The 122,869-nt window shown below is 35.3% G+C and overlaps 4 protein-coding genes across 15 annotated transcripts; 3 read left to right on the forward strand and 1 right to left on the reverse strand.

Annotated features, from left to right (window-relative positions):
- Positions 1 to 266: 266 nt before the first annotated feature.
- Positions 267 to 27,833, forward strand: LOC103499373 (CLP protease regulatory subunit CLPX2, mitochondrial). 6 transcript variants are annotated; one of them, XM_008462365.3, is made up of 15 exons: positions 267 to 1,179; positions 8,794 to 8,855; positions 9,060 to 9,160; positions 11,217 to 11,267; positions 18,194 to 18,255; positions 23,905 to 23,979; positions 24,066 to 24,143; positions 24,371 to 24,427; positions 25,055 to 25,125; positions 25,218 to 25,317; positions 25,474 to 25,578; positions 25,683 to 25,745; positions 26,624 to 26,746; positions 26,879 to 27,025; positions 27,540 to 27,833. In XM_008462365.3, the coding sequence occupies exons 1-15, from the start codon at positions 511 to 513 to the stop codon at positions 27,609 to 27,611; spliced, it is 1,836 nt and encodes a 611-aa protein (XP_008460587.1). In that variant the 5' UTR covers positions 267 to 510; the 3' UTR covers positions 27,612 to 27,833. The 6 variants fall into 6 exon arrangements, with proteins under 6 accessions (XP_008460587.1, XP_050947342.1, XP_050947341.1 ...); XM_051091383.1 differs by lacking the exon at positions 18,194 to 18,255 and adding an exon at positions 9,258 to 9,341 and having other exon boundaries at positions 269 to 1,179; positions 11,221 to 11,267; XM_051091385.1 differs by lacking the exon at positions 9,060 to 9,160 and having other exon boundaries at positions 8,794 to 8,863.
- Positions 27,834 to 38,250: 10,417 nt separating this feature from the next.
- On the reverse strand, positions 38,251 to 107,767 carry LOC103499374 (uncharacterized). 3 transcript variants are annotated; one of them, XM_051090778.1, is made up of 9 exons: positions 107,754 to 107,767; positions 61,802 to 61,949; positions 61,164 to 61,232; positions 60,414 to 60,536; positions 41,327 to 41,409; positions 40,325 to 40,400; positions 39,397 to 39,579; positions 39,113 to 39,241; positions 38,251 to 38,685 (listed from the first exon to the last, which is right to left on the reverse strand). In XM_051090778.1, the coding sequence occupies exons 2-9, from the start codon at positions 61,874 to 61,876 to the stop codon at positions 38,524 to 38,526; spliced, it is 900 nt and encodes a 299-aa protein (XP_050946735.1). In that variant the 5' UTR covers positions 61,877 to 61,949; positions 107,754 to 107,767; the 3' UTR covers positions 38,251 to 38,523. The 3 variants fall into 3 exon arrangements, with proteins under 3 accessions (XP_050946735.1, XP_008460593.2, XP_008460591.1); XM_008462371.3 differs by lacking the exon at positions 107,754 to 107,767 and having other exon boundaries at positions 61,802 to 62,066; XM_008462369.3 differs by lacking the exon at positions 107,754 to 107,767 and having other exon boundaries at positions 60,414 to 60,728; positions 61,802 to 61,883.
- On the forward strand, positions 72,472 to 76,665 carry LOC103503130 (proteasome subunit beta type-7-A). Of its 2 annotated transcripts, none has more exons than XM_008467288.3 (9): positions 72,472 to 72,585; positions 72,900 to 73,064; positions 75,124 to 75,265; positions 75,357 to 75,453; positions 75,537 to 75,606; positions 75,683 to 75,787; positions 75,901 to 75,999; positions 76,103 to 76,190; positions 76,304 to 76,665. In XM_008467288.3, the coding sequence occupies exons 2-9, from the start codon at positions 72,921 to 72,923 to the stop codon at positions 76,378 to 76,380; spliced, it is 822 nt and encodes a 273-aa protein (XP_008465510.1). In that variant the 5' UTR covers positions 72,472 to 72,585; positions 72,900 to 72,920; the 3' UTR covers positions 76,381 to 76,665. The 2 variants fall into 2 exon arrangements, with proteins under 2 accessions (XP_008465510.1, XP_008465511.1); XM_008467289.3 differs by having other exon boundaries at positions 72,509 to 72,654.
- Positions 72,481 to 103,614, forward strand: LOC127143782 (proteasome subunit beta type-7-A). Of its 4 annotated transcripts, none has more exons than XM_051090781.1 (9): positions 72,481 to 72,585; positions 99,849 to 100,013; positions 102,073 to 102,214; positions 102,306 to 102,402; positions 102,486 to 102,555; positions 102,632 to 102,736; positions 102,850 to 102,948; positions 103,052 to 103,139; positions 103,253 to 103,614. In XM_051090781.1, exons 2-9 carry the CDS (start codon positions 99,870 to 99,872, stop codon positions 103,327 to 103,329), a joined length of 822 nt encoding a protein of 273 aa, XP_050946738.1. In that variant the 5' UTR covers positions 72,481 to 72,585; positions 99,849 to 99,869; the 3' UTR covers positions 103,330 to 103,614. The 4 variants fall into 4 exon arrangements, with proteins under 4 accessions (XP_050946738.1, XP_050946739.1, XP_050946737.1 ...); XM_051090782.1 differs by lacking the exon at positions 72,481 to 72,585 and adding an exon at positions 72,636 to 72,654; XM_051090780.1 differs by lacking the exon at positions 72,481 to 72,585 and adding an exon at positions 99,325 to 99,534.
- Positions 107,768 to 122,869: the final 15,102 nt, after the last annotated feature.

Genomic DNA, 122,869 nt, shown 5'->3' on the forward strand with positions numbered 1-122,869 from the left:
TATCGTTAACAATCGATTTAAAAAAACGACGACCAACAAATAACATTGAAACAAAATGAAATAAGAGAAACAAATATATATCTTTTTTTACAAATTCGGTTGAACAGTGAACGTCAATTACATGGCATAACTCTATTTTGAAATATAGTATTAAAATAATAATAATAGCAAACTAAAGAAAAAAGAGAGAAGGATGGAGGAGAAGAAAGAAAGGGAAGGAGAGAAAGAATAATGGAATTAAACCTATTTCTTAATTCTTTCCACTCTTTATTTCTTACCCCCAAACATGAAAACCACGTAAAACAGTATTGAAGCGGCAACCGCACACCTTTTCATTTCAGTCCCAACTACAACTGCCATGAGAAAATGTGATCACACAGTGTCAGTCAGAGCTCATAAGTTTCTTCCACTTCAACTTTCGCCGGCGCTGCTCATTCCTTCCGTCTTCCCAATTTCCCGAAACTTCGAAACCCATACAATCATCCCATCAGATTACTCCCAAAAATCACTATGATTCCACGATTCAGATTCAACAACACCCATTTCATCAAGCTTTTCACATCAATCAGAACTATCACCACCACCGACTCCCTGTTCCACCACCGCTTCTTAACTCCAGTTCCGTCTAAACCCCATGCCGCCCCCCGCTCCGCCGTATTCACCCTTTGGCTTTCCCAGAAACGCCATAGTTGGAAAGGTGCCTCCGACTACGATTACATTAGGGCTGATGTCAACTGTCCAAGGTGCTCCAAGCAAATGCCTGTCATCTTCTCCAATCGTCCCTTGTCCATTACCGGTCGGGAGACTGGCGTCTATCAAGCTCTCAATCTCTGCCCTAATTGCAAAACTGCTTTCTATTTTAGACCCTTGAAGTTGGTTCCTTTGCACGGAACTTTTATTGAGATTGGTAGGGTTAAGGGCGCTAGGGACTTAGATCATGATGCCGATAATGAATCAAATCAACCTACCAGAGGAGATATTGGCGCCAATTGTGCTGATGATTTTGCCTTGCCACCACGGCAGAATGGTAGCTGTGGCGGTGGCGATGATAACCTGGGTTCGGTGGAGAGTAACGGTGTTCATAAGGATGAGGCCAGTTTAGGAATGCAGTTGCTAACTCCTAAGGAAATTTCTCTGGCGCTGGATAAGTTCGTCGTTGGACAAGAAAAGGCCAAGAAGGTTGGTTTTGGGTCATATGCTAATATACTGTGCTTCTTATACTTCTTTTTAAAAGTATATATTTTGTGCACATTCTACACTATATTTTGTGGCGTATTTTTCATAATCGAGGAGGTGTACTCTTCTTTTTTCTGTTTTGGTTAGAAACTAAAAGTTTACTTGATAGAACCACACTGCGATTAAAGGACTGCTATCTCTATATAAGCATGGAGTTGCAAAAAAACTCCAAATTGATATTGATGAAGAAAAGAGTGATTGTTGAAAAAATTATTCTACTGGAAGAATGTTCCATGAGGAAGTTGGAGAACAGCACCCTCAAAAAGGAACACTGAAAATTTCCGTGAGAACAACAGAGTTAAGGAAAAGGAGTCCCTTGATGAAGGTAGAAGGAATGCAATAGAAATACAGAAGCAGATTTGTAGGATGCTGGAGAATATAGACGGTAATGGGAGATGAATAAAGGACTCACATAACCAAAAATCGTCCCAGAAAATGAGCACATAAACCATCCCCAGTTAAGAATTTCACCTTTAGAAAAAAAAGAATTAAACTAGAAAAGATGATCTTCCAAGGATTCATGCCTTTGTCCTTAGCCCCACAAAATGAGATCCATTAAGAGGGAAGAAACACCATATTTGCTTGCAATGATATGATGGTATGAAAGGGCGATAGGGAAAAACACTACAACCACTAAGCTAGGATGACCTCATTATGAACTATCGAATTACAAATTCCCAAACTGCCTAACTCTTATCATTTTCAAAACAATTTCCCATCTGACCAAGTTAGAAGCCTGGTGTTTCTCCAGTCTCTCCTAAAGAAAGTTCCTCATGATCTTCTTGCGGCCTATTATGTTTTGTAATGAAGACCATAACCAATGACTGCTTTTGTTCTACTCAACCACTGGGTTATGGAAAAACAGAGTGTGGCTTTTGAACCTAATAATGTTGATAAGGGAATTCTGGAGCTGCCACTTGCTGCCTGTTCAGGATTTGCAAAACCACCCATTACTATCAGCTTTCAGCTTTATACTTGCCAGTATAACTTAAAAGGTCTATTCTGTAGCCTCCTTTCCCTATGATGTTGTGGCAACCTCTTTCCATAGGCAAGATAATGTTGGACATCCTATGTCTTCTTGGGATTGTTTCTTAATCTTGGGCAGTTCCTGACTTTTTTGTAATTCTTGTTCAGATTCTTGTTTTATGGTCCTTTTCTTGTAAACCATAACAGGAGCAAATGAATCTTGATGGTCTATACTGTATGTTTAAGTGAAGCCTTTAGCTACTTGTCTGACTTTATATCTCTCAGTTTACAACCTAATGGTTTCTTATCCTTTGGTAACTTTACGTCCCATTTACCATAAACAATATTGTATGGCTTCTTTGTATTCCGAGCACTAGCCTCCTTTTATTATATCCATGAAAGCTCAGTTCTGTTTTAAAAAGCCCATGTACAACCTACCCGTTTCTTATCTTTTGTAACTCTATTATTTCTCCTCCATAAATGCTAATTTCCAGTTTGGATTTTCTAAAGCCTCATGTATATTCCTTGAAACAACCAAGTATTTATCCTAATTACTAGACGTGAACTTTGCCAATTTTTGATATGGGATATAGTTTGCAATTGGGTATTTGGTACAACTTCGATTGCCTTTTCTGATGACTATACGTTAGGATCAGACAGAATGAACATAATATTTCGGGGGAGATAAATAACGAAGTCTTTGGAAGTGTTGAGAAGGACCCTAATGATGCTTGCACTTGGTGAAGTTCCATGTTTCTCTTTGGACCTTGATTTTGAAGACTTCTGCAATCCCTCTGCAGGGAACATTTTATTTTGTTGCAAGCCCTTTCTTTAGTGAGGTTTTTGAGGGTTGGGTTTTTTCTATGCCCTTGTATTTTTTTAGTTTTTGTTTTTTTTCATTGAAATTAGTTGTTTCTACAATTTTTTTCATCTGTAATTTATTCTTTACTTGACAGTTATCCCAAGAAAATGCATTTAATACATATGATTAAGTTTGGGTGGAAAGTGGTTGGGCATGTGGACATGACTTTTACACATTGGCACCAAAAATTTTTTTGAGAGGTAAATCAAAATATATGTGAGATGCTGGAAAAGCATTTTTAAGACAATTAATGAGAGTTCTAAAATTCAAGATATGACGTAGGTAGTTGTGAGAATTGCTTCCTCCCCAGAGTAACTGAATTTGGGTTCGTTCTTTTCTCCTTGTTTAACTGAATATGTTTTAACAGAATTTTATCAGTGAAGGCAAACCATTAACTTTTCCAAACAGACCCCAAAAGTTAACTATTTTTCCACATTCTACTGGTCAAAGAATATATAATATTTAGGTTTTGGAAGTTTGGGTAGATGGTTTATTTTCCGGTAATTTTTCTTCTTTTTGTTGAAACATATCTCATCCTTATCTCTTACAATTACTCTTTTCACCTAGGAAGCACAAATACCGAAATGCGACACAGCGACATTGACACGATGACATGCCATTTTTCAAAAAAGTAGGACATGACACGTCGGGGACACGTCAATTTTTTAGTAAAATAAATTAAATATATATCATGCATATAAACATACCGATAAGTATTCTAATTTAAAACATCACAAAATGCAAGTTTAGAGCCATAAGACATAACAAGTTAGCAAAAAGGGTTGACAGCGAGAATTTGGAGAAAATCGGCTTGAAAATTTTTTGAAAAGATAAAATTAAAAAAATATGACCTAATAATTGTTGGGCCAGGCTAAAGGGCTTTTCTAACCTTTTCTTTTGTGTAAATATAACCTAATAATCTTATTCTTGAAGCTGGAAATTGTTTCGTAGTCTCGTTTCTTGTTCTAAAAAAAGAAGAAACAAGGAACGAGAAACAAGGAACAGGAAACTGGAAACGGGAATGTTGTCAAACTGGCCCTTAATAACTAACTTTGTATGAAATTTATGTCAATAAATAAAACTCTCCTCTCATGTTGAGAGAGAGAGAATTCATTCAAACAAAAATAGACATGCATTAGATGAATGGATGACTGCCTTCAAGACAAATGAAGGGTTATTTGAGTGGCTAGTGATGCCCTTCTGCCTTTCTAGTGCCCCAAGCACTTTCATGCATCTAATTCATCCAATGCTTCATTCTTTCTTAAATAAGTTTGTTGTTGTCTTCTTTGATGACATCTTGGTGTACAATAGAAATGAAGAGGAACATTTACGGTACCCAAAGCTAGTCTTTGAAGCCCTAAAGGTGAACGAACTTTATATCAATTTGAAGAAATGTACTTTTTGCACAAGAAGGATCTCATTCCTAGGTTTTATCATTTGTGAAAATCAAATAAGAATGGATGAAGCCTAAGTAGAAGTTGTGACAAATTGGCCAATTCCTAATTCAGTGAAGGAAGTCCAAGCCTTTAGGGGGCTAGCATCATTCTATAGAAAATTTATTAGAAACTTCGGCTCCATAACAACCCCAATAACTGATTGCCTAAAGAAAGGTGGGTTTTCATGGGAGAAGAATCAACAAAGAAGCTTTGACTTAATAAAAAAGAAGCTTAACAACCAACCAGTGCCTAAACTACCAGAACTCAGTAATCCCTTTGAAGTGGTAGTAGATGCTAGTGGAGCTGGCATTGGGACAGTCTTATCTTAAGGAGGACATCCAGTGGAGTTCTTTAGTGAGAAGCCAAGCTCTTCTAGACAAGCTTGGAGTACATATGAACTAGAGTTATATGCTCTTGTAAGGGCCTTAAAGCAGTGGGAGCATTACCTTTTATTCAAGGAGCTCATTCTCCTCACTGACCATTTTTCCTTGAAATATCTACAAGCACAGGAAAGCATCAACAAGATTCATGCTCATTGGGTTCCTACATCCAGCGTTTTGACTTCACCATCAAACATCAAGCTGGGAAAGAGAATAAGGTTGTCGATGCACCAAATAGAAAAGGAACCTTATTGGCTATCCTTCCAGCCGAGATTGTAGCTTTCAACCATCTCCCAAGATTGTATGAAAATGCTGAAGATTTGGAGCAATTGCTCTAACCATATCTGATAAGAAGACTATCACCTAGTTAAAGGTTTCCTTTTTAAAGGAGACCTATTGTGTCCCTCATACTTCCTTAAGGGAAGCCTTGATAATAGAAGCTCACTCGGGAGGATTGGCTGGCCATTTTGGTCGAGACAAGACTTCATGTTTTTAACAAAAGGTTCTTTTGGCCAAAAGGTAGGAGAGACACCAACAATTTCGTTAAAAGATGTGTAGCCTGTCAAGGGGCAAAAGGGACTTCAAGGAATGCTAACCTTCATACACCTCTGCCAATTCCTAAAAACATATGAGAAGATTTATCAATTGACTTTGTTGTAGGCCTACTTAAGACTCAAAGAGGCTACGATGCAGTAGTGGTGGTTGTTGATAGATTTATTAAAATGACCCACTTTCTAGCTTGCAAGAAAACTATTGATGCAGTTTATGTGGCTACCCTCTCCTGTAGGGAGGTAGTAAGGCTTCATGGGATTCCTAAGACAATAGTATCCAATAGAGATGTCAAATTTCTAAGCCACTTATGGAAGACTCTTTGGAAGAAATTCGATACCACCTAAAATTCAGCACTACTACACATCCCTAAACAGATGGCCAGACAGAGGTGACTAACCAGTCATTAGGGAACTTGATTCGATGCCTAAGTGGGACTCATCCTAAATAATGGGATATGAACCTTGCACAAGCCGAATTTGCCTTTAATAACATGAGGAATAGAACTATAGGCAAGTGTCCTTTCAAGGTCATCTATACAAAAGCATCGAGGCTTACCTTTGATTCAACTAATCTACCTAAGGAAGTAGAACTTCAAGATGAAGCTGAAGTCATGGCCGAACGCATCCATAAACTCCACAAAGAAGTCCTAGAGCATCTAACCAAAACTACAAAATCTTACAAAGAGGAGAAAGAAAAGAAGAGAAGGGAAGTCAACTTTCAAACTGGTGACCTAGCGATGGCCCATTTAAGGAAGAAAAGGTTCCCAGCTGGAACCTACGGAAAGCTAATGGACAGATAGATCGGTCCTTGTAAAATCCTAGCTAAATACGAGCCAAATGCCTACAAGCTTGAGCTGCTAGAAGGAATCAACATTTCAACATCGTAGTCTTGGAAAGGTACCACGCTCTTGATGGATTCTAACTTACTGACCCAACTTGTGGACGAGTTTAAAGCTAGGAGGTGGAATGATGTAATACAAACTACTTAAACAACTAAAGCCTACTTTTTTCTGTTTTACTGTTTTAGTTTGTTAGAACTAATTAGTTAGTTATTTAATAACTAACTTTGTATGGAAGTTACGTCAATAAACTCTCCTCTCACATTGAGAGAGAGAATTCATTCAAACAAAAATTGACCTTGGTATTACACTAGGTTTCGTCTTTACCTTGCTTTGATACCATATTAAAAGAGGTAAAAGAAAATAGACATTGAGTTACGTGGAAATTCGAGTATCGGGAGAAAAACCACGATTTTCCTTTTCTTATTATTTTCTCATATGAACAAAAGATATAAAGGGAAAAATAAATAGACCACAAGCTTACGATAAAAAAGGAAAGGAAATTAGGGTAAGTCTTTTCTTGGGCAAGCACACTAATTCCAACAAAAAGAATTACTTGTTCCCTTGACAGTGTAGTCTTTGTTGGTCTTTGATAATGTAATTTTAGGTAGTGCGGAATGATCCGAGAAAACAGGGGACAATGAATTGCTGCTGACGAGATTTGATTGGACGGGATGGGCCCACTTGCCTTTTGGGCTTCCTTCTTGGGTGAAACACCGAGAATTAATTTTAAATCCTGAATAACTACCTTGTTAAGACTTGAATTCTCATTGGGCGGAATAGAGGACATAGCTGTATTTTTCTCTATCATCATTGAAGGCAACTTTTCGACTTCCTCAACAGAATTCACGACTGGTTTGCTGCTCCTGTTCGGTTTTTTCCACCAAAGTGATTTTTCCAAAGAGAAGAAGATGAAGACTCACCTGACCCTCCGTGATCATCCTTTGTTTTTCAAGGCCTTGAAGGGATTCCTTGAGAATCAAGGTTTGGAAAGTGAGGAAGAAAGGAAGGCCCATTCTGATTTCAAAATATTCAAATCTTCCTCTTCATCTAAAAGAACTCAATTTAGTCTCACTAAATCAATCAGATTAGTGAAGTCTTTTAAGAATAATGCTCCTTCAGTGACCTTCGGGTCTTCCAGCTCTTTGAAGTCCCCGAAATTGAGAAAAATATTGCCCCGATTTTCATCTCTTAACTTGACCGTTGTTGGCAAGAAACCACACAGGTTTTGACTAACCTTGATTTTAGCCTCCAAACAGTTGGTCGTATTTGAAGTATCTAAAGGAATATTTACATGTCCACCAAATGTGCTCCAATAACATTAAACACATAAATACTTCAATAATCCAACGGTAAGTTTTTAATAGACATCCAGCCTCCATAACCCGTAACCGTTAACTACTTCTGGTTGACTGTGCTTGAAGCTATTGCATTTTTCAAGAAGGAGATGATATGACCAAAACCTCTGCTATTTACCTGGATTCTCTACCCACTCTTCAAAGTTGCATAGTGGAGCTCTGATTAAAGCTTTATCCGTAATAATGGATTGATGCAAATTTTTTAATGAGAATGTTCCTCCAAGATTTTTGCGATGTCCTTCCAATCATTAAAAGATTTTTGCGATGTCCTTCCAATCATTAAAAGGGAACAAATGGGTAATGACCCACTGGCTGCTGAAGTCTTCTCTGAACACTTAACTGTTCTTATGAATCCAATAAGATTGAAGACCTTGATTTTTTGTAGTACTCTGTTTTATTGGTGCTTGAGATAGGGGTTTGCTGAGTTGTAGCATTGTTGTCCTCTTTCTAATAATCCATCAAATTGGTTGTGACGACTTTCGTAGGCAGAGCCGGCAATTCTGTCATCCCAGAACTCTTCGTCTTCAAATCTTCTTTGCTTGCTGATCTGAGGGAAAAACCTTTTAACATTTCAACAAATGAAACCCACCCCTGCAATTTCAGACCATTGGGATATGTATGAAAAAACGTCCTATGGTTTCAGGCCAAATGATACATCTCATCACCCATCCTGAAGTGCCTAAAAATTTAGAAATCTTGACGACCCCAGCATCATCCTTAGCCCTCTGTATGAAGAAAGAAGAACTCTATCCTTCAAGGAGCTCTGAAATTTGATCCACGAATTAGTTGACTAATGGCAAGGGTATTTTTGTATTCCACATCTACCACGAAGAACTTACCCTCATCAAACCAGATGCAGAAATAGGAGTCGCTAATTTGTATTTTATTTGACTATTCATTTTGTTTGTTTGTCCTTTTTTGTTTATGGTTTTATTGTACGTTAGCATTTTTTTCATTACTTCAATAAAAAGTTTCATCTCCTTTAAAGAAAAGAAAAATTGACCTTCCTGATAGTCCCAGCTTATTCCACCTCTGTGTACACTGGGATGAAAGGATGGGTCTTAATCCAGTAAGAAGTTTAGTGTTATTTAGAATTGTTAAACTTTTGGTCCCTTTATTTTACTGTGAATCTATCATTTTGATTAATATAATGTTAATATTTCAGGTGCTTTCTGTGGCAGTATACAACCACTATAAGAGGATATATCATTCTTCATTGCAGAAAACGTTAGTTTGTAAGAGTTGTCTAGTTGTGTCACTTTGCAGTCCTGAAATATAATTTAAACATGCTTAATATTACTTATCAATGTTTATGGAGTTCACTGTAATAGCCATATTTAAAGAAAAAAAGTATTTCTTCTGAGGGAAAAATATTTCTGTGATGTTAATGATTGTGCTTGGCTTTGAGTTTGTGTCTCCATTTGTATTTAGATCAGGGCAAGGATCGCTGGGTACTGAATTGGAGAATGATGATAATGAAACTGTGGAATTGGAAAAAAGTAATCTGTTGCTAATGGGTCCTACAGGCTCAGGTTCGATTGATTTTCTTCTTTCTTTGTTTTTTGTGTCCAAAGAGCCTTAATTTGTTAGAGGTTTTTCCTTAACCATTCATGGAATCTCTAAGGATAGGGAAGACATTACTCGCAAAAACCCTTGCTCGTGTGGTGAATGTGCCCTTCACCATAGCTGATGCTACTGCCTTAACTCAGGCAAGTGCATTTTCAGGATAGTTTTCTTTTCTTTTCTTGTTAGTGTCAGTGTTATGTTTCTCATTTTCTTCTCTTTTTAAATTATATATAAACAGAACACTTCATCAAGAAAACCAAAACAGCATACATGAAAAGGGGATATGTATGAGAAACATCTCCATCCTAATCAAGTTAATCAAGAAAATGACAAAATTACAAAATCGCCTCCCCTTTGAAGAGCACACCCGGCAGGGGCTGTATACTGTACGATTTACCAGAAATTACAAAAGGATTTATAGAAATTTGTAAAAAGTCTGATTATATATTTCAATCCTGAGCAACGCAAGTAAAGTCTTTCTGCCATTTTCCCAGAGGACCCTAATTTTTCCTAGAAGTCGTGGACGAGAGAATTTGAGGGAGCAAAGAGGAAGTATCCTTTGGTTTACAGCTTTACACCAAGCCATATAAAAAGTTCAAACTAACAAAAAAGGAATAAAGTTTAAAGAATAACCTTCCAGCTCTTAGTTGCAAGATCATGGTAAAGAAAGAGATGGCACTAAAGATGGTGCTGCACCAATAATTAGCCCTAAGTAAGCATGAGTCCTAATGATGGTACTGATGGTGGTAGGCGGTAGACGTTGACTCAATGATAACGGCAACTAGGTTTTACTCGTGGAGTTAAGTCTCGTTCTCCTTGGGGCTCCATCGGTCTTTATCCAATTGGGAAGCGTCAGAGGTGACTTCTTTTCTTTCCTTGATTGAGAATTTGACTTTAGACAGGAGAGGAAGGATGTTCGGGTGTGGATTCCTTTTTTGGAGGGCTTATCTTGTAGTCTTTTCTTTCAGTTTTTAATTGACCCTCTCTCGTTGTTGAGCTAGTTTTTGATGCTTTATGGAGGATAAAGATTCCAAATAAAATTAAGTTCTTTTTTGGCAAGTTTTATGGAGGATAAAGATTCCAAAAACAAAGTATAGGCTTTAGAGAAAGATGCCTTATCTTCGGGTCCTTGGTGTTGTATCCTTGTCGGAAGGCGGAGGAAACCTTGAGCATCTTCTCTGGGAGTGTCAGTTTTCTAGTTTTGTGCACAATGATTTCTTATGGAGTTCAGTTTTGCACGCACTTGGTAGAGGAATGTTTGTTTAATGATTGATCAGAGTTCCTCCATCCATCTTTCAAAGAGAAAGGGCGTTTTCTTTGGGATGCTGGGCTGTGTGCTTTGTGCGGCCTTTGGGGAAGAGAAACAATTGAGCGTTTCATGTTTCTCTTTGAATTTTGGTCTCAATTTTTATTTTTTTTAATTATTCTCTACGTAATATTTTACTTAGATAGAAACCTTGTATCTAAGGGGTTTGTGGGCTCGGTTTTTTTAATGCCCTTGCATGCTTTCATTTTATTTAATCAATTAAAGCAGTTGTTTCTATAAAAAGATTTTTTTTTAATTTCTTTTTTATTTTATAGATAGAAACAGGTAAAACATATTCATAAAACCAGCAAAAGAGCCAAAAGGACAACCAAAGGGCAGGGTGGAGGAATTATTGTGTTCTATTTGGATTGAGAGGAATTCTTGTATCTTAAAAAACAAGGAACACTACTTCTAAGCTCTCCTCTTGTCAATAATGTGTCTTTTTCTGTCTTGGTGTAATTTGAACCCTTTTTATTATTTTGGTTTCTCCTCTGTCATAGCTAATTGAATGATTTTTTGAAAGTTATCGATAAGAAGTACCAATCAAGTGATATGTTTCCTGAAAAAGTCAGGATCTGAATGGATATAATTATTAGTTCGGAGGAATCGAGCCTCAATCATCTCAACATATTGTATTGATCAAAATTAGTCATATTCTTTTTACCAAGCAGCACCTTTTCAGTTGGCTCTAGATTTTAATTCACTCTCCTTTGCAGGCAGGTTATGTCGGAGAAGATGTGGAATCGATATTATACAAGCTCCTTCTGGTATTCATTTATTTGTTTTCCCTCCTGTCTTAGTTACTTTCTAAGTCTTTTTTGCTTTCAGAAAAAGAAACATTTCATTGTTAAATGAACTAAAGAGCACCAATTAGTGACTAGTAAGTACTGACTGAGAAAGATAAGCTAGAATGAATAAAAAGGTTCTTAATTTTGCGCCAAGAGAAAGAACAAACCTTCTCCATATAGGTAGTAAAGGAGTAATAAGTGACAATAAACCAAGAAAAAATCTAAGTTTTGATTCAAATCATTCAACCACCTTCTATAAATCTCAAGGGTCCTGGGTAGATAGACTCTGAGGTTTAAAAAAGGGCACAACTGTGGTACAGTTTGTCTATTTAATTTTATATTCTAGAACTACTAAGTTTTTGAAGTGTTAAAAAATAAGAGCCCTTTTTTCTTTTTAAGTAATAGAATTTATGATTTTTTTTTTTTTTTTTGAAAAGGAAATGAGCCTCTTCATTGTTATAAATGAAATGAGATTAATGCTCAAAGTTGATACAAATGAAATTGAATCTCCAAGGGACAAAGAATTCAAAATTCAAATACACGGACTAACAAAACGAGGGCCAAGAGTTTAACAAACTCCCAACAAGGCAGAAAAACAATCAAAACAGCAACTGAAAAAACAGTCGATACAAATGAAATGTTGGGAAAGGAAACAAAAGTACTTCAAAGAACCATAACCGGAAGAGAAGTAATCTTTGAAGTGCTTGAAGAAGATGCATCTCAAGAGGACAAAAATGAAAAAGTTGAGCTATTTTGAAACCAACGAAAGAACATATGATCCATTAACTACACGAGCTGACAAGTTGCTATGATGACTTCTGAAACACAACTAAATAATCAATCTTGAGGAGAATATATCTTAGCCTTAGTTGAAAGGGGAAGCCATTTGACGTAACATCTTCTGATGACAAAACTTCCCGGAATAGTTTACCGAAGTCTCGCTCAAGGATGACCAGCGGAACGACTTCTTCTTGTTAAAAACCCCTAAAGATTCTAGCTCTTCATTGCTTACACTAATATTAAGCACACCCATCATGGTTTTTTATAACTCTTATTCCAAAATTATCTTCAATAAGCTTCTCCAAACACTTTCCAATCTCTCATGACTTTCTCCTCTCTCCTCCCTTCCTTCCTTTCATCCCTAACCACACTTCGGCCCCCTTTTCTCCTTCAGCGTTCCTCATCCTTCTTCTCTGGTAAGTCCCTTAGAGCTTGTTTCTTCTTGTCAATCCCTATTTCAGTGGCAGTTTGGTTTTTGTGAAAATGGAAGTAGGAAGATGTAAAGTAGTGAACGCCCTTTAATGTATTTGGTTCAACAAAGAATGCTTCCATATAGAAGAAGTTGAAGCTCGAAACATCTTGTCATTATCAGACACGCATTTCAGATGGTTCTTGAAGGAGATTTCTAAATTCTTGTGTGGCCTTGGGAATAATTTTCTTTTTCGAAATGGTTTTTATGATTTTGGAAGTAGAAGTTTCTTAAAATTTAGGTCAAAAGTAGGTTGGATTATGAGGTGTATAGCTTGGAAGAAGAACAAGAATCTATCCTTCTGTAAGACCCCCTATCATACATACTTACAAACGTAGGGGAAGAAAACCCAATACCCGTATAGACAGCTCAGCCCAAGAAAAAAACGAATAATGAATATACTGAGGGAGGGGGACCCAGTGGAGGAAAGGGTAATATTTAAGGAATGTTTAGGGATTGCTGAGGGAATGTTTTTTGGTAGAGAAAAGGCTGTTATGGAGGCTGTAAGGAGACACCGCATCTCAAATTGCTGGAATTCGGTTGCTGGTTATTTTGTTGCTTTTCTTTCCTTAGCTAGCTATCTTCTTGTGTTGTCTAAGCTTTCATTGTGAACTTTCTCCCTTTACATAAATAAAGATTCCACAAAGTGCTGCCTCTGTTTCTTGCATTTTGTTGGGTTTTTCTGAGTGCAGGGAAGGGTCCTTAACAAAGTGGTATCAGAGCCACAAACATCCTGGGGAAGACACGAGCTTATGGCTCAGAAGGAGTGGGAGGATAGATTGGACATGAATGAAAAGGAAATCAGAGAGTTGAAGGAAATGATGTTGAGTCTACTTAAAAGCATGGAGAATCTGAAGGAGGAAGTTAAGGAATGCAGTCGGGTGAAACTCAGGGAGGAATCGTGTGCCTCCGATGGGTCTGGACTGAAAGGGAAAGAAAAAATAAGGGAGACAGAAATGACACCGGGCTTCGTCGTGGGGTCGTCGGACAGGAGTAAGTACAAGAAACTGGAGATACCAGTATTCAATGGAGAAAACCCAGAAACTTGGATCTATCGAGCCGAACATTATTTTGACATCAATGAGTTGGCGGATGAGGAGAAAGTGAAGGTAGCCGTAGTCGGTTTTGGGTCGGACGAGGTGAACTGGTTTTGTTGGAGTAATAATCGGAAGAAGGTGAAGTCGTGGGAGGACCTCAAAAGAAGAATGTTCGAACATTTTAAGACACCAGGAGAAGGAAGTTTAGGAGCGCGTCTCATACGAATTAAACAGGACGGCGGGTACGGTGATTATTTGAAGAAGTTTTTGGAGTACTCGGCACCGTTGCCGGGAATGGCAGAGAGTGTTCTGATCGACGCATTCATCACCGGGTTGGAAACCAACTTGCAGGCGGAAGTTAAAAGCCGTCATCCGGTGACGTTGGAAGAGTGTATACGGGAAGCCCAAATGGTAAGTGATCGAGACCTGGCCATTAAGTTAGCCCTAAATGATTGAAGAGGTAATAGGCCAACTGTGGTGGGGGCCCAAGCCCATAAGGGAAAACAGGTCCTAACAAATTTAGAAAATAAAGATGGTAAACGGGCCGATTTCGCAATGAAACAGGTTGCGATACCGATCAAGGGAAATTTTGTAAAAAGGGAACCACAGCCGCCGGTGAAAAGACTATCAGATAGCGAGTTCTGAGCAAGGCTGGACAAGGGGTTGTGTTTCCGTTGTAACGACAAATACTCGTCGGGACATCGGTGCAAGGGTAAAACGAACCAGGAGTTGATGTTTTTTATCACGAATGAAGACGAAGAACTGGGAACTGAAGAGGAGAAGGAAGATGACGTAGCTAAAGGGGTGGAGCTGGGATCTCTGGAAATCGAAGGTGGGTTCGAAATATCACTTCGAACCATTCTGGGGTTCACTTCGAAAGGAACGACGAATTGCGAGGCACGGTTTGAGGTAGAGAGGTAATTATTCTTATCGACTGTGGGGCGACACACAATTTCATTCATAGAGGGGTAGTGGAGGAGTTAGCTTTGCCACTTGAAATAAAGAATAAATTTGGAGTGACTATCGGCGATGGAACAACGTTGGAAGGAAATAGGATCTGCAAAACGGTTGAGGTCAAATTACCTGAATTAACAATAGTGGCTGACTTTTTAGTGATTGAATTGGGAGGAGTTGACTTGGTTCTGGGAATGCAATGGCTGAGCACTACAGGATTTATGGAAATCCATTGGCCGTCTATGACCATGGCTGGAACGTCGCAAGTCATATTAAAAGGTGACCCGTCACTGACAAAGGCGGAGTGTTCTCTGAAAACGATTTCCAAAACATGGGAAGAAGAGGATCAGGGATTTTTAATAGAGTTTCAAAAGATTGAGATTGAAGTAGACTCGGGAGTGGAAAGTGAAAAAGAAGAGGAAGGGGAGGAATCCAGACAGAAATCTGCTGGCAAGAAACAGAGCCATATTTGAGTTGCCCAAGGGATTACCTCCGAAGAGAGCAGTGGATCATCGAATAATGATTCCAGAAGGACAAAACCCAATCAACGTACGGTCCTACAAATATGGATATATACAGAAAGGGGAGATAGAAAGATTGGTATCGGAAAGGCTTCAAGCGGGTATTATCAGACCCAGTCGAAGCCCATACTTCAGCCCAGTGTTATTGGTAAAAAAACGAGACGGAGGATGGCTCTTCTGTGTTGATTATCGCAAGTTGGATCAGGTTACTGTCGCCGATAAGTTCCCCATTCCCGTCATCGAAGAACTTCTGGATGAGCTGCACGGAGCGGAAGTTCTTTCAAAACTAGATTTACGCTCCGGTTACCATCAAATTTGGATGAAGGAAGAAGACATTGAGAAAAACGGCGTTTCGCACTACGAGGGACATTATGAGTTTTTGGTAATGCCATTCGGGTTGACCAACGCGCCAGCAACCTTCCAATCCTTAATGAATCAGATTTTTCGGCCATTCTTGCGGAGATTTGTACTAGTATTTTCGACGACATACTGATTTACAGTAAGGATATTACGGAACATGAGAAGCATCTAGGAGTAGTTTTTAATGTGATGAAGGACAATCGTTTATTTGCCAACGAGAAGAAGTGCTTGATCGGGCATTCAAGAGTTAATTATTTGGGCCATTGGATATCAAAAACAGGGGGTAGAAGCCGATGGTGAGAAGGTGAAAACCATGGTGAATTGGCCTCAACCCACTAACGTTTCGGAACTGAGAGGGTTCCTTGGGTTGACGGGCTACTACCGGAGGTTCGTCAAAAATTATGGAAACATTGCGGCACCACTGACCAAATTACTACAGAAGAATGGGTTCCATTGGGGTGATGACGCTACGACAACTTTCGAATCGTTAAAACAGGCGATGATATCAGTACCGGTGTTGGCACTTCCAGACTTTTCCTTACCATTCATCATTGAAACCGATGCTTCAGGGACAGGTTTGGGAGCTGTTCTTTCTCAAAACAACAGACCGATAGCCTACTTTAGTCAGAAATTATCTCCCCGAGCCCAAGCGAAATCCATTTATGAAAGGGAGTTAATGGCGGTAGTGATGGCTATACAGAAGTGACGTCATTACGTGCTAGGCGGAAAATTCACGATTCTTTCAGATCAGAAGGCCTTGAAATTTTTAGTGGAACAAAGGGAGGTGCAGCCACAGTTCCAAAGATGGTTAACAAAACTGTTGGAATATGATTTCGAAATCTTGTATCAACCCGGATTACAAAATAAAGCTGCCGACGCCTTATCCCGAGTGAAGCTGCCAGCCGAACTTAGCTCTTTAAGAGCCCACGGGCTGTTTGATATCGAAATAGTGACAGCGGAAGTTGAAAAGGATGAGGAATTGCAAGGCATCATTAACATATTGAAGGAAAACCCGGAAGGTAAAGCAAACTACCAATGGAAATCGGGTAACTTACTCTACAAGGGAAGATTAGTTCTGTCCAGAAATTCCACTCTTATTCCATCACTGCTTCACACCTTCCATGACTCGGTGTTAGGGGGTCATTCGGGGTTTCTCAGAACGTATAAGAGGATGAACAGAGAGATACACTGGATGGGCATGAAAAATGACGTTAAGAAGTATGTAGAACAATGTGAAATCTGTCAAAGGAATAAAACGGAAGCACTAGCTCCAGCGGGATTGTTGCAGCCATTGCCATTACCCAATCTGATTCTTGCAGCCAGTATCATGGTTGTAGTGGACCGATCGAGTAAGATGGCCCATTTCATCACCTTGAAACACCCCTTTACAGCGAAGCAAGTGGCAGAAAAAATCGTAGAGGAGATCATTAGTAAACATGGAATACCGAATTCAATCGTAATTGATCGAGATAAGATTTTCTTAAGCTATTTATGGAAAGAACTGTTTACAGCCATGGGGACATCTTTAAAAAGAAGTACGGCCTTCCACCCGCAGACCGACGGACAAACGGAAAGGGTAGATCGTTGCCTAGAAACCTACTTACGTTCTTTTTGTAACGAACAGCCCACGAAATGGCATAAATGTATCCCTTGGGCAGAGTTGTGGTATAACACCACTTTCCATGCATCGACGAAGACAACACCATTCCAGGTAGTATATGGCCGACCACCCACCGCTAGTGCGCTACGGAGACAGAAAGTCTAACAACAACAGTGTCGAACAGCTGCTGAAGGAAAGAGATTTAGTTATCAGCGCCTTGAAGGAGAATCTAATGATGGCGCAAAATAGAATGAAAAAACAGGCGGATTTACATCGTAGAGAACTGAAATTCCGGGTAGGAGATGAGGTTTATCTGAAGTTGCGACCCTATAGACAGCGGTCATTAGCACGGAAACGTTGTGAAAAATTAGCCCCAAAGTTCTACGGGCCGTACCGAATCATTGAGGAGATTGGAGAAGTAGCTTACCGTCTAAATCTTCCTCCCGGGGCCATAATCCACAATGTATTCCATGTATCGCAACTTAAATTGAAGCTGGGGAATTCACACCAAGTGCAGCATGTACCACCAGCGTTGACCGAAGAATTTGAGTTACAAGTCGAACCTGAAGCAGTTTTGGGAATCCGTTGGAATACAGAAATTGGAGCCAACGAATGGCTAATAAAGTGGAAGGGGTTGCCTGACAGTGAAGCGACGTGGGAATCCGTTTATGCGATGAACCAACAATATCCTTCTTTTCACCTTGAGGACAAGGTGAATTTCGAACCTACCGGTATTGTAAGACCCCCTATCGTACATACTTACAAACGTAGGGGAAGAAAACCCAATACCCATATAGACAGCCCGGCCCAAGAAAAAAACGAATAACGAATATACTGAGGGAGGGGGACCCCCTGGAGGAAAGGGATTAATTTAAGGAATGTTTAGGGATTGCTGAGGGCATGTTTTTTGGTAGAGAAAAAGCTGCTGTGGATGTGGAGGCTGCAGGGAGACACCAGCATCTCAAATTGCTGGAATTTGGTTGCTGGTTATTATGTTGCTTTTCTTTTCTTAGTTAGCTATCTTCTTGTGTTGTCTAAGCTTTCATTGTGAACTTTCTCCCTTTACATAAATAAAGATTCCACAGAGTGCTGCCTCTGTTTCTTGCATTTTGTTGGGTTTTTCTGAGTGCAGGGAAGGGTCCTTTAACACCTTCATCCATATTTGTTATGGTGTCTCTTGACAGGGTTGCAAATCCTTTCACAAAATGTTGGAAAGATTCTTGATGAAGCACGATTATTCGATTTGGTACGTAAAACATCTTCAGACCTCCTTGCAGCTTCTTTCCAAGTCATTAGGGGCATGTTATGCTGAGAAGGTGATGTTCAAGAATTGGTAAAACATAGCACTACTTCCCCTGTTCTAACCTCAAAATTTCAGAGTGCAACTCAGCACTAGGTGATTCAACATTTGGAAGTTTTAAAAGAAACCTTCGATAATTTATGGAGTATTTGCGTTTGATGATTGGAAGGAAATTAGAGAAACCTTTGAGGATCTTTTTCAATAAAAAATAATCATTAATCCATTGTTTGGAGAGAATGCTTTGATTAAATTATTTGAAGGATCTCTAGAAGAGTTTGTTGAAAAAGAAGAGTTATGGCAAGTAATGGGTCTTCTTCATTTAAAGTTTGAGAAATGGAGCAAAAGAAAACCTAGTCGACCATCTGTTATTGGAGGATGAATTAAAATAAAAGACCCGCTCTTGGTTATTGGAGCAATCAGACGTTCAAAGTTATAGGAGATCACTTTGGAGGTCTTGAAAATATTGCTTTCGAAATGCTTAACCTTCTAAATGTTTCCGAAGCAAAGAATCTAGTAAAAAGAAACAAATGTGGTTTTGTACCAGCTATAGTAGAAATAATAGACTTCAACCGAGGTAAATTTTTCTTACACTTTGGTGATTTTGAATAGATTTAGCCTCTTCATTAACCAAGGGCCTTATCATTTGAGATTTTTCAAACCCATTTGACTTGCAGCGATTAAACTAAAATTTAAAAGACGAAGGAGTTGTTGATGATTCACTCTTCCCAAGAGGGGTGGAATATATAAGATCAATCCAAAAATTTCCTTCATATACAAAGAATCCTTTTAAAGCTTTGAAACAAGGAGCTCGCCAGAATTTAGCCTCGTCAGCCCCAATTACCTCCCCTAAAGCGACAGTGGTTTTAAATTTGGACTTCAATGAAAGCAGTGCGAACATGGTTGGATTCAAAGAGCCACACTTAATGGCACACCCCCTCCTGGATCACCTAATCTCGACCCGAGAGACGGCGTGAAGTCAACCAATATTGCTCCCCATTTGAACAACACCAATTGACCCTGACCAGTAAACCTTTTGCAAAACTAAACAATTTAACACTTAAGCAGCGGATCAACATAATAATAAATGATTAAACAAACTTCAATACATAATTTTTCAAAATTGATTAAGGCTAAATGCCAATGATTACCGAAATACTTCAAACCAATCGGAACTTAACATCTTGACTACCTTCATCCTAAACTTAGGTACATGACATGACTTAACTTTAAGTACTAACCAAAAGTAACAAAACTATCAACAAAATTGCACAACAGATTGGAGACAACGGTTAGGTTTTCGGATCATGATCTATTCCTGAAAAGTGGAAAATCATTTGGAAAAGGTGAGTTAAATAGCCCCGTGAGTGACCGTTTAGTAAAACATGGCTCTTAAAACATTAAATCTTTAAGCTTAAATTTTTAACATAATAAATACCAACTTAAACAGTTTAACCTAACTTTCTCATTCAATTGCTATATCACAAAAATCACGAGGATGTTAACTATGTACTTCCTGTGATACGATACTTACGATACGGACTTATAGGCATCAGTAGTGCCCTCGCTCGTTGTAATTGTAAATAATGAATGAACCTATAGCATTCATACAGACCCTCACTCACTATGGTGGAACAATAGATATCTGTAGAAGCCTCATCTCACTAATAGGTACCAGTTATGGACATAGGTACACTCGTCAAAGGAACCTCTGTGCACTGGCAATATTTTCCGAAGGGTTGCTATACATCTTAGAACCATGTGGGTATAGTCTAATGCATGTTAAAATCATTCTTCATCTCAAATACTTTGGAAACTTAACTTAAACATGCTTACTTGTAAATCTCCTTAGTAAACTCATTAACAAACTCATTAACAAATACATGCTTTGTCAAAACATTACTAAACCCATGCTTTGAAAATACTCTGTAAATCAGTACTCAAGCATTCATTCATCAAAACATGCTTTAGTTCATTTTATAACAAATCATGCATAGAAAATCAACTTAAAATCATTGTCACTCACAACAATAGTAGCCTAGACCCTCCGTTTATAGGCTTGTCTAATCTCCTCTTGGCCTGAAAAAGGGAAAATAAATCCATTTAATCCCTCTTTGATCAAGAAATAAACCAAAATCATACTTACAATTCCAAAAATCAACTGAGATAGCTCAACCACCTTTAAACCTTAACCTTTTCTTCTTCCTCAAGCTCAAACTCTGCCTCTTCAGCTCTTCTTCATCCAGCAACTTCTTCTGTGCAAACTAAACTCTTTGATAAAACTTTTCCAATTGTAATGGAAATACCACTCTTTTAAAATTTACTTAATTAATCTGTTTTCAACATGCTTAACCCTTTTGACACCTCTCTCCGGTCGAAAATTGATTTCTTGCATGCTTAACACCTCCAACTTGTTGAAATTTAATTTAAACATGCAAAGAGCACGTGGATTTTCGGTCCAAACACTACCTGAGAACTTTAAATTTATTTTTCTTTTTGCCTACAACCTCCTATGTGATCGTTTAACTTTCTATATGATCTTCAACCTCTTGCAGAATTGTTTAACCGTCTATACGATCATTCAACCTCTTACTCGATCATTTAGCTTTTAACATGATCACTCAGCTTCAACCTTCAAACGATCACTTACCTTCCTAACCGGTCACTTACCTTTAACCCGATCGCTTATCTTCAATTCACTGGCACTTTGTTAAACTTCCTCTTTTCCAATAATCATGACATACCTTCGATGACACTTTTTAACCCCTTTCTATTTTTAACTCTAAACAACACTTTATCTTCCAAGTTCTTAAAAAAGGCTTAAGTTTTTTTAGGGTTCAGGTTTACACTTAAGGAGGAGAGAGAATAAGAATTTTAGTTTTGAAAGGAACAAGACAGAGAAAGTTGAAGAGACCAATGAAGAAAGAGAAAATTCCGGCTGTGTCTTCTTTTACAGCTAGAAAGTCTCCTCAACCAGACAGCAGCCCACGTTTTGGTTAGCCTCTTTCCTCCAATCCTTCAAACAAAAAGCTAAAATCTGAAATTATTTCATCTGCTATTTTTCCTAAAGAAAGACAATGTGGTTCCCATTTCAACGAACACTCCTCCTTCAATCCTTCAACCCTTCATCTTCAGTTTCCATTTCTTCTTCTTCTCTTTATTCCTAAACAAAGTTAGGCTCTAAAGGAAATTTAAAAAGAAAGAAATATGCTAAGATCTTACCACATACCTCAAGCCATTTCCAAAGCATTTTATCTGATAGAAAAAATCAAAGAAGTTTATGGCAAAACGTTCCTTAAAAGCCGAGTTTTTAGAAGATCAAGTACCCGTTTTGCTTAAGGAAAATAGTGCCCATTTTCTTTCATTCGCTTAATCCAGCAACTCCAAGCTGTTTCGAGAGGCTAATTCTGATTTATTGGAAGTTAGTTGCACCTGAATTCAAGCCCCAACCCATTCTTCTAAGTCAATTTCTAATCATCCTCACTCTACCTAGTTTAAGTACTTTGAGTTCAAGGTAAAATTTCTGAAGGGCTCTCCAAGCAAAACCCCTCTCAATCAATCCAAAAAAGGGTGAGCCCTTTTTCGACTCCCCTTTCAGCGTTAGTACTGAGGAATTGGAGCATTTGGATAGGTCAACCAAGCTTGAAAGTCATAAACATTTTGAGCCGCTAGAAATAGATCTCAATGCCTTGTTTCAATGTGAAGAAGAGCCAAGGTCTGCAAATTTGCCTTCTGCTACTCGTTCTTGGCCTGTCTTGTGAAATACTAGGTCATTTAAAATCAATAGTATCTAGTCGTGGAATTGTTCTAATTTGATTCTTCAGCAATTTAATGTGTTTCTCCTCAATGTTAGACAAACTTCAGTCAGTAAATCCTTCATGCCGATGCTGAAATAGTTGAAGACTTTTTTGAGATTCCTCTAGATTCTAGAGTAATTTTGCTAGGCAGTTTCGAGGCAACTGGTTGCATCTTCTTGCAAGTTTTTAGTTTCAAATTAGTTCTTTATGAGAGAATTTTGCATTATGCTTTGTATTTAGATTTCTTCGGTTATGGTTTTGTTTAGTTTGATCTCTTCCGTTTGGAATTTGTTTTTTAGCTGTTGTTGTAGCTGGAAAATGGCTTCATATCTGGTCAACTTAGGATCATCTTTGATGGTTCTTTCAAAAATCACGTGCTCCATAACACAATTTACATTCTCAAATAATCTTCACGCTAGCAAAGAATGCTGCTCGATATTAGCCTAAAATCAGATTGCAATCGGCTACCAATGACTTCAGATGGGCTGGAACTTCACAAAGCTGAACTTGAGATAAAAATCCAAAGCTTGTTGTTCAAATAGAATTTATGATTAAAAGTCAAGTAACTCTAAAGGGGAAAACAAGACCATAAAATGAATAACAAAACATTAACTAAGAACATCTAGTCTTAAATAAGAGAAACATAAAAGCATTTCAATTTCCAATTGAGACGATATCCTGAATTGGGTGGCCCGTGAAACCTTTAGAAAGGGAGCAGATGAAAATACCTTTAGACAAGTTGAAATAAAATGGTAATCCTATAGAAGAGACCTGTTGTGGTCGATCTTCTATTCAGGGAAAGCTTTACAAAGATATTAAAATAAGACAGACAACCCGTTTAAAATAATAACCCAACTTCTGTCCAATCATGAAACATTTAGGTTGGGTTGGTTTTGGGTTATTTGGGTCATTTAGTCATTTATTTTTTATTTTTAAAGAAGTGAAATGCCAATCTCCAAAACATCTATTTATTTATTTTCAAATATAGAATAAAGATTATTAACTCCATTTATATTTGTATTTTGAAATATTAAATTCCGAATATGTGAGAAGCTATTTTTAAGAATTGTTTTAAATAATCTAAAAAGAACTATAAGTATATGTATTTCATAAACTAAGGAAATATCTTTACACTAAATAATATATTCGCTTCTGTTTTGTTCAAGTTAAACTAATTTTTGGTGAACTCATGAACCAACTCAACCCAACCCATACAATTGGTGAGGTTTTTTATTTATTTTTTATTTTTTGAGTTGTGGTTTCGAAGACTATTTGTGATGACTCTCTAGATAACATTTTACTTAATTGGAACACACTTAATGAGTTTTTTTTGGGCCCAGATTTTTATATGCTTTTTATTCTTTCATTTTTTCTTGTGCTTGATTGTTTCTTGAAAAAAGTAAGCCCATCCAACCCATACAGTTTTGGTTTAATTGATCTCTAAAGAAAATGACTTAATTAATAATGAAGGTTGGGTGCTTCAGTGGTGATGTGCTTTCGTAGATTACTCCAAGTCACAAGTTCAACCCATAAAGAAAATGACTTAATTGAACCCAAACCAATCTATACAGGCTGAGTTGTTAAGTTTTCAAGTTCATCGGGTTTTTTGAACTGCGCCTAATAATTTATTTATTTATTTATTTATTTATTTATTTATTTATTTATTTATTTATACCTTTCGAGGAACTATGTGAAATCTCAGGTACATTTTTTTCAATATTTTTGTTGAATACTATCATGCTTTGGTTAATTTATCCTTTTACCTTTGTTCATTCCATACACGGTGCTTTTAATTGTACAGGATGCAGAGTTCAATGTAGAAGCAGCTCAACGTGGGATAGTATATATTGATGAAGTTGATAAGATAACTAAGAAGGTATTGCATTGTGAATTGTCTAAGTTCTACAGGCTGTCGTTGTCAAATTTATCAAATTTGTCCTAACTTGCTTTATTTCTTATTAGAGTGAGAGCATAAACTCTGGCAGAGATGTATCTGGAGAGGGTGTCCAGCAGGCACTGCTGAAAATGCTTGAAGGAACCGTGGGTATTCAATTTCACAGTGATATTTTTCATTTTCTGTTGTAGAAAGTAGTTCATTTGTAATACCTTGTATTTTTCTTGGATCTTGCGAGGTATTTGTTTTATTGTCATCCACTGTATTTTTTTCTTTTAATATTGGCTGGCTTCCTTCTTCCAGAAAGAAAAAAGAGAAACAAAAATCATTCCGAATTTCTCATTTTACTTCAAAACTGTTTACTTTCTTTCAGGTAGTGGATGTTCCAGATACAGGTGCTCGAAGGCATCCTCGAGGTGATACAATTCAGGTGGAGTTGAACTGCAATTTATTATTGTTTTTCTTGGTTTTCTTCCTTGATATAATTATAACATGCAATCACATTTGAATGCTACCTTCACATTCACCGGCAAACTCTGAAGGGCTGGTGACGACAATGGAGGAGGACGGCGGCGGCGGTGGCAGAACTAGGGTTTTTTTGTTTTTAAGAAAATTAGTGTTTTTAGGGTTTTAATGTTATTTCTGCTCGGATACCAACTTAAAAATGGGAAGTAAAAATAATGTAATATTATTCCTCTACATTAATGTACCTAAGGGAAAGACCAACACAAATAAGAAAAAAAATATAGACATAAATAAAAAAATAATAATACAAGAGAAAAGGAAATTCAACACCTTAGTGAAAAATCTTGTATTCTTTTCAAAAAAACTAAAAATTAAAAAAAAAATAAAGAAAGAAAGAAGGAAAAAGAAAGAAAAAAGGAAAAAAACATGCATATATAACTTCTTTAAAAGTCGGGATTAATAAATATTTTATTTTATTTTTGTGAGGCAGGGATTAGTGTATTAACAGAGAGACTGAAATTACATCGGACAACACTGTTTTAAAATTGTTAATGCATAATCTTTAATGTGAATCATTTTTCATCTTCGGCAGATGGATACAAAAAATATTCTCTTCATATGTGGTGGTGCATTTGTTGGCTTGGAGAAGTGCATCTCTGACAGGTACAGAACTGCTTTGTTACAACCAATGAATTTTTGTTTTTTCCCCTTTATAATCCATCGATGGAAATTGAATATCAACTCTCGTTCTGCAGGCAGCATGATTCCTCAATTGGATTTGGGGCTCCAGTTCGTGCTAGCATGAGAACTGCTAGACTGACTGAAGATTTAGTGACATCTTCGATGCTCGAAAATGTGAGACCTTAAACCAAAAGTTAAATTGTTGCACTATGAATTACTTTTGTTATCTTACCTTTGGCATTTCCTGAACGGTTTCATTTACTTCATTTGTTCCCCTCCATTCTACAGTTTGTTTTCATTCAACTACTGAAATGGACTTTTAACTTTTAGGTAGAAAGTAGCGATCTTGTTACTTATGGTCTCATACCTGAATTTGTTGGACGATGTCCAATTCTAGTGAGCTTGTCAGCTTTGGATGAGGATCAACTTGTCCAGGTTTGTCTAGACTTTTGGGTCATCTTTACTTATTTCTTTGCTCTGTTTTGTTACTAACTGTGGAAGATATAACAAATTTCTTCATCGTTATTTCTCTTTAATAGGTTCTTACAAAACCAAAAAATGCACTTGGGAAACAGTACAAGAAGATGTTTAGAATGAATGATGTAAGTATTTTAGAATGAATGTGATAGAACACCAAGTAATTGTGTTCTAATTTGATTGAAAATGCTTCAAAGTTTACAAAGAAGAATTGTTGAACAAAACAATTCAGAATTCAATCATACAAACACCTAAGTAAAAAAAACATAACCTTCTCTGCCTTTCCTGTCTCTCAAGGAAGAGTGCAGAAACCAAAAACTACCCAAAAACTGAACAACCTTATCTTTCCCACTCCCTTCCTATTTAACTGCTATCTTCTAACCGGCTGTAACTTCCCCTTACTAACACTTAATGTGCCCTCACCCTCAATAACTTGGGACAATCTCTGGGTGGAATAATGTAATTGCTCGGGACAATCACAAGGTGAACTGCCCCTATCTTCTAACCGGGACAATCTAAGGGTTGAATAATGTAAATGCTCAGAACAATCTCGGGGTGAACTGCTGCTATCTTCTAACGGGCTGTCACCCTCAATAAACACGTGCATTTTCTTTCTTCTTTCTTCTGCTATATTGAAACACAATTGGATGCCTAATAGAATGATGTTAGTACAAAAATATTATTAATGAACCAAGCATTTATTACATATATGAAATGTTAACCCAAGTTTCTTCTGAGTACATAAAAGGTAAAATTACAAAGATGTTTCATATGGTGTGTAGAAAGTTAGAATTTAATCAAAATGGTTTTACAAGTTAGAATTTAGTCCCTATGGTATGATAAAACCTCATGAATAGTCCCTAACTTTCTCCAAACCATAGGGACCAAATTCTTACTTGTAAAACCATAGGGACCAAATTTGCAATTTCAAAAATAAAAACAAAGAATAGGTTTCTAAGAACTTGTTGTAAATCCAGTAGTGTTTACTCCAAGTTTTTTGCAGGTTGAATTACATTTCACCGAGAATGCTTTAAGGATGATTGCGAGGAAAGCAATGAAAAAGAACACAGGTGCTAGGGGATTAAGATCCATTTTAGAAAATATTCTGACAGAAGCTATGTTTGAGGTATCACATTTACGGTTGCAATGTGTTTGTTTATTCTCCATTGAATTTCTATCTTTCTAATTTCAAAATCATGAGTTCCTGAACATGTGCTTTTTCTTTTTAAAAATATTTATAAAATGTCATTATGCTCAGGTTCCAGAAAGTAACAGCATAAAGGCTGTTTTGGTTGATGGAGAATCTGTTGGATCAGTGGATGCTCCAGGCTGTGGAGCGAAAATTCTTTGTGATGTTGATGAATTAACGAAGTGTTCAAAATCTGAAATTATTAGAAATCTGAAGGTATTTTCCAATGATCCTCACTTGAACTCTTTGTCGTGTTGATCCTTTGCTTCTGTTTGAATGTTATGGATGTGTACAACATTGACAAGGATAATGCGCTTACCATTTTGTTCCATTATTTCTAAAGTCCTAATCTCATGCAACTCATTTCCTTACCTAGTAAACAAATCAAAAATTTAAAAAAAAAAATCCAATGTTTTTATTTAAATTTGTGGCATGACAGACTTTCATTGGTGTGCAGTAGACCCAGGCTGCATCTAAAGTTCTTTTCCCTTTTTTTTTTTTTCTTATTTGTCCAGCATGTTCCTAAACATGTCCATGTTAGAAAGCAATATTTTGTTAGAAAACGTTGTTCTCGTGGTGGTACTGAATGAATGATGTAAATTTTGTGAGACTGAGGTGAATAATGCAGCTTAGATTGTACAAAGGTTTTTTCATCGTCATTGAATTCTCCTCGTCAAATTCAAATTAGTTTTAGTGGGTATGTACATACTACCTTTGCTTTGATGTACAGGGAAATGATATGGTTGCCGACGATGAGGGTCGGTTCTCAAATGGAGTCGAGTTTCCATCTGTAGCTATGTGAGATTGTAAATGGCTTCTGCAGTTCATGATGTAAATTTATTGAACAAATTAGTATCAACAATAATGGTAGGTAAGCCTTCACTTTTGCATTGATTTTTTTTACTTGTAGAAAAAGGAGAAACAAACTAGAGATGAAAAAGCCATAATATATTATAAAGACAGAATTAGGAGTGTAAAGTACGTGATCTTAGTGAATAAAACTCGAGAATAATGTTTTGCCAAACTTATGAATTTGGGTTAGAAACGCTGATTTTAGGAGATCCTTCGAATCTATGTCAATTTAATTTGTGAAGTATTTTCCTAGCTAATTGGATCATAAGATTTTAAACGGTCGGCTAGTCGAAGAAATATACTAAAAGATAGGTTAATTTTTATAATTATAAAAAACTACTAAAGTATTTACGGCTCGTGTAACAAAACCCATGAAATTATCCATTTTTTAAATATTTTAAGTTTTGTCCTTCTTCTTTTTCTTCTCTTTGTTGTGATTTCTTTATATTTTTTAAAAGGCCTCTAAAAGATACTAAATTGAGAATCGAGATGGAGAATGTCGTTATCAAAAAAGACATTTCCTTCGAGAATGATTAAAGCCATCAAACCAATTCATAGTCCAACCTCATTACTTCATCAGTGACTAATCTACACCACTCATCTCATTTATTCTACTTAGGTCTTTCTCGGTTTTTGTTTTTTCTTATTTTTCATTTGAAAACAAGAAACAATAACTATCACGATTCTTTTTGATAGTATAATACAAAAAATTGTCAAATTCAATTTAAATTAGTTATATAATTATAAATATTGTGATTGTAAAATATTAAAGCTAAGCTAAATGAATGTATTAGTCTAACAAAAAGAAAAGTTGATAAATTTAGATGTTAGAGAATTTTAAAATTCTAAATTAAAATAAAATATAAACATAGCAAAATTATATTGCAAATAACGAATCTCCTACCATCTTTCATATTGCATACACAACCTTCGAACAACCTTCGACCATCATCATTGACCATGTCTAACCTCTAACATCAGCTATGACCATCTTCATCCTGTTGCTAGCCAATTCTAATGATCACCATCAACTTTGGTGACCTATAAAATTCAAAATTTAAAATTAATAAAAATATATTGCAAACATATCAATAAAAAAATGAATGATGAAAATATTGTTTAAAAAACAAAAACTACAGCATTTTTAGACTTGAATCTATGACCTGCCAAATTGCAATAAAGTTAGAGGAATGTTTTGGTGAAAAGAATTACTTTATTATCATAAATATTATACTAAATAGATGCTTATTTATCTAATCAAGCTTAGTGTCTAAGCTACATGCTACCTATCTAATCATCTAAAATCCTTGACATGTGCTTTGAACACATCATCTCTTAGTAACTAAGTCACCATCTGCTCGTTATTTTTCATTTAAATAGAAGGCTTTGGTGGATTTGTAGAGATACTAATACAAGAAAGAATTCCAAAGAATTTGGAGAAAGTGGAGAAATTTGAAAATTTTCTAAATATCTAATTTTCTTATTTATTTGTTCGTATATTATATTTTATTATTTTAATATTATATTTTCTTGATATCCGTGTTCCAAATGTGTCTTATTTTGCAACATTATCAGCATGATGTCATGTCCCGTGAAACGACCCCAAAATCACCCCCAAATTCTTGCGAAAATGTGCCTACGGCTCCTTTAGAATGGGCAAGGAGGAGCCCTAACGTGGCCCCAAGACTGCCTACGGGTGGCCACAACACACTCCTACAACACTTGCGTGTGCCTCTCGAGGACAGATCACAAGCCACGTACGTGCGCCACGTTGAATGCCTACGATAGCCCATGCACAACCCCATTGCACACCCACATGCCCACTGGCACGGCCATAGTGCCCAACAAAAACGCCCAACACAAGGCCCATGTGCATGCCCACCAGACAGTCGACCATGCTCGCCCAAGCATGGCACACCCAGTGTCACAATCGTAGCCTTTCAAACACAATTGTGCGACATTTGTTCTGCTCAGCCGACAAGCCAGCAGTATAAAATTCAAAAATCGCGGGTAAACTTACAGTATGATGTAGCCTCCCTTCACGTTCTTGAGAAAACTGTTTTATAAAACGTGAAAGAGAAAGGAAATCATTGAAAACATTATAAATGAAAGTATTTAAGATCGTTGATTGCAAAGAAAGCTTAGTGTCATGCCCAAAAATAGACCCATAAAAATTTTCGAAATCAAGGTTTCTTAGCATTGCCCAAAGGGAGCCAAACGAGTTCCACACAATCCAAAGATCCAAGGAAATAAGGCAAGGACACGCCAAGGTCGTGACATGATCATTGGAGCCCACAGACGCACAGAACAAGCCAAGCTCGTGCGACCCTGGCATGGCATGGGTGCCCGCATACGTGTGACACAGGCAGACACGCGCGTGCGCAGGAGACATGCGAACGCGTGTGGCACTCACACGTGCATAACAGACAGTGCGCATGACGGACACGCGTACGTCATATGGTGCGCACCTTGAAGACCCGAGACACCTTTGAAAATTTCTAAAAGCTATGATGATGGACGGCAAGCACGACGTTGAGCGGGAAGCGCGGGCGCTTGATGGATGTTACGGGAAGCCTCGCACGTGCTCCAGGTCCCTCCAGACGCACCCAAACGTCTCTAGAAGCTTCTATGACGGTTGGGAAGGCTACGATGTTGGTCATGGTCTGTTATGAAAACTCGAAAAGTGTTTAGATGAATTTTTGTCAACCTTTTAGGTTGGTTAAGGGGTCCAATGTCGATCGTAAACTTGTATAAATACCCCTAAGGGATCCCATTTGTAACCATCTTTGGGAAGTCTCAATAAAGCACTTGTATTCCCAATTCTCTTAAACTCTCTTAACACTTTGCCTACTTTTTACCTTCTTTCAAGCCCCTTTCACATCTAGCAAGTCTTCAAAACTTCTTAAAGCTTACATTGGTGTTTCTTAACACCTTTGTGTCGCACGTTGGTTGAGTGAGAAAAATAACTGTGACATGTGGTTACAAATGGGACCCCTTAGAGGTATTTATACAAGTTTATGACCAACATTGAATCCCTTAACCGACCTAAAAGGTCGGCAAAAATTCATGTAGACACTTCTCGAGTTTTCATGACCGACATAGTAGCCTTCCCGACCATCATAGAAGCTTTTAGAGTCATTTGGGTGCGTTTGGAGGGCCCTAGAGCATGTGCGAGGCTTCCCGTAACGTCCGTCAGGCGCACGCGCTTCCCACTCTTGTTGTTCTTGTCGTCCATCAACGTAGCTTTTAGAAACTTCCAAAGACGTCTCGAGTCTTCCAAGCGCGTGTCAGATAGCTCGTGTAAGTCAATCATGCGCATTCTTTATTGCATGCGTGTCTTCCTAGCTTTCGTGCACTCAAGTGCGAATGCCGCGCACGCCTGCCTATGTCACGCGTGCGTGCACGCCCATGCCATGCTGGGGCCGTAAGGACTTGGCCTGTGATGTGCGTCTGTGGGTTCCAATGATCTTGTCACGACCTTAGCGTGTCCTTGCCTTGTTTCCTTGGGTCTTTGGACTGTGTGGGACTCGTTGTTATAGTTATTATATACACTGTAGGTGTGGAGTGAGAGGGGAATGGATGTGAAAGTGATGTATGTTGTTGAACTAATTCTGCTGAAGACAAAGGATATTGAAGGAAAGCTCTTTACATTACTATGTGATACAAGGAACGATTATAATTCCACGAGGTGATATAAATTATGTAACTAATTTTAAATTAAGGGGAGCAACCTCTCGGTGCTTTCACCGTACTTGCTCGCCTTTCGGGATGCAGATACTAAAATTATTACGTGATTCATATATAAACCTTTTAGGCATAATGTCTATGTTTCATCCTTTAATTTGCAAGCAGCTTCTCAACATCTTGATGTCACACACATTCGTATTTTTTATATGTATGTTAAAGAGAAATCTATAAAATTGATTTTATCTCTAAAATCTTCTATACACTTTGTTTAGTGAGGTCTTAGTTACTTACTCTCTTGAGTAGTTAACTCTTAATGCCTAATTCATTCTCTAGAATAGAATTAGGCATTGAATTTCAAGGAACTAACTACTTCTAGATATTTCAAGGAACTAACCACTTATTTGTTTCATTCATAATGTAAAGAACTATAGTATGCGATAAGTAAAGAGATGAGAGAATGGAACTGAAATGCTATTGCATTCATAACAAAATCTTTAGGCCTTTCGACCATGGAGTTCATACTATCAATACAACAAAAATAAAAATTACAAATGGTACAGAAAAGAAGTGCGCCAAGCCGCAAAATACAAGTTCTCATATTCTTTGGCTCCGTTGATGTCTATTACAGAATAAGGAGAATGCTAATTGGTGTTTCTTTACAACTCTCACTCTAAGCTCTCACCTAAAGTATAGAGAAGAAAGGTTAGGGATGAAGTTAAAGTTCTTTCATGGAGTATGACACACATCTTTAAGAACGAATTGCTATCTTATTTATAGGCGTTTCTTTGATGGAATTGCACATGGCTCAAATGTGCCATTAATTCCTCTGACTTCTGAACACTGCCATGCGGCGCTAAAGATGTCACTTCGTCCTTTTCCCAAACAATTTCACTGACTTGCTTGTCTTCTAGCAATTCATATTGTCAAGTATCTTTTTGTATGTCTCCTAGTTGGTTGACGCAAGCAATGGTTGCCTAAGATAGCTTCTTCATTTTGCTTTCCACCTCATTTTGCTACAATCATGCATTCAAACAAAAAAAAATCATGATAAACAAGTGTTTTGTCTTTTGCAACTTGTAGATCGCATAGTTTTTGTTTTTACATGCTTTACTACGCGTTATTCTCCTTTATATCACAGTATTACTTCATTATTCTACTTAAAAAGCTATACAAGTTATCACTTACATGAGAATAGGTTGGTTTTGAGAGAAAGTCATTTTGATCTTAGTTTATAGACTTTAACATATTGTTAATGTTAATTAAATCTATGTATTGATCAAAATAACCCTAATGAATTGAAGTTTGTAATGAAATCAACAACCTATAACATTTTTTACTCTTAATTTGGTTGTTGTTTATCAAGCTTACTTTGCTTTGACATTGTACAACATTCCGTTTAATTTCCTTAGCTAAGATAAACACAGTTTTGGAATAGATAAATAAAACTTGTTGATTGATCCTTGAGGACAATTCTCAACCTGGCTAGCTGTTTTACTATATTATAACTTGATCATGTGTGCATGCACGTTTGAATACATCAACTTATAACCTTTATAAAAAGACAAAATGACAAAAATGTGTGCTCAATGTTGCTCCAAACTCAATTTCTTTGATTCATTGTTGCATTGAATCCAATTTTTATTGTAGTGGATGTGCAACTAGAACTTACTCAGGTCTTCAAGAAAAAGATCTAATTAGATGTATTAGGCATGACCAAAGATCTAAAAGTGATTTTAGAGTAACCAAGTTTGATATGGCTATACATGCAATAACAAGGTTTGTATGTCATAAAATAAGATCAGAAAGTGCCTAAAGAAGGAACAAGACTTCATGTTATACTTTCAAGTTACGTAAAAAGGCCCAACTTACAAACAGTCGGTTCACGATGTACCAACTTTGAATCGGTGACTTACTTATGTTGTAAGTGAATTTGGACCAGAGAACATAATTGATTTTGTAGAGTTCAAAAACAATCCAATAAAAATTATGGTGAAACTCAAGGTAGAAAACTATACCCTATATAAACCAATATTTAAGCATGGCAAGAGGGGGAGTTTGGGCCTATACCCAAACTAACCTACTCAACCCAACCAAGGATGAGATGGATGTCGACCCTCTCTATTTGATGAATGAACTGTACTCCAACCATTTGAGCATTGGAAAAATGGTAGTTTTTGTCAAAAACCCAAATTGATCACCTCTTTGACCTCAATCTCAACTAAGAATGAGGAGGCGCGTAAGCTTCCAAATTTGGTGGACATGCTAAATGTATGTCCTAACCTATTTAGTTCAAGAATAAATTCAATATAACTTTTAAACTCTGATATGGACGTCTTAGATCAAAATTTTACTATAAATAATACATCATTATGATTTCGGAAGAAGTGAATTCATTCTAATTCGCAAACTTCACATATACACTTTGTCACAGCTTAAGCATGTGTGCATGTGTAGGAAGTACCATATCAATGTGCAAATCATTCTAGGTTATACATTCTTCTCTAAATTACAAATTTATAATTGTTGTCACACAAAGGTAACATGCATCCTCTACTCTCTCAAATTTGACATGAATATTAGTAGGGAGAAGTGTGCAAATTAACAAACGAAATTAGTATTTTAAATACCTTTTTAACACGACTTAAGTATAAGTAAAATTAAAATAAGAAAGAAACAAAGGTAAGATACGATAATTATATATAAGTTGGTTTTAAAAATCATATCAATATTTTTTTGAGAGAGCTAGAGATGATAAAATAGTTGTAATTTTAGAAGTTGGGGAATCATTGTACGTTGGGAAACAATTGGTAACAGCATGGAAAACAGACATTATTAGTTATTAAACTATTATAAGAAAAGGTTAGAACCTTAATATAGGGAAGAAAAAAACTTTATAACAGAATACTACATTAATTTAATTACAACTACTTAAGATAAGATAATCCATAAAATTAGCTAAAAGAGAGAGATTAGTGTGTGTGTGTGTGTGTATAAAAGCAAAAGGTTAGAGAATTAAGAATGCAATTTAGATAGAGAGAAAAGTTCTGATTAAAGAAGGAAAAAGGAAAAAGGAAAAAAAAAAGGTTATCATTAATATTTGAAAAGAATGGCTCAAAAAGAAGGAACTGCTGTTTCATGCAAAGGACTGCCTAAACTATTTACATTCCTATTCATTTTCTTTCTCGTAATCACTGTTCCAGGTACCAAATCAAGTATTTGTTTCTTTGATATATTTGATTTACGTACCCAATTGATTAATTATGTGTATGTATATAGGTTCTTCGGCTGCAACAAAGTTTCTAAAACAGAGATGTAGAAGGGTGGAGAACTGGGTTGCTGGAAACAAATTAAGCAGGAAGGGAAGAATCAATGACGGATCCAATGACCGATCGATGCACGGAGATTACGAGGATACCACAAATATGTCACCTATACACCATAATTGAAATCTGATCGAAATTTCTAAATTCACTTTTGTCATTTTTAAACACTCTAAATTATATCATTTTTAATTTATATATTTGTAAGCTGTTGAGTGCGTATTAATTTGGAATAATCTCAATGGATGGATGGGAGTGTGAAAATAAAATAAAATAAAATAAAATAAAATGATATATGATGGTCCATTTTAGAAGAAGAAGTTGGCTAATCCGATTGCAATTCAATTATTGGGAATCAAATTTATGTAAACTATTAATAGACATTCACCCACACCATCAACTTACTCACCAGAACGCCAACTTATTAATAATACATGTTTTAAAAAAAAGAAAAAAGAAAAAAAAGAAAAAACAAATGTGAATCCAAATGCACACTACCCCTCAGCTCTAAGCATTAATTATGAATGATGTTAGAGTTTAATCCTAAATTATATTTTTTATACAAATTAAATATGAGACAACCTAAATGGGCTTCAAACTATGTAATATTATTGGATTTTGTTTCCTTTCTTTCTTTCTTTCTTTCTTTCTTTCTTTCTTTCTTTTTCTTTTTAGCCAAAATTGATATAATTTGGGAGATAATTAATTGTTTTCAATTTATTTAATAAAAGATTTGAAATTTTTAAATTTAAATTGACAAAAGATTTGATAGTGTAATTATTGCTATTTACGTGAATATCTCTATCAAAGAAAATATGACATCATGGTCCATTAAGCTTAACAAGTATTGTCGGTCCAATAAAATAAATTTGAGATTCGTGAACTGAAAAGGCGCCATCTTAATGGAATATGTAGAGACGTTTAGAATCTCACACTAGAAAAACTAAGAAAACTCACACTATTTATAATATAGATGAGCTACTCTTCTAGAGTACGAGAGTAAGTGGGCTCACTCTTTTTGCAAACATTTTAAGTTGGTTTTAGGTATGAAAGAAACACTTAGGCATTTGTAAGTCGTTTTGAGAGTTTAAGTGTTACTTAGACACTTTTTAGATATTTTTTAGTTGGTTTTGAGTTTGGAAGTCGACACTTAGGCTTTTCACAGGTCGTTTTAAGGTTTGGTTTGACAGTGGAAATTGCACTTGAGTATTTCTAGGTCGTTGAAACCTTTACTTTTTGGAAGATTTTAGTGTACATATTAATGATAACTTTTTGAGTCTTTTGATGGTTCAAAAAATTATGGAATGATGTCTATTTTAGGCCGGTACATTTGTCACTTTTTACTTTGATTGTTTTCTCTAGAACATGCAGTTCAACATGCACCTTCTGGACTATTTTGATAGGTGTCGGGTGTATATAGCTTATGGGACTTGAATCTTATGCATGTGAATTTGAAACAAGTATGATTAATTTGGCGTGTTGTTCTTATTTATTTTAATATACTTTTTTCAAGTTTATGTAATTTCTAAAGATCGAGATTGACTTTTTTATGAAGAAAGTTGACTGAACTTTTTTTTCTTTTTTTTTTTCTTTTTTTCTTTTTTTTTTTTTTTTGCATTTTGGTACCAAGTACTAAAGAATTATAGTTTGGAATCTTTTTGGAAGTATTAATGATTATAACTATTTCTTCTTCTTTTTAATTTGTTGTTGTAATATTCCATATATTTTGTTCCAAGAAATTCGATTATATATTTAAAAACTGATCTAGAAACATGTAATACTAACAACAAAGGCGCATTTTCAAAAATAGTAAAATATTAAAATTATTTTCAAAATTTTAGCAGAATTCATCAACTCTCTATAGCCAATTTAATATTTTGTAAATGGTTTCATTTTTTGTGCTATCCCTAACAATTCCCCAAAAATAAATGTTGAACAAATTAAAATAGTTTTTACCAATATTTTTTTTTCTGTCGACAGAAATATGTTAGCAATTATATAGCTCTGACGACATTTTGTGTATAGGCAAAAATAAAACAAACATTATCTAAAAATGTACCATTGGTAATTGTTGTGGCCAAAAGTGTAATTTTTGTCCAAGAAATTATTTTGTGTAGGCAAATATTATTTCTACCAACGAATTTAGCGTGAAAAGAAGTTTCATTTTACCGATGAAAAAATTTTCACTAATAGAAACCATTCTTGCCTATGAAAAAACATGGGTAGAAATGCAAGTTTAGTCAACGAGGAGATATTTGTGAGTAATAAGTTTTTTCTAGTGACGTATTTTGTGTCGGCAGAAAAAGCATTTTAGTCCACGTGTTTACTTGTGTGCACATTTTTGTTGACGTAATGTCAACAAATGTACGTAGAGGAAAAGATAATGGGATTTTAGCCTTGATGCATGTCCATACAAAAGTAACGTCAGTAGAAGCTTCGCCTAGGTTTTTGTTAAGACATGCCCTTTTTTTCTTAGTCGACAGAGATGAAAATTCATGCAATGTCTCATTACCAATTAGTTTTCATTGGTTCTAAGATGGAACTCCCTACTATCAAATATTTGTTGTGTTACACTATTTGCATAGCATGCAGCATAATTCATGTATTGGGTAATTTTGTAGAGCATGCTATGTAACTCATACATTGGTTTACATTGCATGATGTGGTGCGTTAGCATGTTAGTGTATGTATTTAACGTGTTAGTTTATGTTTATTGTTGAAATCCCATGAGAACCGTGTATGTACAATTGTTGTGGTTAGCACTGTCCATTTGTATGTTGTTTTGAGGCTCTTTAGGTGTGAGCTACTTAGCGGTATGTGTTGTATACTAACTCCAACAGATTTTGCAGGTGATGACGAGTGTTTGGTCTTGTTGATGCTGAGGATGAGGATGAGGCTTGAGAAAGATTGAGCATTAGTGATGTCATGTTGTTTTTGTTTCCTTTTCTTTTCTGAATTATTTTACTTACAACTTTTAGAAGTTGCCACATTATTTTAAGTTTAGGATGGTTTATTATGTTTAAAATAGGCATTAGCTCGTGTTGGTTGATTATGGAACAGTTTAAATGAATTGGATTAGAAACTGTTTGAATATTGTTTTTTATTGGACTTAAAATTGAATTGACTCTCAAGTGCTTTGTTTTTATGGTTGGAACCAAAATTTTGTAAATTAAAATTAGTTAAGCATAATTTTGGGTAATTTTGAAATGGATTAGACCAACACATTATTTTTGTTTGTTTAAAATCCTATCTTACCACCGTATTATTAGTTAAAAGAGTTATTGATCCTAAAGAATACTTATTAAGTTTATCTAATGATGCAGCATATTGAAAATGATGACAAAAATGATTGAACAAATATGTTGAACCTAACAAACAAATTTTAGGTCACGCCTCCTGGTTTATTAGAAATCGAGAACACAAATGAATCCATGGAACTAGTCTTGTTCAGGTAAGTTCATCGGTCATACCCTTATCGTACAACATCAATAAATGCGACATTACAAAGTAAGCTCCCTCAGACAACCTAGGATCATCTCTAAAGAAAGGTGGGAGTGGGAGTGGAAGTTTAAACACAATTGATTGGGTTTTTCATGTAAATGTGCATATCCCATTAACTATAAGGTAATAGAACAAGTAAACATAAAAATGTCAAAGGAAAAGAGAGACCCTGTCATGGTAGGCTTTGTAACCATTCTCATAAGAAAACACTATGTTACTTGGAGGGAATCCCCCCGCCTAAACTTTCAGCACGTTTATATGAATCTAACCACGGAGATCGCATAAACTGGATTGTGGATACTAAATGAAGATACATACAAAGAAACCACCAACCTACAAACTCTAATCTCACTTTTACTCATCCATCTCCACCGTTGCACCCTTGAGATGCAGGTGTTTTTCCCTCTTCTGAAACTCAGTCAAACCCTTTCCACTTCCTGTCACACCAACCTTCCCATTCGGGTCGTCCGGAGACTTGAAAATGCTCTCCCTCTTCCGTCCAGAGAAGAAACCAATCTGCAAATTTGTATGTATAAATCATCATCAGACAAAAGGACTCCCAGTTGGGAAAATATTAATTAGACATTAAGTTCGCTACATCCTTTGGGTTATAGAAAGTAGGTGAGCGTGGTGTTGGAGACTTTGGTGAGCGTTTGGCTCATGAGAGAGGATACTAAGCCCTCTAGAATGTGCTGTGAAGTGCTGGTGCTCTATTTCTATAGCTAGTAATGAGTTGTTGTTTTTCCCTGAATTAACACAAGAGTGTTCACCATGTGATTTATTGGATGCTTGTTGGGAAGAAAAATATTCTAGCTATTAATATTCTGTTTTGATTAATGTCAATTGAAATACTTTTCAAAAACATCCTTTTGCCTTTGGGGTTTTTATACCTGTTGGGCCTCAATATAAAACAAACCAAAATGCTAGATTTCACAACATTTACCTTCTTAGATTTCCCTTTTGCTGATTGAAACTGCTGCCAAGCATTCTGCCGTTTATTTTGGGTAACTTCAAGCTGTTCTATGCGCATCTTTGACTTGAAGGCATGTATTTTCTTGCGTTTGGTGGCTTTCTATACAAAACAAATTAACATCAGTCTATATATATCTGTATTTCAAGCACCACAGGTACAAAACAAATGTACTACTACATTTGTCTTAAATAACAAACTAATTACTGGACTAATAAATTAGTTGCCACAAAATATTACAATTATCAACTACTTACTACATCCTCAGGATCATCAGGTTCAATTCGAAGTTTTGATGGTAAATTTCGGGATTGAAAGTCAACAGAAGCAGCTTGAGCAATCTTGCGTTTGATAGCCTGCTTTGTAGCTTCAGCCATTCTTTCTGCTTCAAGCAAAGCATTAACTTCCAGTTGGATTGTTCTTACATTTGCAGGGTCCACCTAAAATTAGTAGATACCATAAGTGTTGACAATTAGTGCACTACTGAACCAATTTTAGTTAAAAGGACAATAATTACATTTAACAGGTATGTCTATATGTATGTGAGTACATGCATATGTTTGTGTAGTTATATATAGAACTCCTAAACCTCAAAAATATATATATTATGATTTGTACTCCTAAACTTCATTGCGCTCTCCCTCGTGCTAACTCTTCTTGTATTTTGCAGTTGTTTCTCCCATGTATCAATCGATAATGTATGCATTTTTTTCTTTTAAAAAAGAAAGGATACCTTATTAGTTATTGGCCTAGTAATTATTAGGGTAACATAAATAGGAGAGGGTCTGAGAGAATGAGTTCAAGATACCTTTGAGTTATCTAGGAAAACCAGAGTAAACCAAAATGCAAGAATTTAATGTTCAATCAAGTCTTGCAATGAGAGACCATGGTATTTATACCAGCTAATCCAACAAACAAAGGAACTAAAACCAACCAAGAATCAAGATGGCCTTCCAAGAATTCTTACATATGCTTTTAGTCCTAACGCCTATGGATTGCACCCATCCAAAGGGAAATGCGTCCCGTACAGACTCACCATGAATCCATTCCTCACATTTCTAGTTAATTTAGAGAGACGGACCCAGATCATTTTGAAGAAATACTAATACTCATTTTTTGCTGATAAAAGATAACGCTCTTAAAAATAATCAAAAGTCCTGCAAATAGCAGATGTAGAAACCTTACCTCTTCTTTGTTTCCCCAACCATCATAACTAACATAGAAACCATTTACAGTGTGAGCTTCAATTGTAGCATCGTACCTGAATATTCAAACAATTGAACACAATCAAGGGAAAATTTCTGTTTCTATTAAAAAAATAGTTGAAGGAAAAGTAGTTAAACAAAAAGGGAGAAATAAAAAAGCTTCAAAAGGGGGCAGGAAATATTGGAGCTGAGAGAAGTAAAAAATGCGTACATCAACAAAATCGGTGTATATGCTTGGAAGCCTAGAAACTAAAGTCAGCTTCAAAGATAGACTTATCATTCACTTCGATAAGAGACCAAGTGTAGATGCTATTTCAAATGCTCAAAACAAGATAACTGAACAGAAAATCTTTTTAAAATAAAATGGTTAAATTGTTTAAAGAACAAGAGGGGGCATACAAAAAATAGCCTGAGAAAGGTAACCTCAAGAACTAGCTATGCACAAAAGGGCTCTAATCTAAAAAGTAAGACTTAGCGAGAACTGGAGGGGGAGATGAAGACGAGTTTAGGTTCATAATACTCACAAAGGGGAGTAGCCGTGGCAGTATTAAATTGGTTTAACCAAACTCTTAATTTAACATGGTTTTTCATCCTCTTTCTTTCTGGGAAGACACTAAGGTTACTCTTTAAGATAAATTAAAGATATAAATTTACAAAATTCGTCCAATTTTGAGATAGCCAAGCCGCTGTTATAGTAGAACAATAACCTGATCTTCATTAACATCCATTTTGCAAAACTAACTTTATAGAAATGTCGCAGCTTCTTATATTGGATAGGGTAAAAATCTTTAAAAAATAAATAAATAGATTTAAAATTTAAAACCCCTCCATGCAGACACTTATTATTTTCGTACTTGGGTCCTTGGAAAACTTTAAGCACGCATCTTCAACGTCTCTTTTCTAACTAAAAAGAGAATAAGTTGGAGAACAAACTTCCTTTTTAGAAAGTAAGATGATAAATTTCTCCTTTTGTTTTACTCACCACTCCCCGTCCTCACTCCAAACAGCTTGAACTTTTGTTCCGATAGGAAATTTCTCATGATAATCAGACATGCTTCCAGCTTCCTGCATACCAAGAACATAGAATGTTAGATCACTGACCATCTCTAGTAATGAGATATTAGGATTATTAGGAGAATACTAGTATGGTTAGTAGAAGGGGAAAATAGTAATCAGATGGTTAGTTTGTTAGGGTTTTTTGCTATAAATAGAAGGTGTGGGTTGAGAAGAAGTGCGTAAAGAGTTTTATCTGGAATTTCCTAATTGGGAAATTTGGGAGAGGATTCTTTGCCTTTTTTTTCTTTTATTTTATTTTATTTTTTTCCTATTATTATATAGAAACAACTTTCATTGAGAAAGAAGGAAAGAATACAATGATATAAAAAAAACCCAGCCAAACAAAGCACTCCACCTATAAAAAGTAGCTAATTAAAATGTTTACAAAAGGTCTTCGAAACTAAAGCCCAAATGGACACATGAAATCTATCAAATCCAAACCTCATTATGGTCCCTCTCTACCATGCAGTGTTTTAAAAGGCACACTTGAGCACACACCTAGGCCCAAGGCACAACATTGGCACCTTGCCTTAGATAGAGGCATTGAGGAAGGTGCGTGCCTTCCGCAAAGCGCCTCTTTGGGCTTTTTTTTTCTTTACAAATCCCTTAAAACACAAATTTGGCTACCATTTAATACAAAATATAATATAATTATATTTTTCTTAACCTAATTGGAAATAAAGCATCATTATACAATTTATACCTATGGCTAAGATTGATTTAAAGTACGAGCTGAACCTCTATTTCTCCTCCTCCTCTTCTTCTTCTCCTTCTCCTTCTTCTTCAAGAAAAGAAATAACAAAACACCTTCCCGGCTCTTTAAAAAAACTGAATGCTCATCAACTTCTCCTTCTCTTTCTTCTTCTTCAACAAAAAAAAAAAAAAAAAAAAAAAAAAAAAAGACAACACCTCCTCGGCTCCTTTTTTGAAGTTCATTCTTTGAGTTTTGTCTTCAAAGAACAGAAAAGAGTAAAATAAAGCAACCTTTAAGGCTTCAACTTCATCTCTTCTTGCTGGAAACTCCCAAAAACAGTAGCGTTCAAAGTTCCGTCTTCATTAAATTTTTTGAATGTCCCAACTCCTAACTTTTGTGGTCAATTTCTTACATTAGTTTCTAATGAGTTTAGTTTTCTAAATAATTAGATGGCTGAGGACAGTTTAAGAGAAGATCCAGCAGCATGGACATATGCTTGATTGCAAAATGAGAAAGAAGTTAATACATTAGTGTGGAATTTTGTCAGACCTCCGATTATACATCAATATAGTAGGAGAAAGAAGAATAAAGAAAAGAATGTAGAGCATTGTCAAGTTGGTTAGGAAGTAGGTCGGTTAGGAGTGGGGACCACTGTTGAGTATTATAAATAGAAGAATGAGAGAGAAAGGGAGTTGGTTAGAATTTTTGTCGAAGTCGTTCACTGTAAACTCTTGAAAGATACGGTTACGGGAGAGAGAGAGAGAGTTACTATCAAATTGTATTTTACAATTCGAAATTCTACATTGTAATTGTTTCTTGAATTCAAATAAAGATTTCGCAATTCCCTTCTTGAGAATTTATGTGTTGGATTTGTGATCTAACATATTGGTATCAGAGGCAAAATTCTAAGAAAACCAAAGAAAATGGCCAAAAAGAAGAAAGAGAGGTTCGATGCACTGGAACAAGAAGTATCAAAGATGAAGTCTGACTTACAGAATTACCGGTGATGGAAGAGAAATTAGCGACGATCATGAAAAATATCGAATGTTTAAGTGCACAGAACGAAAAGCAACAACAACATCAACAAGCGTTGATGAAGAACCTGGATCGGTTGAGTTTGAAAGCCGATAATCAACAGCAGCAGCACCAGGTACTTATGAAATACATTGAAAGCATAGTTAACGAAAAATCAGTACAACTTCCAATATGGAAGGATCGTCCAGTACATCGAAGGAAAATGAAGGAAAAAAAGTGGAAGGAATAACAATAAGCAATAATGTGAGAAGAAATAAAAGCGAACTCAAAGGAAGAGGAAGATAAAACTGTTGAACGAAATAAATTTAGAAAGCTGAGATGCCTGTGTTTAACAGAACCGATCCTGATTCCTGGTTGTTTAGAGTCGATCCATGTTTCCAGATCCATAAATTGACTGAATCAAATAAAATGATTGTATTTGTTATTAGCTTTGATGGACCAGCACTTGACTGGTACCGATCCCAAGAAGAGCGGGAAAAATGTACCGGTTGGGCAGATAAAAATGAAGGTTGTTAGAGCAGTTTAGATCTATCCAAGTGGAAGATTCTTTGCGATTAAACAGACTTCTACAGTAGATGAATATAGAAATTTATTCGATCGATTAGTAGCACCTTTAACTAATCTTTCGAATAAAGTTCTAAAGGAAACATTCATGAACGGATTGTTTCCTTGTATTCGAGCTGAGGTTGAATATTCTGAACCAGTTGGTTTGCCTCAAATGATGTGTTTGGCTCAAAAGGCAGAAGTCAGAGAATTAATCAGGAGGGAAGCAAATCTTTATGGTTATTCAGGAGGGAAGTACTTATATAACCCAGCCAATTATAACAAACCGAGGGAAGTACTTATATAACCCAGCCAATTATAACAAACCGAATAGTGGCGCAAACGCAAATGAAGGAAAGGCAGAAGTATCTACACCTATGCTAGCTGATGCTGAGTTTAAGGCGAAAAGAGAGAAGGGTTTATGTTTTAAATGTGATGAGAAGTATTATTCAGGGCATAAATCCAAGGAACCTGAATTGAGGGAGATAAGGATGTTTGTTGTTAATGCTGATAATGTGGAGGAGGAGATCATTGAGGAAGAGTATTATGAGCAGAAGGAGTTGAGTATGAAATGGAAGGTGGAATGAATGTTGTCGTAGAATTGTCAATCAATTCAGTGGTTGGTCTTACTAACCCTGGAACTATGAAGGTGAGGGAAAAAATATTTGGAGAAGAAGTGGTTGTCTTGATAGATTGTGGCGCCACGCACAACTTCATATCCAATAAATTGGTGACTGAACTGAAACTATCGACCAAGAAAACCTCTCATTATGGGGTTATTCTAGGGTCAGGCACTGCGATTAAAGGGAAGGGTGCATGTGAAAATGTGGAGTTGCTGTTGAATGACTGGAAGGTTACGGCCGAATTTTTACCACTAGAATTGGGGGGAGTTGATGCAATATTGGGTATGCAATGGCTTTATTCCCTGGGGGTGACCAAAATGGACTGGAAGAATTTGACAATGACCTTCCATGGAGAAAATAAGGCGGTGATAAAGGGCGATCCTAGTTTAACCAAAACTCAAGTAGGGCTGAAAACATTAATGAAGACTTGGAGTGACTCTGATCAGGGGTATCAGGTGAAGTGTAGAGCATTGGAAGCAGAAGTGTTATTACCAGAAGAAGCAACTATTGAAGAAAATACTAGTGCACCTGAAGAAGTGCAGAAGATACTGACCATGTACAATGAAGTTTTTGAATGGCCAGAGACATTACCACCAAAAAGAACTATAGAGCATCAAATACAATTGAAGACAGGGACTGACCCAGTGAATGTAAGGCCCTACAGGTATGCATTTCAACAAAAAGCATAAATGGAAAAACTTGTAGATATGTTGTCTTCAGAAGTAATACGGCCCAGTAACAATCCATACTCCAATCCAGTGTTGTTGGTGAAGAAAAAAGATGGAAGCAGGAGATTTTGTGTGGACTATCGTGCCCTCAATAATGCAACTGTGCCAGATAAGTTTCCTATTCCTGTTATTGAGGAATTGTTTGATTAGTTGAATGGCGCTAATCTGTTTTCTAAGATAGATTTAAAGGCTGGTTACCACCAAATTAGGAAGCATAAGGACATTGAAAAGACAGCCTTTAGAACCCACGAGGGACACTATGAGTTCCTTGTTGTGAAGCCCTTTGGGTTAACAAATGTGCCAACCACATTTTAGTCTCTCATGAACTCTGTTTTTCGATCTTACTTGAGAAAGTTTGTTCTAGTCTTTTTCAATGATATATAGATATACAGTAGGGGAATGGAGGAGCATGTATATCATTTGGAATTAGTGTTTGAAGTATTGCGTGAGCATAAACTTTATGCAAACAAGAAAAAATGCAACTTTGCTTGTCAGAAAGTTGAATATTTGGGCCATATTGTTTCAGGAAATGATGTGGAGGTTGATACTAAAAAGATAAGGTCCATTAAACAATGGCCTGTGCATAAAAATGTGCGGGAAGTTTGTGGATTCTTAGGACTCACTAGTTATTGTAGAAGATTTGTGCAAAACTATGGATCCATTGCAGCTCCTTTGACTCAGTTGTAGAAATTAGGAGCATTTAAGTGGAATGGGGAAGCACAAATGGCTTTTTAGCGGCTGCAAGAGGCTGTGATGAGACTTCCCGTATTAGCATTGCCCGATTTTGATGTGCCCTTGAAATAGAGACGGATGCTTCGGGATATGGTATTGGGTTGTGTTAATGCAAAACAAGAGACCAATTGCCTGTTTCAGTCACACACTAGCCTTAAGAGATCGTGCCAAGCCTGTTTACGAGAGAGAACTTATGGCAGTGGTGCTAGCAGTACAACGCTGGAGGCCTTACTCGTTGGGGAGAAAGTTTGTAGTGAAAACAGATCAAAAATCCCTTAAGTTTCTGCTAGAACAGAGAGTTATTCAACCACAGTATCAAAAGTGGATCGCAGAACTCTTGGGATATTCGTTTGAGGTGGTTTACAAGCTGGGCTTAGAGAATAAAGCAGCGGATGCACTGTCTGGAGTGCCTTCTTCTGTTTATCTGAATCAGTTGACAGCACCGACATTAATTGATCTTAAAATCATTAAAGAGGAAGTTGAAAAAGATGAACAGTTTAAAGAGATTTTGATGAAGCTACAAAGTGGTGAAGAGGTCCAGAATTATGCCTTGCAACAGGAAATGCTACAATATAAGGGAAGATTGATAATAGCCAACAAAACAACTCTAATACCAGCCATTCTACATACCTATCACAATTCCGTTTTTGGTGGGCATTCTGGGTCCTTCGAACATATAAAAGACTGACTGGAGAGTTATTTTGGCGTGGGATGAAGAGAGGTGTGCAAAATCATTGTGAAGAATGCACTGTTTGTCAAAGAAACAAGACTTTGTCACTGTCACCAGCTGGGTTATTAACGCCTCTGGGCATTCCAACTAGAATATGGGATGACATTTCGTTGGATTTTATTGAAGGACTTCCTAAAGCGGCAGGTTTCAAAGTGATTTTTGTAGTTGTGGACCACTTTAGTATGCCCATTTCTTAGCTCTTAAACATCCTTTTAATGCCAAGATCGTGGCTGAACTATTTGTTAAGAAAGTGGTTAGATTATATGGTTTCCCACAATCGATTGTCTCAGATAGGGACAAAATATTTTTAAGTAACTTCTAAAAAGAACTGTTTAGACTGGCTAGAACAAAGTTGAACAGAAGAACAGCATACCATCCTCAAACGGATGGGCAGACTGAAGTTGTTAACCGTTCAGTAGAGGCTTATTTGCGTTGCTTCTATGGTGAGCGACCGAGGGAATGGATCAAGGGGATTCGTTGGGCTGAGTATTGGTATAATACCACATACCAGCGTTGATTAGGAGTTTCTCCTATCCAGGCAGTCTATGGAAGAACACCCCCCCCCCCCCCCAATTTGTTATGGAGAACATGAAACATTCAATTCAACACTGGACGAGCAGCTTAAACAAAGAGATGTAGCTTTAGGTGCCTTAAAGGAGTAATTAAGGGTTGTTTAAGAAGATGAAGACTTATGCTGACTTAAAATGAAGACATGTGGAATTTGAGGAGGGAGATATGGTTTATCTGAAGTTGAGACCGTATAGACAGGTATCTATGAGGAGAAGAAGAAATGAGAAGCTTTCCCTGAAATATTTTGGGCCTAATAAAGTGATTAAGAGAATTGGGTCAGTAGCTTATAAGTTGGAGTTACCAACTGCTACAATTCATCCAGTTTTTTATGTATCACAGCTTAAACGAGCTTTTAGAGAGTGTCAAAATCCTTAAGAGCTAGCTCCATACATAACTAAAAACCATGAATGGTTGGCAGTACCGGATGAAGCGTACGGTTATCAGAAGAATGATCAAGGCTGCTGGGAAGTGATGATGAGTTAGAAAGGACTGCTTAGTCATGAGGCTACGTGTGAGAAGTATGATGATTTTCATCAATCCTTTTCGGATTTTCACCTTGAGGACAAGGTGAAACTCGAGCAGGAATGTACTGTTAGACCTCCGATTATACATTAGTATAGTATGAGAAAGAAGAGTAAAGGAAAGAATGTAGAGAATTGTCAAGTTGGTTAGGAAGTAGGTCGGTTAGGAGTGGGGGCCACTGTTGAGTATTATAAATAGGAGAATGAGAGAAAAAGGGAGTTAGAATTTCTGTTGAAGTCTTCACTGTAAACTCTTGAGAGATAGGGTTACGGTAGAGAGAGAGAGAGTTACGATCTAATTGTATTTTACAATGTGATTTCCATTCTACATTGTAATTGTTTCTTGAATTCAAATAAAGATTTCTCAATTCTCTTCTTGAGAATTTCTCTGTTGGATTTGTGATCCAACAATTTTATTCAAAAGCAACTAAAGGAGAAGTTCAGAGAACGAAAAAACACCTAGATGGTGGTGGTAGAAATGTCACTGCTTGTAGAAAATTCCTTGATCACGTGAAGGAAGAAATTAAAGCTCAAGAAAAAGGAGATTAAAGAGTAAAGAAATTTAATTGTTAATATTCATGTGGACACTTATGGTATTGAGGATGAAGAAGAAGATGAAGAAGAAGAAGATGAAGATAAAGTGTGTGCAAGTAACTCGAATAAAAGAGTGGCAACGGGTTCAAAGAAGCCAAGGCAAAAGGGTCCAATAGATGTATATTTTACACCTAACCTGGAAGTTGTGGTTTAAAATCGAAAGAATGACAAAGGAAAGGGAAAACAAGCATAATCAATGAAGCATACAAAAAAGAGACGAGGGAGCAAACCCTCCAAAAAATTTCTCATTGGTTTTATGATGCTGGAGTGCCTCTAAATACTTGCACTTATGATAGCTTTGCCCCTATGATTGAGGTAATAGGAGGATCGACCCATATGATTGAGACAATAGGACAATTCGATCTTGGAATGAAACCACCATCGTATCATGAATTGAGAGTGTCGTGTTTGAAAAATGAATTAGAATCCACAAATGAGTTGATGAAGGGCTATAGGGCCGAGTGGGCGAAGGTTGGTGCACCATTATGGCTGATGGATGGACTGTAGATGAAAAAGAACATTAATTAACTTTTTAGTTAATAGTCTTAAAGGCACCATATTCATTGAGTCTACCAATGCATCAGCTTATGTAAAAGGATGGAAAGAAAATGATTGAGTTGATCGGCAATTTCATAGAGCGCATTGGAGAAGTCAATGTCATACAAGTTGTTACTGGTAGTGCCTCAGCAAATGTTATGGTAGGTAAGAAAGAACGCAAAGTACCAACTCTTTATTAAATTTGTTAGTCTTATGCTTACACATTTAGGAAGCCAAAATATGATCTTATTTTACTTCGTTGGATTGTTAGAAGCAAAATGACAACAATTAATTTGGTCTCCATGTGCCGCTCCTTGCTTAGATTTAATGTTGGAGGATATACAAGATCCCTCATATTCACAAAACATTAAAAAGAGGCATGGATGTTAGAAATTCCATTTATGTTCGTCCATAATTGTTAAACATGATGCGATGGTTTACAAATCAAAGGAGTTAGTTAAAGCAGATAAAACTTAATCTGCTACAGCTTGCATAACATTATCAAGTTTATATTGCCAGAAAAATAATTTGAGAAAGATGTTTACTCCAAAGATGTTTACTCCAGATGAATAGAAAAATAACAAATACAGCAAAGAACAACAAGGAAAGCAGGTTACTCAAACAATTTGGTCATAACTTTTAGGAATACCATTGTGTTTGCTCTTAAAGTATCTAGCCCTTTAGTGTGAGTACTTAGGTTGGTGGATGGTGAGAAGAAGCCTCCTATGGGATACATTTATAAGACTACGGATAGAGCTAAGGAGGCCATTGCCAAATCCTTTGATGGTAAAAATGAAAAGTACAAAGACATTTTTACAATAATTGATCGATGATGGGATCTTTAGTTGCATCATCCTTTGCATGCAACCGGATATTATCTAAACCCAAAAATCTATTACTCAAATCCAAATATTCAAGTTGATGATGAAATTGTCAATAGGTTGTATAAGTGCATAACAAAGATGGTGGACACTCAAAGATAAGATACTTAAGATACTTGGAGAGCTAACCAATTACAAGAAAGCTGAAGGACTATTTGGAGGAACAAAATATCTTAAACTTTAAGTCTTTGATTTTTTTTGAAAAGGAAACAACTCTCGTTATTCATATATATGTACAATGAAAGAGACTAATGCTCTAAGTACACGAGGGTTATACAAAAAACATAAAGCATAAAGTATAGCTAGGATCAGCAAGCGCACCTAAACATGATGCTGACACCTCCTTAGTGTCACAATCGTAACTTCTCAACAAGATTGTGCGGCACTTGCTTAGCTCAATCAGCAAGTCAACCGTTCGATAATCGGAATCCGCGGACAAACTCGCAGTATGACGTAGCCTCCCTCCCCGTTCTTGGAAAAATGTTTTTATAAAACGGGAGAGAGAAAGTAAATAGTTGAAAACGTCATAAAGAAAGCATTGAAGACTGTCAATTGCAAGGAAAATAACTCAGCATGCAAAGAGTGCGACAAGGCTTGGGCGGGGGTCGGACTGTTCATGTACCCCCTATAGTACATATTGAGAATTTTGGCCTTGGCAGGCTTGCATATGAAAAAGCCGAAATGTCACACTGTGACTCGGCGACACCTAAACGAAAGAATTAACCTAAACTACTTTCAAGACATAAAGATAAAGTGATTTGGGGGTATTCGGGCATACGGCCAACGGTAAATAATACGTTGGACAATTATGTCCCTGACATTCTCCCCCACTTAAACGGTTGACGTCCTCGTCAACTTGCGAAGCTGGAGCTCTTCGGTCTTCTGCATCCACGCTTCAAAATCTTCGACAGGTCTTCCACTGGTTACCTCCACGAGGGGCTTCTTCCGCTGCACCAGGAATTTATGTACCTCCCTCGTGGGCCTTCTAACAACCCTTACTCTGTCAGCAAGGGCTTGCTCGACTTCTCTGTCTTCCTCCAGGTCCAGGTTGACAGATGATCGTACGACATTGCTGCACCGTTAAATGGGAGCTTGGTCTTCCACTCGGCTCAAGAGGGCATCGCTCTCGATCTACCCCCCTCCTCCATCGGCCTTGAAGCTTCTTCTAGGCACACTCGAGCGATGTCGGCCATCTGTTCCCATTCCTCCTCAACTCTGTGAACTTGAGGGCGGTCCCCTACGTAAGGACCATCAGCGAGAGGCGGCAATACAGGATGCCTCTTACCTTTAATCTCAAACGAACTTCTCTTGCTCGGCGAGTCTGTCTGAGCACTATGACCGAATTGGGTTACCTTCAGCAGTTGAACCCAATTCTTTTGTCTGCCATCAACACAATGATGCAGGTATTCTTCGAGCACACAGCTGAGTTGCTCGGCTTCTACTTTAGGAGTCTTGGTCGCATCGGCGACCCCAAGACTTGGCCCCTCGATCATGGCTTGCTTCGAACCATTGAAGGTGACCCGACACTCGAGGTTCTCGCTCCACTGAGTGTCTTCTTCTCTCGACGACCCACCTTGGTGGCACTCCCCCACATGAATCGGCACGCTCACCTGGCCCTGCACAGAACAACACTTTCCTCCCTTGGCATCAGTAAGACCCAGCGGCGCCACGGGGAACTCGTATGCTTCATGCCTAGTGACACAATTTTTCTCGAGTCCCTTTGCCTTCGTTGTTCTTACTCGACATTGCCTCGATCGGTCGTCTAACTTTGGGAGATGCTTCACTCCACGTGGGCGGCCATCAACACACTGTTGTGGGCTTCTGTCCTTCTTCTTCAGGGAAAGGACGCAGGCTCCATACGGAGCTTGTACGGGTATACTACACCCGGTATTCGACAACATCTCTGATGGTTCCCGAAGTTTGGTCAACTCCGGCGGCACCATGCGATAAGCATTCTTCGCATGCGCGTTTGCCTCTGATGGCGACTCTACCCCATGGTCGGTTCTCCTCCGCATCGACGAGGACTTGGGCCATCTACTTGGCATCACACCATGGCACTTCTCTGGGACACACAGAGTGTCCTTGGGGACTGTCTCCCCCGGCTTTTCCAACGCCCCAAGCAGGATCTCCACAGATGGTGGTTCCTCTTGGGCGCGACTCTTGTCTAGTTGCATGGCCGATATCGTTTTAAACCCGTTGGGCTGACGAATCTCTGCTGGCACTACCGTGGGAAAAGATCCGGCGATCGCTAGACATTTGGCTGAAGGCATTGGGATGACTTGATGTTCAAGGAGGAACTCCATTCCCAGTACTACATCAAAGTCGTCCATCTTTACAACTACAACGTCTACGGGGCCTTTCCATCCTCCCAATTTTATCGTCGTTTGCTTCACCAACCCGACGATAGGTAGAGCAATGGAATTCACGGCCTTCATCCTTCCTGAGTCCTTCTCCCAACGGAGCCTTAGACGTCTAGCTTCCGCCTCAGTTATAAAGTTGTGGGTTGCACCATAATCAACCATAGTGCTCTTAGTCTGCTTTTGGTTGATCCAGGTGTCAACATACAGTAAGCCCCCTTTCGATGGCACGTGGCTCTCCCATGACTTTTTCTGGAGAGATGACATGTATTTTATGGCCCCTATTCGGGTCTTTTCGCCCCCATCTATCAGGCCCGCTTCATCCTCGACTTGATTTGACTTATCGTCTGAATCCGCAATTAAGGAGGCCTGAAACGCATGGAAGTCGACTTTGTTCGGGCATTCCCTTGCCAAATGGGGCCCCTGACATATGAAACAACTGAGGGGACGCTTGGTTGGGCTTCGATCATTCGGCCTCCGCCATGTATTTTCGGTGGTTGACTGGTAAGGTTTGCGGTCCTTACCAGAACGTTTGTCTCCCCCGACAGCTTTGGGAGAGCTCGGGCGACTATCCCTGTTCCTTCTTGGTGAGGAACTTTGGTTACGTCTCGCATCTTGAGAGTCACTTGTCAGATCGAACAACCGTTCGGCTGCTGCATATGCTGACGTGAGGTCTTGGACCCTTTGTTCATACAACTTGGCCCTCGCCCACGGTTTCAGCCCTTCGACAAAATAGAAAACTTTGTCTTTCTCTGACATATCCCGGATGTCTAGCATTAACCCTGCGAACTGCTTCACGTACTCCCAAATCTCGCCAGTGTGTCTTAGATTGCGCAATTTTTCCCGAGCCAGGATTTCCACATTCTCGGGGAAAAATTGCGAGCGGAGTTCTCTCTTCAGGGCGTCCCAAGTATCTACAGTGCAACGTCCTTCCTGTATGTCTACGTATCGGGACCTCCACCACAACTTTGCATCTTCAGACAGATGCATCGTTGCCAATGTCATTTTGGCTTCTTCGGTGACGGTGTTTGTAGCCTTGAAGTACTGTTCAAGGTCGAAAATGTAGTTCTCCAGGGCCTTTGCATCCCTTACCCCACAGAAGGGCTTTGGTTCTGGGACTTTTACTTTGCTAACCGAAATTGCTCCTCCAGCTGGAGCTTGGCTTGCCATTGCTCGCATTGTGAGACTCAGTCTTGCGTTCACGTCTGCGATTTCATTCCTAACGACATCGAGGGTGACTCTAAAATCCTCCGACATGCCGTTTATCATCTCTAATAGTGTCTTCTGAGCGTTATCAAGCTCGCCGACACGTTCTTCCATGTGGGCAGCAAAGCCTGAGGAACTCTCCCCACGCTCGTTGTTAATAGTTCTTCTGGCGTTGGTGTTTTCTTCTAGGGCGTCAACCCTTGCCAAAACTCTTGTATTGGCAACCCTTCGACACGGCCAGCTACCGCATTGATCATGTTAGCTTTCTCAGAAATTTCGTCGACACGAGACTCCAAGTAGCGGATGGAGTCAGGAACTTCAACTAGGTAGAGCATCTGCTCTTCTATCTCTACTAGTCGGTCTCTCTGGGCTTTGCCCGATGGATTCGACGACGACATGCTTCGGTGTAATCGTCAATTAGCCAATTTGGCTCTGATACCACTTGTCACAATCGTAACTTCTCAACACGATTGTGCGGCACTTGCTTAGCTCAATCAGCAAGTCAGCCGTTCGATAATCGGAATCCGCGGACAAACTCGCAGTATGACGTTGCCTCCCTCCCCGTTCTTGGGAAAATGTTTTTATAAAACGGGAGAGAGAAAGTAAATAGTTGAAAACGTCATAAAGAAAGCATTGAAGACTGTCAATTGCAAGGAAAATAACTCAGCATGCAAAGAGTGCGACAAGGCTTGGGCGGGGGTCGGACTGTTCATGTACCCCCTATAGTACATATTGAGAATTTTGGCCTTGGCAGGCTTGCATATGAAAAAGCCGAAATGTCACACTGTGGCTCGGCGACACCTAAACGAAAGAATTAACCTAAACTACTTTCAAGACATAAAGATAAAGTGATTTGGAGGTATTCGGGCATACGGCCAACGGTAAATAATACGTTGGACAATTATGCCCCTGACACTTAGCACCCTCATCATATCGTTAAAACATAACATCAAAAATCGATTGAGGCTTATTAATTCTAGTTATGTCTTTGATTTAACATTGAATTACATTCCAATTGAAAGCTACTAATATACTTTTGATCTATAGTGAAATGGTGGGATGATTTCAAACAATCAACTCCCAACTTGCAAAAGTTCGCTGTGAGAATTTAAGGTCTCATTTGTCGTACCTTGGGATGTTAAGGTAATTAGAGCGCTTTTGAACAGGTTAGTTATCTACTATTACTTGTAGTGCCTTTAGATGTGAATGTAATTGAACTGAAAAATAAAACTTTTGTTCTATAATTGCAGCATCATAGCAAGAAAAGGAATAGACTTGTTCAAAGTTGACTAAATGATTTAGTCTTCATAAAATATAATAGTGCACTAAAGCTCGATATAATATTCGAGACATCATCCACCCCATCTTTATGTAAGAAACCAATGATAGTAATGAATGGTTGCTTGAAGAATGGATGATAATTCAGAGGAGGATGATGATCTTGTTTTCGACGAGTATTCTTTAACATATGGTGATGTTTCAAGAGCTGGTAGAGCAAAGAACCTACCTATTATTCTAAAGTTGGTTCCTCAAGAACTACGTCTAACACTAAAGCTTCATGTCCATCTTCAGCTTCCACACAATTATCGCCCCAACCCATCCCCACACCAATTAATTTGGATGACTCTGAGACGAATGAAGAAGATATAGATGGTTATAAGTCAAATGATGGAGAGAATGAAGATGAAGACCTATTTAGTGAAAATGACTTGGATCTTAGGATTTTAGAATTGTATCTGTGATTGTTTTCGTGTCATTTCACTTAACTTAGTGTTGATGACTAATTTTAACTCTTATATTTCTTTTTTTTACAAGTCTTATTTCTATCCATCTATGTTTTGGTTGTGTAAATAAATGTGTGTTTATGTATTGAGCCTCACGAGAAAAGCCTACACTTAGGCTCCAAAGGGGTATTGCGCCTTGGGGATTTTAAAACATTGCTATCACGAAGCACTTGATCTTTCCTTCCCCCCCCCCCCCCCAAACATCCCAAACCACAGCGTACACCCAGCGAGTAGTATTTTCAAGATAACCCTAGGCACGCGCCTCAGGCGAGAGGCAAGGCAACCTCCGATTCTTGCACCATGAAGGCAACTTCAACCAAGCGCTCGCCTAGTAGTGCCTCTTATCGCCATGTTAAGCCTTCATTGTTTAAGCGAGCCGCTTGTCATTTTTTTTCTTTTTCCTGTTTTTCTTTTTAATATTTCATAACTGAGAAATAAAGGAGTTGGGACTTAGGAGTACAAAAATGATCAAACGAAAGAGAAGATTTAGAGGATCAGGAAGACAGAAAATGGTGAAGTATAAGAAAGAAGATACAAAGCAAGAGAAGTAGAAGAAAAGAAGAAAAGTGAAAAAATAATAGAATAATAGTAGGAAGAAGAAAAATAAGAAGAATTGGAAAAGTTGAGAGAAAAATGAAGAAGATGAAAAGTCCAAACTTGTGAAAATAAGAGTAAGAAGAAGATGTAAAGTTTAATGTTATGAAATTAAGAGGAAAAAATAGAAGTTAAAATGTCCGAAGTTATGAAAATGCACCTTCATTAATGTTCAAAGCATGACACTAAAAAATGTTCTTGCATGCTACATGTTGCAGTCTCTCTCCTCCTTTACTGACAAATGGCCATTATTTCTCTTTTCCGGTCAATGTCTTGGTAGTATCATTTGTTAATCAATTTTTTTATCTTTGTGGTTAAAGAATAAAAATCTATTACGAAACAATTCCATTATTTAAAGCATGTCCTTTTTAATTGTCATAGGCTCAATCTTATAAGCTTTTCTGATGGTGTAAGTCCAAGTTTACTTAAGTATTACATAGTCTAGATCTATTTTTGTATTTTGAGTATTAAATACTCCTTTTCTTTTACCTTTAATAGTTTAAGGTAATGATAATTTATTATTAAGTGCACCTTGCTTTACTCAGGCGACACCTTTTGGTCGCCTCTCTCCTTGAGGCAATTAGGAGACTTATCACCTTAAGGTACACCTTGTGCTTTGAAAACACTGCCCGCAAACCACAAAAAACACCCTTTTGCTCTAAAGGGCGAATGAAGGAACTCCTCGACCGTAGCACGAACACTCCTTTCGCCAAAAAAGTCAAAGCCGAACTCCTGCAAAAAAGAACTTCACACAGCACGCACATACCGGCAATCCCAAAAGAGATGATCAAGGTCTTCCTCCACCTTTCCACAAAGCAAACAGCAAAAAGGTCCAATAAGAAGAGTCCTCCTCCGAACAAAGCCTATCAACAATGTTAACTCAACCAAGTAAGACTCGCCAAATAAATAACTTTAACTTTCGTCTCCCAACTAACCAGATGGGTACCTAAACCTCCGTCCATCCCTTCCCAAAGAAAATATCTCATATACTTCTTGATAATCTTGCAAACCAAGCTAGGGACCCTGAACAGGAAAGATAATACACGGGGATACCACTCAACACAAATCTAATCACAAATCTAATCAAGGTCAGCCTACCAGCTTTTGAGAAAAAACCTTTTTTCCACACCACCAATCTCTTAAAGATCTTTTTTTTCGAAACGGAGACAAGCTTCTTTATTAACATAAAACTTAAAGTACAAGAGAATTATACAACAAGAACAATAAATAAGCCTATAGAGGGGATCAGGCCAAAGAATAATTATGTTTCAACTAATTATAAATCAAGAAAACCTCAAGAAATTCCTTCTCAAGTTCAGGTGTGATTGCAACAATAGATTCTACATACTTCTTGGCAGCTGAAAGTTGCTGTCAATAGTCCTCAACTTCCTTCTTGCAGTACTCAAATTGCACCGATGCTTGTAGAGCAATCTTTTCATGCTGCTTTAGATTAACCTTCAATTTTCTGATTTTTGCTTCAATTTCTATGGAAGAAATATGATTCTTAGTCAAGCTCTTAATTTCAATTGCACAATGAAACCTCTGAATGTTAAAATTTGCAGCTTGGTCGACAAGCTTCGCCACAACACTATCCAAGTCATCTTCCCGCTCTATAGATTCTAATTTCTTTTTCTTTTTTCTAAACCCTAAATTTCACGACAAAAAAAAACCCTAAAACAAGCCAAATTAAACAAAAGCAAGAACCTAGGATTCGAATAAGGGAAAACGAAGGGAGAGGGGGAAGAGGGGGAGTGGTGAACAATAATCGGAAGGGTTGGGGGGGAGTTGTGAACAGAGCATCTCTTGCAGCTCTTTACACAAACAATATCCCAAAAACCTCTCGACCAAGGTAAGAGAAGGGAAAAGAGCCTATCTAGCAATCAAACATCTCTGTCCACCTCTTAAGCTTGTCCTGATCACTATTAATTCCAAATATAGTGCATTTGTCCCTATTGATTATAAGCCAAGGCATATCTTCAAAGAAGGAAGCAATATGGCCAAGGATCAAGAAAGACTCTTCTCTACAAAATAATATTGTATCATCCACAAACTGAAGGTGCGATAAGACCACTGCATTCCCGCCAATCCTAAAGGGCTCAATGATATTTCCTTCCACCCCCTTGAAAATGAGCTGACTTAAGACATCCGCGAGAAGTAAGAAAAGAAAATCTTTGATAGTGCTTCCATTTCAAACCATTCTAATTGTTTTTTGTAGTATCAGTATGTTTTAAGAGTTAAAAAGAGAGGTACAAAGAGGTAAGGGAGAATTAGGAAAAGAGGTTATCCAATTGGCTGGGAACAAAATCAAAGGTTAGTTATGAAAAGCTTTAAGGAAAAGTGAGTCGGTCTTGTCTTAGGTTTGGAGGATTAAGGTCCCTAGAAAGGTGAAGTTCTTTTCTTGGCAGGTTCTCCATGGCCGCCTCAATACATTGGATAGGTTGTCCAGAATTTTGCCTTTGTTTTTCTCTAGAAATACAAAATTTTTGCCTCGATTAGTTGGTCCTTCATGTTGCATTCTGTGTCGAAAAGCGAAGGAAGACTTGGATTGCCTTCTTTGGCATTGTGAACTAGCAAGCGCATTTGAGATGATTTTCTCCGGACTTTTGGCTTGTTGTATACTTCTCATAGAGATGTTAGAAGGAATGATCGAGGAGTTCCTCCTCAATCTGCCTTGTGGGAAAAAGGTTGGTTTCTTAGGCGTGCTTCTGTTTGTGCCATCTTGTGGGTTTTGTGGAGAGGAATAAGAGGGTGTTTAGGGGAGTTGAAAGGGGGAGTGGGGAGATTCAATCGATTCTTTGGTATCATGTTTCTCTTTTGGCTTCAATTTCGAAGACTTTTTGTAATTATCCTCTTGACATGATTTTGTAAAGCTGGCCCCCTTCGGGATCCCCTGTTTTTTGTGGGCTTGATTTTTTGTCCACCTGTGTATTCTTTCATTTTTCTCAATGGAAGCTGTTCATTTCTATCAATACACACACACATAGTTTATCCTCAACATATTTGTATCCTAGTTTAGAAATTGATGCATCATCATGTCATGTTGTATCTATGTCCCTTATCCATATTTGTGTTTGTGTTTCTAAGATCACAATTTAAAAAGATGGATCTTTCTTAGCATGGGAGTGATAAGATCCAGAATGGCAATTTCATAATGAAAATCCATTATAGAGTTCTTAACTTCTTTTTGAAACAAGAAACAAGAATTTTCATTGAAGCTCCAGTGAAGGAATACAAAAAAATCAATAATAATCCTAATAATACTAAAACCTCCTCAACAAGGTACCATTTTTGTGAGCACTCAAAGGCACAATTGTACAACTGGTAGAAGTAGAACAAATTTGATTCAGGTTGTTTTGACAATGAACCAAAATTAAAAATCTAACCAAAACGTTAAAATAAAGGTCACGATTGCTGAGCTCCGAGCAAGAGAGGCCTAAGAAGAGAGGAGCTAGGGAAAACTGAAAAGCATTTGACTTAGAAACTAAAAAAAAACACAAAAACCAACAACTCTATACTAACCAAAAGCATAATCAAATTCCAAAAAAGGGAGCCAACTAAAAGATGCACAACCGCATTAAATTCCAAGCCAAATTAAAAACCTTGTAATATTTCAAAAAAGGCATCATTATACCAACCGAAAACCTTCAAAATGAACATCTAAAAGGAAAAAGATCTTCAAAGCAACAACCCAAAAGGCCTATAGAATACCAAGAGGTGTTTCTAGTTGCAGGACAAACATAACGAAACAAGTAAAAAACGCCTGCTGATTTATATTTTGTCCAACACTGGAGTAAAAAGGTTACTCCAATTGACAATGACGTGTATCAAAGACTTGTAGAAAGATAATCCACATATCACATTCTAGATTGGATATTGCATTATATGACAAGCTTTGTTGGTCAATATATGGATGGTCTAAATGGGCATCATCCTGGGGTTATAATAGGACTTTAAAATACTTAGAAGGCCCTCCAAGTCACGAATGGTTGTTTCAATAAGTCATCAAAGAGACTAACTCTATATAAATGTTGGAGGAATTGGCCCAGAGAATTAGTTGATCAAAAATCTATAACCATTATTTTTTAAAAGATCATGGCACAATAAAGCACAATAGTCATTAGTTTAAGCATTTGGGTCAACAAGTGATTTAACATGGTATCAGGGCCCCTAAAGCCCAAATGGGTATTTAGTCGATCCAAGCATGGCGAATCCAAAGAGTCACCATCTTGAAAAGGCATGTTGAGAATCCCACATTGAAAGAGTGGGGAGAAATCACAACCTTTACAAGATACATGGACTACTCATTACCAATTGATTTTGAGATGAAACCTCATGTTAGCTAATATGAAACCTTATAATGACCCATGCATCACTAGGGACACTACATGACCCTCTAAAACTATGTTCCTTTCCCCCAAAGATTCACATGATAGCACACACCCCTACCAACTATAAGAAACGGCACTTCCCATATTAGGGCGGATGGAGAATTGATTCTCGAATTGTTAGTAATGGTTGAAATCAAAAATATAAATCACTTTTGAAGTAGAAGCTTACATAGAGGAAAATAATTGAATACCAGCCCAAACACATGCACCGCAGAGTATTATTAAATTAGCACATCAGAATAAACCACATGTGAGTTAATGCTTATGGAGGATGCTCCCATATAATGCAAAGATATTAATCCTTCAAAGCACAGACAGACACAAATGTGTTTGCAGTTGCACATGTGAGCACGTACACAAAACAGTTCTAACATACACAACGAACAACACTAAGATCCAAGCAGTGCGCTTTAAATCTAAGGCTATAACCATCTATAACATTATGGTGCTTCCAGCAGAAAAAAGCATGCGCAAATGAGGACAAATGTGAACTTACCATTTCATTTTCTTTAGGCTGCTGGAAACCAATTGATGCACTGTCATCACCCGTTTCTACATTTGATCCAGAAACCTCATTTTGCTTTGCTGTTGAAAGAAGTTCTTCCGTCAAAGCGATAACCTGCATTACTGCAACTTTAGCCCAAGTCCAATGTTTCAGTAAAAATATATCTCCAACCGTAGATTTCATAAAGAGCAGGTATTTATCCCCAAAAAAAAAAAAAGAAAAAAACACAAGAACTTAAATCTCAGGATCAGCATCTGAAAGGAGGTCAGGGGAAGAGCAGACTGGCCATCACGAATATTAGCACACCTGCAAGGGAACCAAGGTAGAAGTGATGTGCATCTTGATGAAGTTTCAAATTTTTTACACATATCCAATAATGATCACTTATGACCAGAGATTAAAGCTCTGGAGCACACAAATGAAAGACACAACCCCCTCACCTTTTCCTCCCAAAAATGAAAATGACAATCTCCACAGGGGCCATAACTCTTTCTTATTTCAACAACATGTTTCCTTTAAAATGAAAAAGGAAGACAAACAAACAAAATAAAGCAAATATGTCTGGAAACCCACATAATAAAAATAATAGTTCTGAGCGTTCTCTGATCGTTAGTGTTACAGCAGAAGCTGAACCTAAAAATACATTCGGCGGGAATATGAGGAGTGCTAAACCATATATACACATATGACGAGTTCACAATGAAGGATAGACATACTAGGAGGAAAAAAAAAACAAACTACCTCTTCAAGCTCTTTTTCCATATCAATGTATTCAGAGTTGCCAGGATCATCATCTAACAGCTGTCTGACCTGGATCAGAATAGAAAAAAGTTATTTTACCCAATAGAAAAGAAAACATACATACAAAATGAAACAAAGTGAGGAAGCCAAGAATTCATGTAATTAGGTGGAGGAAGTGACTGATTGATAATTAAAAAATCCACATACAAATATAAAAACCATTCAGATGCTTTTAAACCCTGCTCAAGATTTTTAGTATCTTAAGTAATAAAAGGTTGTATAATAAAGAATCAGGACAACAGATAAAAAACTGAAAAGTCCTAAAAGAATCTTGACACTAATTTATGTGGATTAAGTTCAAAATTTCTAGGCTTGATGCAATTATCCAGAATACAGTTTCCATCCCCTTCGGGTTCGCTGCAACAGTCCAAGGCGGTAAGCAAACCCCTAATTCAGATACAAAGTACTACGAAGAAGTCAAGAATGACAGCGGAAAAGGTTTAAAAGATCATAAAAATCAAATTTTGTTTAGAATAAGTCTAAAAAAAAGAGAGCCCCAGTAAGTGAAACAAAATCATTTTCAACAAAAAAAAAATGAAGGGGATTATTAGGAAGAAAGAAATGGAGAAGAGGAACACCTGGTGAAGCTGGTCTTTGTAGGTAGACAGATTATTAGCCAACTCTTCAATGCTAACATCTTCTCCTCCTTGCATTATTTTGGTAGAATTGGATGAACAGAGGAGGAGGAGAAGGGGAAAAAAAGCGCAAAATTGGAAAAGTTTTTAGAAGGAGAATCAGAGGATGGTGAAGAACGCACACACAAACGCTAACTCCCCCCGTCCAGATTAAGAACACAGCCCTTTTGATGCTCAGTGTTTGGGCTATGAAATCCGGGTCGGCCCAAACTATTTCCTAACATTCTAATTTCCTAATTATTTTAAATAGCAAAATCTTTTATAAATATTTTCAAAATATTACAAAACGGCAAACTAGCAATATATAAATCAGACATTTTTATATATAACAAAGAAAGAATCTAAATTTTTTTTTTATATATATTTCGTAAATAGTTTCATTTTTTATTATCTATAATAAGTTTTCTAATAATAATTAAAAAAATCCTCGAAAAGAAATAAATAAATAAGAGTGAGAGTGTATTTTAAGATATACTATTATAATTTAGCTAAGAGCCGACTTAGAATTACAGAGAAATTCGTTTTTCAAAAATTCATTTTTATTTAAATATTTTTTTATAAAAACTTCTTAAAATGCACAAATGTGTTTTAAAACCTTTTTGAAAAAATGTATTTGTTTACCTAAGTTTTATATATGCTAAAAACGTTTTTATTAAAAAATTTCAAGGTTGATCGGTGGTGACTAGAGGTTGGTTGGTTGGTGGCGGTCGCTGAAGTTGATCATCAAAAGGTTGTAAGTGGAGTTACCAAAGGTGGCGATTAGAGATTGGTCAACGATGATCATCGAAAGTGGTGTGTGAAAGTTGGTCAATCAACTTTCCAACCCTTCAAACAAGGTTGCAATTAGTAAGTTGGTTATTTTAAATTCTATTACTAATTTCCAACTAAAACTAAACATTGTCCCAAACAAGAGGTAGACTATTATAACACACTCCACTCCACTCTTAGTCTCGAACATGTCCTCAGATTTTATTTTTTGGAAATTATTATGATCTTAAAAACATGAATGGTAGATTATTGTTGAATTTTTTTTTATGCATTTCACTTGAATATAAGATTTTCTTTTTATTTTGGAATTTTCTTTTTATATATATATATTTAATGTGAATTCAAATTAGATAAAAAAAAATTTCAAAACACTACTAGAAAATTGGCAATACTTGACGCCTGTAGAATTAATAAACCTGACAATTCTAATAAAAACGGTCAAGTAACATGAAAAACGTCAAGAATAACAAAGAGTGGAAAAAATGCATAATCTTTTATTTTTATTTTAAATACTTGACAGATTAAAATTAAGATTAATTTTAATTACTTGACATTTTTTAATGTAAAATAATATATATTTTCACCATTTCTAAAAAATAAAATTTTTCCTCTTTTAATTTTCCCAAATTTCCTTTTTTTCTCCGATTTCTAAAAAGAACTCTAACTCCCCCCCCCCCCAAATATTCTCCCTTCTTCCCCAATTTTCTCCAATCACTCGTCTGCTCCAATCTTCCATCCGTGCGCCACTCCAATCGTTTCATTTGTGTGCCACTCTAATTGTTTCATTCGTACGTCGCTCCAATCGTCAGGTTGTTTCCTCCACAGGCTCGGCCACGGTTGAGGGCAATCACCATCTCATGCTCACTCTGCTCTAACCGTCAAATTGTCCCACACTCTGCTCCAGTCCACTCATTGACACGAAGCCTCACTTTAGTCACCTTTCGAATCGACCTGATTCTTCTTTGAAGTGGACGACCAGACCCACGCGAAGCCTTCACACACAGGCACCGCGACAGACATTCAAGCACAAGCCACTACTGAGGTATGGTTGATTTTCTTATTCAAGTTTTAGTCTTCTATTTTGTCTAATTCAAATTGGTTTGGTTTTATCAATAAATGAATACATAGGTGCACCTTACAAGGATGCTTTCCCTAAATTTTTTGGTCAAAAAATCTTGTGGAAGCTACATGGATATAGTAGATATCTTTTAGAAATCTTGGTCAACAAATCTGGTTTAGAAATCTTTTTTAGACTGTGATTTTTTTCAGTGATATTCAAGTTATTATAGTCTTCTATTAGCTGTTATTTTTTTAAACTCTCATTGTGTGGATTGGTTGATTGTTCTCAATCATTGCTAGACTATTTTAGATTTTAATGTTCATACAAAATTTTAAAAAATTCATATTTCTATGATAGTTTTGAAGTATTTTATAAAATGTCAAGAGCTTTAAAATAATAAAGTTACTTTCAAGAAAACCAGAAAAGGTTGAATAATATTTTATATGATAAATTTTCATAAATGTAACAAAACACCAAATTATTTACGGTCCGTGTAACAAAGCTCATGAAAGTAGTCATTTTTAAAATATTTTAGGTTTGCTCTTTCGCCTTTCTTTTTTTTCTCGCTGCGATTCTTTCATCATCTTCCTTCTCGCTGCGATTCATCGTCTTTCTTCTTTTCCTCTTCTTTTTTCTGCTACTACTACTTTTCATCGTCTTTCTTCTTTTTCTTTTCTTTTTTTTTTTCGCTACGATTTCTTTTTATTATCTTTCTTCTTTTCTGATTCTTTTTTTACGTCATTTAAATTTGGGTAACCAAATCTAAAAGATCGTGTATAAAGAATCTTGAAAAAAATCATTTAGATTAGAGTAGCCAAATGTAAACGTGTAAAAAAAATAAATCATAGAGTAGACAAATCTAAACGATCGTGTACCAAAATAATTAAAAAAACCATTTAGCCAAAAATAAACGATCGTGTAGCAAAAGAATTTAAAAAACTCGTTTAGCCAAACCTAAACGACCATGTAATCAAATTTTGAAAGAAAAAAAAAATCGTTTAGATTTGGGACCCAAATCTAAACATTCATGTGATAAAATTAAACGATAGAATTGAAAAAATAAATTGTAGTCATATCTAAACAATCTTGCACCAAACAATAGACAAATTTAAATGATCGTGTAGCAAATATACTATGTGCATGTTGTTGATGGCGTGGTTGACGGGATATTTTTTGTATTTTACACGGTGGGCTCTAGGCTTTTTCCGTTTTCGGGATTAGTCTATATAGTCTAAATACTTTGCCGCTTTGTTATAGTTTTGAAAAGACCACATATTATATATATATATATATATATATATATATATATATATATATATATATATATATATATATATATATATATATATATATATATATATATATATATATATATATATATATATATATAATTTTACTCAAAATATTTTTTCTGTAATAATGAATTATTATGATACTACACACACCTCATATTTTTCACATTCGTAGGACGCTTTCTAACATTTATAACAACCAAATTATAAAAATCAAATGTAGCCGTGACATTTTACCATAAGTTCTTTGGAAATGAAATTCTTTTTGTATCGCTTAGATTTACAAATATAATCTTTTCCTAACAATTTAGGACTTAAACTTTCACAATTAAAAATAAATAATTTTATTTTTATGTATCTTGGTATTTTTTTTCATATTATAATTGAAATCGATAACCATTACTCAATAAATTATCTTAAGATTTACACTTATAGATAGATCATGGATTCACAAGAGTAGGTTATCCAAATATTATGAATTGGGTGTAGAAAACTTCATCAATTTTGAATTTTCTAATACAAACGATGTCTCTATTCGTTGTCCTTATTTAAAATGTAGGAATTGTGAAAAACAAAGTTGCATTACTATTAGAGACCACTTATATGCCAATGGAATTGATGAAAGTTATAAATTTTGGTTTTGGCATGGTGAACAACTACCTATATGTGTTTAGGCTATTCTTAGAAGTTTGGGTTGCACGTGTAAATGTTGTAATTAAGTATGTAATGAACAATTTATATATATATATATGGTCCACTGATATATATATGCAATTTCTTTGATGAAAAGTTTGAGTTGATTTCAATTGTTCGATTAATGTGTAGTTTAATGTTGTTGGACTTCAAAACAGGTGTAGGATAAATTATATGGATATTTTAAAATACATAATTTTTTATTTGAAAAAAAAAACTTGACATGCAAAGCGTGTCAAGAGTAAACAAATTCTTGACATGTAGAAAATATCAACAAGCCTTATATACTTGATATTCATAACCGTCAAGTATAATTTCACTTGACGCGTAAAAACTGTAAAAAAAAAATCTCTTATTCTTGATACCGGATTCTTGATACATAAAAGTTGTTAAGAAATCTTATATACTTGACAGTTTATACCTATCAAGTATAATTATACTTGACGCTTAAAAACTGTCAAGTCAATCTCCCTTATTCTTGACACTAGATTACTAGACGCATTGAAAAACATCAACTAAACAAACACTTGATTGGTAAAAAGCGTCGAGTAAACCCAGTTGTGTAGTAGTGAAAAAAAAAAACTACTTACACTCCATGGAAAAGAAATCACTAAAGACAAAATTTATTACACTAGATTTTTTTACGAAGTGTAAATATTTTGTTAATTTTCTACATTTGACAATATCCCTAAAATAAGATTCTTTTAGATTTTTGTTAGATTTTTTTTTATGAGAGATAAAATTTGATTGTTTTTAATGTGAATTAAAGAATATTAGGAATAAAATTGTTATAAAATAAAGAACAATGAAACAACCAAAGAGAAGAAGAGAGAAGTAGAGAAGACAATTGAACTAATGAATTGTGGTGTGTATACAAATGATCTCTACAACCTCTATTTATAGGACTGTGAGAATAATAGTTACAAAACCATATATAAATAGGGACAAAAAAGTTATAAAATTGATGGGAAAGATTAGTGGATGAATTTGTAACCTAGGTTGACATCTAATAATAATTAACTTTAATTTAGAATATTTATAATAAAAATGTATTATTTTTTCTTCTCTTATTTTCTAAAAATGGAAATCTAAAAGAAGGGGAGAAATTCTTTTACTCCATTTAACGTGAATGTCAATTTGTTTCAATTATTTAAATGTGAAATTACATCCTATATAACCCTATGATCATTAATTAAAATGGACAAAAAAGGAAAGCATGTTTTCTCCTACAGCACTCTTTTAAATAGTATAAATTAAAAACAGTTGTGAAAACGAAAGTCTAGAAATTATAATATTAAAACAATAAAATAATAAAAAGAGTATTTTCAAATATAACAAAATAAACTAAAATATTTATAACATATAGCAAAAATTTGAATTCCATTAATGATAGACACTAATAGACTTCTATCATTGTCTATCAATGTCGTTGATAGAAACATATCAATGTCTATCGATGTCTATCATTGATAGAATCTGAAATTTTGTTATATTTTGTAAGGGGTTGTTTGGTCCTCAAATTACGAAGGAGTGGAGTGAGCTATTTTAGCCCATTTCATGTTTGGCCCAATGGTTATTATAACTCGAGGATTAGAATTATGACTATTATACTCATTTCCCTATTTCTCTTCTGTCGCTATTCCCCACTCCTCCATTTTCTTCTCTGACACTATTTCTCACTCCCTCATTTCTCCTTTTATCACTGTTCCTCATTCCTCAAAGAGTTATTATTTCACAAATTTTAATTATGCCACAAAAAAATTTCATCAAATGAATTTTGTTAGGAAAAATAAATTAGAAAAAATATACTTTGCAAAAATAACTTAGGAATATGGCTTGTTAGGAAAAATAAATTACAAAAAATATATTTGCAAAAATAACGTAGTAAAAATTACTTAGGAAAAATTAATTTAGAAAAATATCTTAGAAAAATTTTCTTTGCAAAAATTTAGAAAAACTGTGTTAAACGGTTAATGCCTAAACATAATATGAAAAATCAATTGTGTTAAACTTAGGAAAAATAATAATTCATAGTTTTATCAAATTAATTCAAGTTTTCAAAAACGAAAAAAACAAACCAGACAATCAACAACTTTTGACAATGTTTGCCTAGAAAAAAGTAAGTATAATAAAAATAAATATTGGTAATTAGGTGGGGAAAATGAAGGGTTTTTTTTTTTACAAATAGAACAAAGTGGCAAAATATTTGTATAGAACAATTCCGAAAACGAAAAAAGCTCAGTCATTACCTGTCTCATTCAAATCTTCATTCCATTAAACTTATATGTTGTTAAAGATCGACCTAGTTATGTTTTACGTTTTAAAACTCGTGTTTTGTAAACAATAATCACTTTCTATTGTTAATAAAGTTATTGAAATTTATATAAAAATATGTTATTGAAAATGTGAATCGCACATTATATAATCATAAATTCAATACACTAAAAACACAAGACTATAGCATAATATTTGAATTATATGGGAAAGGTAGTAATAATTAGATACCAACCAAAGAAGAATAGAGGCAATAGAATGGTAATTAGAAGACAAACATATGGTTATTAGTTAGACAAAATAACTTCTTTTAGAAAAATGACAAAATCATAAACAACTAATAATGTGCCAACAATATTACAAACTACTAACTGATTCACAAAAAAATTCAAAAGACAACAATTAGAAGACAATCTGATGATTATTAGAAATAAATTAACTAATAAACAAAAAAAAAAGTTACCAAATGGTAATCAAATCTTACATAACAATCAAATTTCACATGAAAATCAGGACTTTTTCACTTTTCAGTTCCAACGTACATTTAAGCTCGGTTAAATTGATCAATTTTACTATTTTTGTAAAATTTTATGTTGTTGGGCTATGAGCCTAATTTTTCTCGAGAAATTTAGAAGAATGATCTAATTTTGTTACATTATTTCATAATGTCTTAAATTCTCAATTATTTACATTAATAAGATTTAATCAACTTTTAGAATGAGTTTGACTTTATTATTAATTAAAAATAAAAGATTTATACGAAATTCATTATATTTATCTACCATAATTATATTATACTCATTTATTATTATACTAAAACTGATATATTTGAACTATTAATTATATAATTTTTTTGTTCATTTATTTGATTGCATTTGTTATTGATGCTACGTATTATGATACATATGAGATACAATTAGGAAAATTATTAGTTGAATTTAATTAGCAAATATATCTACAATATCTTTATGCTCCACTCCTTTACACCGTCCATTTTTTGTTTTTCTTTTGCCAATCAAATCTTACTTCTTTTACCGTTCATTTCCTTCGTTTTTTCCGGTGAGTTTATAATGTTTTTATGTTATATATTATGCCTAATTTTCATTTTATATATGTCGTTTTGAAATGATTATTATTATGAATTTTTAGGTTTTTCAATTGATCTTTTGTTACATTAGTAAATAATAATTTTCGTTTGTTTTGAAAGGAATATATTTTCAATTTATAACAATTATATTACATCCAATTTTTAATATTATTCATATATTTAGTGGGCCAACAACACATAACCCACTAACCATTAGTGGGCTTAATGTCTTCATAGTTTCTTAACACCCAGGTCACTATAGTTAGTAGGTTTATCCAACAAAATGTTGGATTTTCTCATTGACTTTGGTCAAAGGGTAAAATTGTCATTTGGTCAAAGTCAAACTTTGACTTTTCAAACTAAAAAGTCAACATTTTGACTTTTTATAATTTTGTCCGTCTTGACTAATTTTGACATTCCAAGCATGAATCTGCATTTATTTTCTTAAGATTCAAATCACATTTGAATATATTACTAGTCAAAGTTTGACTTTTCAATAGTCAAAGGTCAACATTTTGACTTTTTACAACTTTGACTAGTTCCATCTTTTCTGAGCTTTCGAGTATGAATCCACCTTCATATCTTTAATATTTAAATCTCATTTAAGCATAAAGCTCTATTAGTAATCTAAAAATCGACGACTATATCACATATACTTGTTGGTTTCTCTCTCATATTTTAAATAATTCGACTCATTCCATTATACTGTTCTAAGTTTATTCCATATGATGAGCTAGCAGGGAAACCTAATGGACCTATAGATCATGGGCTTCAACTATCCAAGATTAACAGGTTAAACTCTTTTATACCGAGCTAATCAACATTCGTTAACTAATAGGTCATTTCACTAAAGTCCCGTAGTTGCACTCCTGTAACACCCCAAATTTAAGGTAGTTTAGTTGTAATTATCCTAAGTTTAATTTTTGAATTTTTGAGTGTTATTTTAATTGTTGAAATATTTGATTGGTAGAAATTAAAACTTATTAGATATTTTGGAAAATATCTAATTGTTATATTTGTGGAAATTTGATTAAATGTACATTTGATTGTATAATTAATTGATTGTGAAGTTAAAATAATTATATTATAAAATATAATTATTTAAGGGTATATGTTATTCTTAGAAAGAATTTTAATTAATTATATGTTTGGGTATATAATTAATTAAAATAAGGATAAAATAATTATATTATAAAGATAATGTAATTATTTAAGGATATTATATTTTTTTGAGAAGTTAAAGTGTTGTGATTGATTGGAGAGAGAGGGAGATTTGAGTTTTTTTAAAAAAGAGAGAAGATCTGGTGGATTTTAAGGAAGAGAGAGTAGGAGATTTTTTTTTTGGGAAAACGATTTGGAGAAAATAAAATATAATAATAATAATGTATTATTAAGGCATTAAATAGGCTCATTGGGAAGAGCAGTATTCATCATCTTCCCTAAACAAACCCTAATCCACCACCAAGAACCCTAGTTGTCGCCGCCACCTTCTCATCATTCGACAGCCAATCGCCGTCGTCACTGTGGTTTTCGTCGCAAGTTGAGCCGCTCGTCTCAAGCCGTCCATGCATCACATTCTGCTGCTTCTCCTCAGTCAGTCGTCGTTCAAAGCCCAGTTGTGTCAGCTGTTTGCTGCATACTCCCCGTCGCGCTCCGTCAACGATCATTTGTAAGCTAGTCGATTTGTCCGACCTGAGTCATCCACGTCTGTCGAGTCACTTCTTCGTCCACCGTTTATCGTTCCGCCGCGTCGTCTACCAAGTAGCCACCATCGTCGAGCCATCTTCATCGTTCGATTGTTGATCCGTGTAGACCGAGTCAGTTTGCCCTCAACTCGAGTCGTGCCCCAGCTGTTCGAGCCGTGTCTCCCAGCTACCGAGCTGCTCTTCCCCTTCGGCCGCACGCGAGCCATCTGAGCCGCGAGCCGCGAGTTGCCTAGCCAGTTCCCTTCAGCCAAGCCATTTTGAGCCACCTAGTTTATTTTTGACTTTTTTTCACCTATTTTGATCAATTGGGAGTTGCACCATAGAATTTTCCTAAACCAAGGATAAATTTGGATTCATTTTCAACTTTGGGTAAGTTGAAATAATTGGAATTTGATCCTTAAGTTATTGTTAACAAATTTTTTAATTTTAGTTATTGGGTTCCCTTGTGTTTAGGACTAGGCTGTTTCGAAAGCTTGACCGTGACTATTAGAATAATTTTGTTAAGCTAATTTCCAGGTAAGAGATTCTACTACTAGATCTTTGAACTAAATTTAAGATGCCGCATGTATTCATGGTTATGCATTAATGATAGCTAAAATGCATAACTTGATGCTATTGATAATAATTGTCATTATATGGGTGATTGATGACAATGACTGATAATATGTTTATTAATGGCAGAATTTTAATGATGACGACTGTGTTATGTCTTTGATGACAATGTTTGATTAAAAATGATATGATCGATACTTATGCCATGTTTATGATGATGTATGTTATGTTACATGGTATTGTTAGGTTGTGTTGTTAGCTTTAGCTATTAGAGTCGTACCCGCATGGGTGTCCCTCGGGATCACCACCTTTTATGATTGTGTAGTCCGACGGGATCATCAATCCAGTATGACATAGACATAGACATAGACATGATTATGAGTGATTCAACGAAGTCACTCACAACTCGATTGTCTTAGTGTTTCATTCGGGTACACTAAATACCATTTTGTGCTAGGTGTTCCTTTGGGTTCACCGAAAACTAGATATGCTTCTAGAGGATCACAAATTGCACGTGTTCGAGAACGTACCAGTTTAAGGGTACCACTTTACATAACTCTAATAGGAAGTTAATAAGCACTTAGTGGGACTAGTAGTGGGTCCCTTACTGAGTATATTTTTTTTATATGCTCACTCTTTCTTGTTTAATTTTATGGGCAGAGGTAGAGGTAAGAGCCAACGCTAATGAGTTGCCCCCACATATGCAGATCTAAGGATAATCTCGTGTGAGCAGAAGTTCACAGTTAGCTCAGGATTAAGATTAGGTTACCTTGATCATCAATAATCGAGATAGTCAGTTTTAAACAATAAACGGTGTTATAACGTAAAAGTGATTATTTCACGGTTCTGTCTTATGTAAACCTTTTACATAGGATGCCCCCACTTTCATGTCTATACATGAACAAATAAATATGGGCTTCTTAAACAATTATTAAAAATAAAAAAGAAATGGTTAAAAGTATAATATTTGACCAATTATATATACTCTGTACAAAAACCAAATAATAAATTTTGTTTTATCCATAGGCCGTAAATAGTTTATCAAAATTTTCAATTTAAAAAAAAAGAAGAAGAAACTATTCAACCGATGATAGAAAAACTATCCAAATATTTCTATAAAAAATGACAAATTTGATACACATACACATACATACGTATATGTGTGTGTATTATGTATTATTATTATTTTTAAGAAAGTATTTTCTTTGTGTGCAAGTTATTTGCTTTTTAGACCGAGAAAAGCTGAGTCGAAGTCTCGCTGCCCCGACTGGTTGGATCAATATTCCTCATTTCAGGTTGGATTTCTACAAATCTAAATCTTCCGCTTCTTCTGATATCTCATTTTAATCTGCTCACCCCTGCTTGTGAGTCTCACCTGAATTTTTTAATTTTAAATACACCAATCCCTCATCTTTTTCTTCAGTAGGTTTAACGTTCATACTTCATACTGTGAATTGCTTCTAAATGTTTGCTTTCTGGGTGTACCGGGTTCCGAGTGCTTAGAAACAATGATTTTGTTCGATTCTTGAATTCATATTATTTTTACAAGTTGTGGGGTGGATTGATTTTCCCCCCTTTCCATCTCAATTATTTTGTTTCAACTTTTCAGGTGCACTTGACAAATTTAGCTATGTCTACCTCTGCAATTGATGTTCCTCCCAAGGGTGGCTTTAGTTTTGATCTCTGCAGAAGAAATGATATGCTTGCAAAGAAGGGTCTTAAATCACCCTCTTACCTTAAGACTGGAACTACCATTGTGGGTTTAATCTTCCAGGTAATCAGTTGCATTCAGGGTGTTGCGTAGGCCCATCTATCTTTTGATTGCCAAATCTTGTTCTTCCACTCAATAATTTTGTAGACATCAATTGGAACCATTAGCAATGTTTGGAAAATTTCTTGTTCCTTTCTTTGTAATTTGAGTTCACTTTTCTGTCTATCAGTTCAGCGGAATTGGCCTTTTTTGGCTTCCATTAATTCATCAACCTACAATGAAGTATGGGGTTGTGAATCAACATTGATACGCCTTGTAAGGAGCAATGTTCCATTCAAGAACTTCAAATGTAATTTAGGAGTGTATTGGAAATTTTATTTTTTTATGTCGAGCACATTTTTGCTTGTTTTATGACGAAATTTCAATAATCAATTAAGTCATAGCGCTTGTAGAGTCGTTCAGGTTCAATTATAAATATACCACATCCAATGGAGAACTCTTGGAAGATAAAACTGTGAAGCAAAGCCGGCTTGAGTGGAGTTACTATCATTGGGAGTTCAAGTTAAAGCAGAGTCAACTTAGGATGGAGAGGGGGTGGGCAAATTGTGGAAAAATGAATTGCAAGATAAATCCCTTATGGATTGGGGGGTCTCCTTAGCTAGAGACCTGGTAGTCTTAATTCTTAAAGGAGGGAAAGACGAACCACCCTTTAAGGAGATTGAATAAGGAGGAAAAAATTAAGCCCTCTCAATGCAACCTCCTATAGGTCGGCTGTTCAACTTTTTTTGATAGGAAACAAGTATGCTCATTATGATTCTTTCTGGACAGTTGTTCAACACACAACCTCTTGGTGGTGCACACTTTACACCAATTTCTTTTCTAACTATAGCCTATCCATGATTTTTAACAATTGGAAAGCTCTTCTACACTAGTTCTTTGGGAAGGGGTCTTCTCAACCCCTTGCCCGTAGGTTGTTTCTTTTGGTCCTTTTTGAAATCTACATGTTTGATTCCTTTAAAAAAAAAAAAAATGCAACCTCCTTTTGGCGAGATGGCATAACCACCTAAACAATGCAAAATGGGGCTTATCATCTACCCATCGATCTTCTCAGAAGTACAACTTTGAGCCATCCCTGATGAAACAAGTTACAGCTAAGAAAAGAAAAGAAATCTGGAGGTAACAACTTCTCAGAGATTTCTATTTTCGACTAGTTTAGTGTCCTTAGACCCACGAACCGAAACCCACTCAGATAGATGGGTGTGGTTTGTACCTACTCACAATAACTCTGTACTACAAAGCATTGTGCTCCATGAAAACTGCCGCAACTATTGTGCTAGAAGAGCTTCATGACTTAATCTCAAGCAAATACCAAGTCCTCCTAGTCCCACCAGCTTCAACACCACCTCCCATTTAACTAAATGAGACCTTCCTCCCTCATTGACCCCTTCCCACGAGAAATTTCTCATCATTCTCCCAATGTCTCCTAATGCCTAGGCATATAGCGAATCCTAGCAAATCTAACTTTTGTTGTTATTATTTTTTTGGGTGGAAAGGTCTTCATGGTACTAAGAGTGCGATCTTCTGGTCCTGTTGTCTGAAGAAATTATTTAGGAAAATTGTGGAAAATAGCACAATTTAGAATATTAACAAAAAAAAAAGAAAAAGAAATATAGCACAAGGATAAAATATTTTCAAAAATAGAAAATGTTGACTAGTCAACTGGTAATTTTTTTAAAAATTCCAAGTCTGCCCTTTAGTGTCTATCATGAATAGAAACTATCATTGTTAGCTGCTACCGTGATAGCAACTGATAGTAGCAATTGGGGATAACATCTATCAGTGATAGACTGATAGCTTTTAATTTGAGAAATTCGAGAAGAAGCTCCCAAAATGGTGGCTGCACGTGAGTTTTTTAGTCTTTTACTATTTTTTATGCTATATATGTAATTATTTTATCCTTGTGCTATATATTTTATTACTTAAATGCCATTTATGCAAGTGGTCCAATCATTTGAGCATTCACATCATCGATTGAATAGTCTGGTCCGGTTAAATTATACAATGAAGCTTCGGTTATAAATTCAAAATAATGTTTTATTTAATATTTCATGATTTGCTTCAGGATGGTGTTATTCTTGGGGCTGATACACGTGCTACTGAAGGGCCTATTGTTGCTGACAAAAACTGTGAGAAAATTCATTACATGGCACCAAACATATATTGTTGTGGAGCTGGAACTGCTGCTGATACAGAGGCAGTAACTGGTAAATGGGAATATCTTGGTACTACAAGTTAAATTTTGTCAATGTTGTTTCTCAAACAGAACTAATTTTCTATTATTCTTGCATTTTTAAGACATGGTTAGCTCCCAATTGCAATTGCATCGCTATCACACTGGCAGAGAATCAAGGGTTGTTACTGCATTGACTCTTCTCAAGAAACACCTTTTTGGGTATAGCACTTTTCATCTATTGGGATTCTTTCCGTACATCCATAGCATGAGATTTAACTCTTCTCATCCATTGTCTTCTCCAGTTATCAAGGTTATGTTTCGGCCGCTTTGGTGCTTGGTGGGGTTGACGTTACTGGACCTCATTTACATACTGTGAGTTTTGTCTTGGAAAGCAAACAATTTTAGATTGCATAACTAGCCATCTTTGAATGCAATACTTCATTTGCAGATCTATCCTCATGGATCTACTGATACCTTGCCATTTGCAACAATGGGTTCGGGCTCTCTAGCTGCAATGTCTGTATTTGAATCAAAGTACAAAGAAGGCCTGACCGTAAGTTCATGTTCTTATATAGACACGAATAATTTTGACATTGTGGTCGATCTTAGTTGTGGCAATTATCTTTCCTTTTCTATCTGCCATGATGATTGGTGGGTTTTTTGCAGAGGGATGAAGGGATTCGACTTGTAACTGAGGCGATATGTTCTGGGATATTTAATGATTTGGGGAGTGGAAGTAACGTTGATGTTTGTGTTATTACCAAGGTTTGTAATCTTAAGGTGTCTTGATTTCTTTAAAGATAATAAGGGAAAAGTTGCATCGATGAAGTATGTGATTATTGTACATTTATTTCTTTGACTGTTGCAGGGCCAAAAGGATTATCTGAGAAATCACCTCCTGCCGAATCCTCGAACGTACGTTAGTTCAAAAGGTTATTCCTTCCCCAAGAAAACGGGTGAGTCATGTTTTTACTCTACTCTTTCACGTACCTTCATGCTATGTCTCTGTTTCCACCTCCCCTGCTTCCCCTATTGCTCTACCAATGACTCATGCTTTCTTTAACTACAGAGGTTTTGCTGACAAAGATTATGCCATTAAAAGACAAGGTGGAGATTATCGAAAAAGGCGATGCTATGGAGGAGTGAGAAAGATGAAAACATTGGTTTGCAATTACCGGGGAATTTTAAACTATGGTTTTTTTCCCTTCCCTCTCTTCTCAAGTTGATATTATTAGAAAATTCAGTTTGGCCTTGAGTTGATGTTGTGAATGACTTGATTTAAACATTACAATATTTCCAGCCCAAGAGGGGTATTAGATAGATCAGTTTGTTCAAATCACTCAACTTCTTTAGAGTTTGACTACTTAGCTTTGTCTGATCTTTGATATCTTTGACATTTAAATGAACATGAGGGTCATCAACTTTGATTTATACGGTAGTCGATGTCGGTCCCGGTTACAAGATGTTGGTTCTCAGATTTGAATTTTCTGCATTAGTATGTTGCTTATTTGGGGAAGATGCATCTCCAAACCCTGGCCAAAGCATAAGAACAAGGGACAATCTTAGTGAAAGCAATGCCTTACTTTTATAGCCGCATTCAATTCATCTGGCGTTTAAACTTTCAAAGACAGTTTATCCACATTCAATCCATTTGGCGTTAAATTTTGAAAGACAGTTTTCACCTTCGAAACCATTCCTTTTGTGCGTTAAATTGATACATTTTTTATCCTCTTTTTGTCTGAACTTTAGTGTACGTTCTAGCTTAATTGATTTTTTAGTGATTTTGAAATAGTGAAGGTAACTTTTATTATGTACAGATTGCTTTTGAACATTCTTTGATCATTTTAAAATTAGTTTAGGTTTTGTTTTGGATTATTATAGGTTCTAAAATAGTTATAGTGTCTATAATGATCCCAATCAACATAGACTCTTTGAACTGACTCATTCTCTTCAAGAATTGTCACCGGTTGACAATTCTTAAACCTTCACAGACATGCACCCAATGTCATAAAGGAATACTTGAAATATTGTGAACCTTCTAATTCAATCTCAAATACAATTCGGGGATCCTAAATTAAGTGTTCTGGCGTTTCTCTTGCAAACTCAAACACAATCTCTCTAGCCCGCCATACCTTATCGTAATTGAGGTTAACACCTTGTATGTTCTTCATTATATGGCATGGTTTCGCTAATCCACACGCTTTAAATTTGTCCTTGATAAGCTGACTAATTACGAATGCACTTCTTGGCGGTGATCGTGATTCAAAACTTCAATGGAGTAAGTGTGCCTAGTTATGTATTTGTTGATTTTGAATATATTATAGTCTACATTCTAGCTATACGTATTGTCCACTTGAAACTATCGTGAATACCCTCACACTATGTAGGCTTTTGTTTGACTTTCTTTCACGCAACTCAATTTTCTTTCACGCAACTATCGTGAAACTTTGTGAATTAATCACCACTCGAGACACACTTCCTTTTCTCGATAGTGTCTTAAAAGATGCATTTTCAATATGCTCCCTTCCATTAAACAAATTGCCAATATTGTCATCTTTGTCGGTGTGTACACCAGCCTTCTTCTAGGTAATATTGTTGGGACTCATCCAAATTCCAAGGCTTCATGGCGTCATTAGCCATAGAGACAGTCAATGGAACGAAGTATCAGGCTCGTCACCAAGGCCAACAACTATCAACATTGGTTTGTGTGTGTTAAAGGGTTCCTAAAAATTGAATTAGTATTAATTTGCTTAACACTAACGAAAACAGGTTTCCTATTGCGTTCTACTTCTACTAAGAGACATTTAACATCAACATCATCATTTTTTTTGTAGCTACAAGATATTTCCGGTCTAACTTGCACATGACCCTTATTATAATGTTGAATACCAATAGACTAAACTTTGTCGCTTCGTATATTATACATCTCAAATCATTATATTTCATGGTCCCATGATACCCTTTAAAAATCCACCCTTGTAGCATTGTTTCTTGTCATTTCATGTAACCCATTGTTTCAAATACCCTTTAAATATTTAGCTTGTTCAACAATTCATCTTCCATTGATTTGAAAGAGAGAAATAAGTATAGGGTTGCATTAATGACAATGAGGTACAAAGTGGTGGAAAATTTTGGTATTACGGTAGACGAGAACAAGTAATTGCAAATGGTCCTTGCGTGCTTCTTGTTGTATTCATGGGGATAGGACATTATGGGTTCTTACTAGGTATGATTCTAAACATACATATTCAGTAGATGTTTCATTAACAGATCATAGACAGACTATCTTTACTGTTATCAAAGACCTAATTAAGAACAGAATAACTTTAGCTGGTTCTAAATTGTCAACTCTAAAAAATATAGTTCATTACATCCGTGCTGAACATGGTTTAAGCATATCTTACCACAAAGCATGGCATGTACGTAAGGCTGCGTTGGATGAGATTCGAGGATCTCCGGAGGACTCTTACAAGATGATACCCAAATTTGCTTACATATTGAAACCCAACAACCCAGGTATATTGGCAATATACATATTCATATATGTAATTATTTTTTTCGTCATTCTTTCCTTACAATTTTTTCATCTTATATTTACATATTTTTTATGTTCATAGGTTATGTTGTCGAATACAAAGTTGATGCCGATGGTCGATTTCTTTACTTCTTCATGGCATTATCTGCTTCCATTTCTGATTGGCAACATTGTCATCCAGTCATTTTTATTAATGGAACAAGTTTGAAGGATAAGTATGGTGGTACTCTTTTATCTACTTCAACACCTGATACCAATGATCAGATATTTTCACTAGCCTTTTGGGTTGTGGATTTTCAGAATGATTTCTCATGGATCTGGTTTGCAACCAATTGAAGAGAATTATAGGCGGGCGGAATGAGGTTGTCATAGTATCTTATAGGCATAAAAGTATATGCAAAATCATAGAGGTAGTATTTCCCAACGTTCTACAATGCATGTGCCTTGTTCATTTAGTTAGGAACCAGAAGTTGAAGTATAAGAGAATAGTCGATACTGTATTTCATGTATGTGGGAAGGCTTTTAGTATTGTAGACTTCAAACACGAAATGCGTTTGTTGGAATCTTCTACCCCTGGTATACATAAGGAGCTTGAATCCAATGATCAGATATGTTCATGGGGCGGGGCGGGGACAGGGATGCCACTCCCCGTCCCTGTCTCTACCCCCTATACCATTCCCCATCCTCACCAAATTACCCACGGGGATTTGCGGGGGTCGTGTTCCCCTTGGAGAAATATTCTTTTTTTTTAAGTTTAATCTCATTTTTCACTCGAAATGTATATACATTTCCAATGTTATTTTATTTTTAATAGAATATTATCAATTTTCTAAGATACATTTAAAAATTCATCCATAAAATTCAAAAATCCATACAAAAAAAAATAAAAAATCAATCCATAAGTATTCTAACAAAGTCTCCAATTACATTATATATTCTTTAAGACACAACAAAATATTTTTTAAAGAAAAGTTTACAAATTACAAGTCAAGGCACAACACACACACACGCACGCACGCACGCACACACGCACACACGCACACACGCACACACGCGCGCGCACACACACACACACAAATATATATACTTTTTTAGAAAAAGTTCACAACATAGAAATGAAATTAGGAAAAAAATAAAGAAAAGAAATAGATAGAAAAAGAAAGAAAGAAGAATGTCAAAATAGGTTTTTTTTTTAGAAACTCTTTTACATATTATTAAATAAGTAAATAAATAAATTATATTAATTATATTTATATTCAAGGCGGGGTGGGAGATCGAAGCGGGATTGGGGTCGGAGAATGTATTCCCCGTCCTCGACCTGGTGTTGCCAACAGGGAAAAAACTTTTCTTACTCCCTCCCTCATTTCCCGTGTAATCAGGAATTCCCCGCTCGTGGGTTAAATGGACATCTCTAGTACTAATCACGTAGAAGATATAATGTCATGACCACTAATATATCTGAGAGTTTGAATTCTACCATACTGAAGGCTAGGGAGTTACTAATATGTTCAATGCTTTAGGTTTTGTGAATGATGTTGCAAAAATGATTTTTCGAACGAAGAAATGAAGCTGATTATCAAGTTGCAAATTTTACCAAAACAATTGAAGGTATATTAAGGGAATAGATTCAATGTAGTCGATCAATGAATGTATGCTCAATTTATATATACTTACGTATTTGATATATACATCACCATATTACATATATACATTATATAATTCTTTTGTATATTTGCAATGTAGGTTAATCTGATTAACAACATGAAATACCAGGTCATAGATGGAACCTCCCAATATGTGGTTTACTTACCTATGAAGGTTTGTAGTTGAAGGATGTGAGATATATTGGAAATATCTTGTGCACATGCATATGCTGTTTTCACCATGAAACATTTGTCAATTAAGTCATATATCTCACCTCTTTATTTGAACAACACTTTGCGTTCAATATATAATGGAGTAACAAATCCCTTAGGCGATCATAGACAATGAAAAATACCTAATGATATTATATTCATTGTTATCCTCCCACCTAATGTAAAACGTGTAGTTGGTCGACCGAAAAAGATTAGAATTCCTTCAAAAATGGAGTTCAAGAGACACGTTAAATGTGACTGTTATGGACGTGTTGATCATAACCGGAAGAGATGCAAGTTTTCCTTATTAAATTAGATTAATCTTTATTTATTATGTTTTATACTTATAATTTAATTTGTTATATTGTAATGTTAAATTTTAAATTTTAATTATAAAGTTGCTCTAAATTCGATCAAATTTTCATATGTTTAGAATTATGTTTACATTATTTTTCTTAGTTATTTATTGTTATATACGTGATATTATTTTCTATATTGAGTATTGTTAAAAACTTTCAATTCCCTTGTTATATACATCATATTATTGAAAATATACACTACAATATTTTTCATTTTTTGAACCACATGATATTTTTTCCATTTTAATATATATCCAATTCTAATGTTTAATATACACTATATACACAATATTATTACACATATAGGAAAAATTTCCGTACAAAACATTCAAATTGTATTCTTTTATTATTCACTAATTTCCTGAATATTCCATATCTACCAATGATGTATACATTATTTTTCTTAGTTTTCTAGTTCAAAGTTTGCATTGCACCATCATATACGTAATATTATTGCAAATATACTTAACATTAACACTTTATCACATTTTCTATTTCAATATATATCAAATTATAATGTATAATATCCTGATATTCATCATATTATTGAATATATACCACATTATATCCAATGTAACCTTTTCATCCCACTCAACAAGTTTCTCATCAAATTCCTTTCATCTTCCATAACCTGATAAATACTGCTACATCCCAAACATACATTTCATACATTACAACCATGTTCCTTTAGATAAATAAAGCATTCAATTTATAACATCCTTTGAATAAAGTACCTTTTTGTAACTGTTACCAAACACAATATACACTTTATAAAAGTAAACAAACTATAAATTTAAAAGTTGTTCCTTCAAATCCAAATAACATAATCAAAATTAGAATTTTAAAAGTTGTTCCTTCGTTTTTCTAGTTTTTAGCAAACACAATGTACTATAGGCCTTGGGAGAGCAATTTAAAAGTTGGTGCTTTGGATCCTTCACTATTCAACTATAATTTTTCCTTCTTTGGCTTGACCGATCAAAATTTCATTGTGAAGGGAGATCTCATTCTCCTAGAATGTAAAGTTCCTCTCCTTATGCTCCTCCTCACAGCTTGTTGATAAGCAATATCTCTACCTCGAGCCTGTTATTCCAGTGAATAATTAGAATTGTATATTTTCAATATTTCGCCATACATATGATCAACATTTTAAATATACATACAGTAATTGTAGCACTCTTAACAGCTACAGGTCTTTAAGCATGTCCTTTTTCTATTTTTTTCTTCTACGTAATGCACATTTAGCGTAATTTATAATAGTTTCAAGGAAAACTTACATAAATGTAACAAAGCACTGAACTATTTACGGTCCGTATAACAAAGTCCATAAAATTAGCCATTTTTTAAATATTTCAGGTTTGCACTTCCATTTTTATTTTGCGATTCGTCTTCCTTCTGCGATTTCGTTTTTTTTTCTATTTTTTTGTGCAATTTCTTTCCATCATCTTTCTTATTTTTCATTTCGTTTAATCTTTTCATCATTTTTTTTCTTTTCCTCTTCTTGTTTTTTTCGTTTTTCCATCGTCTTTCTACCTTTTTTTTTCGCTGCAATTTCTTTCCATCGTCTTTCTTCTTTCTTTTTTTTACGTCATGTATAAAAAATAGCAAAATCTAAAAGATCATGTATAAAGAATCTTGAAAAAAAAATCATTTAAATTGGAGTAGTCAAATGTAAACTATCGTGTAAAAAAGTAAACAATTGTGTAAAAAAAAAAAAAAGATCGTGTATAAAGAATTTTGAAAAAAAATCATTTAGATTGGAGTAGCCAAATGTAAACGATCGTGTAAAAAAATAAAATATTGTGTATAAAAAATCTTGAAAAAAAATCATTTAGATTATAATAGCCAAATGTAAACGATTGTTTAATAAAAAAGATCGTGTATAAAAAATCTTAAAAAAAATCATTTGGATTGGAGTAGCCAAATGTAAATGATCATGTAAACAAAGTAAACGGTCGTGTAAAAAAAGTAAACGATAGTAAACGATCGTGTAAAGAAATCTAAACGATTGTGGACCAAAAGAATTAAAAAACTCGTGTACCAAAATTTGGAAAAAAATATTTAGATTTGGGTTCCCAAATCTAAACGATCAAATCTGTGTAACCAAATTTAAAGGTAACCAAATTAAACGATCGTGTAACAAAATAAAACGATGGAATTGAAAAGATAAATTGTATCCATATCTAAACGATCGTATATAAATTGTAGCCATATCTAAACGATCGCGTATAAATTGTAGCCATATCTAAACGATCGTATATAAATTATAGCCATACCTAAACAATCGCGTATAAATTGTAGCCATATCTAAACGATCGCAAATATATTAATTGACGACGTGGTTGACGGGCATTTTTGGTATTTTACACGATGGGCCTCTAGGCTTTTTCCGTTTTTGGAATTGTTCTATAGAATGTAAATATTTTGTCGCTTTTTTATATTTTTGAAAAGACACATCTACATATAAATTCAAAAATGATAACTATATTTATAAATTACTTACTTTTATTTTTATTGCTTCATTTTCAATTTTGTTTACTTCATTCAGTATAGCAGTGCTATATATTACATCATCAACCAAATCATTTTGTCTTCCCTGATCATCTTCATAATTAGTATGTAATATACACAGTTATAAATTAAAATATATAGTTATATATCTGTGTAATATACTTCTTGTCCTTCATTTTCTTTTTCATTTTTTCCATCCCGATCATCATTAAAGTTAGTATAAAAAAATATACAGATATATATGTGTAATATACTAATCAATCCATAAATCATAATATAGAGATTAATACAGAATCTACCTGCAGATCATTTTTTCCTTCACTTTCATTTCTAGATTTTCTATCATGTTCTCCTTTATCCACCATTTCCCTTTCTTCACCATTATTTTTTATCACCTTCACCTCTACCATTCTCATCCCTATGTATAGTTTCATTTGGTTCCACTATTGCCATTTCCTTCTCTTTCAACATATTTTTTTGGACCTTCAACCTCTAGAAGCAATTTGTCCAATTTCAAAGCTTGATTGTTGATCATCAATAATCCTTAAAATTTCAGGAAGTATTCAGGAACTTCCACTTTGGATTCTTAACTGTCATGAGCATTCTCCTTTCTCTAATCTTTCATTAGTTTCCTCTCTACTTTGCGTTTCATGGAACGTGCTTCATTTCACGAAATAATCCTCAAGAAACACGACCTTGTATTGGAACTGTTTCAGAAATGACATTCATATATGAGTTTATACTATGCATATACATATGTAATATTAACAGTAGGTATAAAATATACAATTCGTATCATCAAACCTGTTCATGGCCGAAGACTCTTTCTGCAAGTTCTTTTCATTCTGGGTGGCTATCAACGAACCAGTTCAGCATGCATATCTTGTTTTGATCAATTTTTTGCGTATATAATATTAAAGGACCAGCCAATAGTAGAATGCATCCATGCACCCATACTAAATGAGAGTAGGCAAATCTAGAGATTTCAATAGCTAGGGTAGAAGGGTTTTTTAATAGATTTTTTGATAGAATCTATTAGCACATTATACCCTATCCTTCCCTATGGATACACATCAAATTGTTTTTCATCATCTACCAATTTGATGAAACAATTTGATGTGTTCCAAATCTATACAAGTTGTGAATTGTTTTTTAAGGAGAAAATTCTCTAGGAAATATATCTTTGTCATTTTGATTTTATCTTTCTTCTTCAGTTTTTTAGAGTCATTAAATAAAAATGAGACCTTTGACCTCGGGATAGAGTCTTCATTCTTGAAGTACTTAGACATAAATTTTTCCTTCACCTTAGAAATATTTATTGTTGACAAGGGACCACAATTTAGACCAGTTATTGCCTCGAATTCCTTAATGCCAAATTTGGCTATAGTTCCTTCGAAGTTAAACCATAACTCATCATCCTTTGTCAATGTACATTGACGTCTGATAATGTGGTATAAACGTTGACTCCGGAATTTTGAGAATCGATTTTCTAAAAACTTCTAATTCTTCAGTATTTAATTTTTTTTATTTCTAATCACATCTAGTCTCGCATAGATGTTTAATTTCTGTACCCTTGACCATTGACTCATTTTCAGGATCACGGTGCACTATGCAAACATAATTTGTAGGAGAATATCATTCTATTTATACTTAATATACACAAGTACATTATATGATAATAAGTATATTTCAATAACTTAATCAGTACCTTATAATCAATCATCCTCTACCTCAGCTGTTCTTTTTTCCTTTTTTTCTCCTTAGTAGATTTTTGAAAGAATATTGGTAATATAGATTTTAAATTATAAGAACAATTTTCAGTGAAAAATAAGTGCACTTTATTATACACAAATATTATATACATATATACTTTTTTGTTTGATTTCCTTCCTTCTTTCTTCACATTTTTACATTATGTACGCATCAAGGCAAGCGGTAGCTATTGAGCGCATAGAAGAGAGATCTTTCAATGACTTAATCATTATACAACATTTTCTTTGAACCCCAAATACATCATATAGTGTGGTGATTTGAATTGCTGATCCCATATGTTCAACCATTCGTAGTAAGAATCGTAGTGCAACTGGAGCAGTTTGCATTGGTGTGGGTGCGAATGTTGTCATATGCTTACTAAATTTCCCATAGTCCATCTATAAAAAATATTGCAATTAGGGTTAATATAAACTACGACATGGATATCGTTGAGTGGAAAATGTATTACCTTTATATTGTCAATAATGACAAGATGTCGTGGCCACAATATGTGTGAACCAACTTCCTAGGACATTTTGTACATCTCTTGCTTCGATGGAATGGGAATTGCACAATCTCCATCCACCACGACATCTACTGTGACTTTAACATTGTCACCTTCTACATCTAAATCAAATATGGTCCCTCATGCAACGACATGATCTTTCGTTTCAAACGCCAACTTGTATGGGGTTCCAACCTATTTAGAAGACTTTGTTAAATATGTATACCTCACACGAGTTTAATTACTGAATGAAGTTAAACTTTCGATTCACTGACCTTCATTTTCTCTAACATTATACCTTCCACCTGCTCATCGTCCTTCACTATGTTCATCTTTATGAATCTAAGTCAATGGTAAGGACAGTATACACATAGAATATGTAACGTTATGGATTAAGGGTCTTTAGAAAAACATACCTTTATTTCTTCATTCAATTAAAAAAACATCCTCTACGTCTTTCTGTGAGTCTAAATCATTTGATAGATCTTCTTGTGACATACTTCCGCACACCCCAGACTATTTTAGGGCGATCCTTACCACCCAAATCCTTGTTAGAATACCCTTCTCACCGAAAGCATTAGTTTTCTTTTGGGTGGCTATGAGTTCATCCTACAAAAGTGGGAAGAATGGAAATTACTAGTTGCTTATACTAAAAAAAGTAGAAAAAATGCAAGTACTTACTATAAGATTCACCACTTCCTTCGTCTTTTCGTCTGGAATTTGTTTCTTATGATCCATTCGAGCTTGTTTCCAAACTACGGATCGATCAATTTGATCCGATGAAGACCCTTTCTATTTATTGTTCAAACACGAAGCAAAAGTTAAACAATATGACAGAAGAGCTATAACACAATAAGATCTTAGAATGTGGCAGAAGTTTCATAATTTGCTAACCTCTGTAATTAGAATTACATAAAAATCTATAGCCACCCTCTTAAATGAATAACAACACTACCAAATACTCTTATTTTACCAACTCCATATAATCCTACAACAACTTATAGAAGAAGAAAAATATATAAAGAAAATCAGCTTACCAACTCCTCCATAAGATTCGCGTACCCCTTCCTAGAGGTTCTGTGGTTGTACTTATATTGCTTCTGCTTCTCCTTCCCGTTTTCACTCTTTTTCTTTACATTTCATTAAATAAATTTAATCAATTAACATATGGAGTGTATAAAATTGCAATTCAAGTTTAAAAAAGGATCAGAATCGTGATACTTACTTTGAAGTCTTCCTTCAATCGAGATGCAACAAACTAAGTTCAATGTTGTTGTTCTATGAAGGAGTACTCATTTAGCGGGAATTTTAATTTTTCAACATTGTCCAAAAATGGCAAGACATATGTTGTCGTCAATCTGTACTTCATTGACAAAAGCATATGCCAACATTTTGGATGACAGTCTTCTTTGATCAAGGGTCTACCACAAATCCGGCCTACATAATATTCACATAACATGTTACATAGTAATGGAAATGGATAGTTTACCAAACTTGAAATGTTGATGGCGATTGTTACCTCTATTAGTTCAAAGATTTTATCCTTTATTTCTTTTGGCACCATAGGCCAATCAAAGTATGTAATGGAAATATGAAAACTTACAGTCGTTCCTATGAAACTCTTCAGTTTCGTTGCATTTTGACCAATTGGTTAACCCAAGTCATTGTACTTAATCACTAATCTTTGACCCTCACTCCTAGCACGAGTTATTTCCTTCATTTCAGTTGGACCACGTTTTCTTTTTTGTGTACTACTTTCCCCTTTTTCGTTCGGTGTAGCACAACATCTTGTGAATCAACCATATCTACAATACTGATGTAATAGTAAAAGAAGAAACGGTTAGTAACAATACCGATGTAATAGTAATAAAAAAAATTTAGTTTTAAAAGTGCAAAAGGAAGTTCATAGTTCAAAAGGTCTCAAATGTTGGCTGAGAAATAAGTAACAAATTGTTCTTACACGCCAACACCATGATTAACTCATACTATAACAATAATAGAATATATAGTACTTTTGAATATGACAAATAAAAGACTTAATAATGTTCAAAGTTGTAAAAAAAAAGTCTTCAACATGAAATATTATCGTTTCAGAATAGTAGTTTCTAAAGAAGTCATGTCTGGAACCGACTTTGTTCTGCAAATAAACGACGATCATTAACATTAAACATAACCAAAAAAGGACATCCAAATAGACTTTAATTACTTTACATACATGTGAAAGTCAAGTGGTAATCCATGTGCCTTTACATTCAAGTCTAGTGTATGTATCCCCACTTTCATCAATGTCACTTGTTGTATTCCATTTTAAGACTAGGGGATAGTGCAACAACATATCTCCAAGGTCGTCATTAGCACATTTGTACGGAAAGTCTTTCTATGCTGGCATTACAACAAGCGGCCATCTTACATCAACGGGATCTGAGACATAAAAGACTTGTTTGCCGTGTGTGGTAATAATGAAGGAATCTGAAGAATGTCCAATTCGACTAAGGTCAACCAACGTGAAATGAAGATCGTCTATTCAAACACCAGTCTTATTTTCAACCAAATTGTATTTGAAAAGAACAATATTGAACGTAATTTAACTGACTTCCCAAATGTCTTCAATCATCCCATAGACAGACATGTCACCAATGACTAGATTTTTGTCCTTTGCACTAGACACCTGCATTGTCGTTACCACTAACATAATCTCATTGTTTTGAATAGTTCGATGGTCATCACAAGACTTTGTATGGTAAAAAGATCTGTTAATCATATATTCTTCATACATCGTTACACCACGATTGGGGCCAGTGCAAGCCATCATATTGTGTTTGAGACTACCTTTCCTTCATGTATTTCACACATCACCTATTAAAAAGAATAGTTACATGTTGGGATTAGTAACCAATAATAATAAAACAACAAACAATTTGAAGTATTCATTCACCTTATCTCAGATCCATGCACCGAATGATTAATTATGTTCAACTTGTAGCCATTGTTCATTTTATTGCTCTTCTTGGGTTTTTAATTTCCATATGGTTCATATGTTGTCTACAAAATAGGTAACAAATAAAAATTATGTGTTATGAAGGATAACTTAATGGTGTTGGTGTATGATGATAAGATTGCGTACTCTATATATGGATGTACTTCTTCAGTGTTCTGTAAAATGTGAAGATGTGCTTGCTTCAATTGTTGTATATCGGGTCGGACAAATGTTCCCGCTGACAGCGGTCTATCGATTTGTTTGTCTTTTCTTGAATTTAGTGACCTAAGACCAATTGGATCTAATCCAAAAAGAAGTTCGAACAAAATTCAACAGTCGCTTCACATATTTATGCTTCTCAATGCATCCTTCAGCTTAATTTCTATTACAAACAAAACTTTTCAACACGTTCATGTATCTTTCAAATGGGTACATCCACCGCAAATATACAGAACTACAAACCTTTACTTCTCTCACAAGATGAACAACAAGATGAATCATAATTGTGAAAAACGAGGGTGGAAAATATTTCTCAAGATTACATAAAGTCATAACTATATCTTCTTGCAATGCATTGCAATGCATCAAGCTCTTATACGGAGAAACTTTTAGTGCAAATCACATTGAAGAAAAAACGCAGTCTACTTATAGTGTATCTTACATTCTTTGGTAGATTGAGCGTATTGCAATTGAAAGCAATTGTTGCATTAAAACGTGACAGTCATGCGATTTAAGGCCGTTAAGTTTTAAGTCATCCAAAGATACAAGACTTCTAATATTTGATGAATACCCTTCTGGAACTTTAATTTCAGACAAAGTCTTACAAAATTGATACTTCTCTTCTCTTGACAATGTATAACATGCTACAAGTACGTAAGTTCTATTACCTTTGTGCCAATTTTGGTCTTATATTCATCTCCATCAGATCAAGTCTAGTATTCATCCCATCTTTACTTTTACATGGTATATCAAGAAATGTTCCTACTATATTTATGCATACATTCTTTTAAATATGCATTACGTCTAGACAATGTCGTACATGTAAGTTCTTTCAATATGGTAGTTCAAAGAAGTCTGATCTTCTTTTCCAATAGTCATTGTCACCTTCGTTATTATTCCCACATGAAAATATCATTTGTTTGAGTTTAAAGTAGATGACCTTTCCTGACAAGGGCTGTGGAGGATTTTCATGCTTTTGCTTACCATCAAAATTCTTTTTCTGTATTATGTAAGGATGATGTCTTGACAAATATTTCCTGTGTCCCATGTATGCATTTTTTTTCCATGTTATAGTCTGATTGAAGTAGTCTCTTCTCCACATATTAGACAAACCTTAAAACCTTTGATACTACACCCACATAAATTATCGTATGCAGGAAAATCATTGATAGTCCACAATAAGACGGCTCGCAAAGTGAAATATTCTTCTTTATATGCATCAAAACATTGAACCCTTTTTTCCCATAAAATTTTGAGGTCGTGAATTAAGGGTGCTAAATAGGGTTTAGGATCTGATATTAACATTGTCAACATCAAATGTTTCCTTCTCATACACAACCATGGTGGAAGGTTGTATATTGTAGTAATAACTGACCAATAACTATAGTTTGACGATAAATCTCCAAATGGGTTAATTCCACCAGTCAACAAACCTAAACGGAGATTTCTTGGTTCTGACCCAAAGGTTGGCCACATGTGATCTATCAACCTTCATGATGGAGTGTCAGCCGGGTGTCTCATAATACTATTGATTTTTCTATCAATCGCATGCCATCGCAAGTTCTTAGCATTCTCAAAGTTTTTAAACATTTTTATAAATCTTGGAACTATTAGAAAATACCATATCTACTTGACAGCCACTCTACTGTTTTCACTTGTTGAGTTTTTAGTAATCTTCCACCTTGACAAACCACACTTAAGACACTTTGTCGTGTTTGCATACTCTTTTCTATACAAACAACAATCATTAGGACATGCATCGATTTTTTGGTAACTCAGTCCTAAGGCACCTATTGTTTTCTTCGCTTCGTATAAATAAGTTGGTATTTCGTTGTTGTCAGGTAGGAGATCACTTATTATGGACAACAATTCAAAGAAGCTAGTGTTACTCTAACCATATCTAACCTTTAAGTTGTACAATCTCACGAGGGCTGACAACTTGGTGAATTTCTTACATCCTGGGTATAAGGGTTTTTTTGCATCATCAAACATAGTATCAAATGTATAGGATGTATTACAAGATTAGTCATGAGTGGATTGAAACATGTTTACTGTATTAAACAAATCGTCGTGTTCATATTTTTCATCGATTGTATTTTTCATTCTATTGGTAACAATCTCTGAGTTCAAATCTTCACCACGTTAAAACCATACCTAACTTTTATCGATTCCATTGGCGTACAAATGATACCGAACTATTGAGACATACTTAAGTAAACGATTCTCACATTACAAAAGAGATGGATGACAACTCAAGGAAATGAATCAGTAACTACATCCTATTATACACATATTTCATATAGAACCCACTACAAACTAGAAGAACACGCAGAATAATGATTGCATTAATAATGAGGTTGCATTAAAAGGAATTTAGTGACTTTTCAAAGAAAATATAAGCGTGGTAAAGTAATACTCATTCTATTTAAATAAGGATCAAATTGAAACATTTAAAACAACAAAGGTAAATTGTATATTTTACATTTTTGTATTATTTATTTGTCGATTTTGTAACATAAATTGTATACTGAAATATAACTCTAAAAGACCTATTTATATAGTAATAAAAAATCAAACCTATTCAAATACTAAACTAATATAACACATACATATTTCCTTTTACACCATATATGTGACATTTTTTCTAATAAGCAACATATCAAATTAATGTAAATTGTATATATTCTAAATTAAATCTAATTTGAATAAGGACACAATAATCATGTATTTAGAATTATTTTCATTTTAGCCAATTGTAAAAATGATAATCCTATTCTTAACCAAAACAGCCATATATGAACTAAAAAGGATAATCCTATTCTTAACCTAAACAGTCAATGTAAACTATTTTTAAACCAAAACAAAATCAATGATACAAAAAACTTTATGAAAGAATAAAAAAAATTCTAATTTCAAACTCATTTCCCTTTAGGCAATAATTTTCTTTTTTAAACACCAAATCTTCAAGAAATAATTGTTAAAACTGCCACCATCACCACATTTTGCGAGAAAACAAAATCTCTATAAATTCTTCTCTCTTCTCAACTCGATTTTTTTTCTTTTGCAATTTTTTTTCATTCAATAGTTAAATTTCAAATTTCATTTCTAAGGCGAGTTCTTGATCTTTCTTTTTTCGGTGCTTTTTATATGTCTCTAAGAACCCTACTTTCTCTTTAATTTATCAAGGTAATTTATGGGACTGTGCACAGGGGAAGAGATAAACAGAGGGAGAAGAAATGAAAAAAAGAAAGATCAAGAACTCACCGGCGACGATATCCTTCGAACGGTACGTAGAAGACTCGGCGAACATCGAAGACAACTGTAGCGGGTTACGACTATCCTTATGGTAGCGAGCGTCCAAGAGTCGGCAAATGTAGTTTGGAGAGGTCATGAATTTGAGAAATTAGGGCGTGAGACATTGGGAAATTTGGGGATTTTTTATTTTAATAAATTATTTTAATAAACCCTAAATCCTTTTATGACAACAAATAACTGTCACAAAAAATAAATTTTGAAAACGTCTTTTTCCACCAAAAAAGCGCATTTTGACCTATTATGACAATTGTTTCTTCTCTCCTCTCAATTTTTCTTGTAATGAGGTGTCATAGAAGATCATTTTTCTTGTAGTGCTTTGCTTGAAAAATTAAACATTTAAGAGTGAGTATAAAAAATATACTCAGTAAGGGACCTACTATTAGTCCCGCAAGGTGTATGTTAACTTCTTATTATAGTCCTGTAAAGTAGTACCCCTAAATTGGCACGTTTTCGAACACGCGCAATCTGTGATCCCGTAGAAACATCTCTGGTCTTCGGTGAACCCAAAGGGACACCTAGGACAAAACTGGTTTTTAGTGAACTCGAAAGGAACACTAAGACAATCGGGCTGTGAGTGACCCCGTCGAGTCACTCATATACATATCATCTCATATTGGACTGGTGATCCCGTCGGACTACACAGTCATAAAAAGGTGGTGATCTTGAGGGATACCCATATGGGTACGACTGTAATAGATAACACTAATAGTACACCCTACCCATAGCATGTAGCATAACATAACATCATAAGCATGACATGAATATTAATCATAGCATTCTTCATCATGAGATTAATATTTGATGCATTAACATCAACATCATCACTCATCATCATCAACATAACATTGTCATAACTATCAGTCATCATAAACATAAACTCAATCATGACTATCAGTCATCATAAACATAAACACAGTATGCATATTAGCTACATCAATGCATAATAGAAAATTTTACATGCAAGCTCTTACTTTAGTTCGAAGTCTAGTAGGAGAATCTCTTACCTGGAGATTAGCTTAACCCAAGAATATTATCTTGATAGCAAGGTCAAGCTTCCCAAGAATAATTCCTAAACAGTAAAGGTAGATAACTAAGTTCAATAACTTAATTAACAGTTGCTTAAAGACCCAAGAATCCTATTAATTCAACTTACCCAAAGTTGAGGTTGAATTTCAATTTAACCTTGACTTAGGAAAATTTCACACCACAAACTTCCACTTGATCTAACCAGCCCTTTAAGAAAAATAATTCAATTTAAATCAAAATTAAATTACTTGGGGTTCAAAACTAATATTTGTTGGGCATTAACCAAAACCCAAACAAATACTCACAAAAACTTACCAAAATAGGTGAGAAAAGAACAAAAAATAGACTTGTGGCTTGGCTAAAGGGATCGACTCGACTGCGACTTAGAAAACAGGGAGCGGCTCGTGTGCAGCTTGGAAGGCAAAGGGCAGCTCGCATACGACTTGGGCACTAAGGACGACTCGGACGTGCGACTTGGAAGACAGAGGGCGGTTCACTTGCTTGCACGTGTGACTCAGGTTCGCAACTGAAGAAAGAGTAGCTCGAACGCATACACCAGACTCGGACGACGACTTGACTGAAAGTGGCTCGGGTTTATGATGGTAGATCAACGACTGAAGCGAATGGCTCGTCGCTGGTGCTGCGATGCTTGCGACGGTGAGAAGGAAACAGATGACTAACAAGAAGCAACAAAACGATGCGTTGACCGACGCGCGAAATAGAACCGTGATGGACAAAGAAGCTCGGTGGAACGACGCGACGACGAGCAACAATGCATGGGAGAGGCTTCAACAGTGATGACGTTTCGTGGTGGCTGTTGAACGAAGGAGAACAATGACGGCAGCAGCAGCAGCGAGTCCTTGTTGGCGGCTAGGGTTTATAAGGTTAGGGTTCAAATGAAGAAGATGCTGAATAGTGAGATTTCATGTTTTCCGAGGAGCCTATTTAATAATAAATAATAATAATAATTATTATTATTTTCTTTTCTTATTTTTCTTAATTAAAAACAAAAATTCAACTCTTCTCTCTCTTCATTTAAAACCTATCAAATCTCCTTTTAAACTTTAATATTCTCTCTCTTCAATAACTCTTCTTACCAAAACACACTTTTATTTTCTTTTATTCTTTTCTCCCAAAAAATAACTATAACTTTTCTAAAAAATTATATTATTCCCAATAATATAATTATTCTTATCTTATTCACAATTTAATTAATTACATACATACATACATACATAATCCCTCAACTTCACTAATTATAAATCCACCAATCGCAATTCACTTAAATCAAATCTTTCTACCAAAAATTCCAAATTTCAAATAATTAATTAAAGAAAATTTTTTCATGAAGGTAACAAAACACCAAACTATTTATGACCCATGTAACAAAGCCCATAAAATTAGTCATTTTTTAAATATTTCAGGTTTGCTCTTCTGTCTTTCTTCTTCTCCTCGCTGCGATTTCTTTCAACATCTTTCTTCTTTTCCTCTTTTTTTTTTTTCGCTGCGATTTCTTTCCATCATCTTTCTCCTTTTCTTCTTTTATTCAGTTGCAATTTCTTTCCATCGTTTTTCTTCTTTTATTTTTTTTCGTTGGCGATTTCTTTCCATCGTCTTTCTTCTCTTCCTCTTCTTTTTATACGCCGTTTAATCTTTCCATCGTCTTTCTTCTTTTTCTCTTCTTTTTTTTCTCTGTGATTTCTTTCCGTCGTCTTTCTTCTTTTCTTCTTCTTCGTTTTTACATTGTTTAAATTTGGGTAGCCAAATCTAAACTATCGTGTACAAAAAATAGCATAATAAAAAAGATCATGTATAAAGAATTTTGAAAAAAATCATTTAGATTGAAGTAGCCAAATGCAAAACAATCGTATAAAAAAAGTAAACGATCGTGTAAAAAAATAAACCATCGTGTAGATAAATTTAAACGATCGTGTACCAAAAGAATTAAAAAAATCGTTTATCCAAATCTAAACGATCGTGTACTAAAGAATCTTGAAAAAATAAATGATCGTGTAGACAAATCTAAACGATCATATAAAAAAATAAACTATCGTGTACCAAAAGAATTTAAAAAAATTGTTTAGCCAAATCTAAACGATCATGTACCAAAAGAATTTTGAAAAAATTCATTCAGTCAAATCTAAACGATCGTGTACCAAAAGAAAAACGATTTGCCTACCCAAATCTAAACGATGATGTAACCAATTTTTAACGTAACCAAATTAAACGATCGTATAACCAAATTAAACGATAGAATTAAAAAAATAATTGTCAAATTAAATGACCAAATCTAAACAATCGTGTACCAAACAATAGCCAAATCAAAACAATTGTATACCAAATATATTACGCGTGCATTGTTGACGAGACATTTTTGGTATTTTACACGGTAGACCTATAGGTTTTTTTCGTTTTTGGAATTGTTCTATACAGTGTAAATATTTTGTCGTTTTGTTCTATTTGTAAAAAGACCCCTTAATTAAATACTTTCCCAAAATATCCAATTAATTCTAATTTCTACAACATCACATAATTTCAACAATTAATTCAAATAACACCAAAAATAATTTCAAAACTAACCTTAAGATAATTAAGATTTAAAATTATCTTAATTTGGGGCGTTACACCCTTCCGTTTTATCGTCTTTCTTCACCTCTTCGTCTGCGATTTGATTTTTTTCTTTCCATGGTCTTTTTTTTTCAAACTGTTAATTGATTCAAGATTGTGTATCAAATATAAAAGATCTATTCTTTTTCAAACTTTTGTTTGGTTGTTTAAGATCGCGTACTGAATATAAAAAACTTGAAAAAAATATTGTTTAGATTTGACACAAAATCTAAACGATCATGTACAAAAAATAGTCAAATCTAAACGATCGTGTACAAAGAATCCTAAAAAAAATCATATAGATTGGGGTAGCCAAATTTAAACGATCGTATACCAAAAAATCTTGAAAAAATAAATGATTGAGTACCAAAAGAATCTTGAAAAAAATAGTTTAGCCAAATCTAAACGATTGTTTACGTAACCTTGAAAAACAATCGTTTAGATTTGGTTACCTAAATTTAAATGATCGTGTAACCAAATTAAACGATCGTGTACAAAGAATTGAAAAAAACAAATCGTTTAGGTTTGGAGCCAAATCTAAATGATCGTGTACCAAACAGTAACCAAATCTATAAAATCGTGTACCAAATATGTAATGCGTGGTTGACGGGACATTTTTGATATTTTATATTGTTAGCCTGTGGGCTTTTTTAGCTTTCAGAATTGTTATATACAGTATAAATATTTTGTTATATTTTTAAAAAGATTTCATTAAATTATAGTTTTAGTCAAATTTCTATTTCAATTATTTTAAAAAGATCTTTTAAAATCTTCGAGTTAATTTTAAACTTAAACATATTAAAACAATTAAGATGACAAAGTTAAACTAATTTAAAACCTAACCAATTAATAACTAAAAAAAAAAAAGAAAAAAATTCACAAACTCAAGATTTAAAAGTTTACACTTCATTCTCAGCCTTACTAATCTACACTTCAAACACAATTTTCTTAAACACAAACTACCTAACACATACACTCCAAACAAAGTTTCTTAAACCTAGACAACCTAAACCTTCTGGTCTAATCCCCAAACATTACCAGACTTAACATTCCACACATGCACACCAAACGTACCAAACGTTCCCAAATAGAATTAACAATGAATACAACCACAATAATCTTCAATCTGTCTACTTAATTACATTGTAAAATAAACAATGCATCCAAACATAACTTTCACCTCCACCTATGCACAGATTAAGTCATTATCGGTCTCATTCAAGTCTTCATTCTATTAAACTTATATGTTGTTAAAGATCAACCCAGTTATGTTTTACATTTTAAAACTCGTGTTTTGTAAACAGTAATCACACTCTATTGTCAATAAAGTTGTTCTTGAAGTTTATATAAAAATATGTTATTGAAAATGTGAATTGCAAATTATATAATCATAAATTCAATAAATTAAAAACCCGAAACTATAGCAGAAATACTTGAATTATATGTGGAAGGTAGTTTGTTACATTATTTCACAATGTCTTAAATTCTCAATTATTTACATTAATAAGATTGAGTCAACTTTTAGGATGAATTTGATCTTATCATTAATTAAAAATAAAATATTTATATGAAATTATTATATTTATCTACCATAATTATATTATACTTATTTATTATTGATATTAAAACTGACATATTTGAACTATTAATTATATAATATTTTTGTTCATTTATTTGAATTGATGCTACATATTATGATATAAATGAGATACAATTAGGAAAATTGTTAATCGAATTTAATTAGCAAATATATCTACAATCTCTTTATGATCCACTCCTTTACACCGTCTATTTCTTGTTTTTCTTTTGCCAATCAAATCCTACTTCTTTTACCGTTCATCTTCTTCATTTTTTCCGGTGAGGTTATAATTTTTTCATGTTATATATTATGTCTAATTTTCATTTTATATATGTTGTTTTGAAATGATTATTATTATTATGAATTTTTAAGTTTTTCAATTGATTTTCTGTTACATTAGTAAATAATAATTTTCGTGTATTTTGAAAGGAATATATTTTCAATTTATAACGATTATATTACATCCAATTTTCAATATTATTCATATATTTAAATATCATTTCATAATTTTACACTGTATATAAATTTGGAATCGGTTTACATGTCTATTCGTTATATACCGGGGGATATTATGGACGTATGTTACAATTATATACATCTTTTTTCTTATCATGTATAACCAACATTCCAATATATTATTATGGTTTTTTCAACGATTTGGACAACTATAAAGTGTATCAGATATTTTAGTCTATGAATAGATGTCGCTTCAAGAGTTACACGATAGTTCATTAAAATTTTGTTTTCTAAATCAACCATGCATATTGTTCATAATTTGGTATAGAATAAATGAGCATTGCGGAAGAAAGACCGAAATTCTACAGTAATTGCAATTAATTACCAATAAACCCTAAATCGAAATAAGATTAAATATAGGGTTTTTTAAGAAAAACTTACGTTCAAAGCTCCGATTGATGCTTTAACCACCACTAAGGTTGACCTACTATCCTCCGAACTCAGAATCAGGTTGTGGGACTCGTTGGATGAAGGAAACTGGAAGAGAGAAAAAAGATGGAAAATAAATATGAAAAAAAAGAGTTAGGACTTTTATTTTATAAAAACAACAACCCAATTTTTTTTAAAGAAAAATTGCCAAGCTTTTTTCTTGAGGCACTGAGAGCCCAATTTATAGAGAATTTATATGCAAGGTTGCATGTGTATGCAAACACATGGGCCAACAACACATAACCCACTAACCATTAATGGGCTTAATGTCTTCATAGTTTGCTAATACCTAGCCCACTATAGTTAGTGGATTTATCCAATAAAATGTTGGATTTTTCCACTAACTTTGGTCAAAAGGTAAAATTGTCATTTGGTCAATGTCAAATGTTTGCTTTCTGGGTGTACCAGGTTCCAACTTGTTTGGTCAAAGTCTATCTTGCATTATATGTTTCCAACTATCAACTCGATCTTACTCCTAAAATAAGAGGCTTATTAGGCCAATGCTAATGAGTTGCCCCCACATATGCAGATCTAAGGATAATCTCGTGTGAGCAGAAGTTCACAGTTAGCTCAGGATTAAGATTAGGTTACCTTGATCATCAATAATCGAGATAGTCAGTTTTAAACAATAAACGGTGTTATAACGTAAAAGTGATTATTTCACGGTTCTGTCTTATGTAAACCTTTTACATAGGATGCCCCCACTTTCATGTCTATACATGAACAAATAAATATGGGCTTCTTAAACAATTATTAAAAATAAAAAAGAAATGGTTAAAAGTATAATATTTGACCAATTATATATACTCTGTACAAAAACCAAATAATAAATTTTGTTTTATCCATAGGCCGTAAATAGTTTATCAAAATTTTCAATTTAAAAAAAAAGAAGAAGAAACTATTCAACCGATGATAGAAAAACTATCCAAATATTTCTATAAAAAATGACAAATTTGATACACATACACATACATACGTATATGTGTGTGTATTATGTATTATTATTATTTTTAAGAAAGTATTTTCTTTGTGTGCAAGTTATTTGCTTTTTAGACCGAGAAAAGCTGAGTCGAAGTCTCGCTGCCCCGACTGGTTGGATCAATATTCCTCATTTCAGGTTGGATTTCTACAAATCTAAATCTTCCGCTTCTTCTGATATCTCATTTTAATCTGCTCACCCCTGCTTGTGAGTCTCACCTGAATTTTTTAATTTTAAATACACCAATCCCTCATCTTTTTCTTCAGTAGGTTTAACGTTCATACTTCATACTGTGAATTGCTTCTAAATGTTTGCTTTCTGGGTGTACCGGGTTCCGAGTGCTTAGAAACAATGATTTTGTTCGATTCTTGAATTCATATTATTTTTACAAGTTGTGGGGTGGATTGATTTTCCCCCCTTTCCATCTCAATTATTTTGTTTCAACTTTTCAGGTGCACTTGACAAATTTAGCTATGTCTACCTCTGCAATTGATGTTCCTCCCAAGGGTGGCTTTAGTTTTGATCTCTGCAGAAGAAATGATATGCTTGCAAAGAAGGGTCTTAAATCACCCTCTTACCTTAAGACTGGAACTACCATTGTGGGTTTAATCTTCCAGGTAATCAGTTGCATTCAGGGTGTTGCGTAGGCCCATCTATCTTTTGATTGCCAAATCTTGTTCTTCCACTCAATAATTTTGTAGACATCAATTGGAACCATTAGCAATGTTTGGAAAATTTCTTGTTCCTTTCTTTGTAATTTGAGTTCACTTTTCTGTCTATCAGTTCAGCGGAATTGGCCTTTTTTGGCTTCCATTAATTCATCAACCTACAATGAAGTATGGGGTTGTGAATCAACATTGATACGCCTTGTAAGGAGCAATGTTCCATTCAAGAACTTCAAATGTAATTTAGGAGTGTATTGGAAATTTTATTTTTTTATGTCGAGCACATTTTTGCTTGTTTTATGACGAAATTTCAATAATCAATTAAGTCATAGCGCTTGTAGAGTCGTTCAGGTTCAATTATAAATATACCACATCCAATGGAGAACTCTTGGAAGATAAAACTGTGAAGCAAAGCCGGCTTGAGTGGAGTTACTATCATTGGGAGTTCAAGTTAAAGCAGAGTCAACTTAGGATGGAGAGGGGGTGGGCAAATTGTGGAAAAATGAATTGCAAGATAAATCCCTTATGGATTGGGGGGTCTCCTTAGCTAGAGACCTGGTAGTCTTAATTCTTAAAGGAGGGAAAGACGAACCACCCTTTAAGGAGATTGAATAAGGAGGAAAAAATTAAGCCCTCTCAATGCAACCTCCTATAGGTCGGCTGTTCAACTTTTTTTGATAGGAAACAAGTATGCTCATTATGATTCTTTCTGGACAGTTGTTCAACACACAACCTCTTGGTGGTGCACACTTTACACCAATTTCTTTTCTAACTATAGCCTATCCATGATTTTTAACAATTGGAAAGCTCTTCTACACTAGTTCTTTGGGAAGGGGTCTTCTCAACCCCTTGCCCGTAGGTTGTTTCTTTTGGTCCTTTTTGAAATCTACATGTTTGATTCCTTTAAAAAAAAAAAAAATGCAACCTCCTTTTGGCGAGATGGCATAACCACCTAAACAATGCAAAATGGGGCTTATCATCTACCCATCGATCTTCTCAGAAGTACAACTTTGAGCCATCCCTGATGAAACAAGTTACAGCTAAGAAAAGAAAAGAAATCTGGAGGTAACAACTTCTCAGAGATTTCTATTTTCGACTAGTTTAGTGTCCTTAGACCCACGAACCGAAACCCACTCAGATAGATGGGTGTGGTTTGTACCTACTCACAATAACTCTGTACTACAAAGCATTGTGCTCCATGAAAACTGCCGCAACTATTGTGCTAGAAGAGCTTCATGACTTAATCTCAAGCAAATACCAAGTCCTCCTAGTCCCACCAGCTTCAACACCACCTCCCATTTAACTAAATGAGACCTTCCTCCCTCATTGACCCCTTCCCACGAGAAATTTCTCATCATTCTCCCAATGTCTCCTAATGCCTAGGCATATAGCGAATCCTAGCAAATCTAACTTTTGTTGTTATTATTTTTTTGGGTGGAAAGGTCTTCATGGTACTAAGAGTGCGATCTTCTGGTCCTGTTGTCTGAAGAAATTATTTAGGAAAATTGTGGAAAATAGCACAATTTAGAATATTAACAAAAAAAAAAGAAAAAGAAATATAGCACAAGGATAAAATATTTTCAAAAATAGAAAATGTTGACTAGTCAACTGGTAATTTTTTTAAAAATTCCAAGTCTGCCCTTTAGTGTCTATCATGAATAGAAACTATCATTGTTAGCTGCTACCGTGATAGCAACTGATAGTAGCAATTGGGGATAACATCTATCAGTGATAGACTGATAGCTTTTAATTTGAGAAATTCGAGAAGAAGCTCCCAAAATGGTGGCTGCACGTGAGTTTTTTAGTCTTTTACTATTTTTTATGCTATATATGTAATTATTTTATCCTTGTGCTATATATTTTATTACTTAAATGCCATTTATGCAAGTGGTCCAATCATTTGAGCATTCACATCATCGATTGAATAGTCTGGTCCGGTTAAATTATACAATGAAGCTTCGGTTATAAATTCAAAATAATGTTTTATTTAATATTTCATGATTTGCTTCAGGATGGTGTTATTCTTGGGGCTGATACACGTGCTACTGAAGGGCCTATTGTTGCTGACAAAAACTGTGAGAAAATTCATTACATGGCACCAAACATATATTGTTGTGGAGCTGGAACTGCTGCTGATACAGAGGCAGTAACTGGTAAATGGGAATATCTTGGTACTACAAGTTAAATTTTGTCAATGTTGTTTCTCAAACAGAACTAATTTTCTATTATTCTTGCATTTTTAAGACATGGTTAGCTCCCAATTGCAATTGCATCGCTATCACACTGGCAGAGAATCAAGGGTTGTTACTGCATTGACTCTTCTCAAGAAACACCTTTTTGGGTATAGCACTTTTCATCTATTGGGATTCTTTCCGTACATCCATAGCATGAGATTTAACTCTTCTCATCCATTGTCTTCTCCAGTTATCAAGGTTATGTTTCGGCCGCTTTGGTGCTTGGTGGGGTTGACGTTACTGGACCTCATTTACATACTGTGAGTTTTGTCTTGGAAAGCAAACAATTTTAGATTGCATAACTAGCCATCTTTGAATGCAATACTTCATTTGCAGATCTATCCTCATGGATCTACTGATACCTTGCCATTTGCAACAATGGGTTCGGGCTCTCTAGCTGCAATGTCTGTATTTGAATCAAAGTACAAAGAAGGCCTGACCGTAAGTTCATGTTCTTATATAGACACGAATAATTTTGACATTGTGGTCGATCTTAGTTGTGGCAATTATCTTTCCTTTTCTATCTGCCATGATGATTGGTGGGTTTTTTGCAGAGGGATGAAGGGATTCGACTTGTAACTGAGGCGATATGTTCTGGGATATTTAATGATTTGGGGAGTGGAAGTAACGTTGATGTTTGTGTTATTACCAAGGTTTGTAATCTTAAGGTGTCTTGATTTCTTTAAAGATAATAAGGGAAAAGTTGCATCGATGAAGTATGTGATTATTGTACATTTATTTCTTTGACTGTTGCAGGGCCAAAAGGATTATCTGAGAAATCACCTCCTGCCGAATCCTCGAACGTACGTTAGTTCAAAAGGTTATTCCTTCCCCAAGAAAACGGGTGAGTCATGTTTTTACTCTACTCTTTCACGTACCTTCATGCTATGTCTCTGTTTCCACCTCCCCTGCTTCCCCTATTGCTCTACCAATGACTCATGCTTTCTTTAACTACAGAGGTTTTGCTGACAAAGATTATGCCATTAAAAGACAAGGTGGAGATTATCGAAAAAGGCGATGCTATGGAGGAGTGAGAAAGATGAAAACATTGGTTTGCAATTACCGGGGAATTTTAAACTATGGTTTTTTTCCCTTCCCTCTCTTCTCAAGTTGATATTATTAGAAAATTCAGTTTGGCCTTGAGTTGATGTTGTGAATGACTTGATTTAAACATTACAATATTTCCAGCCCAAGAGGGGTATTAGATAGATCAGTTTGTTCAAATCACTCAACTTCTTTAGAGTTTGACTACTTAGCTTTGTCTGATCTTTGATATCTTTGACATTTAAATGAACATGAGGGTCATCAACTTTGATTTATACGGTAGTCGATGTCGGTCCCGGTTACAAGATGTTGGTTCTCAGATTTGAATTTTCTGCATTAGTATGTTGCTTATTTGGGGAAGATGCATCTCCAAACCCTGGCCAAAGCATAAGAACAAGGGACAATCTTAGTGAAAGCAATGCCTTACTTTTATAGCCGCATTCAATTCATCTGGCGTTTAAACTTTCAAAGACAGTTTATCCACATTCAATCCATTTGGCGTTAAATTTTGAAAGACAGTTTTCACCTTCGAAACCATTCCTTTTGTGCGTTAAATTGATACATTTTTTATCCTCTTTTTGTCTGAACTTTAGTGTACGTTCTAGCTTAATTGATTTTTTAGTGATTTTGAAATAGTGAAGGTAACTTTTATTATGTACAGATTGCTTTTGAACATTCTTTGATCATTTTAAAATTAGTTTAGGTTTTGTTTTGGATTATTATAGGTTCTAAAATAGTTATAGTGTCTATAATGATCCCAATCAACATAGACTCTTTGAACTGACTCATTCTCTTCAAGAATTGTCACCGGTTGACAATTCTTAAACCTTCACAGACATGCACCCAATGTCATAAAGGAATACTTGAAATATTGTGAACCTTCTAATTCAATCTCAAATACAATTCGGGGATCCTAAATTAAGTGTTCTGGCGTTTCTCTTGCAAACTCAAACACAATCTCTCTAGCCCGCCATACCTTATCGTAATTGAGGTTAACACCTTGTATGTTCTTCATTATATGGCATGGTTTCGCTAATCCACACGCTTTAAATTTGTCCTTGATAAGCTGACTAATTACGAATGCACTTCTTGGCGGTGATCGTGATTCAAAACTTCAATGGAGTAAGTGTGCCTAGTTATGTATTTGTTGATTTTGAATATATTATAGTCTACATTCTAGCTATACGTATTGTCCACTTGAAACTATCGTGAATACCCTCACACTATGTAGGCTTTTGTTTGACTTTCTTTCACGCAACTCAATTTTCTTTCACGCAACTATCGTGAAACTTTGTGAATTAATCACCACTCGAGACACACTTCCTTTTCTCGATAGTGTCTTAAAAGATGCATTTTCAATATGCTCCCTTCCATTAAACAAATTGCCAATATTGTCATCTTTGTCGGTGTGTACACCAGCCTTCTTCTAGGTAATATTGTTGGGACTCATCCAAATTCCAAGGCTTCATGGCGTCATTAGCCATAGAGACAGTCAATGGAACGAAGTATCAGGCTCGTCACCAAGGCCAACAACTATCAACATTGGTTTGTGTGTGTTAAAGGGTTCCTAAAAATTGAATTAGTATTAATTTGCTTAACACTAACGAAAACAGGTTTCCTATTGCGTTCTACTTCTACTAAGAGACATTTAACATCAACATCATCATTTTTTTTGTAGCTACAAGATATTTCCGGTCTAACTTGCACATGACCCTTATTATAATGTTGAATACCAATAGACTAAACTTTGTCGCTTCGTATATTATACATCTCAAATCATTATATTTCATGGTCCCATGATACCCTTTAAAAATCCACCCTTGTAGCATTGTTTCTTGTCATTTCATGTAACCCATTGTTTCAAATACCCTTTAAATATTTAGCTTGTTCAACAATTCATCTTCCATTGATTTGAAAGAGAGAAATAAGTATAGGGTTGCATTAATGACAATGAGGTACAAAGTGGTGGAAAATTTTGGTATTACGGTAGACGAGAACAAGTAATGTCAGACGAGAACGAGAACGAGAAGTTTATTGAAGGGGATTGGCCTCGGGTGCGTTTGAGGTTATTTTGGAATTTGGGCCTCCAAATGGAGGCCATCCATATATGCCTAAATAAGATTTATTTTTACAAAGATGTAGACAAAGGACCTAATTTGACTATGAAATTTCACAAATATCCTAAAATAATTTTATTTACTTAATTAAGAATTATTTTTAAGACAATTTTATCCTTATGATTAACATTAATTATATAGGTAATTTGAAATTAAGAAGTATCTTTTGCCTTATTTACATTATATTTATCATTATTGTCTAAATTATAATTTTCTTTATTATGATCTTAATTAACGTGAAATCTTAATTATTAATGAAAAAAACGTTACCTTATATAATTTATTTTAAATTATCATCAAATAATATATATTTGAATAGGAAAATATTTTTCAAAATTCGATTTCTTAATTATTCATCAGCTGCTTAATTATTTATCCTCATCTCCGTCGTCAATAGTAATTATTCACCGTTACATCAATTGCCGGAAAGTTATCGAATGTCTTCCCCAATTCCATCCAGTTTCGTTCTTAAATGCTTTACAATTGTCCATCATCGATTTCGATTATGTTATTGACAGAATCTCAATTTATTTCGTCCTTTCGTTCGCCTCATACATCTGGTTAGTTGTCTTTCTCAATTCGTTATATTTTTCTGTATTCCATTAAATCGTAGTATTCCTAGAACGTTTAACGTTATATTTCGAAATATTTGTTTTAGACATATACCACTTCATATATATAACAATACATATATTTTTACATACAGTCCCCAAGAAATATCAATCGTCTGTTACGTGAATTAGTTTATATATACCCATTCATATATACAGTAATGCATATAAATTGAGATACAGTAACCGATTAATATGATATTTTTGTTATGTTATTTTTTTTAATATATACCCCTTCATATATACAATAATATACATAAATTGACATACATTAATTAACGAATATAATCAGTGTGTTGTGTTTTTTTTTTTATAGAAATATACCTCTTCTTATTTACCATAATACATATATATAGACATCCAGTAACCGTAGAAGATCATATGTTATTTCTGTGATTTAGTATATATATACCCCAACTTAATTACAACATAAATTTGTAGTGAAATATATTTCTGATATGTTTTGGCAGGATGACCAAAGTTGCAGTCTACTTCGATGGTTTTTTCAATGAATCGAACAATTACATTAGTTTTAGTGTGTCCGAAATTACAGTTAATAAACATATGTGCTAGCCTTAGATCCAAGTTAGGCAGTATTATTGATATGAACAATATTAATATATACATTTGCCTAGGTTCTATAAAATGTGTTAAGAAGGATTTGGCTATAACGAATGATAATGATGTTAAATGGGTTTACCATATAATAACATCGAACGTTGAGCGACATATTGCCCTTATTTTTTATTCTGTTGGCCCTTTGTCGATTTGTTTCGGTTCATCGTCGTCAAGTTCTTTTCAAACTCAAATCCAAGATGATGAGGGTCGTTTTTTTTAAATGTCATTTTTTTTAAAACATAGATATCTCTAAGATAGATTCCAACTTTGCACTGAAAATCTACGACATGTTTTCAACCAAATCTTTGTTCAAACTGTGCGTACGTCACTTGAAATATCATTGCTCTTAGAGACAATTTTCGATACGTTACTGTGAAATCAAAAAAGGAAGTTTTGATTTTGCAATGCGTAATTGAAGATTGCAAATGATCCTTGTGTGCTTCTTGTTGTATTCATGGGGATAGGACATTATGGATTTTTACTAGGCTTGATTGTGAATATACATGTGTTGACTAAGAAATTTTGGAACCAATCACAAATTGCCACATCATTTACTAAAATAATTGTATTTGGGATTAACTAAAAATTGACATGTGTCCCAAATTAAATTTAAAGACAAATTGGACAATTCTAACGATATCACGTGTATTTATTATGACAATTGGATCAAATTAATTATTTTGGTTCAATTAAATATTATTTACTTGGGCTAAAATTCAATTGAGTCAAAAAATAAGTTTAATTTAGCCCAAAATTAAGTATGACCCAAATCCATGCGATTGAGCCCATGGATATGGTCCATGGACCATACCAGGCCCAAGTCTATAAAAGCCCACCAGGGAACTCTATAAATAAAGGAGTTCTCTTCATTTGTGGGGGTGGGAAATTTTTTACTCCAGAAGGTGTAGAGAGAATTCTCACAAGAGATAGAAGCCTCATCAACTCCTGAAGTCGACCACTCTCCAAGATTGAAGCTCCTTTGAAGATACAAGCTTTCTTCCAAGATTCCAACTCCAAGAACATCACGTGCTTCTCTTCTTTAAATCAAGCGTAAGCATTCAGTCGAGAGAGAATCAGAGGATCAAATTCTAGAGATCGAACCACATCGCATCAAATCAACGCAAATACAACATCAACACAAGTTCAACTCCACGAATCAAATTTCTTCGAAAATCTCGTGGGAACAAATTGACACGTCCAGTGTGACCTCTCTACCTCTTATCTCTCTCTCGACATTCAAATCTACAAGAAAATCAATTGGCATCAAAGAAGGCTGCATCCAAATCTTCTGTTGCAAGCGACGGTTACATGGGACCCATCACCCGCAGTCGTTTTAAGGGGATCACTCAAAAGCAGGATCAAGGTTTTGACGTCGCTCAGAGCATTCTTAAGCAATTGATGAAGTCTCCTAAAGCTGGGATTGTCATCAAGGAAAACCCTTTGTATGATAATTCTGATTCTGTCTCTAATAAGTTAAAGAAGGAAGCATGTGATGTCTGTCATGAGGGCTGATATAACGGTTGAAGCTGCCATGACAGAGATGGAGAAGAAAATTAACTTCCTAATGAAAGTTGTGGAGGAACGAGACCATGAAATCACAGCTTTGAGGGAGTAGATGCGGACTCGTGAAACTGCTGAGTCAAGTCAAACTCCTGTTGTCAAAGCTACTGATAAGGGGAAGAATGTGGTGCAGGAAAACCAACCACAACAACAATCAGTCTCTGTTGCTTCTCTTTCAGTTCAACAGCTACAGGATATGATCGCGAATTCCATTAGAGCTTAGTATGGAGGACCGCCACAAACTACTTTCATGTACTCTAAGCCGTACATCAAGAGAATCGATAACTTGAGAATGCCACTTGGGTACCAACCTCTAAAATTCCAGCAATTCGATGGAAAGGGCAACCCAAAGCAACATATCACCCACTTCGTCGAAACATGTGAGAATGCAGGATCAAGAGGAGACCAACTTGTCAGGCAATTCGTTCAAAGCTTGAAAGGAAATGCCTTCGAGTGGTACACCAATCTGGAGCCAGAAGTCATTGACAGCTGGGAATAGTTAGAAAAGGAGTTCCTCAACCGTTTCTATAGCACCAGACGTACCGTAAGCATGATGAAGCTTACAAACATCAAACAGTGGAAGGGAGAGCCAGCCATCGATTACATAAACTGATGGAGAGCTCTAAGTCTTGATTGCAAAGATCGACTCACCGAACTGTCAGCGGTAGAAATGTGCACCTAAGGCATGCATTGGGACTCCTCTACATCTTACAAGGAATAAAGCCACACACATTTGAAGAGTTAGCAACTCACACTCATGATATGGAATTGAGCATCGCCAGCAGAGGAACCAATGATTTTCGTGTTCCTGAAGTAAGAAAAGATAAAAAGGAGACGAAGAGCGCCAAAAAGGTAGTAAAGAGCACTGCGAAAGAATCTATGGTCGTAAACACGACCCCACTAAAGTTCTCTAAAAGAAAAGAAGGGAGAGCTAAAAAGAAGGATGATGGAAGCGAGAGACAACGTCTGACTTTAAAAGAAAGACAGGAAAAAGTTTACCCATTTCCTGATTCAGATATCGCTGACATGCTAGAGAAACTATTGGAGAAGCAGCTGATCCAACAGCCGAAATGTAAGCGACCTGAGCAAGCAGAAAAGGTGGATGATCCCAACTACTGCAAGTATCATTGGGTCATCAGTCACCCAGTAGAGAAATGTTTTGTGTTGAAAGAACTAATTCTAAGGTTAGCTCATGAGAAAAAGATCGAGCTAGACCTGGAGGAGGTAGCTCAAACAAACCATGATGCAGCAACGATAATGTCAGAGGCTCTTTCGCCAAAATTGATTTTTGAGCAAAGGAAAAGCTTGGTCCAGTTCGAAACCTTCGAGCTTGTAGTGGTCCAATTCCATCAAGAAGTTGCACCTGAGGATTCTCGAGAAAAAGAAAGATCGATCGAAGAAGACAATGAAAGGTGGACTGTTGTGACCCGCCGAAAGAAAAGAAAGTCAACTTCGATCCAAAAAGAGTCTTGCTTCTAAAGAAATTATAGAAGAGGGAATAAGACTCAAAAGAATAAAAAAAGAAGACTCGAAAGCTTAAGCTCGTGCACGAGGAAGACGAGGATTTCACTTGATCTCAGCGCTTAGTAACCTTGGCAGACTTCTTTTCAACAAGACTCTTTTGTGATCATCAGGATGAAAACCCAGGAGTTGTTGCATGTCATGCTATTAATACAACGAAGGAAGAAAGCATCCCACTAAGATCATTAGAGGAGGAAGGAGTGTCAAAAGACCTATCGAGGTTCAATGTGGATGATTTTTTATCACTTCCTCAAGAAGCCAAAATCATCCTTATTAATGCATTGTTGAATTCAGCAGCATCTAGTTCGAGTGTTCTAACAACGACATACGAGAGTACTCCTTATTGCATGTTTATAGACTTCTCAGATGAGGATTTACTGTTGGGATCTAAACTTCATAATAGACCCTTGTATGTTTCTGGATATGTTCGAGAAAAGAGAGTCGACCGAATTCTCATCGATAATGGATCAACTGTCAACATAATGCTCGACTATGAGGCAATTAGGCATCTTAATGGATGAACTCTCAAATAGTAAACTGGTAATTCAAGGCTTCAACTAGGGCAGCCAAAGAGTAATAGGTATGATGCGCTTAGAACTCATAATTGGTGACCTGAAGGCTAGTGCATTGTTTCATGTTATAGATTCGAGGACCACTTATAAGTTGTTACTTGGTCGTCTTTGGATTCATGGAAATGGTGTAGTAACATCGACACTGCATCAGTGCTTTAAATTTTACCAAGATGGCATAAAGAAGGTTGAAGCCGACTCCAACTCATTCTCAGAAGCTGAGTCTCACTTTGCAGATGCAAAGTTTTATTTGAAGAATGACAGTAGCCTAGAAACCGTGTCTGTAGAAGTTCCTCTTGTAAACAGAGAAGATAATTTACAACTGAAATCACTTGCAAGCAGGGAACCATATAAAAGTACAGAAACCTTTCATTCTGGAAAGGGTGAGGCGTCCACAAGCACCACAAAAAGTATGATCTTGATGGATGAAAAGACTTCAAACCCACCGATTTTGCGCTATGTCCCCCTGACGAGGCACAAGAAAGGCGAATCACCATTCGTAGAGTCCCCACAAGGCTTGAAAGTTGGTGACATTGAAGTCCTAAAAGAAAGCTTCACTACATCGCTTACCAAAATAACTAAGCAAGAAATAAAGATAGACCTGACAGAAGCAAGCTTGCCTCAAAGGCGGACGAAAGATGGGTTCGACCCCAAGGCTTACAAATTGATGGAAAAAGCAGGTTATGAATTTACAACTCACACCGAGTTTAAAAGTTTGAAAATTCACGAACAACCAAAGCTTTCCTCAACCCAAAAGAAGCTGTTACGGGAAGGACATGCTATACCCATGTCAAGAAAAGGACTCGGATACAAGTCGCCAGAGCCAATATGTATAACTAGAAAGGGGAAAGAAAAAGTGGTTGACAACAATCATATAACTGTAAAGGAGGTTGATAGTATGGAAGAAAAAGAAGGTGACAATCAAAGAACCTTAGCATTTGACCGAATTAGTCCACATGTTGCACGTGCCCCAGTATTTGAAAGACTAAGCATAACGGAGACAGAAAGAAAAGATCACCAGTCAACATCTAACCTTGATCGACGATCGACCTTTCAAAGGCTAACTATGACCTTTTAAAAAGAGAAAGGTATATGTCAGGCCTCGATAACTACAAGACCATCGACCTTTGAAAGGCTAAGCATGGTTAAAAAGTAAAATGTACAAACACCTCATGCTCTAATTTTTAATCATCTTGGGGATGGAGGCACACATGTCCAGACTGGTTCTAGCATAGACACAAAGAAGAAGGAATCAACATCTCGCGTGTCAGTCTGGCGCCGAATTAAGCATACAGACGTCGAGAGTTGTCATGGTAAGGAGTTTCCTTGTGAGGTAAAGGGAGAGAGAGAAATTCGCAGCAATGTTCCTTCCCGAATGAAAAGAAAAACTTTTGTTACTCTCAATACAAGTCAAGGTTCCTTGAAGGTGAAAATACATGATGTTGTACTAACTAATCTTGGAAAGGAAGACTCAGAACAAGGAGAAGGTGAAATCTCATGTCATCACATCACCATTCTTGAGAAATTAGAGATTGAAACTCCTGAAGAAGACACGAAAGATGTCCCACAGAGTCTAGAGAATGGTGGCCAATCTACCGTAGACGAGCTGAAAGAGGTAAACCTTGGTACAATAGAAGAACCACGCCCAACTATCATTAGTGCATCTCTCTCTAGTGAAGAGGAGGGTAAGTACATGAGTTTGCTTACAGAGTATAAGGACATTTTTGCTTGGTCGTACAAGGAGATGTCAGGACTTGATCCAAAGGTACCAGTCCATCATCTCGTAATTAAATCAGGGTATCGACCGATTAAGCAAGCACAATGACGTTTTCAACCAGAGCTTATTCCCTAGATCGAGGTTGAAGTCAATAAGTTGATTGAAGCAGGATTCATTCGCAAAGTCAAATATCCCACATGGATAGAAAATATTGTCCCTGTCAGAAAAAAGAACGGGCAACTTCGTGTTTGTGTAGACTTTCGTGACCTGAATAATGCGTGCCCTAAAGATGATTTTCCTTTACCCATCACAGAAATCATGGTTAATGAAACTACTGGACACGAAGCACTGTCCTTTATGGATTGGTCGTCTGGATATAATCAAATACGAATGGCCCTTTCAGATGAAGAAATGATAGCTTTCAGGACCCCAAAGGAAATATATTGTTACAAGGTGATGCCCTTTGGATTAAAAAATGCTGGTGCCACTTATCAACGTGCTATGCAAAAAGTGTTTGACGATATGCTACATAAGTATGTCGAATGCTACGTTGATGACCTTGTGGTCAAATCCAAGAGACGACAAGACCATTTGAAGGATCTAAAAGTTGTGTTCGACCGCTTGCAAAAATATCAGCTAAGGATGAACCCTGTTAAATGCGCGTTCAGTGTGACTTCAGGAAAGTTTATTAGCTTCATTGTAAGGCATCGAGGGATTGAGATAGACTAGTCCAAGATTGATGCCATTTAGAAGATGCCAAGGCCAAAGAGTTTGCATGACCTAAGAAGTCTGCAGGGACGATTAGCTTACATTCGAAGGTTCATCTCCAACTTGGCTGGTCGGTGCCAACTTTTTTAAAAGTTGATGAGTGTGGGATGAGGCTTGTCAGAATGCTTTTGATAGCATAAAAAAATACTTGTTCAATCCTCCAGTATTAGGAGCTCCAATACCTGGGAAGCTATTAATATCGTACATTGTTGCACAAGAAAGGTCTCTAGGCGCATTGTTGGCGCAGGAGAAGGAGAAGGAAAGGAACGTGCTCTGTATTATCTAAGCAGAATTTTAGTTGGGGCCGAAGTTAACTATTCTCCCATTGAGAAAATGTGCCTTGCACTTTTCTTTACCATTGATAAGTTGAGGCATTATATGCAGGTCTTCGCTGTACATCTAGTAGCAAAAGCGGACCCTATAAAGTTGAGGCATTACATTTACGTGATTCACTTAGGGTGTGGTAGCTTTATTAAAAAAAATCGTTGAGGCACCTCTAGAATAGCATACCTTTTTAAATCCTACGGTTACACTCATGAATAATGCTTCTTAAATTCTTGGCCCAAATACCTCCTTGGACAACCTAGGTGTACTAACAAACATGTAAGAAAGGAAAAACTTTTTGAGGATGTACTAAATCTCATTTAGTGAGATATGCAAACATTATCCTAGTTTAGACTAACACCACTCTAATCTAATAAGTGACTTACGCTCCATTTGATAACAATTTTGTTTTGTATTTTTTGTTTTTTGAAAATTAAGCATATAAGACAATACATCTATCCCTAACTTTCTTTGTTATCTACTTTTTACTATTTGTTTAAAATCTCAAGCTAAGTTTGTTTTTATTTTTAGAATTTGACAAGGAATTAAACTATTGTACTTAAAAAAAAGATGTAGATCACGACATGAGATAGTAAGAAAGTAGGCTTAATTTTCAAAAACAAAATAGTTACCAAATAGGGCCTTAGGAATTTGAATGTGTTTGGCATTGAAAGGTTGAGATAATAGGATTGCTTAACATTGATAGGTTGAGATAACCATCCATATGATGAGAGAAAGGGGAGTTGGTATTTAGGTATATTTATCCTTTGTCCTGCCTTTTCTTTTAAGTACAATTGATTTCACATCTTTTGTTCAAATGACTTTACTAACTTACCTTGCTCTAAACAACCAAGCACAAGTCTCATTATCACTATCACTTATTATATTTACAAATTTGGTCCGAAGATTTAAGCATCCAATATCATTTTTATGTAAGTTGTAGGCTCTTTTTCTACTAGTGAGAATAGTTCATATATGGGGTGTTTTGGTTAAAAATAGAATTATCATTTTATCAATTGGCTTAAATGAAAATAATTCTAAGTACAATCATTGTGTCCTTATTGAAATTAAATTTAGTTTAGAATATATAGAATTTACATTAATCTGATATGTTGCCTATTAAATTTAGCTTATGAAATATGTGTATAATAGGATGTAGTTATTGATACTCTTCCTTCAGTTGTCATCCATCTCTTTTGTAACCCAAGTTTGTTTAGAGGGCAATTATAGAAGATTTGGTGTTTGTAACATCTACAGAATGAACAAATCATGGATGATGGAAAATAGGATGTCTAGAGAATATGATGTAGGAGTTGAAAGTTTTATTCAATTTGGTTTGTCTCATGCCAAAGGTTCTAATTCCATAAGATGTCCATGTCTGAAATGTGGGAATCGTTTACTTAAGGATGTCTCAATAGTTCGATATCATTTGTATGTCAATAGAATTGATAAAAGTTACAAGATATGGTTCTGGCATGGTGAAGATTTGAACTCAGAGACCGTTAGCAGTAAAATGGAAAATACAATCGATGAAAAATATGAACATGACGATTTGTTTAATATAGTAAACATGTTTCAATCTGCTCATGATGAGTCTTGTAATAGATCGAATACATTTGATACTATGTTTGATGATGCAAAGAAATCCTTATATCCAAGATGTAAGAAATTCATGAAGTTGTCAGCCCTCGTGAGACTGTACAACTTAAAGGTTAGATATGGTTGGAGTAACACTAGCTTCTCTGAATTGTTGTCCATAATAAGTGATCTCCTACCTGACAACAATGAAATACCAACTTCTTTATACGCAGTGAAGAAAACACTAAGTGCCTTAGGATTGAGTTACCAAAAAATTGATGCATGTCCTAATGATTGTTGTTTGTATAGAAAAAAGTATGCAAACTCGACAAAGTGTCCTAAGTGTGGTTTGTCAAGGTGGAAGATCAATAAAAACTCAACAAAGGAAAACAGTGGAGTGACTGCCAAGCAGATGTGGTATTTTCCAATAGTTTCAAGATTTATAAGAATGTTTAAGAACTTAGAGGATGCTAAGAACTTGCGTTGGCATGCGATGGATAGAAAAGTCGATGGTATTAGAGACATCTGGCTGACACTCCATCATGGAGGTTAATAGATCACATATGACCAACATTTGGGTCAGAACCAAGAAATCTTCGTTTAGGTTTGTCAACTGATGGAATTAACCCATTTGGAGATTTATCGTCGAACTATAGTTGTTGGCCAGTTATTACTACAATATACAATCTTCCACCATGGTTATGTATGAGAAGGAAACATTTGATGTTGACAATGTTAATATCAGGTCCGAAGCAACCAGGATATGATATCAACACCTATTTAGCACCCTTAATTGATGATCTCAAAATTATATGGGAAGAAGAGGTTCGATGTTTTGATGCATATAAAGAAGAATATTTCACTTTATGAGTCATGCTATTGTGGACTATCAATGATTTCCCTGCATATGGTAATTTATGTGGGTGTAGTGTCAAAGGTTTTAAGGCTTGTCCAATATGTGGAAAAGAGACTACTTCAATCATACTACAACATGGAAAAAAAATGTATACATGGGACACATGAAATATTTGCTAAGACATCATCCTTATAGACTAGAGAAATTTTTTTTTGATGGTAAGCAAGAGCATGGAAATCCTCCACAACCCTTGTCAGGAGAGGCCATCTACTTTAAACTCAAAGAAATGATATTTTCTTGTTGGAAGAAGTATGGCAAGAATAATAACGAAGGTGGCAATGACTATTGGAAAAGAAGATCAGACTTCTTCGAACTACCATATTAAAAGAACTTGCATGTACGACATTGTCTGGACGTAATGCATATTGAGAAGAATGTATGCATAAATATAGTAGGAACATTGCTTGATATACCAGGCAAAAGTAAAGATGGGATGAATAGTAGACTTGATCTAGTGAAGATGAATATAAGACCAGAATTGGCACCAATGGTTACAGGTAATAGAACTTACATACCTCCAACATGTTATACATTGTCAAGAGAAGAGAAGTATCGGTTTTATAAGACATTGTCTGAAATTAAAGTTCCAGAAGGATATTCATCAAATATTAAAAGTCTTGTCTCTTTGGATGACTTAAAACTTAATGGCCTTAAATCACATGACTGTCATGTTTTAATGCAACAATTGCTTCCAATTGTAATACGTTCAATCCTACCGAAGAATGTGAGATACATTATAAGTAGACTGTGTTTTTTCTTCAATGCGATTTGTGCTAAAAGTTTCTCAGTATCAGAGCTTGATGCATTGCAAGAAGATATAGTTATGACTTTATGTAATCTTGAGAAGTATTTTCCACCCTCTTTTTTCACAATTATGGTTCATCTTGTGAGAAAGGTAAAACTTTGTGGTCCTGTATATTTGCGGTGGATGTACCCATTTGAAAGATATATGAAAGTGTTGAAAAGTTTTGTTCGTAATTGAAATCGACCTGAAGGATGCATTGCAGAAGCACAAGTATGTGAAGAGGCCGTTCAATTCTGTTCAGACTTCCTTTCTGGATTAGATCCAATTAGTCTTGAATCATTAAATTCAAGAGAAGACAAACAAACCGATAGACTGCTGTCAGCGGAAACCTATGTCCGCCCTGATATGCAACAATTGAAGCAAGCATATCTTCACATTTTACAGAACACTGAAGAAGTACATCCATATATAGAGTATGCTTTCTTATCATCATACACTAACACCATTAAATTACCCTTCACAACACATAATTTATATTTATTACCTATTTTGTAGAGAATATATGAATCATCTCAAAATTGAAAACCCAAGAAGAACAAAAAATGAATAGTGGCTACAAGTTGAACATAATCGATCATCCATGTTGTTTTATTATTATTGCTTACCAATCCCAACATGTAACTCTTTTTTTGAATAGGTAATATGTGAATTACACGAAGGAAAGGTAATCTCGCACACAATACGATGGCTTGCACATGGCTCCAATTGTAGTGTAATGACGTATGAAGGGTATATGGTTAACAGATGTTCTTACCACACTAAGTCCCGTGATGACCACCGAACTGTTCAAAATAGTGAGATTATGTTAGTGGCAACGACAATGCAGGTGTCTAGTGCGAAGGACAAAAATCCAGTGATTGGTGACATGTCTTTCTTTGGGATCATTGAAGACATTTGGGAAGTTAGTTACAATACGTTCAATATTGTTCTTTTCAAATGCAAATGGGTTGAAAATAAGACTGGTGTTCGAACAGACGATCTTCATTTCACGTTGGTTGACCTTAGCCGAATTGGACATTCTTCAAATTTCTTCATTATTGCCACACACGGAAAACATGTCTTTTATGTCTCAGATCCTGTTGATCTAAGATGATCGGTTGTTGTAATGCCACCACAAAAAGACTTTCTGTACAAATGTGCTAATGATGACCTTGGAGATATATTGCCGCACTACCCCCCAGTCTCAAAATGGAATACAACAAGTGACATTGATGAAAGTGGGGATACATACACTAGACTTGACTGCGAAGGCACATGGGTTACCACTTGACTTTCATAGGTATGTAAGGTAATTAAAGTCTCTTTGGATGTCCTTTTTTAGTTATGTTTAATGATAATGATCGTCGTTGTTTATTTGCAGGACAAAGTCAGTTCGAGATACGAACCCTATTGTTATGAAGCAAAATTATTTCATGTTCAAGACTTTTTTTTCCAACTTCGAACATTATTAAGTCTTTTATTTGTCATATTTAAAGTACTATGTGTTCTATTATTGTTAGTATGAGTTAATCATGGTGTTAGCGTTTGTAAGAACAATTTGTTAAAGTACTATGTGTTCTATTCGAATCTAATTATTTTTCATACTATTCTATTAGTACTGTAGATATGGTTGTTACTAACCGTTTCTTCTTTTACTTTTACATCAGTATTGTAGATATGGTTGATTCGCAGAATGTTGCTATATCGAAGGAAAAATGAGAAAGTAGTACACAAAAAAGAAAACATGGTCCAACTGAAATGAAGGAAATAACTCGTGTTAGGAGTGAGGGTAAAAAACTAATGATTGAGTACAACGAGTTGGGTCAAGCAATTGGTCAAAATGCAACGAAATTGAAGAGTTTCATAGGAACAACTGTAAGGTTCTATGTTCCCATTACATACTCTGATTAGCCTACAGTGCCAAAGGAAATAAAGGACAAAATATTTGAACTAATAGAGGTAACAATTGCCATCAACATTTGAAGTTTGGTACACTATCCATTTCTTTTGCTATGTAACATGCTATGTGAATATTATGTAGGCCGGATTTGTGATAGACCCTCAATCAAAGAAGACTATCATCCAGAACGCTGGCATGCTTTTCGTTAATTCAAGTACAGATTGACGACAACATATGTCTTGCCATTTTTGGATGATATTGAAAAACTGAGTTTGTTGCATCTCGGTTGAAGGAATACTTCAAAGTAAGTATAATGCTTCTGATCCTTCTTTAAATTTGAATTCAATTTTATAAGCTTCATATGCTAATTGATTAAATTTGTATAATGAAATGTAAAGAAAAAGAGTGAAAATGGGAAGGAGAAGCGGAAAAAACATAAGTACAACCACAGAACCTTTAGGAAGGGGTATGCAAATCTTATGGAGGAGTTAGTAAGATGATTTTCTTTAAGTTGCTGTAGGATTATATGTAATTCTAAATATCTTATTGTGTTATAGTTACTTTTTTGCCACATTCTTTAACGTTCGCTTCGCGTTTGAACTATAAATAGAAAGCATCATCATCGAATCAAATTGATCGATCCATAGGTTGGAAACAAGCTAGAATGGATCGTAAGGGACAAATTTTGGATGAAGAGATGAAGGAAGTGGTGAATCTTATAGTAAGTACTTGCATTTTTTCTACTTTTTTTTGTATAAGCAAGTACTAATTTCCATTCTTCGCACTTTTGTAGGATGAACTTGTAGCCACCCAAAAGACGACTAATGCTTTCAGTGAAGAGGATATTCTAACAAGGACTTTGGGTGGTAAGGATCATTCTGGAATACTCCGCGGTGTGGGGAAGTATGTCACAAAGAAAAAGTACTTCCATACCATAACACAACAAAAAAAAATGAAAAAGAGGATGAAAAGGCCACTTCTAAAGAACACGATCAAATGGCGAAAAGAATAAAAGAGTTGGAGGACGAATTGTTCAAAATGAAAGAGAAGGATGATTGCCTAGGCAACTTAAAAGAAGAGTCAGGTATGGGTTCTAGAAAAAAACCATCCATGGAAGGGGCTGAAAATGTAAACGATTTGGAAGATCTATCAAATAATTTAGAATCACAAAAAGACGTAGAAGATGTCATTGAATTGAATGAAGAAATAAAGGTATATTTTTCTAAAGACCTTTAATCCATAAGGTTACATGTTCTATGTGTATACTATCCTTACTATTGACTTGGATTCGTAAAGGTCAACATAGCGAAGGACGATGAGGAGGTGGAAGGTGTGACATTATAGAAAATGAAGGTTAGTGAATCCAAAGTTTAACTTCATTTGGTAATTAAACTTTTGTGAGGTATACATATTTGACAAAGTCTTCTAATAGGTTGGAACTCTGTGCAAGTTGGCGTTGAAACAAAAGATCATGTCGTTGCATGGGGGACCATAATTGATTCAGATGTAGAAGGTGACAATGTTAAAGTCGCAGTAGATGTCGTGGATGGAAATTGTGCAATTCTCATTCCATCAGAGCAAGGGATGTACAAAATGTCCCAGGAAGTTGGTTCACACATATTGTGGCCACGTGATCTTGTCATTACTGACAATATAAAGGTAATGAAATTTCCATTGAAGGATATACATGTCGCATTTTGTATTAAGCCTAATTGCAATATCTCTTGTAGATGGACTATGGGGAATTTACTAAGGATATGACCACATTTGCACCGACACTAATTCAAAATGCTCCAGTTGCACTACGTTTCTTACTACGAATGGTTGAACATATGGGGTCAGCAATTCAAATCACCACGCCATATGACGTATTTGGGGTCCGAAGAAAATGTTGCATAATGATAGAGTCGTTAAAGGATTTCACATCCATGCGACCAATAGCTACCGCTTGCCTTGATGCTTACATAATGTAAGATATGTTCTTACAGTGTTACTCTTTATAAGTTTGTTTGAAATTTATCTTCTTTCAATGTCTTTGTAATGCACTCGTAGGTATCTATACACACGTATGGAATCATCAAGAACTTTGAAACTATACAAGTTCGTTGACACTGGGTCGATTAGTTGTGAGAATTCTAAAGAAGAACGAGCCCAATTGTTGACTGCACGATTACTTGGAACAGACTACGATCAACTCTTACTGATTCCTTACAATTTTGGGTATGTCTATAACCTAAAGTTATTGATACGAATTGTGCTTATAGTAGTCTAAGATGTAGTATTATTGTTTCACACATATATGTAGGAATCATTGGACATTGGTTGTAATAAACCTTACGAAGGGTGCTGCTTTTTGGATAAACCCTTTGAAAAACCGTATTGACCCAGATGTAACCGAAGTAGTTGAAAGGTATGTCATACTTACTTTTACCTTTACTTCCTTTTTTCTTAATGAGACAATAGTTTAAGTAGTTCAAACTCCGATATAGTTTTGTAGGTCCTTCAACATAATGAACAAGAAAAACCAAATTGGAGGGTCGTGAAGGTATGTGAATATCTATGTTGCTATGGGATGTAAATTAATTCAAGTTTCTAACATAGGTCAAGTCATTTGTATGTGTATCTCCAGTGTCCTAAGCAATTAGGAGTAGTAGAATGTGGTATTACGTGTTGCGGTTCATGCGTGACATCATATTGTGAAGGAGTACTTCTATCATCCAGATAGTAAGCATAACAATTATAAAACTAGCGTGCATATATACTTTTTTGTGAATGAAACTCATTTAGAACCACTTTATTGTCTACAGATGAAAGATTCACCCTATGCTTATACACAGGATGACATTGATTGTATAAGGTTTGAGTGGCCTGAGTTTGTAGGGAAGCACGTACATTGTGCTTAGGATAATATATTTTGTCACACATTTTGTCATATACTTTGTCACATATTTTTGTGTTCGAGCTACCATGGAAAATACAATGTTGGAGGAAAATACAGCTGCCATGTTCAATATCAATGAGGTAGGTTATCTTAGAAATTACTAAAATGCAATTTTTGAAGTTCATCAAATTATCTCCATTGATTTAGTATCTGTAAGTTGATTACACTTTTTGCTAAGATGAGACACTCTGTTTTACTTGTCAGGCGCTAAAAGTTGTTCTCAGCCTTCTACTTCAAATCCCAGCACTTCATAATCCATTTTCATTTAAAAGGTTGGTTTTCTCTCCTTTTGTACTTTGTGTTAGTGCATTGTTCGATCAATCTTTTTACTTTTAGCCATTGATATGCTTGTATGTTTTTTAGCTTTGAGTTTTGTTAAGTATGTGGGCTGAATTTGGTGTTTGCAATTATGTGTTCTTAAAGTGTGTGTAATTTAGGTAAGTTTGTGGGCTAAATTTAGTGTTTGCACTTATGTGTTGTTGAAGTGTGTATGTAATTTAGCTAAGTATGTGCTCTATGTTGTTGAAGTGTGTTGTTGATCATGAAGTGTTGTTGATAAAAAAGTGTTGTTGAAGTGTGTTGTTGATCATGAAGTGTTGTTGAAGTGTGCATGTAATTTAGCTAAGCTTAGAAGTTATTATTCTTAAAGTGTGCATGTGCTCTATGTTGTTGAAGTGTGTTGTTCATCATGAAGTGAATGTGATGTGTTTATGTGGGTGAATGTGTTGTCTTGTTGAATCATTTTTTTCCCTTTTCTTATCTTATTAGGTTTTGCCACAATCCATTGGAGCAATGAAGCCATATTTACGCCAATTCATTGATGTATAGGCTTTTTTGTAGGTTTGGTAGGAAATTTTTTTGTTTAAATGTAGTTATTTAAATAGTTTGTTCGTATCAAAACACATTTATACCAACAATTAAAGCAATATTACAAAGTGTGTTTCTTTCTATTAAAGCGTTCACCGTTTTTCCATATGTGATTGTATTGGTTTGTAATGGTATGTGTAATGGCAGGGCGACAAGAAATACAAGATTTAATAAGAAATAGGACTATTGAAAACAGTGACTAAAAACACAAATATGACATTTAAATTGAAAAATAAAACTGTCATCGAAAAAGTTTTATTGACATTTAATTAAAGTCATGGTACATAAAATGATGACAGTTAAAAAGTGTCATAAATGATAAATAATGACATTTAATATTAGTCATAGAATATTAACAATGACAGTTATCCTCCGTCATAAAATGTAAACTATGATAGTTATCCTATGTCATAAAATATAAACAATGACAGTTATTAATTGCCATAAAAAAATAAATAATGACAGTTACACTCTGTCATAAAACGTAAACTGTGATAGTTATTAACTGTCATCGTAACTAAATAATGACAGTTATAATCTTTCATAAAATATTTCATTCGTGACATTTATTATATGTCATGAAAACCGCATTTCGTGACAATTTTTTACAACTGTCATAAAATACTTTCCATGACTGCCGCATCAATGACTGCAAAAAACTGTCACGAAAACTTTTAATGACAACATTTGTCATTGTAGGCCCTTTTTCTACTAGTGAACATCGTTTACTATTTAAAAC

The sequence above is a fragment of the Cucumis melo genome, chromosome 10, assembly GCF_025177605.1.
Source record: "Cucumis melo cultivar AY chromosome 10, USDA_Cmelo_AY_1.0, whole genome shotgun sequence".
Lineage (NCBI taxonomy): Eukaryota > Viridiplantae > Streptophyta > Magnoliopsida > Cucurbitales > Cucurbitaceae > Cucumis > Cucumis melo.

What these genes read in the sequence shown, in the direction of transcription:
- LOC103499373 (XM_051091383.1), top strand. Translation starts at nt 511, where the DNA reads ATGATTCCACGATTCAGATTCAACAACACCCATTTCATCAAGCTTTTC. An exon ending in TGAAAATGCTTGAAGGAACC is followed by an intron (nt 24,144 to 24,370) that starts GTGGGTATTCAA and finishes ACTTTCTTTCAG; the next exon opens with GTAGTGGATGTTCCAGATAC. An exon ending in AAATTATTAGAAATCTGAAG is followed by an intron (nt 27,026 to 27,539) that starts GTATTTTCCAAT and finishes TTTGATGTACAG; the next exon opens with GGAAATGATATGGTTGCCGA.
- LOC103499374 (XM_051090778.1), bottom strand. Translation starts at nt 61,876, where the DNA reads ATGCAAGGAGGAGAAGATGTTAGCATTGAAGAGTTGGCTAATAATCTG. An exon ending in TGGAAAAAGAGCTTGAAGAG is followed by an intron (nt 60,537 to 61,163) that starts GTAGTTTGTTTT and finishes GCAGTAATGCAG; the next exon opens with GTTATCGCTTTGACGGAAGA. An exon ending in CAAAAGGGAAATCTAAGAAG is followed by an intron (nt 38,686 to 39,112) that starts GTAAATGTTGTG and finishes ACAAATTTGCAG; the next exon opens with ATTGGTTTCTTCTCTGGACG.
- LOC103503130 (XM_008467288.3), top strand. Translation starts at nt 72,921, where the DNA reads ATGTCTACCTCTGCAATTGATGTTCCTCCCAAGGGTGGCTTTAGTTTT. An exon ending in ATGTTTGTGTTATTACCAAG is followed by an intron (nt 76,000 to 76,102) that starts GTTTGTAATCTT and finishes TGACTGTTGCAG; the next exon opens with GGCCAAAAGGATTATCTGAG. An exon ending in TTCCTTCCCCAAGAAAACGG is followed by an intron (nt 76,191 to 76,303) that starts GTGAGTCATGTT and finishes CTTTAACTACAG; the next exon opens with AGGTTTTGCTGACAAAGATT.
- LOC127143782 (XM_051090781.1), top strand. Translation starts at nt 99,870, where the DNA reads ATGTCTACCTCTGCAATTGATGTTCCTCCCAAGGGTGGCTTTAGTTTT. An exon ending in CTGGACCTCATTTACATACT is followed by an intron (nt 102,556 to 102,631) that starts GTGAGTTTTGTC and finishes CTTCATTTGCAG; the next exon opens with ATCTATCCTCATGGATCTAC. An exon ending in TTCCTTCCCCAAGAAAACGG is followed by an intron (nt 103,140 to 103,252) that starts GTGAGTCATGTT and finishes CTTTAACTACAG; the next exon opens with AGGTTTTGCTGACAAAGATT.